At 37.0% G+C, this 144,179-nt stretch overlaps 4 protein-coding genes, 2 long non-coding RNA genes and 6 pseudogenes across 8 annotated transcripts; 2 read left to right on the top strand and 10 right to left on the bottom strand.

Annotated features, from left to right (window-relative positions):
- The first annotated feature begins 5,600 nt into the window (after positions 1-5,600).
- On the top strand, positions 5,601-7,710 carry LOC120148353 (annotated as a pseudogene).
- A 921-nt stretch (positions 7,711-8,631) lies between these two features.
- On the bottom strand, positions 8,632-13,827 carry LOC120148351 (annotated as a pseudogene).
- LOC120148354 lies at positions 11,264-11,498 on the bottom strand. The gene is made up of 2 exons (XR_005518363.1): positions 11,452-11,498; positions 11,264-11,334 (listed from the first exon to the last, which is right to left on the bottom strand). It is a non-coding gene; the product is annotated as an uncharacterized LOC120148354 (long non-coding RNA).
- An 18,168-nt stretch (positions 13,828-31,995) lies between the features above and the next one.
- On the bottom strand, positions 31,996-32,906 carry LOC120148271 (annotated as a pseudogene).
- A 31,698-nt stretch (positions 32,907-64,604) lies between these two features.
- On the bottom strand, positions 64,605-76,563 carry LOC120148398 (annotated as a pseudogene).
- A 1,796-nt stretch (positions 76,564-78,359) lies between these two features.
- LOC120148314 lies at positions 78,360-79,937 on the top strand. The gene is made up of 5 exons (XM_039161470.1): positions 78,360-78,653; positions 78,770-78,846; positions 78,934-78,970; positions 79,089-79,179; positions 79,253-79,937. Exons 1-5 carry the CDS (start codon positions 78,419-78,421, stop codon positions 79,842-79,844), a joined length of 1,032 nt encoding a protein of 343 aa, XP_039017401.1. The 5' UTR covers positions 78,360-78,418; the 3' UTR covers positions 79,845-79,937.
- A 23,220-nt stretch (positions 79,938-103,157) lies between these two features.
- LOC120148397 (BAG family molecular chaperone regulator 2-like) lies at positions 103,158-103,929 on the bottom strand. Its single transcript, XM_039161531.1, has 2 exons — positions 103,719-103,929; positions 103,158-103,387 (listed from the first exon to the last, which is right to left on the bottom strand). Exons 1-2 carry the CDS (start codon positions 103,912-103,914, stop codon positions 103,158-103,160), a joined length of 426 nt encoding a protein of 141 aa, XP_039017462.1. The 5' UTR covers positions 103,915-103,929.
- A 1,108-nt stretch (positions 103,930-105,037) lies between these two features.
- Positions 105,038-106,647, bottom strand: LOC120148396 (annotated as a pseudogene).
- A 9,126-nt stretch (positions 106,648-115,773) lies between these two features.
- LOC120148335 (ran-binding protein 1 homolog a-like) lies at positions 115,774-118,082 on the bottom strand. 3 transcript variants are annotated; one of them, XM_039161492.1, is made up of 5 exons: positions 117,885-118,081; positions 117,637-117,788; positions 117,430-117,555; positions 116,284-116,426; positions 115,774-116,232 (listed from the first exon to the last, which is right to left on the bottom strand). In XM_039161492.1, the coding sequence occupies exons 1-5, from the start codon at positions 118,037-118,039 to the stop codon at positions 116,137-116,139; spliced, it is 672 nt and encodes a 223-aa protein (XP_039017423.1). In that variant the 5' UTR covers positions 118,040-118,081; the 3' UTR covers positions 115,774-116,136. The 3 variants fall into 3 exon arrangements, with proteins under 3 accessions (XP_039017423.1, XP_039017422.1, XP_039017421.1); XM_039161491.1 differs by having other exon boundaries at positions 116,278-116,426; positions 117,885-118,077; XM_039161490.1 differs by having other exon boundaries at positions 115,774-116,426; positions 117,885-118,082.
- Positions 118,083-120,464: 2,382 nt separating this feature from the next.
- LOC120148338 lies at positions 120,465-121,443 on the bottom strand. Its single transcript, XR_005518362.1, has 3 exons — positions 121,401-121,443; positions 120,893-120,963; positions 120,465-120,592 (listed from the first exon to the last, which is right to left on the bottom strand). It is a non-coding gene; the product is annotated as an uncharacterized LOC120148338 (long non-coding RNA).
- Positions 121,444-123,007: 1,564 nt separating this feature from the next.
- On the bottom strand, positions 123,008-125,132 carry LOC120148336 (annotated as a pseudogene).
- Positions 125,133-138,795: 13,663 nt separating this feature from the next.
- LOC120148394 (mitogen-activated protein kinase kinase kinase 18-like) lies at positions 138,796-140,380 on the bottom strand. Its single transcript, XM_039161530.1, has one exon. The coding sequence runs from the start codon at positions 140,317-140,319 to the stop codon at positions 138,796-138,798; it is 1,524 nt and encodes a 507-aa protein (XP_039017461.1). The 5' UTR covers positions 140,320-140,380.
- Positions 140,381-144,179: the final 3,799 nt, after the last annotated feature.

Below are 144,179 nucleotides of genomic sequence, written 5' to 3'. Positions count from 1 at the left end.
TGTTATTTATAGGACCAAAAGATTCCACCAAATTAGCCTTAAAAGAAAATTTATTTTTAGAAACAAAATTCTTATCTTTGAGGCAATTTGCCTCTTCTATCTTAATGTGATAAATTAGTTCTCCAATAAATGTCTCGCTTCTTATGCTTTAAGAGGTTTTGATAGTCGGACCAAGATATAAAACTTCTCGATCAGTACATTGCCTTGAAGGATTTCACACATCTTCATTCCTTTGGTAAGGATATCTGAGACTAACTTTTCAAAACGTGAACTTGTTCCATGTTTGACTTATCGTCAATCATTGGAATTTCAACCATTCTCCAACGACATATTTCTTGATTCTTACATCATCGACACCATATTTCTTTTCCAATGTCTCCCAAATTGATTTGGCAGATTTGTCTTTGATGAACAAATCAAAAAAGATTATTGGTCATGTGGCTGAGCATATGACCTCTAACCAACTTGTTGTCTCTCTAGAATTTGGCTAGAGTGACAACGTCTTCCTCTAGTATGTTGGAAGCATCAACTACGTCATGGGAAGAAATTGTAGCTCTAGTTAGAAAAAATTGGGAATATATTTATTGACAATGAAAGACATGTTGAGCATATTTGAATTCGCTTCTAAGTAAAAACTAAGTACTTCAAAACAAATAAATTAGCACTAACAAGTATAATAAAACAAAATGAACAAGATGAAATTGTTACTACACTGTGGTAGTTCGCTACCTTAAGCGAATTCGCCCCGACCAATGTAATAACAAAAAATAGACGATTGCCCCTAAGGTTAACACAGTACTCCTTTTTCGTACACCCAAAATAGAAAGTTGGAACTCAATTGATTGCTCTTTTCTTGAAAGTCGAATAATATATAAAAATATAAAAAGGTTTAAAATAATCAATTTCAAGCGATTACCAAAACTTCAAAATAGTAAAAGAAAATTGAAAGCTTAAAAACTTTATAGAACGAAAGGCAAGAGAAGAAATATGCTTATAGATTGAGTGAGTTAGAATGTGAACAAGCCTTCTTTATATAGACTTCATATATGGGCAAATATGGAAAATTAGGATAAAAAATTCACACCCGAATCTAAAAAAAAACACGTATATTTCTCAATAGAGTGTAGTTAACTTTGAAAAATTAAGTTCATGATTTTAAAATATTTACATTATTTACAAAATTGTAATGTACTTAGTTTAGGGAAAAATAAATTTTTGAGTATAATATACCCACAAATTAGTACATAGTGGAAAAAGATAGGTGAAAAACTATGCATGCATGCATGTAAAAACAAAATGAGGTGAAAAGAAAGAAAGATAATAATGTGCATTTGATGAATAATAACAAACTTGTGAGGGTCATGAGAAGGGAAGTAAGGGGCTAAGATGGAGTCTATGGCGCAACGACACCTAAAGAGCTTCTAAGAAGCGCATGATGAAGAACCTGCCATTGCCATACCTCTTTGATCTCAACAAAACAACTATACATAATTGAAAGTTTAGTCCTTGAAGATGAAGGGGGAGAGGAGATTAAAAGGGCTATTTAATGTTCTGAATGTCGATGCTAATGGATTTTTTGCCCAATAAGGCCATTGGAATAATAATTTAGGGTTTTGACTCATCATCTAATATTATTTAGGGATTTACAATAATTGTTATAGTGTCGGGGGAACTCGTCACCTCGACAAAATATTATTTTTAGGGTAAAGTATAGTAATGGTCACTGAACATTTCTGAAGCTTGCATTTAGGTCCCCCAACTTTTAAAACTTGTAATATAGTCCCCCAACATTTATTCCGTTTACAATATGGTTCCCCAACTTAAACTGCTGTTAGAAAATTAGGGTAAATAATATAAACGGTCATTGAACTTTTCAGAAACTTGAATTTAGGTCTCCCAACTTTTAAAACTTGCAAAACAACCCTCAATTTCATTCTAAACCCTAATTTCCAAAGTAATTTAATTTCATTCTAAACCCTAAATTCCAAAATAATTTAATTAAATTTTAAACCCCAAATTCTAAAATACTTCAATTTAAGGTTTAGAATATAATTGAATTATTTGGAATTTAGGGTTTAGAATAAAATTAAGGTGTTTTTGAAATTTTGAACATGAATTTACTATTTAACAATATTTATTTCAATATAAATTTGAGGTTTATTTAACTGTTTATATCAATTTTGAATAACAATGTATTGATTAAACATCCCGAATAGCAAAATGTAAGCACTCTATTCGGTATTTCAACTTCCCATAAACTCTGCTCATTGCTTCAACTTTTTGACTATATGAAATTCGGAACACTCATTTGGAGCATTATGATTTAAGTACCACTATGTTCTTGCATGCTATTTTTTTTATCAGATTTGAGTACCTAACCCTTCAGTGCTTTACAGTGCGATCATTTATGATTCACCTGAATTTGCTTATACAATGATCATTTATGATTTAGTAGAATCAATGGTTTAGAATGAAATTGAATTACTTTGGAAATTAGGGTTTAGAATAAAATTGAGGACTGTTTTGCAAGTTTTAAAAGTTGGGAGACCTAAATTCAAGTGCCTGAAAAGTTCAATGACCGTTTATATAATTTACCCTAATTTTCTAACAGTAGTTTAAGTTGGGGGACCATATTGCAAACGGAATAAATGTTGGGGGACTGTATTGCAAGTTTTAAAAGTTGGGGGACCTAAATACAAGCTTCAAAAATGTTCAGTGACCATTACTATACTTTAGCCTTATTTTTAATGGACTCGAGTTAATGGGTCCCACGTGGGTCGATAATTTATTATTTTTACTGGTACTCGTTATATTGAAAAGACGAGTCCATTAAAAAATATTTTTTGATTATTAAAAAAATTTTAAAAAAAATTAAGGGAACTCGTCACCTCGAGGTGATTAGTTCATTCGAATTCAAAAAACTAGTCGTTGGTCAATAGGAAGTTGTGCAACGATCACTTGGAACTCGTCACCTCGAGGTGATGAGTTCCGTCGGATATTTTTATTATAGTCGTTGGAATTGGGGCTATAAATATGGGTTTTAGGTTTTGATTTTCATCAAACCCTAAATTTGATTTTTTTTCCAGTAAAATATGGCTTTCTGTGAAAATCCCAAAAAAATGGCATCCCAAGTAGACATGTTGCACCTCAACAACATCCATATTTCGTCTATCAAACTCCAGTCAGAAGAAGAACGGAGTATTCGTCAGCGCGGGATGACTACGAGAGATCTGCATCAGCGGATGTTGATATATCTTCAACAATACGATCTTTTTCCGGTCATATTTGTATATGGCTTCAAGATGTACCCGACGTTGATTCAGGCTCTGATCGAACGTTGGCAGCCCGAGATGCACACCTTCTATTTCCCTAGTGATTAAACGACGAGTACTTTGGAAGACGTCACTTACCAACTCGGTGTTCCCCTGAATAGAGCCCCCATGGTAAGGCAGAACAATTACGAGCCCAAGAAGTTGGTCTACGAAGTTTTGAGAAAAATGTCATCATCTGAGTGCATCGATGGTTATCGGGTACGGATGACGAGGTAGGAGTCTGAATTCCATATGACCAACGACTCTACCGAGCCATATTATTATCGGATAAATTCGGTAATTTGGCGCACACTCAGTATCTTCAAATATTAAATAACTTCGCTGAGTGTCGCAATACCACTTGGGGCTCGACGATTTTAGCCTTTCTGTACCTGTAGCTTTGCAAGGCTGCATTTATCGAGCGATGTCGAAAAGTTGATGTAGCAAGTTGTCTAATATTGCTACAATCATGGGCGTAGTATTGATTCCCATTTTTTACGTCGATTACAATAGCCCCGGTCGAGTTTCCTATGTTGGAAGATAATTTTTTTAACTTTGTTTTTAAATTTGAATTAATTTTTTATCTGTTTTTAATCTTTTTCTATTTTTAAATATTTTAGATAGCACCATAAAATAACCGAGACAAAGTTGTCGGGTGCCATTGCAAAAGATATATAGACGATGATCGATATCGTCGGTCGATATGCAGTATGCATATGCTCTTTTATTTTTTTCGGTCTATTTTTAAACTTTATATATATTAACTTTGATATTTAATATTTACAATTTTATTGGCTTCCATATGCTGACGACAAGATCTACCGATTATTGTCACCATAATTTTTTTAGGGTTCAATTTATGGTGTGTCGTGGCATCGTTATTACATTTTGCGATTGTTGAGTGGTACGTCGCTGATATAGTACTACGACAGTATACGACGCATCAACTGATTCCTACGCAAATCGTTGAGATGGGCACGCTCCATTGAATTGATACGCGTGGGAAACATACCGAAAATTGGTTTGCGAAGCACGGTTTACTACATCGAACTATGTAATCAGCGACACCTATACCCCTCGCAGAACTATATTACCGCTGGACCTAGATTCGACCATTCTCCATATCTTCAAAATTAAGAAATAAATGAGAAATCATATCTCACAACACCACAAGATAGGGGGAGAATGAGAACAACATCATGCCAGTTTCCCCAAGTCCAAGAAGAAATCATATGTCTTCTTCTTCTTCTGCTTCAGTATCTACAGCTGAAGATTACTATAGTGCATCTCAGGTGAGTTTTGGTTTCTATCCCGTATATAATACTTCAACTGAGACTCAACCGACTTGGGTTGGAGGTTCATGTGATGCAATGCAACACACTCAACATCTTCGATTGAACATGCGATTAAGGGTGAATGAGATCCTATCGTATGGTCAACAACATAACCCCAAGTTGATTTAGTAACGACAACGATGATGTCAAATACCATAAGCACATCACCGTATTTCGAAGGCGGATCTTAGAATGTGTTAAGTACACCTCCTCAGCAAGATGAAGACGACAACGAAGACAACGATCAAGACCAACGACCTCGTCGTACTCGATGAGCCCCACACCATTATCATTCGACCACTCCTCGACATCGCCAAGAACTTAAAAAATATAAATAAATTTTATTAATTTGTAAAAAATGTTCTTTCAATAAAAATTATTATTTTTTAATTAATTTAATTTTTTAAAATTTAACCTGGGGGAATTCGTTACCTCGAGTTCCATTGTGATCGTTAAAGAATTGCCCATTGACAACAACTATAAAACAACTAGTTTTTTGAACTCGAAAGAACTCGTTATCTTGAGGTGACGAGTTTCCCTCTTCTTTAATTTCTATTTTTAGTTTTTTTCAATAATAAAAAAATATTTTTTAAAACGGGCTCATCTTCTTAAAGTGACGAGTTCCAGTAAAAATAATAAGTTATCGGTTCACATGGGACCCATTCATCTTGGTCCATTAAAAAACAATATTATGTGAAACTCGTCGCTTCGAGATGACGAGTTACCCGACACTGTAACAAATGTCGTAGATCCCTAAATAATATTGGATGATAGTTAAAACCCTAAATTATTATTCCAATGGCCCTATTGGGCCAAAAAAGCTGATGCTAATGTGCACTTCGATGTTTCCCTATTATAGTAAAACGAGCCAACAAAGGAACTGGTTTAAAATGACTTTCTTTCGGCCTCAAAGCCCACAAGGGAGAATATTGAAAAAGATCATACAATTTGACGACTTATAAAAAGGGGTAAAAAAAAGCAGCAACCGATATCGTATCGACGGCGAATAAGTATGGCCGGTCGTAACAGCCTTACGCCGCCGTCATCTTCAACACGCTCCATAATTGAACGCCACGCCATTCATCAACACCACCACCTCGAAGACCGAGTTACCATCCAACACCGCGAGATCCAATCCCTTCTCCTCGACAACCAACGCCTCGCCGCCGCCCATGTGGCTCTTAAGCAGGATCTTGCACTTGCCCAGCAGGAAATCCGCCATCTATCGGTGGCCTCTTCTAACGTCAAATCCGAGAGGAACGCCGAGGTGAGGGAGATCTACGAGAGGTCACTCAAAATGGACGCCGAGGCGCGTTCCGTCGATGCGATGATCTCTGAGTTGGCTCGTGTACGGGCTGACGTAAGAAACTCATGGCAGATGACTACGAGCTAAAGGCGGAGTTGGAGGCTGTCAACGATGAGCTAGCCAAGGTAAGAATGGAGGCGAAGCAACTTCCCGTACTTATGGCGGATATTGAAGCTGTAAGGAAATAAATCCATAAAGGAGGGTAATTCTCTGCAAATTTTCTTCTTTTTGAACATTTATTTTCCTTTTTAAATTGTGGATGGAAATTGGAGCATTATTGATTGCCATTTCTTTGATGATTCTAATGGGAACTGTTTGATGATTACAAGATTGTCAAGGCAGGGGTTTGAAAAGGAAGTCATCAGTTTCATGGCTATGATAAATGCTATCTGATGATTTGGTACATGTGTCGAGAGGCTAACTGCAATAAAGTGAACATAAAGATTATCTTTGATTATAAGCTAGTTAAAGATTGAAGTCTTTAGTATTAGATATAAGTGGCCGTGAAAGCGTGTTCAGATTTGAGGACAAGGGATGTGTACCCCAAATAACCCCATCCTATCATTACTCATGCTGGTGGTCTGGTGGATGGATGATTTAGGGTACCTGATAATGCAGTATTTGGAAGTGATTGCTTTGTTAAGAATGCCTTAAAATGGATGCTCATATATGCGCATTTTTTTAGTTGCATTTGCGTAAGTCTGGATTTGTGAATTCGACTTTAAGCAATTGCATATTCCGTTCATATCAATATAGGTGTTTAATGTGTGTCAATGCAGCAGGTAGCAATTAAGAACTTACTGTTGAAATAACACAACCTTCCAACATATAGTGGTTATATATGGATGTAGTCGATACAACAGTCATGAAATCAGTAGAATTGTGTCTAGTAAGTTGGTAGAGAAGCACCAATTGATCTTTCCTTATAAAACTGTATTTTGTTTGTAATAGGTCTGCAATTGAACTTGAAAAGAAGACACGTGCTTGTAACCTTGAACAGCGTCAGATACTAGAAAAAAATATGGCCCTCGTCTCTCGGGAACTAGAAAGACTACATTCAGAACTTGCTAATGCAGAGAAGAGAGCAAGGGATGCACCAACGACGGTAATCGCAAACCCAAGTAATGTGATCTACTCTTGTTCTCTGATAAGTTTAATCTTAACTTCCTTGGACAAGTTCTTGACCTTTTAACATCCTTGCATTCAGACCCCAAATACAATGGAAACTATGGAAATATTGATGCCAAGTATGGAGGAAGTCATTCCATGCCTCAGGTATGTTCTGCTTTTAGAATATTGAGCCCTTTTATGACTTCACTTTAAATCTACAATCCAATTAGTAATTGGAGATGGTAGACTGCATGAAACTTGAGAAAGTAACCCCATCATGGATTCTCAACTTATTTCCAAAAGTAAAACCGTGGAAACATAAGCTTGCTTTGATTGATTGGTACTTTGTTTTATTCGTGTTACCACTGACGTTCCACAATTGTTTGACAACCGGGTGTCAGGCAATGTTTTATACTTGATTTCGGGCTGTTGTTGCATGTCCGCAATTTGTGGCTGGAGCTGGAACGATGCCCCCTGTTATTATAGAGGGCCAAGGGTCCCATACACCTATTGTTAATGGTACCTTCTGTGTCGGGAGCAGTTTCTACTGTCCCTCTGATAACCAAGTAGTTCAGATATAACCATTTCTAACTTGTATATAAATTCAATTTCTGAAATTAGCATTACTTGGGCAAAACTTTGATGCTAAATAAGCTTTCTGCAAAATGTGCAATTGCTTGAGCTAAAACATAATGCACAGTTGAAATTGACATGTACTTGTAGCATCAACAGTAAGCTTCTTTACTTGAGTTATATTGACTCGTTTATTTGCCGTATTTATAATTTCATCTGTTACGGCAGCTTGTATAATAAATATAATTAAGAAAACACAAAAGCAAATGAATTAATTATGTTGGAATGAAGAGTAGGACTCAATGCTTCATCCATCAATTAATATTTAATATGTTTCACTGCAGAATAAAAAAACAGCACTTCGGAATGCCGCCAGTCCTAACCATATAACTAAAGGGACTACAGATATTAAGAGCACCATCACTCGTTGAAAACGCTCACACATAGCTACAAAAAAACACCATGAAGTAGACCGTAATTCTCAACACTCGCCATCCACTATCCTGCAACTAATTGGTCATACTTGAGGAAACTCGCAGCAACCACTTCTTGCATAATCCATTATTGAATGCCATATTAAACAACATACCGTCCCCAATCAACCATTTATTTAGTAAAACTACACGCACAATTGCATTCAGCAATCAGCATATAAAACTACGACCATTATTGGGGTTAGAACTTAGAAGACGTCACTATAATTGAAGCCCAAACAGAAACCTATTTGCTTACATCAAAGCATAAGGTCTCAGGACTGTGATCAGTATATGCTGCCATACAATGATCCAAACTGATTCTTCAATTGTCCACATTTAATGAATTTGAATTTTCAAAAACAACTAATTAAAACTACTTCATAGCATGGGAGGCAAACCCCATCATCTATGCACATGCTTATAATTCACTAGTTTGTTCCACCGCATCAAATGATATGGAGAAGAGCAACAATTCAATCCCCCAACAAAGGGATATTCCCAAATAAAAGGTACATGATTCAAAGGAGCAGCACTCACCTGAAATTATCAACCTACCTTAGCAGGAAGCAATTTGAAGTTAATCCACTTGCTTCTATAAAAGGATCCACAAATCCAATCAATCCAGTGCCTAAAATAAAAAACCCCTCCATCTAACAGTAGACAGGAGGAAGGAGAAAAAGGAGTATTGCCCAAACAAGTGAACCACCTACCTCTCAGTCTCCTGTTCAAGAACAACCCTGTGAATGGGGACAACTACAACCCTTAGATCATAATTCTTAGTACATAAAATACTCGAAGCTGAAAGTCTCTTAGTATGGACGTGAACGGTTTCCACCATAGTGATGTCTATCTGGCCCAGAACCTCCATCCCTGCGCCTGTCCCCACCACCACCATAGCCACCTCTACCACCTCTGTCAAATAACACCATTCAACAATGAAGCCTCAATAAAAACAATTTATATTATATAAGCCAAGAACATTTTGACTTTCTTTTAAAAAAACATGACATACTTTTAGGTAAACTTTCTATTGTTTACTACACAGTAACAAGCTTAAGGGACAACCTAATAGTACCATATGCAAACCAAGCACAAGTTTTAAAAGAAAGCTGCTAACAGTAGTTAGATATTTTTTTTTGATAAGAATTTCAGGCCTCGTTAAAAACCCCCTTCTTGATTGTTGGAGCTAGTAGTGTAGCTCCTTAATCAACAGAAGGAGGAAAAGAGTGCCTAAGGATTTTATTGCACATAAGAGATTACAAAAGATACAACTTTACAAACACCTATAACAGAACCGATGAACAAAAACAACCTAAAACCACCCATAAATAGCACCACTAGACCAGCCAATTCCTTCATTAGGTAAGACAACAACCTCTAAATTGGCTGTCCTATTAACCAAATCTAACAACACCTAATGCAAAACAAACCAACATTACAACCAAAAACTTGAGAAAAAAAAAACGCCTCTGAAAACATATGCCAAACAATTAAGTATCAATTGGAGGATCAAGTTCTAATGAGATATCGCAATCTTCGGGGACCCAAGAGTTAGGTTTGAAGGATGGATCAACTTCATGCACCATAATCTTGAATAAATTATCACCGACCTTCAATTCCAACAACTCATCAATTCTCACTTGATCTTTTGTGAGTATTTGGATTTTAGCCCGATCAAAAGATGATGGAAACTCGCAACTTTTGTCGATTGATAATAATTTGCCCCACTTTGTTGCAATGCTTTTGAAAGTATCCCAATTCCAAGCGTGAAAAGGAATACCTTCGCAAACTAACCACACGCGACGACAATTCACCACTAGGCTCTCGGACCAAGTTTCCACTTTGGAAAACCATTCTGTAAGAGTCTCTAGATAGTCATCCTTCACGATTCTCAACGAATCAGAGTCTTCAAAAACCATTAGAACTACATTTGCAGCAGCCCTCATAAGCGTGAAGCCAGCAAGTCCTTTGGCTTGAATTTGGTTAGCAAGATTACCATTTTAATGAAGTTCTTGCACCACCCCACAAGACTTGTTGCATGTCCGCAATTGTGGGAGCTGGAACGATGCCCCCTGTTATTATAGAGGGCCAAGGGTCTCATACACTATTGTTAATGGTACTTCTGTGCCGGGAGCAGTTTACTGTCCCTTGATAACCAAGTAGTTCAGATATACCATTTCTAACTTGGATAAATTCAATTTCTGAAATTAGCTACTTGGGCAAAACTTTGATGCTAAATAAGCTTCTGCAAAATGTGCAATTGCTTGAGCTAAAACATAATGTACAGCTTGAAATTGACATGTACTTGTAGCATCAACAGTAAGCTTCTTTACTTGAGTTATATTGACTCGTTTATTTGCCGTATTTATAATTCATCTGTTACGGCAGCTTGTATAATAAATATAATTAAGAAAACACAAAAGCAAATGAATTAATTATGTTGAATGAAGAGTAGGACTCAATGCTTCATCCATCAATTAATATTTAATATGTTTCACTGCAGAATAAAAAAACAGCACTTCGGAATGCCGCCTGCCTAACCATAACTAAAGGGACTACAGATATTAAGAGCACCTCATCGTTGAAAACGCTCACACATAGCTACAAAAAAACACCATGAAGTAGACCGTAATTCTCAACACTCGCCATCCACTATCCTGCAACTAATTGGTCATACTTGAGGAAACTCGCAGCAACCACTTCTTGCATAATCCATTATTGAATGCCATATTAAACAACATACCGTCCCAATCAACCATTTATTTAGTAAAACTACACGCACAATTGCATTCAGCAATCAGCATATAAAACTACGACCATTATTGGGGTTAGAACTTAGAAGACGTCACTAATTGAAGCCCAAAACAGAAACCTATTTGCTTACATCAAAGCATAAGGTCTCAGGACTGTGATCAGTATATGCTGCCATACAATGATCCAAAATGATTCTTCAATGTCCAACATTTAATGAATTTGAATTTTCAAAAACAACTAATTAAAACTACTTCATAGCATGGGAGGCAAAACCCCATCATCTATGCACATGCTTATAATTCACAAGTTTGTTCCACCGCATCAAATGATATGGAGAAGAGCAACAATTCAAATCCCCAACAAAGGGATATTCCCAAATAAAAGGGTACATGTGATTCAAAGGAGCAGCACTCACCTGAAATTATCAACCTACCTTAGCAGGAAGCAATTTGAAGTTAATCCACTTGCTTCTATAAAAGGATCCACAAATCCAATCAATCCAGTGCCTAAAATAAAAAACCCCTCCATCTAACAGTAGACAGGAGGAAGGAGAAAAAGGAGTATTGCCCAAAAAGTGAACAACCTACCTCTCAGTCTCCTGTTCAAGAACAACCTGTGAATGGGGACAACTACAACCCTTAGATCATAATTCTTAGTACAAAATACTCGAAGCTGAAGTCTCTTAGTATGGACGTGAACGGTTTCCACCATAGTGATGTCTATCTGGCCCAGAACCTCCATCCCTGCGCCTGTCCCACCACCACCATAGCCACCTCTACCACCTCTGTCAAATAACACATTCAACAATGAAGCCTCAATAAAAACAATTTTATTATATAAGCCAAGAACATTTTGACTTTCTTTTAAAAAACATGACATACTTTTAGGTAAACTTTCTATTGTTTACTACACAGTAACAAGCTTAAGGGACAACCTAATAGTACCATATGCAAACCAAGCACAAGTTTTAAAAGAAAGCTGCTAACAGTAGTTAGATATGATCATTTGAGATTTGGTTTCCATGGTAAATTACAGCAAGCAAAACCTCAAATTAGGAATTCGACATGGTAACATACAATTTAGCAGAAAGAGAAAATAGGCATTGTGAGTTCATAAATTTCATGTAGAAACAATTAAAGACATTGACTAATGAAAAAAACAAGGTTTAAATGATACCCATGATCATACACTTTAGGCGCAGTCTTCTCAGCCATTGCCACACTGATTGTATAGCCTCTGACATGGTCTGAGAAAGAAGATTCCAACAAGTGTTAGGACAAACGTTTAAAGTAACAAACTAAATGAAGAAAAGTTTAGTTGTGTACTTTAAAGAAACCGCCAGCAGAGTGTGCAGCTTGAGGATCTTCATAAGTCAAAACCGCATCACCTTTTGGGTTTCCTTTCTCATCAGTGTATATTTTTATATTCCATGGCCACTGATCTTTATAGCCACGCTTCTGCTTAATTCTTCCAACCTAAACAAGTGACCATCAAAACAAGGAACAGAATAAAGCAAATATCAATGCACAATTATATTAAATAAAAGTGATATCAGCTCTGGAAATAAAAATAAAAACACCAGGATGCAATAGATGACATAATACCATCATAAAGCACAGTGATTTAAAATATAAGATATGACCATTACTTGTCCAATGCCGCCAAAAAGGTCTCTTAATTCTTCAATAGTAGAATCAGGTGGCAAATTTGATATGTAGATTCTGGTATTGTCACAAGAATCCCCGCAGTTTTCATCACATTGCTTGATCTTGCCTGGTGCATCAGTAGAAGGACCACCATAACCACCTCCTGATGTCGAGGACCACCAGGATTTCCACCCCGACCACCAGTCCTTGCATCACTCAAACCCTCACCAGCATAACCACCTGCAGGGCCTCCATAAGACGGAGGGTATGATGCTGGTCCACCAGTATAGCTTGTAGGTGGAGGAACTGAACCCATTCCATAATTTGTATTCCCATCATATGCATTAGGAGGAGGTGGGTAACTTCCACCAGCACGCCACTATAAGAACTGGGCCGAAGGAGGAACTTGACCATACCCACCATCCTCCCCCCCTTGATTACCCCATAGGAACCACTTCTACCACCTTCACTTCTATTATCATAATTTCCACCTCTGCCTCCAAGGTTGTTACTCCTCCCACTATCATATCCACCTCTCATCCCATCTCCTCTACCTCCACGATGAGCGCCATATCCCCCACCACCACCACCTCTGTTATACCCACTACTACCACGATCACCAGAACCCACAGGAGAGGATGCACCGCATTTGTTACACTCAACTCTTCTTGCAAAGTTCAAGTTCCCACAGCTGCATAAACATACCAGTTTAAATTTCACAAATGCAGGCAACCAACGTTAACATAAAAATATCAGCAAACCGAATTTAGCTGCTAAAACTAACAGTACAACTACATAGCCTTCCCCATAGAAAAGATAAAAATACCTGGGGTTCGGGCAAAGCCAATCACCATCTCTGCCTCCTCCTCCTCCACGGCCACCACCTCTTCCACCACGGTCTCCTCCTTGATAGCCTCCACCGCCTCCTGCAGAATCCATGTCCAATCCATTGAAAACAAGAGCAAATCACCGTACAACCCAACAAAACAACTATGAGAAACTTATGGTCAACAACAGCAACCCAAAAATCAAGAAAAAGAAAATAATTAACCACAATGAAAATTACCGCGGTTTTGAGAACTGCGACCGTATCCACCACCTCCACCTCTTCCACCGCCACGGCCACCGTAACCAGCGTCCCCTCCATAACCACCATGTCCACCAGCATATGAAGGCGGAGCAGCTTCGCCTCCTTCTTGACCGTACATTGTTTAAAGATGAATCTAGGGGTTTTGGGTATACTTGATCTTATCCCCCTTGATGTATTTAGGGTGCTATACAAATTAAAGAGTGGTGTGATGTGAAATATAATGGCCTTCCTTTCGCTTACTTCTTATAGTGTTTTTGACTGGCTACCATATATTTGAATCATCTGATTGTGTTTATAGTTTGTAGCCTAACCGGCATTGATTTGGGTCACTGAAATCAAATACGGACTGGTCTACGTGGAAATGGCTCCTCATTCTATGGTGTAACCCAAGGCCCAGTTCCAGGCCCTTACAACTGTAATATACCTCCATCCTAGATGAATTTCGGTGCAACTTTTATTTTATAAGAGTGCCGGTTATCAAACAGTTTTGATCTTATTTACTTTCGCTATTTTTTTCTAAAGAAAGACGGGCGTCATTAAAAATTCTTTTACCAACCCAAGATTAAAGCCCAAATATATTAATCAATCCTGATCCAAATCAGGAAGCATTACAATCTAGGGATCCTTTGGCTAATGTATGAACAACCATATTTACTTCCCTAAAAACATACGTAACAAAGCAACTAGTAAACTCATTACATTTATCCCGAATAGGACGCATAAGGATACCTATTGTAGACTCAAAATCACTCACATATTGAACAAATTGACAACAATAGTAGAACCCTTTTCAAAAATACTATTATGCCATCCTTCTTCCAAAGCCATATTAATCGCCGCACCAAGGCTGTGCAGTTCCGCTTCCGCTAGGCCAGCCTCAAAGATCCCACCAGACGTAGTGGCCATCCCCCCGAGCACAACTCCAGAAGCATCACGGGCTACAACACCCACCGTTGCCGGCTTGGTCACTGAATTGTATGCTTTATCCGCATTGTTTTTGATAAACCGATCAGGAGACGGTCGCCAATGGTTCAAATTAGAAGCATGCGATGACCAAACAAGGGTTCCGCTGGGCAGAAAGGAATTCAGCATGCAACGCCTTTGCATTAGCCACAATGACCCATGCTGGTTCTGGACGTCCATCATGCACCAAAGAGTTCCGCCCATTCCATATATTCCATAAGAGGACCAGAAATCCTGCAAATTGCTCAATAACAAGCGTAGTAAAAGCTGATTCCAACCATAATAAATAAGAGTGATCAATAGCGTTAAGGAACATACCTGACAGGCCTGCAATTCAAAAAACATCCTTCGCAAAGGAATAAACCCGAAACACATGCACTGTGGTTTCAATATCTATTTTACATAATGGGAAAATTATGTCTCCTAATCCAGCCAGTTGCAACTAACTACCAGTCAAAAGTGCATCTCAGACCAGTAGCCAAGTAAAGATACGTATCTTCGGAAGAGTTCTTACCTTGGCTATAACTCGCCAAAGAGGAGAGACTGCGCTTGTGGAATGTGTTGATCGCTGAAGCCACTAGTAGCTGAATGGACCGAATACAAACCTGAATCATGATGACCCCATACCAGACAATCTGTGAAGCAAGCTGCAATTGGAGTTTGAAGAATTCGATCATCGTCCTGTCTGTCAAACAACTCGCATACCTTGTCCTGTTGACACTGTGGTTTGTCCAGGTGCATGAAGTTGCTGCATCTGACATCTTGAAGCTGAGAGATGTATGTACCTGCAAGGGTTATAGGCTTAGTCCCACCCCAATTGTCTTGAAACATACGGGTATTGCTTTTACATCCTACCCTCCAAAAGAGCATTGGTTGTAACTACTGTAATGTCTTGTGTAGCACTTTCCATGCATATGAACTCCTATTTCCTAACGCAGCATGTAGCAGGTCACCATCCGGATAATGCTTAGCCCGAATCACTCAAGCAAACAAAGACTCAGGTTCCTTAATAAGTTGTCATAGTTACTTTCATAACATCGCAAAATTAAACAACCTGAGATCTCGAAAACCTAAACCGCCAACCCTCTTTGGCTTACAAATTTCATGCCATGCAACAATCGTCCATCCTTTTTATTGATTTTCCCAGACCACCAATAACGGCGCATGATTCCAGTGATCTCTTTTAACAGATAACAAGACACGTCATACTGAGGAGGAGCTTAAGCTATTGCTTCAAGAATACTTTCCAACAGTTTTTCAAAGCAGCCAGGGACTTACCACTGCCTCCGACAAACCAACAGTTTTTCAAACATCCAGGGACTTTCTACTGCCTCCGACAAACCAACAGTTTTTCAAAGCAGCCAGGGACTTTCTACTGCCTCGCATTTCCTTTTCAATAGAACTGTCATAAAACACTAAAACGGTAATCCCTAATGGTTTCCATTTTTCAATTTTTTTTGCCCCCTTGTTGTGGAACAACTGGTTTCTACTCATTTACATTCAATGTACCAATTGTGAGGCCGTAGTAAAACAAAATCGCAAAATGATCCCGTGCCACATACAAGTACCATTCTTTAAAATGGTTCTGGCAAGCTTTAAACATAAATTTATAATTTTATAACTTCGATAATAAATCATCTGGCCTTTCTATCATACTAATTTAAAAAATAAAATATGTTAAAGCATTTTGTTATTTAAAATTTTAATTTTTTTCACAAATATACGACCTCAGTGATTAAGAGAGTTGTTGTTATCTTTTAAGTCCTGAGTTAAAAGCACATCAAATGTCAGAGGTAAACGTTCATAGTCAAATATCTATTATAATTTTTATAAATAGAATAAAGAGAGATTAATAGTGTCCGTCATGCTCTAAAATTTTTTTTTTATATAACTTAAATAATTTATTTAAAAATATATATAAATTCATCCGATATAAAATTTTATAATCATCCATTAATATTTATAATGTAGAATACAAATCTAATTTATCACATTAATTCATGTGTCCGGCTAGGATATTAAAGATGAAAGACGGAAACAAAAATTAAAAGACTCATTTTAATAAGTCACATCGATTGGCACCTTAAATTAAAATATTTATTTAAATTCAGCTACTTGCTAGCGTCATACCTATATTTAATTAAATTTGGTACGAAATTGAAATCATTAAAGCTATTTAACTAAGCTAAGTGATTAATATGTTATCCAAGGTTGCTCCATGGCGCCGAACAAGTGTTATTAAACTTTTTTCCCAGTGGAACTTGTCGCCATGCTTTTCCATGGCTTTACTTTGATTTTGTACCAGCTTTCGCTTCAAAGCACGTCATTGACACAATATTTGGAACTCGACAAAGTTGTTTAACTGGAAGACAAAAATCATGGCTGTCCCAAAACATGACCCTGTACCTTCTGTACAAAAAACAGCGAAATCCTTAGGCTCTCTACTGCATCCCAATGCTACAGAGATGGTACGATGAAGAAACTCTCCTGAGTTTGGTAACCAAAGAGATGAACTGAATACCATATCACTGCAAAACAGCAAAGCGCAGAAAAGGGTTCGTAGGGCCCTTTAAAGTTTGGTCTATCAACCAAATCCCGATGATGACACTGGCCAGTTTCACGTAAAAGATTATGGTTTTAAAAACGATGAAGGTTAGGGCATTACCCCCCACGTGCTGAGGCGTTGTCCGTTCAAATTTGTGGGTATAAAACAGGGGCATGGCTCCTTTTTTTCGGATGCAAATTGTGAGCTTTAAAATAAATTAACTATATATTCCTTTCAATCAATACCTCAATAATAACACTTGCCGGTGGGGCTAGACAAGAGTAGCCGAGGTAGGTGCCTCCAGACAACCCCACGGCCCCACTCACTTTCTCTCTCCAATCCATCTCTTAAAATTAAATAAAGTACCGTCGGGCATTGGCCTCGACAACTATGAAAATCCCTAAGTAGAGACAACAGATGAAGTAAACGAGCAAAGCTATGAAGGGCTTTCACTCCCTAATTTACCTAGTTTGACAGCTACTGAAAACCAAAGTGGATGTGCTGAGTTCAAAACCTAAAAGACTTGCGGTTCGAGCTACGTGACAAAGCTTTGAAGATCCTAAATGTCTAAAGAGTGGACAAATTTAGATGATAAGATTTAGAGACAAAAGGGATATAGTCTATTATACAATAGCCTCCTTTTTTTAACTTTACATGTGGAGTAAATAACTAAAATTAAGCTTAACTTTATTATACAAAATGATATTATTTTTTAGCAACTGTACAAAATGATATTAGAAATAAAACTTCAAATGCGTTAAGCGACGTAAAGAGTAGAAAGTTTCCCTAATTATTTGCCGAACGGATCAAAGTGGTTGATGAACAAAAGAAATGAATGAAGCAATGATCAAAATGGATAGGATGGGGTCTAGAAATGAAAAGAAAACTGGGGGGTTACGTTGGAAAGTGATTGGTGGGTGTATCTAGGGTATCATAGCTAAACGGAATATTATACAAATTGGGTGTGATATCAGATATAACTAATAATAAGATAATATTACTATATAATTATGCAATGAAATATCATGGAAGGAAGAAAGAAATAAGGGTTTGTTACAGATCCCTCTCACACTGACCCTGAGTGGTTGTTACCAAAATAAAAAATATTAATGGCAGCAATCACTAGGATTATTTTAAATATTCATCGATGCTTTCAGCCATATACGCTTTTGTTGTGAGTGGTCGATCTTGAGAGGATCGGTGAAAAAAACAGATAAATAAAAGAGAGGGTGAGATCCCAAAAGAAAAACAACTCAGGACCCAAAATCTTGGCTAAATGACACCGTTTACTTTTAATTTTACCTTTCTGACACCGTTTGACCAATATTTCCAGAAGTAGCACCCTTTATGCTGAGTTGGCAAAGGCGCGTCCCCGGGGACGCGCTTTACCCGTGTTTTCGCTGAGTTGGATGCCACGTGTGAAAGGCGCGTCCCGGGGACGCGCCTTTGCCATATCAGCAAACACGTGTGGAAAGCGCATCCCCGGGGACACGCCTTCCATTAAATGTTATAAATGCCCCCATCCGTTTTTCCTAACTACCCCTCCTCCTCCCCTATAACCCCTCAACCCTCCATCATTCTTCACACCAAAATCATCTTCTCCTCTCTTATATAACTCAAATTCTCCATCTATTTGAGTTTTAAATTTGTTATTAGTGGTAAGAAATTTATTTTATGTTAGTATTTTTTAAATAGTTATTATTTTTTATATTAATATTTATGTAAATATATTTTTTTATTAAAATAATATTTATATAATTTATTTTTAGAATTATTAATTTTTTTTTGCTAATTATATTGTTTTGTCTACAGTTATAATGGAAAACGAAATGCTGTTGCGATTGGATATTGATCATATCTCCAGACATTTTAGCGATATGGTAATATTTTTTATAATTAATGTTAATATTTAAATTTATTTTTATTTTAAAGTTATTATGAATTATATTAATTTTTATTTTTATAATATATATTATTTAGGATGCTGATCGTATTTTAGAAACTTTTATTAAAAATCCACGTATACCGACACCGGAACGTATTTTGCCATATTTGGCTTCTGCTGGGTTCGGGTATATTGCAACAATTATAGGCGGTTGCAAACTCGAACCTGTCCTAATTTCTGCACTGATTGAGAGGTGGAGGCCCGAGACACACACTTTTCACCTTCCATGTGGAGAGGCAACAATTACATTGGAGGATGTCTCTATGCATCTGGGGCTTCCGTCGACGGAAATATGATGTGTGGTATGGCGGATGGTGATTGGCAATCAATGTGCATTGATTATCTTGGAGCTGCTCCGCCAGAGTTTAATGGAGGTAGAATAGCTTTATCTTGGTTGAAACCTAATTTTGAGGTTTTAAATGAAAATGCTTCAGAGGATCAAGCAAAGGCATGTGCTCGGGCATATATTCTACGAATAATTGGAGGAATATTGATGCCCGACAAATCTCGCAACCAGGTGCATTGTATGTGGTTGCGGCATCTGATCGATTTTGATGAAGCTGGAAGATATAGGGGTGCTGCAGTTTTGGCATTTCTCTTTAGAGAAATGTGTCGGGCGACGAATTATAAGAAAACTGCTATCGGTGGATGTCTTCTGCTTCTACAATCATGGGCGTGGTTCCGCATGCCTTTCTTATGCCCGATCGTGAATGAACCATACGTATTCCCCTTATTGTTGAGGTAATTTTCGAACTAAATTTTGATTTAAATATTTTCAATTAAATAGGGTGATATTTAGTTTATATTATTTCATAGGTGGTCGATGAAAGAAAGGACCATAAAAGTATACCTACTGGGTTAGAGGAAATTCGTTTACTTATTGATACGAAAGCTGGGTCTGAGGTATGTTTTTAAATTTGTTTAATTATTAATATTTTAATTTAAAATGTTAGATAATTAGAATATTTTATTTATTTGAATTGTATATTTATATTTCAGTTTCAGTGGATACCTTATGCGAGCGATGAAGTGAAAGCTTGCATCCCACCCCACCTTAGTGGGTCATTAGAGGTATGGATATCGGTTATACCTCTTATATGTTATGCTATTATTGAGTGGCATCCAGTTGATCGCGTGCTCCGTCAGTATGGTTGTACGCAATATATTCCTGGAGCTCCTAGGAATTTAGACGACGTGCATAACATAGATAGACGGGGAAAGAAAGATGTTAACTGGGTGGTGAGACACAGAGATTGGATTGCGCTTTGGGAGAACCGATATACACTGTTGGCCCCTCGACAATATTACGCTGAAACTGGTCATATGGTTACGGATAACTATCTGGATTGGTTTAATGAAAATGGGAAGCCGTTTCTACTTTCGGCGGAAGCACGAGGGGTTAACATTCCTAGGCGCCGAGAAAGATGTCAACCGTCTCAATATCATCGTCCCCCGACGCGTGGACGGAGAGAAGGCGCTACCGGTTCTACATCAGTCCCACCACAACATCCTTATTCGTCGATGCCGCAGGGGTACATGCCCATCCCTCCACTTCATATGCCAAGCCCACCAGTTTATATGCCATCTCCGCAGGGTTACATTCCGAGCCCGCAGGGTTACATTCCTAGCCCGCCAGGTTACATGCCTAGCCCGCCAGGTTACATGCCTAGCCCGCAGGGTTTTATACCATATGGAGGTGCATATATGACTATGTTTAATGATCCAGCATGGTTCATATTATTTGGCTGGTGGTGCTTATCCGCAGACACCTCAATCTTCATCTGGATCACATACATCGATGCCAATGTTTCCACAGTTTCCACAGTTCCCGGGGAGCGGTGAGATTGTTACTAGCACTCCTCCAGGGTCGTTATTTAAACAGGCCCTTCAGCCCCTTCAGTGTCATCTACACCAAATGAAGAAAATGCTGCTGATGATGATAGTGAAGATGAGGAGACTGAAGAACAAGTTCCACGAAGAAATCCTCCACGAAATAGGCAACCACCGCCATGTGGAACTCATTCGAGAAGACGACATCGGTGATCCAGTTATATTTAATGTTATTTAAATAATTATATTTCAGAATTATGTAATTTGGTTATGTTATTTAAATGTTTCATGGTTGTTACATACATATTTTTTAATGTTATTTTTATTCACATTTAACATTAAATGTTTGATAAATGTTTTTAAAATACAAATTATATTATTCAAAATTAAAATAAAATAAAAAATAATATTATTCAAATTTAAATTTAAAATATAAATTATAGTATTCGAAATTTAACATAAAATTTAACTTAATATTCCAATTGTATTCGAAATTAAAAGTATATTCCAATTATAGTTCACAATACTTAAATTGAAATTAAATTTATCCATACATATGATTTTATCATTAACATATATATTAAAACGTATACATTAAAATCAACTTATGTTGAGTTCATCGATCGACGGAATCAGCCAAGAGGGGGTGAATTGGCAGTTTATTCAATGTCACATTTCAATGCTCATTCCATACAATTTCAATGTCACAATCAACTTATCACTTCACATTTATTCAATTTATCCATAACATTTTATCTAATTTATTCAAACTTCACATAACGTTTTAATTTAAGTTATTCTTAACTTGCTGAACTTTCAAAAGAAGTTAAATTTTGGTTATAATTTACCTGATTTACTGATATATCTAGTGTCCCGAGGGACATGAGTGACATAATAGGGAAATGATAACATATTCTCTGACGAAATAATGGAAGGCGCGTGGGAACGCGCCTTCATGTGAATAGTGAAATAATAGGTACTGATATATCTAGTGTCCCCGAGGGACATAAGTGACATAATAGGGCAATGATAACATATTCTCTGACGAAATAATGGAAGGCGCGCCCCCGGGAACGCCTTCATGTGAATAGTGAAAATAGGTACTGATATATCTAGTATCCCCGAGGGACATGAGTGACATAATAGGGCAATGATAACATATTCTCTGACGAAATAATGGAAGGCGCGCCCCCGGGAACGCACCTTCATGTGAATAGTGAAATAATAGGTACTATATCTAGTGTCCCGAGGGACATGAGTGACATAATAGGGCAATGATAACATATTCTCTGACAAAATAATGGAAGGCGCCCCCGGGAACGCGCTTTCATGTCACCTGAGAAATAATAGGTAATGATATATCTAGTGTCCCCGAGGGACATGAGTGACATAATAGGGCAATGATAACATATTCTCTGACGAAATAATGGAAGGCGTGCCCCCGGGAACGCGTCTTCCATTGAATAGTACTCCGATTATAGACACTATTATATGCAACGTATTATAAACTTTCAAAACAAACTTCAGTTCACAATCTTTCAAATTCTCAAATTCCCAAACTCTAAATTCTCAAATTCTCTGAAAATGAGTCGCCTTTCTGCTGTTGTTTTTTATGATGGAGAAATTAAGGAAGCTGAAGAGAGTGTTGTTTTTGAGTCAGATCATTATATCCCCTTAACCTTGAAGAGAAACATCACAATTGAGGAGTTAATCACAAAAATTTCGTTAAAGATTCGTGTAGCAGGCCAGAGAAGACTATCTTCACTTCAGTACAGATTTCCTACTGAACTTTTTCCGCTCACGTATACATCATTTCAGCTTTCAAACGATGATGATGTTTCTATGTGGTTGATGCTCATATGGGAGTTCACAATCTCTATTGAAATGTATGCCACTTTTATTGAGGTTCGTGCAACTCGTGGTCTCTCATATTCCTCTCACTTTGGCATTGTATATCAAACTGATCAAGTTGATAGCCCGACACAACTGATCTGTAATGATTTCACATCATTAATGGCGGATCCAACGCCATATACCATGCCATCAAGTTCAATAGGAAGGCATTCATCTGCAACTGCTTATGATCTCAACCCACGTGGCTTCACCAATAATCCATATGGCAACATCTCTTCTACTTCAAGGGGCAGACATTTATCTGCCAATGTTTTCGACTTACATATGGAAATGCCAACGAGACGACAGTCTATTCACATCCCACATGATACAATGAACTCAAGTTCAAGGGGAGGACACGCAAGCGGGAACTTATTTGACCTCAACATTGGATTATCGGAGGAACCCTCATCTCCACCAGAAGAACCTCTTCGGGAGCCAGGTGCAGATGGTGCTGAAACGGGATTATTCGTTGAACCTGACTCACCACAGTTTAACGTACATTCTGATGATGACGAGGATGACGATCCGATAAATACAACACCAGTCGAACTTCCTGCACATATGTATGAGGCTGATTATGATGCAATGTATGAGCCTGAATTTCCAGATCTTCCTGATGTTGGCAACTATGGACTTCAATCATCAGTCAATGACGGTAATTTACATATTGGAATGGAGTTCGCATCGAAGGAGGAAGCAATGATGGCAATAAAGAGTTACAATATTCGTAACTCAGTTCAGTCCGAGTTGATCGATCTAACACGGAGAATATGTCTGCTACTGCGTCCAACGTCACAACGGATGTCAATGGATGGTCCGTGTATCAAAGAGGAAGAGGAAGAACAACTTATGGGAACTAACCAGATACAACGGTCCTCATACATGTTGTGCAACAGGTATAAACCAGGATCATCCCAACTTGGACTCCAATATTATTTGTCAAGCAATCATGCCCATTGTGAAGCAAAGCTCTCATATAGCTGTTGCAGTGTTGATTTCTGCTATACAATCACAATATGTGTACACTGTCTCATATAAAAAAGCGTGGTTGGCAAAACAGAATGCCATTTGCAAACTTCATGGCGAATGGGATTCCTCTTACAACGAGCTGCCCAGTTGGTTTCATGTTGTGCAAAGACTTAATCCCGGGACAATTGTTGAGTTCGAAACTCACATCATTACGTGAATGATCGAATGGTTCGCGATCGCTGCCAATTTTACCGAGTCTTTTGGACTTACCCTCAGTGTATTAATGCAGTCAAGTACTGTAAACCAATTGTCCAAATTGATGGTACTTTCTTGTATGGGAAATACAAGCAAGTTTTATTATTGGCTGTGGTCCAAGATGGAAACCGCAATATTCTTCCTGTTGCGTTTGCCCTCGTTCAAGGAGAAGACACTGAGTCTTGGGCTTTTTTCCTTAAAAATTTACGTTTACATGTTGTCACCAGGGAACGACTATGCATTATTTCAGACCGAGGAGCTGGGATAAAAGCAGCAATGGACTCTTTGGGTACAATGTATAGACCTCCACATGTTCAACATCGTTATTGTGTCCGTCATATTGCTGCAAACTATTACGGAAAATACAAGAAGAACGATGAACGTCAGTTAGTCGTGCGGATGGGTATGTTACTTTTTCCCAATTTTTCTATCAATTTCTTATTACTTATTTATACTTCATATTAACTATTACATATTCCTAATGGCTTAGGTTACGAACTCTTACCTCAAAGGTTTGAGTCGATGCTACAAGAGCTGTTTGGCAAAAATAAGAAGGGGTGCGAGTACATTATGGACATCAGCAAAGAAATGTGGACAAATGCATATGACGGGGGGTATCGCTATGGTCATATGACCACAAACTTGGCTGAAGCAATAAATTCAACCTTAAAGGGGGCGCGTCATTTACCAATCACGGCGTTGGTTAAAACGACTTATTTTTGTTTGGGTCAACTCTTTGCAAAGCTCGGTGGACAAGCTCTTACTTGGATGCAAAACGGACATATTTACCACCCAAGACTAGTAGTTGATTTACAGAAAAAAGTGGCCGCATCAAATGGGATGTTAGTTACAAATTTTTCTCGCACCCGTGAATTGTTTCGTGTAACCGAAATGCCACGTCTGCTGCAAGGGATTGAAGCTAACTCTTTCAGAGTTAATCTGCAAGAGAGGTGGTGCGATTGTGGTTTCTTTCAAGCACTCAAATATCCATGCTCTCATGTCATTGCTGCTTGCTCACATTCGCATTTGGACTACAAAAATTATGTTGATCCCGTATACCAACTTTCACAAGTATTCAAGGTATATGAATTTGAGTTTCCGCCCATAGGAAACGAAAGAGACCCAAATGAGATTCAAACTTGGCTTACAATTGTACCAGATCCATTGCTATTGAGGGACTCAGGTCGTCCAAAATCTACTAGAATACATTGTGATATGGATATTCGGGAGAAGTCAACAGAACAAAAACGATGTGGGCATTGTAGAAACATTGGGCACAATAGAAAAAAATGTCCAGCTCTGTTATCATCATATAACCGTTAACTCTTATGTAATTAATATTGTATTTAAATGAATGTTTTTGTTTCTAATAATTTAATGTTATTGCATTTATATAATTTGTCAATGTATGTACACCTAAATAATTTTTTTTAACTTTTAAATACATAAATATATTTATATATTTATTTAATAATAATTAATATTATTAGTTATAATTTTTTTAAAATATAATAATAATTCCACCTTCTAAGTAGAGAAAAATATTAAATTAAACAAATTAAAAGTTATTAAAAAATTTATGTATACGATGACACATTTCATGTTCTGATTGGAGGATTAAATTTATTAAATTAAATTTTCAATAAGACTAATTTTATAAAATATGTAAGTCTTGAAGATTAAATATGTAATTATACTAATTTATTAACTTATGCATCAATATTTTCGTTAAATATTAATATGAGATGACTAGATTGATAACATTTAAATAATTAACTGATAAAATTAATAGATCGATAATTAAAATAAAAAATAATCGAAACTTGATAATTCTTATATTATAATCGAAACATTTTACATAATATATTATTAATTTATAATAATAATTAAAATAAACTATTTATTATAAAACAAAATACGTATCTGCTGAGTTGGCAAAGGCGCGTCCCCGGGGACGCGCCTTTCACACGTGGCATCCAACTCAGCGAAAACACGGGTAAAGCGCGTCCCTGGGACGCGCCTTTGCCAACTCAGCAGAAAGGGTGCTACTTCTGAAAATATTGGTCAAATGGTGTCAGAAAGGTAAAATTAAAAGTAAACGGTGTGAGTTAGGTAATTTAGCCCAAAATCTTTGATCAAAGATATAAAGGAGACCACCTGACACTGAAACTCAGAAGTGTAAACCACTGCTAAGATCGATGTCAAATTTCAGTGAGGGGCTCGGCTGAACCAGAAATCATGTTGTAGCAAAAGAATTGGTCAATTACTCTGTGTGTGTTTCACTCTTCTTCATGTCTCCACGCTTTGAGGTTTCTTAGCAACATACAAAACTTAATCCTACACTTGGAAGCAAACAAGAAAAAAGATGTTTCAGAGACTTTCTTTTACTTTAAGATAAGATATGCAACTGTTCAAGATTTAATGGTCAATTCCTTTGTAATGTATGGCCATAATGGCGACGAAGAAGAACAACCCAAAGGAAATTCCTGGAATTTTCTACTTTCTTCTTTCTTTCAAAAATAAGGGTTTTCGTCTTTGTAATGAATTCCATACAAATGCATGCATGTAATTGGGGCTTATCAGTTCAAAAGGAGGACAACAGAAACCCAATAATGATGATAAGTAGCCAAGTTCCCATGGTTACATAATGGGAATGTAAACTTACCCATTTGCTTCTTGTTGAGGAAAAAGCAAACAAGACAGAAATGAATTTTTTTTCTTCCTAAATTCTGGCTATTAAAACAGCTCGGAAAATCGAAAAAGCAATCGATTAAAACTTGTTATCAATACTGCTTGCGTTTCACTTCACTTTCACGTGTACTCGTTCAGAACTAGTTTGCAGTAGTGGTAATTGTGTTAAAAGTCCAAAAAATGGTCGGCAATCAACTTTGAAAATGATTTTCAAAGTTTGGTAAATGTTTTTTTGAAAATGATTTTCAAAGTTTGTTAAATGTTTCTTTGAAAAATGTTTTTCAAAGTTTGGTAGAGTTTGATAGATATTTGTTGAAAATAGGAATGAGTAAATTCATTTTAGTCATTGCACTGTAGGGTATTTTCAAAGATTAGTCCATAAGTTTCAACTATAAATACCCTAGCTCATTTAGCTTCAAAACCATCCCAAAAATCATTTCTTTCTCCCAATACTAGATAGCTTTTTTGTGAGTAGTGAGTGTTTTGTAAACACCTGTAAATTTTCTCTCTTAGTAAAAGATCTGCAGCAGCCCGGAGACGTAAGCAAAATTGGCTGAACTCCGTTATAAATTTCGGGTATTATTTTTCCGCTTTTATTTCGCATTCTCACTAATCTAGTTATAGGGAAATTACTTGTACTCGATTTATTTCCTAACAACTGGCATCAGAGCTTTTGGTTGTGAATTTTGTCAATTTTTTTGCGAGGTTACTATTCATTAATATTCACGTGAATAGTGAATTTCGTGAATAGTAAAAATTTTGTCGGCGATACGAGTTTGTCGACGGTGGTGTTCTAATACACGGTGGTTCGTAAGAATTATCAGAAACGATCCAAATGAAACCAGATTCGAGTGGGAGCGATGGCTGCAGACGAAGGGAAGGTGAAAATTGAAAAGTTCGATAGTGCAGACTTTGACTTTTGGAAGATACAGATCGAATATTTTTTGTACCAGAAAAATCTATATCAACCTCTCTCAGGAAAGCAACCAGAGGGCATGAAGAATGAAGATTGGGCTCTTCTCGACAGACAAGCCCTCGGAGTTATCCGACTGACGTTATCCCGCAATGTTGCTTTCAACATAGAAAAGGAAAAGACCACGGCGGGTCTTATGGCGGCTATCTCCAGTATGTATGAGAAGCCATCAGCCTCAAACAAAGTGCACTTGATGAGGCGATTATTCAATTTGCGGATGACGGAAGGGGCATCGATGGCACAACACCTAAATGAACTCAACACAATCACAACTCAGTTGAGTTCAGTGGAAATTGAATTCGATGATGAAGTTCGAGCTTTAATTCTCTTATCATCTCTATCAGACAGTTGGAATACTACTGTTACAGCAGTTAGCAGCTCGTCGGGAAATAGTAAATTGAAATTCGACGATGTTCGGGATCTGGTATTGAGCAAAGAAATTTGACGAAGAGAATCGGGTGAAGCATCAACCTCCTCAGCCTTGCACACGGAGTCCAAAGGGAGAACTTCAGAAAGAAATTCAAATCGTGACAGATTGAAATCCAGAAGGGGAAAATCAAGAACAGGAAAGAAAGATTTTACATGTTATAATTGTGGCAAGAAGGGTCACTTTAAAAAGAGATTGTCGAGCACTGAAGAAAGATACCGGTGCACAGGAATCTGCCAACATGACAGAGGAGACAGGTGATGCCATGATTCTAAGCGTCAACACTCCGATTGAATCATGGATCTTGGATTCAGGGGCATCTTTCCACTCCACCCCATACCGAGAAATCATGGAAAACTATGTCAGTGGTGATTTTGGGAAAGTTCATCTAGCCGATGATGAAACCTTGAAGATCGTCGGAAAAGGAGACATCCGATTAAAGTTGCCAAACCATACCACCTGGACGCTGAAAGGAGTGAGACATATTCCTGGCTTCAAAAGAAATTTGATTTCTGTAGGACAGCTTGATGATGATGAAGGATTTAGCACAACCTTTTCAGGCTGTGAATGGAATATTACTAAAGGAGCACTCGTCATTGCTCGTGGTAAGAAAACTGGTACTCTCTATATAACCTCAAATTTAGAGAATATCATTGCAGTAGCAGATGCTGATGGAAAATCAAACCTATGGAACCAAAGGCTTGGCCATATGAGCGAGAAAGGGATGAAGACACTTTTGTCAAAGGGGAAGTTGTCGGATCTAAAGAATGTAGATGTCGGACTATGCGAGGATTGCATCTTTGGCAAACAAAAGAAAGTCAGCTTTGCAAAGATTGGTAAGACACCCAATGCTGAAAAGTTAGAGTTGGTTCATACTGATGTATGGGGACCATCTTCAGTTCCATCTCTTGCAGGCTCATTATATTATGTCACCTTCATCGATGATTCTACAAGGAAGGTGTGGGTTTATTTTCTGAAGAAAAAATCAGAAGTCTTTGATACCTTTAGAAAATGGAAGGCCATGGTGGAAAATGAGACTGGTCTGAAAGTCAAGCGGTTGAGGTCTGATAATGGAAGAGAATAAAAAAATCGTAGATTCAGAGAATTTTACGTAAATAATGGGATCAAGATGGAGACAACATTTCCCATGACACCACAAAAGAATGGCGTAGCAGAGCGCATGAACAGAACTCTGAATGAACGTGCCAGAAGCATGAGAATACATGTCGGATTACCCAAATTTCTATGGGCTGAAGCTATCAACACTGCAGCTTACCTGATCAATCGTGGGCCCTCTGTTCCTTTGGATGGCAGAATACCATAGGAAGTTTGGAGCAAGAAATAAATTAAACCTTTCACACTTAAAAGTGTTTGGTTGTATTTCTTATGTACACATAAACTCTGCTGAAAGAAGTAAACTTGATGCCAAGTCCAACAAATGTGTCTTTGTTGGTTATGGTGGTGATGAGTTCGGTTACCGGTTTTGGGACTACGAAAATCGGAAGATTATCAAAAGCAGAGATGCCATTTTCAATGAGAATATGATGTACAAAGACAGGTCAACTGTAGAATCAAGCAGCTCAAATACCAAAGCTGAAACAAAGGAATTTGCTGAGTTCGAGGAGATTTCTGGAAATGATGTTCAGATCAGTCCTGAAGCAGTTCAAGAAGAACCAGGCACACCGGAACTAAGACGCTCCTCCAGAATTGGTAAACCAACCCAACGTTATTCTCCTTTTTTGCAATACTTGTTGTTGACTGACAATGGTGAACTAGAGTGCTATGATGAAGTAATGCAGGTGGAGGATTCAGTCAAGTGGGAGTCTTCCATGAAAGATGAGATGGACTCGTTTATTTCAAATCAGACGTTGGAATTAACTGAATTACCACCAAGCAAGAAAGCGCTACACAACAAGTGGATTTACAGGATCAAGGAAGAGCACGATGGGAGCAAACGCTACAAAGCAAGATTGGTTGTCAATGGTTTTCAGCAAAAGGAATGTATTGACTACAATGAAATTTTCTCTCCAGTTGTAAAACTGTCTACAATCAGACTGGTGTTGAAAATTGTAGCTGCAGAAAATTTACATCTTGAGCAATTAGATGTAAAGACAGCTTTCCTTCATGGTGATTTGGAGGAAGAAATCTATATGAGGCAGCCAGAAGGCTTCATAGAGGTAGGCAAGAAAAACCTGGTATGTAGGTTGAAGAAGAGCTTGTATGGTTTAAAACAAGCTCCTAGACAGTGGTACAAGAAGTTCGATAGTTTCATGGGTAGCAGTGGTTTTACCAGATGCCAAGCAGATCATTGTTGCTACATCAAGAGGTTCGACAACAGCTTCATTATTTTATTGTTGTACATTGATGACATGCTCGTTGCAGGCTCAAACATGCAAGAGATTATACACTTGAAGCAAAAATTGTCGAAGCAGTTTGCTATGAAGGATCTGGATGCTGCAAAGCATATTCTTGGGATGAGGATCAAGAGAGACACAAAGTCGGGGACTTTGATGTTATCACAGGCTGAGCACATCAACAAAGTACTCTCCAGGTTCAACATGCAAGATGTTAAACCAGTAAGTACACCTTTAGGTGTTCATTTTAGACTCTCCAAAGAACAATCACCAAAGACGGAGGAAGAACGTGCACACATGGTAAAGGTGTCGTATGCCTCAGTAATTGGAAGTCTGATGTATGCCATGGTATGTACCAGACCAAATATTGCTCATGCAGTGGGAGTTGTTAGCATGTACATGAATAATCCGGGCAAAGTACACTGGGAAGCAGTCAAATGGATCCTCAGATATCTGCGAGGTACCACAAAAACAAAGTACTTTGTTTCAAAGGTGGAGATACGATATTGACAGGCTATGTAGATACTGACTTAGCCGGAAATATTGACATTAGAATGAGCACTACAGGGTATGTCTATACTCTAGGAGGAACTGCAGTGAGTTGGGTTTCTCAACTACAGAAGATAGTTGCTCTCTCCACAACTGAAGCAGAATATGTCGCTGTTACGGAAGCTAGCAAGGAGATGGTTTGGCTCCAAAGTTGAAGAGTTATGCAAGAAACAAGAAAACAATGTCTTGTATTGTGACAGTCAAGGTGCTATCCATCTAGCAAAGAATCCGTCTTTTCATTCCAGGACAAAGCACATACAATTGCGATATCATTTTATCCGGTCTCTTCTGGAAGATGAGATTTTGAAACTTGAAAAGATCAGTGGAGCTCAAAATCTGGCAGACATGTTGACAAAGAAGGTGACCACGGACAAACTGAAGTTGTGTTCAGCTTCAGTTGGCATGCAAGAATAACAAGACTAGAAATGTTGCTGCATCAATCGAGGTGTGAAGACAGATTAAAATCAGTCTTCAAGTGGGAGATTGTTAAAAGTCCAAAGGTTGGCAACCAACTTTGAAAATGGTTTTCAAAGTTTGGTAAATGTTTCTTTGAAAAATGTTTTTCAAAGTTTGATAAAGTTTGGTAGATGTTTGTTGAAAATAGGAATGAGTAAATTCACTTTAGTCATTGCACTGTAGGGTATTTTCAAAGATTAGACCCTAAGTTTTAACTATAAATACCCTAGCTCATTTAGCTTCAAAACCATCCCAAAAATCATTTATTTCTCCCAATACTAGAGAGTTTTCTTCTGAGTAGTGAGTGTTTTGTAAACACCTGTAAATTTTCTCTCTTAGTAAAATATCTGCAGCAGTCCGGAGATGTAAGCAAAATTGGCTGAACTCCGTTATCAATTTCGGGTATTATTTTTCCGCTTTTATTTCACATTTTCACTAATTAGTTATAGGAAAATCACTTGTACTCGGTTTATTTCCTAACAAATTGTTCATGCATATCAAGAGACGATAAAAAAAGTCTTATCAAAAAAGAAAAAATTTGGGAGATCAGTTGAAAAAGATAAAGACTAGATTTTTAACTAAATTTGGTTCATGGGATATCAATCCAATATTCAGAGAGAACCCCAAGATATATACCTCATAATCATATAAAACATCTATTAGGAGGAGAAGAAAAGAATTAAGTTCAGTAAAAGAATAAAACTATACGTTAGTAGTGGTAGCAGCAGAAGCGGCGGTGGCAGTACCAACATTAGCCGCAGTTTCACCAGCACTATCATCTCTGCCACCGCCGCTACCCGCACCACCATCAGCAGTTTGAGCGGCAGCCACCGACAGATTGACACCAACAACATTAGTTGTGACAGTAGACCTTTTTCGTTTCTTGTTCTCGTAAGGAATCCCTCTAGCTTTAGCCTGTCATTCTCTCACTTCCCTCAAATAAATCCTCACAGCCCTTGCTGCAAAAGGGTTTGATTCTGGGTGTCTATCGTTTTCTTCATAAGCAGCTCTAAGCCGTCCGATCAGCGCGTCGAGGCTACCCCAGGCTTGCTTGAGTGGGCAAGAGCACGGAGCGGGTGGGTTTGGATGTCCGAAATAAGGACAACCCGCCATGTGAACCTTAGTTTTGCCAAACTGATCAAGGTATTTCAAGAACTCGATGACGTGGGCACCACTGCAACGAGCTAGTGTTAACAGAGGCTTATGGTTCTTCAAGTACTACAAGAAAGTATTCCAATCTCGACGTTTTTGTGACTCGTAGCGACTCGGTGGAGCTGGGGAAGAAGACGATTCACCAGCTCCACCTTGCTGTGAAACCGTGGGCGGCGTTGCTGAAGCTATAACTACACCAGGTGTTGAACCCTCGTTGATGCTATTCGAGCTGGTTGCAGCACCCCCTACAGAAGCAAGATCCATTAACAAAAACAATAGGGTTTGTGTTTTTTCCGATTATCAGGCTCCCCACCTTGGACTTTATTTGTCTGGATTCCTGGTGCCTGACAATGAAGACAAGCCGAGGGAGGGCTCTGCCTAATTTATCTAAATTCTAAGCTCTAAGCCAATGGATCACTTACCAATAAAATATCTCTTTATAGCTATGGCTTTTGTTTGATCAGGCAAGGAGTAATAGTGTATAGGAATCATGGAAAGAACTATTTCATGGGAAAGATTTGCCTGCCCCCCCCCCAAAATTTATTCGTGATTAGGAGAGTCGAGATAAATGATTTTGAATGAAGAATTTTTTTGTTGTTGTTGAAGTTAGTCTGGATTTTACCGTGGATTAAGAATTGGATTGAGAAATGTGAAAGTATGGATAGAGTAGAGGGTTTAACGCAGAAATGGAATATATGATAAATATCTTACATGGTGGTCCGGCCGTCAATGGAATCACTGTTGACCTGGGCGGCCCCGCCAATCTTATTTGCTCCTCATCATCGATGCATCCTTATATCGGAATGACATGTATTTTAGATTACATTCATCATTTATACGGTAAAGGTTAGAGTATATGATGTAAAAAAATTTCAAGTTTAATTAAAAAATTACAATATAATTTATTTGATGAAAAAATCAATTAGAGTTTTTATTATATATATCGAATAAGATTATGATATTTGATGTATTTTATAATTTGTTATATTAAATGTTAATATAATAACAATTTTCTTTTATTTCATGGTATTTTTATTTAAAATATGTATATTGTTGGGATTATATTTTCAAAAACTTTATTTATTATCATAATAAGCATAAAAACTAATTTAAGTAAATAAATCTACCAACACCATATGAGTATCTGAGTATATCAACAGTTCATGTAGCATAACATGTTTAATTAATTATTTTTGGGTAGCATTAATATAAAATTAATAAGAATACCAAGTCGGAAATGGTCAAATTTTATTACCTGACTCGAAATTTTGTCCATACAAACAAAACGAAAAGGACTGCGTGTGATGCGCGTCGGGAGTGTGAGAGTGCGGGATGGTTGGGGTGCAGTTAATGGGTGCCCGCTGGGCGCTCACAGTTGCCGGTTTAAGGTAGATAAATTATACGTACTTTGCAAATGGCTATAGTTAATTTAGTCATAACTACGATTATGTAATTTGGGTTAACCAGTGTTTGGCATTCCATTTCTCTGTCTTTAAAAGGGAAACTTCAATCAATACTTTTCATATGTCCCTATCTTTTCATTATGGTATATACGAATTGCTTCCTTTTAAATACTAGTCTCATCAATTTAATTATTTTGGCAATAAAATTCACCTTCAAGTATAATTTATTTTTTAAATTAAATGATCCAAATTTAAAACACATAAATCTGGAAATAATTGTGCATGTAGTATAGGCTGTCAACTGTGTAGCTACAGTCATTAAAATAAACGTTGGGCGCAAGTATGAGAAATCAATATCATTAAATCAGACGGGTCCGAGGCCAAGCATGTCAGGGAAGTTTACATTGTTATGATATTTCAATAAATGTCATATCCTTTTTCTTGTTGCAACAATAAATGTGCTATCTTTGATCGACGGATTTGACTTGATGAAATGATCCCTGTGCAATGCAAAAGTAATTATGTTAATTATATATTCACTGTATTCCTTGATATTATTATAGTTTTTATTTCATTACTTGTCTGAAATAAGTTGTGTGTCCAACATAAAGTATAACCAACTGTACAGGTTTTGTTTTCGGACAAAAATATATTCGTAAACGCCACGGGGAATGCAATTATGCGTGGGAGAGAATATTCCCATTATAAGGCTCGTACTTTTGAGAGCATAAATGAATGGCGATTTGATTAAACTGACATTGTTTAATCGAATATTTATTTTTTTAGCACCGTTTGATATATATTTTTTGAAGTGGCACTCTTTCGGTTGAGTTGGCGAAAGGCGCGTCCTCGGGGGACGCGCTTTATCTAAATTTTCGCTGAGTTGGATGCCACGTGTGGAAGGCGTATCCCTGGGGACGCGCCTTCCATTAAATGCCATAAATGCCCTCATCCATTTTCCCTAACTACCCCTCCTCCTCCCCTATATAAACCCCCTCAACCTTCCCTCATTCTTCACACTAAAATCATATTCTCCTCTCTTATATAACTCAAATTCTTCGACTATTTGAGTTTTAAATTTGTTATTAGTGGTAAAAAATTTATTTTTATGTTAGTATTTTTTTAAATAGTTATTATATTTTATATTAATATATTTATATAAATATTATTTTTTTTTTATTAAAATAATATGTATATAATTATTATTTATTTAGAATTATTAATTTGTTGTGTGCTAATTATATTGTTTTGTCTACAGTTATAATGGAAAACGAAATGCTGCTACTATTGGATATTGATCATATCTCCAGACATTTTAGCGATATGGTAATATTTTTTATAATTAATGTTAATATTTAAATTTATTTTTATTTTAAAGTTATTATGAATTTATATTAATTTTAATTTTTTTATAATGTATATTATTTAGGATACTGATCGTATTTTAGAGACTTTTATTAAAAATCCACGTATATCGACACCAGAACGTATTTTGCCATATTTGGCTTCTGTCGGGTTCGGGTATATTGCAACAATTATTGGCGGTTGCAAACTCGAACCTGTCCTAATTTCTGCACTGATTGAGAGGTGGAGGCCCAAGACACACACTTTTCACCTTCCATGTGGAGAGGCCACAATTACATTGGAGGATGTTTCTATGCATATGGGGCTTCCCGTCGACGGAAATATGATGTGTGGTATGGCGGATGGTGATTGGCAGTCAATGTGCATTAATTATCTTGGAGCTGCTCTGCCAGAGTTTAATGGAGGTAGAATAGTTTTATCTTGGTTGAAAGCTAATTTTGAGGTTTTAAATGAAAATGTTTCAGAGGATCAAGCAAATGCATGTGCTCGGGCATATATTCTACGAATAATTGGAGGAATATTGATGCCCGACAAATCTCGCAACCAGGTGCATTGTATGTGGTTGAGGCATCTAATCAAATTTGATGAAGCTGGAAGATATAGTTCGGGCGTTGTAGTTTTGGCATTTCTCTTTAGAGAAATGTGTCGGGCGACGAATTATAAGAAAACTGCTATCGGTGGATGTCTCCTGCTTCTACAATCATGGGCGTGGTTCCGCATGCTTTTTTTATGCCCGATCGTGAATGAACCATACGTATTCCCCTTATTGTTGAGGTAATTTTCGAACTAAATTTTGATTTAAATATTTTTAATTAAATAGGGTGATATTTAGTTTATATTATATTTCATAGGTGGTCAATGAAAAGAAAGAACCATAAAAGTATACCTACTGGGTTAGAGGAAATTCGTTTACTTATTGATACGAAAGCTAGGTCTGAGATATGTTTTTAAATCTGTTTAAATATTAATATTTTAATTTAAAATGCTAGATATAATTAGAATATTTTATTTATTTGAATTGTATATTTATATTTTAGTTTCAGTGGATACCTTATGCGAGCGATGAAGTGAAGGCTTGCATCCCACCCCACCTTAGTGGGTCATTAGAGGTATGGATATCGGTTATACCTCTTATATGTTATGCTATTATTGAGTGGCATCCAGTTGATCGCGTGCTCCGTCAGTATGGTTGTACGCAATATATTCCTGGAGCACCTAGGAATTTAGACGACGTGCATAACATAGATAAACGAAGAAAGAAAGAGGTTAACTGGGTGATGAGACACGGAGATTGGATTGCGCTTTGGGAGAACCGATATACACTGTTGGCCCCTCGGCAATATTATGCTGAAACTGGTCATATGGTTACGGATAACTATATGGACTGGTTTAATGAAAATGGGAAGCCGTTTCTACTTTCGGCTGAAGCACGAGGGGTTAACATTCCTAGGAGCCGAGAAAGACGTCAACCGTCTCAATATCATCGTCCCCCGACGTGTGGACGGAGAGAATGCGCTACTGGTTCTGCATCAGTCCCACCACAACATCCTTATCCGCCGATGCCGCAGGGGTACATACCCAGCCCTCCACTTCATATGCCAAGCCCACCAGTTCATATGCCATCTCTGCAGGGTTACATTCCGAGCCCGCAGGGTTACATTCCTAGCCCGCCAGGTTACATTCCGAGCCCGTAGGGTTACATTCCTAGCTCGCCAGGTTACATGCCTAGCCCGCCAGGTTACATGCCTAGCCCGCAGGGTTTTATACCATATGGAGGTGCATATGCGACTATGTTTAATGATCCAGCATATGGTTCATATGCATCTTAGTTGGCTGGTGGTGCTTCTCCATAGACACCTCAATCTCCATCTGGATCACAGACATCGATGCCAATGTTTCCACAGTTTTCACAGTTCTCGGGGAGCGGTGGGATTGTTACTAGCACTCCTCTAGGGTCGTTATTTTATACAAGCCCTTCAGCTCCTTCAGCGTCATCTACACCAAATGAAGAAAATGCTTATGATGATGATAGTGAAGATGAGGAGACTGAAGAACAAGTTCCACGAAGAAATCCTCCACGAAATAGATAACCACCGCCATGTGGAACTCATTCGAGAAGACGACATCGGTGATCCCGTTGTATTTTAATGTTATTTAAATAGTTATATTTCAGAATTTTATGTAATTTGGTCATGTTATTTAAATGTTTCATGGTTGTTACATACATATTTTTAATGTTATTTTTTATTCACATTTAACATTAAATGTTTGACAAATGTTTTTAAAATAAAAATTATATTATTCAAAATTTAAAATAAAAATAATATTATTCAAAATTTAAATTTAAAATATAAATTATAGTATTCGAAATTTAACATTAAATTTCAACTTAATATTCTAATTGTATTCGAAATTAAAAGTTATATTCCAATTATAGTTCACAATACTTAAATTGAAATTAAATTTATCCATACATATGATTTTATCATTAACATATATATTAAAACGTATACATTAAAATCAACTTATCACTTCACATTTATTCGTAAAAACATCTCGATGCTCATTCCATACAATTTCAATGTCACAATCAACTTATCACTTCACATTTATTCAATTTATCCATAACATTTTATCTAATTTATTCAAACTTCACATAACGTTTTAATTTAAGTTATGAACTTAAATTAATTTATATGTATAATTTATTCTTAACTTGCTGAACTTTCAAAAGAAGTTAAATTTTGGTTATAATTTACCTGATTTCATAATCCATCTAGTGTCCCCGAGGGACATGAGTGACATAATAGGGCAATGATAACATATTCTCTGACAAAATAATGGAAGGCGCGCCCCCGGGAACGCGCCTTCAAGTCCCCTGAGAAATAATAGGTACTGATATGAATAGTGTCCCCGAGGGACATGAGTGACATAATAGGGCAATGATAACATATTCTCTGACAAAATAATGGAAGGCGCGCCCCCGAGAACGCGCCTTCAAGTCCCCTGAGAAATAATAGGTACTGATATGAATAGTGTCCCCGAGGAACATGAGTGACATAATAGGGCAATGATAACATATTCTCTGACAAAATAATGGAAGGCGCGCCCCCGGGAACGCGCCTTCAAGTCCCCTGAGAAATAATAGATACTGATATGAATAGTGTCCCCGAGGGACATGAGTGACATAATAGGGCAATGATAACATATTCTCTGACAAAATAATAGAAGCCGCGCCCCCGGGAACGCGCCTTCAAGTCCCATGAGAAATAATAGGTACTGATATGAATAGTGTCCCCGAGGGACATGAGTGACATAATAGGACAATGATAACATATTCTCTGACAAAATAATGGAAGGCGCGCCCCCGGGAACGCGCCTTCAAGTCCCCTGAGAAATAATAGGTACTGATATGAATAGTTTCCCCGAGGGACATGAGTGACATAATAGGGCAATGATAACATATTCTCTGACAAAATAATAGAAGGCGCGCCCCCGGGAACGCGCCTTCAAGTCCCTTGAGAAATAATAGGTACTGATATGAATAGTGTCCCCGAGGGACATGAGTGACATAATAGGGCAATGATAACATATTCTCTGACAAAATAATGGAAGACGCGCCCCCGGGGACGCTCCTTCATGTTAATAGTACTCTGATTATAGACACTATTATATGCAACGTATTATAAACTTTCAAACCAAACTTCAGTTCACAAGCTTTCAAATTCCCAAACTCTAAATTCTCAAATTCTCTGAAAATGAGTCGTCTTTCTACTGTTGTTTTGTATGATGGAGAAATTAAGGAAGCTGAAGAGGGGGTTGTTTTTGAGTCAAATCATTATATCCCCTTAACCTTGAAGAGAAACATCACAATTGAGGAGTTAATCACAAAAATTTCGTTAAAGATTCGTGTAGCAGGCCAGAGAAGACTATCTTCACTTCAGTACAGATTTCCTACTGAACTTTTTTCGCTCACGTATACATCATTTCAGCTTTCAAACGATGATGATGTTTCTATGATGGTTGATGCTCATATGGGGAGTTCACAATCTCTTATTGAAATGTATGCCACTTTTATTGAGGTTCGTTCAACTCGTGGTCTCTCATATTCCTCTCACTTTGGCATTTCATATCAAGCTGATCAAGTTGATAGCCCGACACAACTGATCTGTAATGATTTCACATCATTAATGGCGGATCTAACGCCAGATGCCATGCCATCAAGTTCAATAGGAAGGCATTCATCTGCAACTGCTTATGATCTCAACCCACGTGGTTTCACCAATAATCCATATGGCAACATCTCTTCTACTTCAAGGGGCAGACATTCATCTGCCAATGTTTTCGACTTACATATGAAAATGCCAAAGAGACGACAGTCTATTCACATCCCACATGATACAATGACCTCAAGTTCAAGGGGAGGACACGCAAGCGAGAACTTATTTGACCTTAATATTGGATTATCGGAGGAACCCTCATCTCCACCAGAAGAACCTCTTGGGGAGCCAGGTGCAGATGGTGCTGAAACGGGATTATTCGTTGAACCTGACTCACCATAGTTTAATGTACATTCTGATGATGACGAGGATAATGTTCCGATAAATACAACACAAGCCGAACTTCCTGCACATATGTATGAGGCTGATTATGATGCAATGTATGAGCTTGGATTTCTAGATCTTCCTGATGTTGGCAACTATGGACTTCAATCATCAGTCAATGACGGTAATTTACATATTGGAATGGAGTTCGCATCGAAGGAGGAAGCAATGATGGCAATAAAGAGTTACAATATTCGTAACTCAGTTCAGTCCCGAGTTGATCGATCTAACACGGAGAAATATTTCTGCTACTGCGTCCAACATGACAACGGATGTCAATGGATGGTCAGTGTATCAAAAAGGAAGAGGAAGAACAACTTATGGGAACTAACCAGATACAACGGTCCTTATACATGCTGTGCAAGAGGTATAAACCAGGATCATCCCAACTTGGACTCCAACATTATTTGCCAAGCAATCATGCCCATTGTGAAGCAAAGCTCTCATATAGCTGTTGCAGTGTTGATTTCTGCTATACAGTCACAATATGGGTACACTGTCTCATATAAAAAAACGTGGTTGGCAAAACAGAATGCCATTTGCAAACTTCATGGAGAATGGGATTCCTCTTACAATGAGTTGCCCAGTTGGTTTCATGTTGTGCAAAGACTTAATCCCGGGATAATTGTTGAGTTTGAAACTCAACATCATTACGTGAATGATCGAATAGTTCGCGATCGCTGCCAATTTTACCTTGTCTTTTGGACTTACCCTCAGTGTATTAATGCAGTCAAGTACTGTAAACCAATTGTCCAAATTGATGGTACTTTCTTGTATGGGAAATACAAGCAAGTTTTATTATTAGCTGTGGTCTAAGATGGAAACCGCAATATTCTTCCTGTTGTGTTTGCCCTCGTTCAAGGAGAAGACACTGAGTCTTGGGCTTTTTTCCTTAAAAATTTACGTTTACATGTTGTCACCAGGGAACGAGTATGCATTATTTCAGACCGAGGAGCCGGGATAAAAGCAGCAATGGACTCTTTGGGTACAATGTATAGACCTCCACATGTTCAACATCGTTATTGTGTCCGTCATATTGCTGCAAACTATTACGGAAAATACAAGAAGAATGATGAACGCCAGTTAGTCGTGAGGATGGGTATGTTACTTTTTCCCAATTTTTCTATCAATTTCTTATTACTTATTTATACTTCATATTAACTATTACATATTCCTAATGGCTTAGGTTACGAACTCTTACCTCAAAGGGTTGAGTCGATGCTACAAGAGTTGTTTGGCAAAAATAAGAAGGGGTGCGAGTACATTATGGACATCAGCAAAGAAATGTGGACAAATGCATATGACGGGGGGTATCGCTATGGTCATATGACAACAAACTTGGCTGAAGCAATAAATTCAACCTTAAAGGGGGCGCATCATTTACCAGTCACGGCGTTGGTTAAAACGACTTATTTTCGTTTGGGTCAACTCTTTGCAAAGCTCGGTGGACAAGCTCTTACTTGGATGCAAAACGGCCATATTTACCACCCAATACTAGTAGTTGATTTACAGAAAAAAGTGGTTGCATCAAATGGGATGTTAGTTACAAATTTTTCTCGCACCCGTGAATTGTTCCGTGTAACCGAAATGCCACGTCCGCTGCAAGGGATTGAAGCTAACTCTTTTAGAGTTAATCTGTAAGAGATGTGGTGCGATTGTGGTTTCTTTCAAGCACTCAAATATCCATGCTCTCATGTCATTGCAGCTTGCTCACATTCGCATTTGGACTACAAAAATTATGTTGATCCCGTATACCAACTTTCACAAGTATTCAAGGTATATGAATTTGAGTTTCCGCCCATAGGAAACGAAAGAGACCCAAATGAGATTCAAACTTGGCTTACAATTGTACCAGATCCATTGCTATTGAGGGACTCAGGTCGTCCAAAATCTACTAGAATATATTGTGATATGGATATTCGGGAGAAGTCAACAGAACAAAAACGATGTGGGCATTGTAGAAACATCGGGCACAATAGAAAAAAATGTCCAGCTTTGTTATCATCATATAACCGTTAACTCTTATGTAATTAATATTGTATTTAAATGAATGTTTTTGTTTCTAATAATTTAATGTTATTGCATTTTATATAATTTGTCAATGTATGTACACCTAAATAATTTTTTTTAACTTTTAAATACATAAATATTTTCAATATATTTATTTAATATAATAATTAATATTATTAGTTATAAATTTTTTTAAAATATAATAATAATTTCACCTTCTATGTAGAGAAGAATATTAAATTAAACAAATTAAAAGTTATTAAAAATTTTATGTATACGATGACACATTTCATGTTCTGATTGGATGATTAAATTTATTAAATTAAATTTTCAATAAGACTAATTTCATAAAATATGTAAGTCTTGAAGATTAAATATGTAATTATACTAATTTATTAACTTATGCATCAATATTTTCGTTAAATATTGATAAGAGATGACTAGATTGATAACATTTAAATAATTAACTGATAAAATTAATAGATCGATAATCAAAATAAAAAATAATAATATAACCATATGTGTAATATTATAATTTCATACATTTTTCCTATATCTACAATAAAATCAAAACTGGTTTTCATATATTGTTCTATCATATTAATGTAGACAATTCACTCCACCTTTAACATACATTAACAAAATACATTTGATAATTCTTACATTATAATCGAAATACTTTACATAATATATTACTAATTTATAATAATAATAATAATAAAATATTTATTATTGTCGCAACCGTCTTTCGGTTGGGCCCCGGAATTGGGCTTCGACTTGAAAAATGTGGATTGGAGTCGCCACCGATCATTTATTTAAAAATAAATGGGTTGATCGGATACCCTATTTCTTGCCTGATCTGCGTCTTACCGGAAATATGTCGGGCTCGGGAGTCGATTACAGCCAAGGAAGGATTAGCACCCTTGAACTGCCCTTTCGGTACTATGTAATTTCCAGTTGTCTTTAATTAAGAGAATTGAAAGTTAAATTAAAAGGTAAAACATCGATCTGAACTACTTACCCTTGACTGATTGAAATTCCCTTAACAATAAAGACGTTAAAGAACGAAAATAGAAAAAAAAATGAAAAATAAAGGAAACAAGAATGAAGATAAAAATAGAGAAAAAAAGGGTTAATAAGCAGAGTAAACTAAATAAATGAAATATTAATAATCTACATACAACCAACGAATAAACAAATACAATGAATAAAAAGGTGATCATCAAAGAAATAAAAACAAAGTAAAGAAAAAAGGTAATCGAATAAAAACGTTTGAAATGTACACATAATAATAATAGATATATAAATAAACTATTATAAGTATATACATATATATATATATATATATATATATATATATTAAAATATAATATTAAGCAAAAATAATCAATGAAGAAAAAAAAGTATACATATATAGTAATAATAACGCAAATATATATATATATATAGATTAGTAAAAAGAAGATAATAGTAATAGTTAAATTAAAATAATATATACATATATACTAATTTGTAAAACGTAACAAAAAGTATTAATATAAAAATAAAATATGAAATGCGTATATATATATATATAGTAATAATATTAAAAATAATAATAATAATTATTATAAAATAAAAAATAAAAACGAAGTAACATGACTAAATTGAAAGAAAACCTTGATTGAAGGTCGAATTCAAAAGAGAATGGGGTTTAAAAATCGGATTTGGGGGGTAAAATGGAAGTTTTAGGAATCAGAGGGTCACAAGGCATAGTTTACCCTTAATATAACAGAAACACGCAGCATTTAACTCAACCAAACGCTTTGAAATTCATTTCATCCTCCTCTCTCTCGCCGAAATGTCCCTTCTTCCCCCCTCTCTCCATCCTCTCCTCAGTTCATCGAGGATGAAGAACACAGCCGTGGGTCTCGATGAACCCAGAACACGGCCACCGTACGCCGCCTCGCCGTCACCGTTAAACGGCGCCGGCCGTCGTTCATCGGCGGCAAAACTCGCGTTTTTATATATTTTTTTTGAAATCTCGAAAGCTTTTTGGAATTCCTTTCTAAAAACAAAGATTGTTTTTCAAAAATCGACTAGAAAAACGTAGATCTGAAATTTTTTCTTTTTGAAAAACAAAGGGCCTCCCTTTCGTTCCTCGGCCGAATGGTTCTTGGTGATTCAAAACTCAACAATAGCGGCATGCAAGCAGTGCAAGGGAACCAAATCGACAAACAAAGGTAAAAGCGATACCTTTTATTTATTTCTCTTTCGAAATTTACAAGAGATTTGCTAGTTTCCTGTGTTTTCTTGTGTACCCTCTCGTAATGCTTGTGTATCTCGTGTGTGTGAAATTGTGTGAAAATGACTGTGTATGGGCTCACGTGTAAACTCTCTCTGTAAATCTTGTGCTCTCTCCTTTTCTGTGTCCTAGTTACATGTTTTTATAATGGAAATAACTAGGAGTTTCATTCCAAATGAAACACTGACATCTTGTGTTTGTTGGTGTGTTGGTGATGTTGAGGCGAGAAACCCGGCAGTGGACTCGGTGGGTTGTTGTCGTGGCGTTTGAATGCTTGACCAAGGGACTCGGCCGAGCATTGAGGCAACGGATGCAGCGCCGCTTGGAATGCTAGCTGGAAACCCTAGCTCGTGTGTATGTTTAGGATTTGGGTTGGACTAGGGCATCTTGTTGGGCCCCGTATAAACCGATCTTGGGCCTGACACAAAAAATAAAATAAATAAAAATAAAAATAAAATGTAAATATGTAGTATAGTTTTGCAATAATGTATATTAATCAAAAGTATATTATAAAAATAAAAGGGATGAAATTTGGTGTCTTCAGCTGCCCCTCTTTGCTCATTGTCGTGTAACGAAAATAGAGCAAAGATTAAAAGACACGAATTTCGTCCATATCGAATGCCCTATATCGTAGAGTTGAAATCCGATATCATGACTGGTTTGTCAATTTAAATCAGGAAATGACTCTCCCGTCGTGAGGTTGAGTCGAAACTGGAGAGTTCTGAGTACGAGATCCTTCGTCGTGGAGTTGAAATCGAACCCAAAGCTTTGACTAGCAGTTCCTGGATCGTCTTCTGACTCAAGATACTTCGTATCGAAGGTGAAACTTGACCGGAAGACTTTTGGTGTTACAGATGACTCCTTCGTCGTGAAGTTGGGTCAACCTGTTAGGGTATGATACCCTTCGCTGTGAAGTTGTATACGTATATAGCCCCTTCGTTGTGAAGTTGAGCCTGAGAATTGGATATCCATCGTCGTGAAGTTGGACTTGCGTTGTCTAGAGTCCAATATTCTTCGTTGTGAAGTTTGGCTCTGAGATTGGGAAGTTGTTGTTGACAAGCAGCGGTCCCTTCGTCGTGAAGTTGAACTTGCGTTGTCTGAAGTCCAATATTCTTCGTTGTGAAGTTTGGCTCTGAGATTGGGAAGTTGTTGTTGACAAGCAGCGGTCCCTTCGTCGTGAAGTTGAACTTGCATTGTCTGAAGTCCAATATCCTTCGTTGTGAAGTTGAAATTGGCTCTGAAATTGAGAAATGTTCGTTGACAACCAGCGGTCCCTTCGTCGTGAAGTTGAACTTACGTTGTCTGGAGTCCAATATCCTTCGTTGTGAAGTTGAAATTGGCTCTGAAATTGAGAAATGTTCGTTGACAACCATCGGTCCTTTCGTCGTGAAGTTGAACTTACGTTGTCTAGAGTCCAATATCCTTCGTTGTGAAGTTGAAATTGGCTCTGAAATTGAGAAATGTTCGTTGACAACCAGCGGTCCCTTCGTCGTGAAGTTGAACTTACGTTGTCTAGAGTCCAATATCCTTCGTTGTGAAGTTGAAATTGGCTCTGAAATTGAGAAATGTTCGTTGACAACCAGCGGTCCCTTCGTCGTGAAGTTGAACTTACGTTGTCTGGAGTCCAATATCCTTCGTTGTGAAGTTGAAATTGGCTCAGAAATTGAGAAGTTGTTTGTTGACAACCAGCGGTCCCTTCGTCGTGAAGTTGAACTTACGTTGTCTGGAGTCCAATATCCTTCGTTGTGAAGTTGAAATTGGCCCTGAAATTGAGAAATGTTTGTTGACAACCAGCGGTCCCTTCGTCGTGAAGTTGAACTTACGTTGTCTGGAGTCCAATATCCTTCGTTGTGAAGTTGAAATTGGCTCTGGGTAAAACCTGCAAAGATATGCATATATGTTATGTTATGGATGTCATGCTCTTAGGTATGTCTAAAATGCATATGCAACATATGTTATTCTGAGCTCTGGAGAGTAATCTCGATCTCCAGTGGCCTGTCGTTGTTGACTCTTGAGCTTGAAGTTCCGATCTCTGATCTTAAATTCTTCAAATGTTTGATGATTTTTTTTTTTTTTTTGAAGATGCTCCTCAACCATCTCAAGCATGTGCATGAGCCTTGATCGGCTTCTGGGTACCTGTACTTTTCAATGAATCTTTGTACAACAATATGCGATTATCTTTCATAAAAATAAATAAACCATTAGGTTTAAATCTAATTCAAGATGCTCAAAATGTATTGGAGGAAAGATGGTCTTTATTCATAAGGGAGGAGAAGAACAAATAATACATGGCAAACATTCTAGAAAACGAATACACAATGATGTGTAAATGAATGTCTTAGATCTCGATAACGTGGGCACTTCTGAGTTGAAAAGCCGTTTGGTGACTTTGAATGCAGCCTTTTCCAAAGGATCTTTGAAAATGCGGCAACGTTTGGGAGGGTGCAACATTTCTCCGATTTGTTGGGTTCGTAGAAGATTCATGTGCCGGGATATTTCCACCGTTGATATCCAAATCGCCCTTTCCGGGTTTTCAACTTGGACCCATCCTTGGTTGCAAGACGCCCTTTGCGGGTTTTCGTCTTGAACCCACCTTATTTTCTCTTCTTTTTTCAATTTAGGGCGCCCTTTCGGGTTTTCACCCTAAGCGTTTTTTGTTTTTTTTTTTTTTGTTTTTTGTTTTTTGTTTTGTTTTTTTTTTTCAACTTAGGATGCCCTCTCGGGTTTTCATCCTAAGCGAAGTATTTCTTGACTGCGTCCGAGTTAATGGGATGTGGCAGCTCAGGTCCGTCCATTTCAGCCAGGATAAGGGCTCCTCCGGAGAAAGCCTTCTTCACGACATAAGGTCCTTCCCAATTTGGCGTCCATTTTCCTCGGAAATCTTTCTGGACTGGCCAAATTCTTTTTAGCACTAGATCCCCCTCACGGAATATTCTCGGGCGCACCTTTTTGTCGTGAGCTCGGATCATTCGTTTCTGATAGATTTGACCATGATGAATGGCTTTCAGTCTTTTTTCATCTATCAGATTAAGCTGATCATATCTGGATTGTGCCCACTCTGCATCATCTAGTTTGACTTCTGACAAGACCCTGAGAGACGGAATCTCGACTTCAATGGGTAGCACTGCTTCCATTCCATAGGCTAGTGAAAATGGAGTTGCCCCAGTCGATGTACGTACCGAGGTTCGATAGGCGAACAAAGCAAAAGGCAACTTCTCATGCCAGTCTTTGTAGGTTTCAGTTGTTTTCTCCACTATCTTCTTAATATTTTTGTTTGCTGCTTCCACTGCTCCGTTCATCTTTGGTCTGTAAGCAGTGGAATTGTGGTGTTTTATGTTGAACTGTTCGCAAGCAGCACTCATCATCTTGTTGTTCAAGTTTGTTGCGTTATCGGTGATAATCCTTTCAGGTAGACCATACCGACATATAATTTCTTTCTTCAGAAACTTGCAAATAGTGGATTGAGTGACACTGGCGTATGACGCAGCCTCCACCCATTTCGTGAAATAGTCAATTGCTACGAGAATGAAACGGTGACCATTCGAAGCCTTCGGATGGATTTGCCCGATAACGTCCATGCCCCACACAGAAAAAGGCCATGGTGACGTCATTACATGAAGTGAATGGGGTGGAACATTTATCTTGTCTCCATAAATCTGACATTTATGACATCTCCTAGCATAGTTGATGCAATCGCTCTCTAGTGTGGACCAAAAATATCCGCATCTCATTATTTGTCTTGACATCATATGCCCATTTGCATGCGTTCCACAAACTCCATCATGTACTTCTTCCACTATCATTTTTGCCTCTTCAGCATTGACGCACCTTAGCAGAACTTGGTTATGGCTTTTCTTGTATAAAACCTCTCTGTCAAGGACATATCCAGCTGCCAGCCTTCTAAGGGTTCTTTTCTCGATGTCAGTGGTTTTTTCTGGATAACTCCGATGCTTGATATACTGCAGAATGTCGTAGTACCAAGGCTTAGTGTCTTTCACTTCTTCAATTTGGTAACAATGAGCTGAGTACTCATACGACTGCATGTTAATTGGCATCATTTCAGACTCCCCGCCAGCCTTGAATGTGGCTGCCAAGGTAGCTAAAGCGTCAGCCATTTGATTTTCTTCTCTAGGCACGTAGTGGAAAGTGACTTCGTCGAACTCTTCGAGCAGATCCAACACGAGTTTTCGGTACTCTAATAGCTTCATATTCTGCCATGTTATTGGTACAATCAAAGTTCAGTCTGCTGGTAAATGGGTAGTGACTCCCTTCTGGGGAGACTAGAATTGCCCCGATGCCATGTCCTAGTGCATTTGATGCCCCATCGAAGTGCATTCTCCAGGAACCGTCCGTTGAAATGCTTGCTTCCTCTAAAGATATGGCCATTAAGTCCTCGTCCGGGAAATCAAAGTCCAGCGGCTCATAGCTCTCATCAGTTCTGCTTGCCAAAAAATCGGATATGGCGCTGCCTTTTACCGCTTTTTGGCTCACGTATTCGATGTCAAATTCAGACAAAAGCATCTGCCATCGGGCTAACCTTCCGGATAGAGCAGGTACACCCATCATGTATTTTAGTGGGTCTAACTTGGAAATCAGCCAAGTGGTGTGATACAACATGTATTGTCGAAGTCTTTTTGTAGCCCATATCAGGGCACAACAAACCTTCTCAATAGGAGGATATCGGACCTCGCAATCGGTGAACTTCTTGCTTAAGTAGTAGATGGCTCTTTCCTTCTTCCCAGACTCATCGTGTTGACCCAGAACACACCCCATGGAGTTCTCGAATATGGAGAGATACAAAAACAGAGGTTTTCCTGGGATAGGGGACATCAGGACAGGAGTGTGAGACAAGTACTCTTTTACCTTCTCAAATGCAGTCTGACAGTTTTTATCCCATGCTCCAGGGCTATTCTTTCGGAGGAGACGAAAGATGGGGTCACATTTGTCGGTTAACTGAGAGATGAACCGAGCTATGTAGTTTAGTCTGCCCAGAAAACCTCGGACTTCTTTTTGGGTTCGTGGTGGAGGTAGATTCTGGATAGCCTTAACCTTATCAGGATCGACCTGTATGCCTCGCCTGCTGACTATAAAGCCTAGTAGTTTTCCAGATGTTACCCCGAAGGTACACTTGCTAGGGTTCAGTCTTAGTTGGAACTTTCTCAATCTCTGGAAGAGCTTCCTCAGATTCTTGACGTGTTCACTCTCGGTCTGTGCCTTGACAATCATGTCGTCGACATAAACCTCGATTTCTTTGTGCATCATGTCGTGGAACAGGGTCACCATAGCTCTCTGATATGTTGCCCCAGCATTCTTTAATCCGAAAGGCATCACTTTGTAACAGAAAGTTCCCCACATTGTGACGAAAGTGGTCTTCTCCATGTCTTCGGGATGCATCTTGATCTGATTGTACCCCGAAAATCCATCCATGAATGAAAAGTAGGCGTTCCCGGCCGTATTGTCCACCAGAGTGTCTATGTGTGGCAGAGGAAAGTTGTCCTTGGGACTGGCCTTATTAAGGTCCCGGTAATCGACACACATGCGTACTTTCCCGTCCTTCTTCGGCACAGGCACTATGTTGGCCACCCATTCAGGGTATTTGGCTACTTGGAGAAAACCGGCATCAAATTGCTTCTTGACTTCCTCCTTGATCTTAAGGAGCATTTCTGGTCGCATTCTTCTCAGTTTTTGCTGCACTGGTTTGAATTCTGGTTTGATTGGCAGTTTGTGAACAACCATATCTGTGTCTAGTCCCGGCATGTCCTGATACGACCAAGCAAACACATCTTCGTACTCCTGAAGTAAGGCTATCAGGTTTTTTCTTGCTTCAGTCGAAAGAGTTGTGCCGATTTTAACCTCTTTTCGATCTTCCTCAGTGCCCAAATTTAAGATTTCGATCGCCTCCTTATGTGGCAGTATTTGCTTTTCTTCTTTTTCTATCATTCTCAACAATTCGGTAGGCAAGTTATACTCTTCTTCATTATCGCCTTCTTCAAATTCCCCAAGACAAATGGTTGATTCAAAATCCACCTCCGGATCAGGGTCATTAGTGCCCACATTATTGTTATCTGGGAACCTGAAAGGAGGAAGATGTGTATGTGTGAGAGGATAATATCCCACACGGAATGGTCAAGAACTAACTTTGAGAGTAACTGGAAATGAAGTACTGGAATGAGGGAGATAGATAATAAATAAAAGAAAAATTTGTTTGCCATGGAAAAGAAAAATGCATCCTTTATTAAACTTAAACAAAACATTTATTCACCCTTACAAAAGATCACCTATTGCCCCGGGTATAGGCAAATAGGGATAGTTCGAATATTACTCTGAAAGATTCTTGTAAACCACAGGTAGTTCTTCCACCGACCAACTGCTAGGCACGAACCCATGTGGCAGAAGGCATATCCCGGATCTATCTCCGTTGTCAACATCTTCTGTGGTCACGGCATTAACGCTCAGATCTTCCAGAGCCGTTTGTAACTCAGACATGGTGGTCTCAAACACATAACCACCTGACTTAAATGTTCTGAAGAGCGGCGGGAATGTCATAGGCTTCCATTGGAGTTCGTTTCCAGTCAATCTGGCTATCCTTCTCTCCCGGTTCTTCTGGATCTCCTTTCTCTTTTCATGATAACAGGGCTGAAAACCGAGCCCAAATTGGTCTAATTTTGGGATAGGACGTACAGGGTTGATCATTCCTTGCAAATATTTTCCAAAACCTCTCCCGGTTCTTGCGCCTCGGCCTAGGGTTTGCTTGATCTCCATCCTTGTGCATTTGGAGAGTCGAGGTCTTGGGATTCTTTTTCCTTCTGCCACGAATGTGGCATTCACAAATTCCAGGGAACGGAACGAACATTCTACCGCTTCCTCGCCTACTTCGATGTATGGAGCCTCTGTGGTCACGCTTGCTACGATATCTTCCTCAGCGTTGACAATTACTAAGGCCCCATCAATGACAAATTTAACTTTCTGGTGCAACGTGGAGGGTACTGCACCTGCTTGATGAATCCACGGCCTTCCCAAAAGACAGCTATAGGACGGCATGATATCCATCACAAGGAACTCAACATCATAGGTGGCTGGTCCGATGGTCAATGGTACCTCAATCTTTCCAATTACCTCTCTTTTGGTCCCATCAAATGCTCGGACCACATTCTGACAAGTCCTCATATGAGAGGTATCTACTGGTAGCCTCTTCAATGTAATCGAAGGCATCACGTTCAGGGCTGAACCATTATCGATTAAGACACTTGGTAAAGCGTGCCCCTTACAGTAGGTAGTAATATGTAACGCCTTTGTTCGGCCTCTTCCTCCGGATGGAATCTCATCATCTGAAAACGAGATGAGATTATCAGCTTGAATATTGTTCACCAGTCGATCCATCTTGCTGACTGGTATGTCTTGTGGCACGAACGTTTGATTAAGGACATTCAACAACGCTTCTCGGTGTGCTTTCGAGCTTAAAAATAGTGCTAGCATTGAAGTACGTGTAGGTAAGTTGTGGAGCTGTTCTACAATGTTGTACTCGCTGTGCTTCAAGATCTTGAGGAACTCTTTAGCTTCTTCCTCCTTTATAGGTTCATTGACGACTAGCACATCTTCTTTGAATGGCTCCAGTGGTCTTTGCCCCACTTTACTATTACCTCCTCCGGAAGTGCTCACCTGACACTCGTACTTCCATGGCACTTGCCGATTGTCCTTATATTGAAAAGGCCGCGGTGCGGAGATTACCACCTTGGCTGGTGTTGTCACTGTCATACTTGCCTTAGGGGTAATTATCAAAGGACTACCCCTACCAAATTTTCTATCTGATGATTCTCCGGTGGCACAAACATCTGTTTCCCAAGAATCTTGAATTTCTTCGTAAAATTCCAACTCCTTTCGATCCATCATGAGCTGGACTAACAATTTGAACTCTGGGCAATCTTGCACTTTATGCCCTTCTTTGTTGTGGTAACAACAATGGTTACCATCTTCATTTTCTGTCGTATCTGGGTATTGTGCAAGAAGCCCTGCCTTCACCATTTGGCTCCATACCCAAGCCAAAGGAGACTTGATCTCTGAAACACTTGATTTAATTCTCCTTCCCCTTTCAGTAGTAATGGCATTGATTCCTGTCTCTTGATGATTGGGCAAGGGATTCTGAGCGACGTTTGGTGCTCCGGAGTTGAAAGTGATCCAATTCTTGTTTCTCATTCTTTGCACAAGTCTCTTGAATGCAAGACAACTTTCAATCGAATGCCCCTGCACACCGCCATGGTATTCGCAGTGAGCGCTCTCGTCATACCATTTCGGGTAAGGGGGATTTATTGGATTCATAGGATAAGGCGACACTGCATGAGTGTCGAAGAGCTGTTGGTATAATTCTTTATACGTCATGGGAATGGGGTCAAACTGCTCCCTTTCCCTTTCTCTTCTCGGTTCTCTCTGGTTCTGTCTAGAAGTACCGGATGGTACAGCTGCTGTGGAATTTGAGCTTGAGATTGTAACCCCCTTGTTGACGTTGTAGGTGTTCACATTGTTGATCTCTCGCTCCTTGTTTTTCGTGGGAGGCCTTTACTGGAGTCTCCTCCCTCAATCTTTCCTTGTTTAATGGCCAACTCGATCATTTCGCCGGCCATGACTAAATCTGAAAAACTCCCCGACGTGATTGCTACCAAATGCCCGAAGTAAGGTGCCCTCAGGGTCTGTACAAACAGCTTTCTAGTTTCCTTTTCATCCAAAGGTGGATGAACTTGCACAGATAAATCCCTCATCTCTGTGCGTACTGTCGGAAACTCTCATTGTGTTTCTTCTCTAGGCTTTGTAACATGACCCGGTCTGGTCTCATATCGTTGATATGCTTATACTGTTCCAAGAAAGATTTGGCTAAGTCTTTCCACGTCTTGATATGAGTCCGGCTAAGCTGGTTGTACCACCGAATAGCTGAACCGGACAGGCTCTCTTGAAAACAATGGATAAGGAGTTGGTCATTCCCGCCATATCCTGTCATCTTTCGACAGAACATAGTAATATGGGCTGAAGGGCAACTGTTCCCGTCGAACTTCTCAAACTCAGGAATTTTAAACTTTGGTGGAAGCACCAAGTCTGGAACTAGGCTTAGCTCCATTGCGTCCACTCCATAATAATCATGGTCTCCCTGGACCATCTTTATTTGATCTTCTAATATTTTTATCTTTTCTTCCATCTTTTTGGCTTTATCTTCCTCGTCAAAGTCTGGGACATTATAATCATCCGGATGATCATCAGGGATGATTGTAGAAGTTGGTATCTTCACAGCAGGTGCAACTTTCGCTTTGGTAGCGAATGAGTCCCCGGGTAGTGCTGCTTTCCCTTTAGTAGCAGATGCGTCCCCGGGTAATATTCCGGGTGAGAGAACCACTTGCGGGGTTGGTGGTATGGCTACCCCCTCGGAAGAGATGCCCCCTGATGCACTAGCTTGCTGTAGACCCGATAACTTGGCTACGATTTGGTCGACCAAGGACTCCTGATTTTTCTTGATGGACTCAAGAGTACTTTCACTGTTCTGAGCCATCTTATCTTCTAGTTCCTTTTGAAGTCTTGCCATGTGCTCTTCGATCTTTTCCATTCTGGCTTCCATTTGTCTCTTTTTTGCTCGAGTGTTGTGCGGGTGATGTGTATCTGACGCTTGTGGTGGTAAGCTCGGTGTCTGAGACATGTTCTGTTAGTTAATATGAATGTAAAAACGTGGAAAAAACATAAAATAAACAAACATGAAATATAAAATGCAAGAAATGCAATGCATGATGTATGCAATTGGAGGCATTGATCCAGAAAAGTGTTCATTATTATAAATAACCCTTGTTCAGACAAAAATGTCTTATCTTTTAAGAGACATAAAAACAGATTAAAGGTACATTTGGACTAAATCCTCTAGACCCCGAACAGTTTCCAGTAGGTTGACAAGTCTTCTGCCTTCATCTGTCACCGGTTGAATGCCTTGTCGAACCACACCCGCTTCCCTTGCTAGGCCGTGAAGATGACGGGCTGCTTTTTGCACTTGATCTAGGAAATCTCTGATGGTTGCGTCTCGGGCCCTCACCCTTCGCTGTGCTTGTTCCCAACGAAAACGCCATTGTAATCCTCCGTCAAAAGGCACTATCTGAAGCTCGTTTGCTTGCCTCTTGAACCCGTCTATAATAGCTTCTAACTCAGCTATTGTCTTGCCATCTTTCTCATGTTGTTTTTCTAAGTCAGCTACCCGAACTCTCAAGCGCTGGTTCTGATATTGACTATCTGCCAAGCGTCTTTGGGCAGTCTTCATCTGTTCCTTCCAAGATTTCTCATCAGGCCCCTCAAACTTCCTTTTCAGGCTATGAGCTTCGTCTTTCCAGTATTCAGAGGTTACCTTCAACTTGGAATTATCCTTGACCTTATCCTGATACCCTTTTCTCAAGTCTTCAAGCTCAAAACGGACTCTTTTTTGTTCTTTTTCCAATTTTTCTGCCCGATCTTTCTGAGAGTCAGCATCAAGCTTCCACTGATAACGTTCAGCTTCAAGTTCCTTTATTCTTTGCTTCAGCTCATTATTCACGGCTTCAAACTCGGTCTTGGCTATCTCGAGTTCAGAAGGGACATGCATGAGGTGTTCTTCCATGGTCCGGGTGTCATCACGGTCTGGCACAGGGATGTTGTCATTCTTTCTTGACCTTCGCCACTCCACATAATCCGGAGTGAGCATGCTTCTGGCAGCTACAACATCCATCCGGAATACTTTCCTCCACGAATCGGCTGCTTCTTTGATCATCTTCTTATAGCTGTCGCCGTGATACTCAAACTCTGACTTAGCCAACCCGCATGTTACTGGGACAAACTAACGTGCTTCGTACTGTCTAAGTGCTAATAGCGGAGCATATCCGACTGCTCCCCAAAGTCCAAGTAAGGTCACAGTGTCAGAGTCACCACATCGGAAAAGAACGTCACTGAGAAATAGCCAGGGGGCTCTCCAGACAATATCCTGATCCTGAAGATGCGTAAAGACCTTCATCCATTTTTCTTTCGAAGCGCCTTCATGCCACTTCAAGGTGATGAATTCACCTAGAGGTGAATAGGTGGTGCTGAAACGGCGGTAGGCAACCCCGTTAGTCTTCCAGAAATGGCTGTGAATCCAGACCTGAAGGAGCTGAATACACCCGGTAAATCTTCCTCCGCCAGTTCTTCGGCAATGGTTGAGCGATCGAAAGGTCTCGGCCAAGATGGCTGGTGCTGGGTTAACTCGTTTAGAAAGTTGCTCAAATAGTTCCACCACGGCAGCGTCAATGCACCCCAAAGCTTTCGGAAAAGATAATCAAACCGTACAGACCCAGTGCAAAAAGGTCTATGGTCTTCCACTCATCGGGGTGGTTTTTCATTAGTTGTTTTATGTGGATCCATTCAATTCCTTCTCCACTGCCTCTACGCTGAGTCCGATCGATTACCCATTTCTCATCTACTCCTGCAACTTTGGCCAGTGCATTCTTGAAGGGCTGGCTTTTGATGTGTTTAATGTAGGCTCGTTCAAGCTTGATGCTTTCACAATGCAGCAGTGTAGTGTATTCTTCGATGGTAGGCACCATGTCCTCTTGGTTAAAAGTGAAGCAACTATATCCCGGGTTCCAGAATTGAATTAATGCTCGGAGTAAGGGCTCATCAGTCTTGACATGGAGCAAGAGGGCGATATCACCATATCGTTGGCTGAACTTCTGCTTTCTGTCATTCTTCCAACTGTCCCAAATGTTTCGCAGCTCCTGGACATTATTCTGTTTCAGACTGACAGCGGCATAACTAACCAGTTCTGACACATAGTTTCCCTGAAGATGTCTCCCTTCTCTTTCTGAGCCTTCTCGGACCATAGTCGTGCCTCAGCGTTTTCAATCTCTTGTATTACAACACCTTTGTCCATTAACTCGAATTATTTTGTGTATAACAAACGTTTTTTAGGGATCAATAGCCTCTTGTAATGATGCAAATGCTAGAAAACAAACACAAAGGAAAAAACGTTAGTAAAATAGAAATAGATAAAAATAAATAAAAATAAATGGTAAATGAAAAAAAACATATAAAAAAAGGTTAGGAAAGAAATGTCCTCGGTTTTGGAATGTGGTTTTGGGGTAGGCTCTATTTATTCAAAGTCTCCCGGCTTGGGTTCTAAAAACGGTACTCGAGTTCTCCTTGCTGGTGCCTCCTTAGGCTTACCAGACCCTTAGTCCGAAACCCATCACAGGCTTGTGTGGACTAAGTTAAACTCGAGAGGACACATTCCCTTATGCCCATACGGAGAATAAATTCACACGAAGGCATAAGGTATATGAATCCCGAAGGCTACTTGCTAGGCCCATACGGTGAATAAATTCACACGAAGGCGTCGCTTTCACCCCCACTTAAAACGGGTTCGGAGCTCGGGTTTAGAGCCTTAGATGAAAATGTTTGGAAAGCTGAAATCATTAGAAAACGGTCAGTCCAACTATTTACTCGAAAAATATAATCAAAAATAAGTAATAAGGATCAAAATATTACCTTAAAATTTAAACTTACCCTTTTCGTTAAAAAGACAACTGGTAATTACCTTAGCCTGACTCACTTACCTGTCTCCCCAGCGGAGTCGCCAAGCTGTCGCAACCGTCTTTCGGTTGGGCCCCGGAATTGGGCTTCGACTTGAAAAATGTGGATTGGAGTCGCCACCGATCATTTATTTAAAAATAAATGGGTTGATCGGATACCCTATTTCTTACCTGATCTGCGTCTTACCGGAAATATGTCGGGCTCGGGAGTCGATTACAGCCAAGGAAGGATTAGCACCCTTGAACTGCCCTTTCGGTACTATGTAATTTCCAGTTGTCTTTAATTAAGAGAATTGAAAGTTAAATTAAAAGGTAAAACATCGATCTGAACTACTTACCCTTGACTGATTGAAATTCCCTTAACAATAAAGACGTTAAAGAACGAAAATAGAAAAAAAAAATGAAAAATAAAGGAAACAAGAATGAAGATAAAAATAGAGAAAAAAAGGGTTAATAAGCAGAGTAAACTAAATAAATGAAATATTAATAATCTACATACAACCAACGAATAAACAAATACAATGAATAAAAAGGTGATCATCAAAGAAATAAAAACAAAGTAAAGAAAAAAGGTAATCAAATAAAAACGTTTGAAATGTACACATAATAATAATAGATATATAAATAAACTATTATAAGTATATATATATATATATATATATATATATATATATATATATATATATATTAAAATATAATATTAAGCAAAAATAATCAATGAAGAAAAAAAAGTATACATATATAGTAATAATAACGCAAATATATATATATATATAGATTAGTAAAAAGAAGATAATAGTAATAGTTAAATTAAAAATAATATATACATATATACTAATTTGTAAAACGTAACAAAAAGTATTAATATAAAAAAAATATGAAATGCGTATATATATATATATATAGTAATAATATTAAAAATAATAATAATTATTATAAAATAAAAATAAAAACGAAGTAACATGACTAAATTGAAAGAAAACCTTGATTGAAGGTCGAATTCAAAAGAGAATGGGGTTTAAAAATCGGATTTGGGGGGTAAAATGGAAGTTTTAGGAATCAGAGGGTCACAAGGCATAGTTTACCCTTAATATAACAGAAACACGCAGCATTTAACTCAACCAAACGCTTTGAAATTCATTTCATCCTCCTCTCTCTCGCCGAAATGTCCCTTCTTCCCCCCTCTCTCCATCCTCTCCTCAGTTCATCGAGGATGAAGAACACAGCCGTGGGTCTCGATGAACCCAGAACACGGCCACCGTACGCCGCCTCGCCGTCACCGTTAAACGGCGCCGGCCGTCGTTCATCGGCGGCAAAACTCGCGTTTTTATATATTTTTTTTGAAATCTCGAAAGCTTTTTGGAATTCCTTTCTAAAAACAAAGATTGTTTTTCAAAAATCGACTAGAAAAAACGTAGATCTGAAATTTTTTCTTTTTGAAAAACAAAGGGCCTCCCTTTCGTTCCTCGGCCGAATGGTTCTTGGTGATTCAAAAACTCAACAATAGCGGCATGCAAGCAGTGCAAGGGAACCGAATCGACAAACAAAGGTAAAAGCGATACCTTTTATTTATTTCTCTTTCGAAATTTACAAGAGATTTGCTAGTTTCCTGTGTTTTCTTGTGTACCCTCTCGTAATGCTTGTGTATCTCGTGTGTGTGAAATTGTGTGAAAATGACTGTGTATGGGCTCACGTGTAAACTCTCTCTGTAAATCTTGTGCTCTCTCCTTTTCTGTGTCCTAGTTACATGTTTTTATAATGGAAATAACTAGGAGTTTCATTCCAAATGAAACACTGACATCTTGTGTTTGTTGGTGTGTTGGTGATGTTGAGGCGAGAAACCCGGCAGTGGACTCGGTGGGTTGTTGTCGTGGCGTTTGAATGCTTGACCAAGGGACTCGGCCGAGCATTGAGGCAACGGATGCAGCGCCGCTTGGAATGCTAGCTGGAAACCCTAGCTCGTGTGTATGTTTAGGATTTGGGTTGGACTAGGGCATCTTGTTGGGCCCCGTATAAACCGATCTTGGGCCTGACACAAAAAATAAAATAAATAAAAATAAAAATAAAATGTAAATATGTAGTATAGTTTTGCAATAATGTATATTAATCAAAAGTATATTATAAAAATAAAAGGGATGAAATTTGGTGTCTTCAATTATTAAACAAAATACCTGCGTGGCAGTCGAGTCATCAGAATCCCGTGAAGGCGCGTCCCCGGGGATGCGTCTTCCACACGTGGCATCCAACTCAGCGAAAACCCGAGTAAAGCACGTCCCCGGAGATGCGCCTTTCACTAACTCAGCCCGAATGGTGCCACTTCGAAAATATATATCAAATGGTGTTAAAAAGATAAATATTCGATTAAATAATATCAGTTTGGTCAAATCGCCGAAATGGACGATGGCGTATACACATTTCTTGTTTTTCTTTTTGGATGGTTGTTCTTTCTTTTAAGACAAGGTGGGTCCAATATGATGATGTTCTGTTTGGAGAAATGGTTGTTTTGTTTCATTTCCCTTTTGTGTGATTTATGGACAGTGAGTTTTCCCACAATTTAAACCTTTGATCCGCATAAAAGTCACATTTATAAAGGACTGCGATTATAAATTTAGCAGGTTTTTCTTCACATGATGTGAATAAACTGTTTCCAACACAGACATTTTACATCTTTTTTAAAGTAATTTTTTTATAAAAAAAAAAAAATCAAAAGTTCTCCACACACATATATATATATATGTATAACACATGATCGTTTATAGAACGAAAATCAATAATTATATTCGTTGTTTTAAAACTTTGTGTGCCGATATAATCATATGCAGCAACTTTTAAACCTAGTTTTAAGATATTTATATTAAGACCAGTGAATAAATTGCATTGAAATTAATAAACTTTAACGAATTTATATCAGTGATAAATATTATCAAGTTGAGTATACAAATTATACACCACGGCATGTGATTAAGTCGGTACAATTCCAAGAGCGAATAAGGTTTTTATATATAAACAACGATAGATTAGGAGGAAACATGAGGATCGAGGAGCTTATTTAGTCCCGTGATCCTTTTGTTTTTCTCCTTTTTCACATTATGAAGAGACAAGCACATGATTAAGGCTATCAAGTCCCGTGATACATAATTAATCACAATATGAAGGCCCTACACCTTAACTAAATCATATATAGGCCCCCAACGATAGAATATTTCGTTTGAGAAATGGGCATGGGCAAAAAGATTGACTCATGCTTTAGCATTCAAGGTTTGAGTTCGGGTTGACACTACTCAATCTTTAAACCTAGGTACGATAAAGTCAAGTATTTAAGTTCAAACGTTCTAAATTGAGAATATTAAGTTGGGATAGTCACTCTTATAATAGACATCTACAATATATATTTTAAATTAATCGATTAATAGATTGTATACTTATAGTTATCACAAAATATATACTATTTTTTCATATTTAAAAGAGTGAAAGAAATAAAAGGAGAATAACTAAATTATTAAATGTTAAATTAAAACATCATAAATTATTTTTAAATAAATCAAAATAATATGTAAATAAAAAACTAATTATTTTATAAATCTGTGTGAATTATAATATAATTTGTAGTTTAAATTTTAAATTAGATCAAATTTGAATAATGTGAAATATGTTAATATTATGTATAATATTTTGAATGTAAACTAATACGACATTCCATGAACATCTCTTCGAGTATCATGGTTGTCTAGTTGTATAAGAAGTGTAAATGAATCAATTTTGAATAAATAAGATTGAATTTGTGTTTATTTGTTTATTTATAGAGGTATTCAAGTTTTGATTCATATTTATTTAAATTTTTAGTATCATGTTCGTCTTCATTTATTTTTTTTTAAATGTATTCGTGTTCTATTTATTTAGTGTTCACGAACATGTTCGTTTAAAGTTCTCAAACATATTTAGTATTCACCAATATTTTCGTTTAAAGTTCGCGAACATGTCCATTTATATGTTTAGAAATTATGAAATTATGCCACTAGCCCTTAAGCTCCTTAGGCTTCATAGTTTGAATTCTAAAGTTTAACATGAGTTAAATTTAGTTCTTACCTTCACCAATACTTAAATATAAAAAATGAAATGAAAAAACCCTAGATAAATGAGTCGATAAACAAACTTATAAACAAATCAATGAATGAGTTTGTTCGTGAACATAAATGAACCAAACACGCTTATATTCATATTCATTTATTATATAAATATACAAATTTTATTTATACTCATTTGTTTAGTTAAATAAACGAACGTAATACGATTGGTTCACAAACATGTTATTGACTTATTCATTTATACCCTATTAATGTATAGTAATATTTTTATCATTTATTAGATCTTGGAAAAATAAAAAGTAAAATGGACATTCATTTTGGTTACACAAGCTAAATGGGTTGATCAATAGTGGATGTGATGAGATTTGAGGCTAGAGGGGAGAAAGAGTGTAGAGTTCTGCATATAGGCGGAGGACGTTAAGTTGGGAATGGAAGTGGCTTGTTTGTGGGGGTTCATTGATTGGTAGGTTTAGAGGTCGTTGGGAGGGTGGCAGTGGGATTCTACTATGCATCTGATGTCAGTACAAATATTTATATATATATAAAAAGTTGACAGAGCGAGTTAATGTGGCGGGGAAGCAAATATATCCCCATTACTTATTAAAACCTAGCTATGTTCCCGTTCCCTTCATCACTTTCCTTACTATATAAAGAAGTACGAGCAGAAACATATTTAAAAATAAAACAATTTGAAATTTTAAAATATGATTTTAAACATTTAAACATTTAAACATTTAAATATTTTTTATTTTCTCTTTTTCTTGATATATTAAATATTTTTTTATAAATTTTCAAAATAATGCACTTACTACCTAAGGAATTTAATTCATCCTCCCTTGAATACGAGGAACAATTTACTTGTAAAAATTAAGTTTAAGATCATGCACTTCTTTTATTTCAGAGTAAATAATTTATTCGATGCCTCATTTATTTTGTAATAAATTTTTATAATATTTAATACAAGTTAATCATTTAATCAATCAAACATTTATAGTTATACAAAATATATTTTGTATTATCATTTCTCATTCTTTGTTGCTTCTTGGCTGCTGGTTGCGTGGAGTCATACTCTACGTGGACGAGTTTATCATATTCGATGGGTATCATTGAGCATTATTAATGTTGACTATCATTAATTTAATTTATAAAATTTAAAATTTTAAAAGATTTAACGTATAATTATAAATTTGTTAAAAATTTAAAGGTAAATTATTTAAAATAAAACATTAATTATAATATTTTCAGTAATATTTTTTGGGTAAACTATACTAGTGATGACCTAATTATAGCCCCTTTTCACTTTGACCACCATTTTTGAATTTTTGTCAATCGGATCACCCAGTTATTTAAATGTATTCAATCAGGTCACTTGCCGTTAATATTTAATCAAAGTTTTGACGTGATTAATAAAATTGGTATAATTACAAATTTGGTCCTGTCACTTATGTATTATATCAATTTGGACCTAATTTTAATAATTAAAATAAATTTAATCATCAAATCAGATCATGTCACATGTCACTAATACCAAATATCATGACACGTGTCACCATATGATTGGATGATTTAATTTTTTTTAATTTTTTTTGTTTTCTTGTCCATTTCAAAATTCTCACCCTCCTTGAGTTTAATTCAAAGGAACAATCCAAAGCAGTGAAGTGTATTTGACATTCACTAATATATATGTCTATTTCAATTTTATAATTATTATTTTTTATGATTTTCATTTTATTTGTGTTTTTAATTATTTTTGTAGACTTGTACTTTAAAAGTGAATTTAAACTGTTGCAACGATTGTCGAACGAAAGTAAAGGAAAAGTTGTAAAAAATTAGTGGTAATTTTATGATTCGAATTAAATTTGAAGTTAAAATAATAACATAATTATTGTCGTTTGTTGCACTTTTTATAATTACTGCAATTTGTTTCACTTTTTATAAAATGAAAAACACGAATAAAATGAAATCATGAAAAATAATAATTATAAATTTGAAATAGACATATTAGTGAGTGAATGAGAAAACACTTAACTGCTTTGGATTGTTCCATTGAACTCAGAGGGTGAGGACTTTGAAATGGATAAGAAAACACAAAAATCGAATAATATTTAAATTAAAATAAATTAAATCCTTCAATCGGATGGTAACAAGTGTCATGATATTTGACATTAGTGACATGTGACACAATATGATTCGAATATTAAATTTATTTGAATTTATTAAAATTAGGACCAAATTGATAGAATATATAAGTAACAATGACCAAATGTATAATTATACCAATTTTATTAACTATCACGTCATCACTTCTATTAAATGTTAACGACAAGTGACCTGATTGAATGCATTCAAATAGTCTGGTGATATAATTGACAGGAATTCAAAAATGGTGATCAAAATCAAAATGAACTATAGTTAGGTGGATACTAGTAGTTTACCCAAAAAAAATTATCGAAAATAATGTAATTAAAATATCATTTTAAATAATTTACCTTTAAATTTTTAACTAGTTTATAATTATACGTTGAGTCATTTATAATTTACCAAAAAAATTATCGAAAATGATGTTTATCGTTAATGATGCACAACCATACTCGTCGAGCATCGTAGAATTTTCTTACTCTACATATATCCATATATACGTATACACATTTTTTGTTATAAAAAATGTGCTCAACCAATAAAACTAATTCATAAGCTAGCAATAGTTTAGAAAATTGATATAACTTTTAGTTTATGAGAAATAACTCCTTTATCATCATATATAGTAAAGTTGTCACTTATAACTACCCTATATCCCTTAAATGCATCAATATCTCATGAACTCAGGCTTTTGAAATTATATCAGATATATATTTATTTGGTAATAATATTATTAATTGCTTCATATTTCCTTTCCAATAAATAAAATAAAAATTTATAATTTTTTCAAGGTGTAACTTTCAATCACATCAATAGTAACAGTGAATATATATAAACAGCAGTATTATTAATCGCTCTAGCCTCGACTCTCGACATCTTTTAGACCATTTCTGAATATCGAATATTTTTCATCCTTTCAGATAGACGATCTATCTATAAACGAGAATTTTGTGAACCTCATAGGCGGTTGCGAAGAAAATGTGCCTTTGACAAGAATGTTGGTTTTTGGCCAGCTTGTTTCAAGTGATTAAAACATGTGTTAATCCTGTTCCAAAAGAGAGACCAATAATGAGAGAAATCGCAGCCAAGTTAAATGAGATAACAGCAGTGGGACTTAATGGTGCAACCCCAAAACTCTCCCCCTTTGGTGGGCTGAGCTTTGTCCATGGAAGCAAGTTGAGCAGTGAAGTTGAAACCTGAATAAAGTTATTCTTTCCCTGCCTTTTTATTTGTTATTTTGCTCCGAAGCAGTGGAGTTTCGGCTAGGTGCTTTCAATGCTTTCTCTAATCCAATGCCTTAATTAAAAGAGATACATTCTAATCTGCCAACTAGTTGTCTGCAAGGTTCATTCTAATATGCAGAAATGATGAACTAGTAAATCAACAACCCCAGATTCCAGAATGGTTTGTATGATAAAAACAGCTTGTTGTAGTAAGGCCTGTCACAACTAAGAAATAAAGTAAAAATAAAATGGAAAGACTACAACAGAACAAATCAGAAGCTGATTATAACACGCAAGTACACGTACATTCAAACAAAAGACCCCAGCAACATACTTGTAGCAGTAGGCAGTCTCCTTAGTTACATTGAGAGGAAATACTTCATTATGCACACAGTAGCCATAATATAATATGTACACAATATTTTTATGACCCAAAGAACAAGATGCTCACCATGTATTTCAAGTGTTCAAAGCTTGGCCTGCATATCTTCTATACGGCCATCTAAAACTATATAAAACTCAGGTTCACAAAACTCCTATGCTTTTCCAATAAATACTTGACCTAGAAAGTGTACTGAAAATTCCATTCTTGAACCTTTAAAGCATTCTTATAACCCAAAGCTTATATTCCTTTATATACAGATATATAAGGCAAGGTCCGATCAAGCTCGCATCGTATAGTCGTTTGCAGAGATCAATATAAGTTCCAATGTTACCTGGCAGGTGGATCCTTTTCCTCAGTTCCTGCAGAACTACCCTGTCTAAATACTCTGGATATAAACCCATGTCGAGCATTTTGACTGCTGTTTCGGCAGCATCTCCTATATGTCCTCCTTTAATATAACCTCTCAATAACCAGGGTAAAGTTTTCCTCCTACGTAGGGAGCTTGAAACCTTCAACCTAGAAAGCAACCGTGATATTGCACTACTCTCCTGTTGCGGAAGACGACTATCGGATAGAACAAAATCGCAATTGATAATTTGAGAAAATAAAAAATAGAGATAAAGATGACACAAAATTTACGTGAAAAACCCTAAATAATATAGGGTAAAAACCACGGACAACGGTAGAAGAAATTCACTACGAGAAAATAGGAATTACAACATCTCTCGATCTAACAAGGAGAAAACAATGATAATTCTCTCTTGATAAAAAGGAGAAAACAACTCAAGAAACTCTCTAAATTCTCTCTAGTATTGGAAGAAAGCTAAAATGCTTTGGGATGGTTTTGAAGCTAAATGAGATAGGGTATTTATAGCTAAATCTTAAGGACTTAATCTTGTAAATACCCTAAAGTTTAATGACTAGAGTTTGTAATTTGACCATATAAAAAATAAAAAATTATGCACCTAATTTTCGGTGCCTTAATTGCACCTTTCGGTGCACCCATTTATTATTTTTTTTTGACTTTCTACAATCTCCCACTTGAAGATTTAATTGGAACAATCATATCTTCATACCATTCTTTCTACCTTGTACCATCATGTTGCTTACGTCTCTAACAAGCCACAAGAGGATCGACACCAGGTAAATTTATCAGCATTGATTGCTTTCGTCATGAAATCTGCTATGTTGTCTTTGGTATAGATCTTCTGCATATCCACCGTCCCTTCTTCTACCTTTTCACGAATGAAATGGTACTTAACTCGTATGTGCTTTGTCCTTGACTGAAATGCTAGATTCCTTGCTAGATGCAATGCGCTTTGACTGTCACAAAACAGAGAAACATGCTCTTGATTGTGCCCAAGCTCCTCCAATAGCATCTTCAATCAAATTGCTTCTTTACTGGCTTGTGTAGTTGGTACATATTCTGCTTCTATTGTGGATATAGCCACAACTGACTGCAATTTTGAAACCCAGCTTACAGCTCTACCAGCAACTTTGAACACATATCCTGTAGTAGATTTGCTTTTATCCAAATCCCCTGCATAGTCAGAATCGACATACCCATTTATAAGTAAATTTGATCCTCCGTAACATAATGCAACATTTGAGGTCCCTTTGATGTATCTAAGGATCCTCTTTAATGTATTCCAATGCTCTATGCCTAGATTCTCCATGTACCGACTAACCACTCCCACTGCTTGTGCAATGTCTGGTCTTGTGCATATCATAGCGAACATTAAACTACTCACTGCTGATGCATACGGTACTCGAGACTTCTCCATCCTCTCTTCTTCACTGCTAGGACTCATACTAGAAGATAATTTGAAGTTAATAGGAAGAGGGATAGAAATTGACTTACAATCTTGCATGTTGAATCGTGATAAGATCTTCTTCAAGTAATTCTTTTGTGAAAGCCAAATCTTTCTCTTACTTCTGTCTCGATGAATTTGCAACCCTAGAATCTTGTTTGCTGATCCCAAGTCCTTCATTTCAAATTCCCTAGCCAGTTGTGCCTTCAATTCTTCAATATGATCTTTGTTGGGTCCTGCAACCAACATGTCATCCACATACAACAGCAATATAACAAAATCGTTATCACCAAACCTCTTGAAATAAGCACAAGGGTCTGCATTAAGTATGTTGTATCCAAGGCACATAATGAAGGAATCAAATCTCTTATAACAACACCTCGGCGCCTGCTTTAGACTATACAGAGATTTGTTCAACCTGCAAACCAAGTTCTTCTTTTCTTTTTCTTCAAAACCTTCAGGCTAGAGCATGTAAATCTATTCTTCAATATTTCCATGAAGAAAAGCAGTTTTAACAACTAGCTGCTCTAGATGCAAGTTCAATGTAGCAAACATTGCCAAGACTACTCGAACTGTTGTTAGTCGCCACAGGAGAAACAATCTGATTAAAATCAATACCTTCTTTTTGAGCATATCCTTTGACCACCAGTCTTGCACGATACCTCTCCACTTGATCGTCACCATTTTGCTTAATTTTGAAGACCCATTTGTTACCAATTGTCTTCCTCCCTTGTGGTAGTGGCACAAGGTCCCATATATTATTTTTATGAAGGGATTCGAATTCTTCTTGCATTGCCATCATCCACAGTGAAGCATCTGAGTTGTTTATTGCCTCTTGGTATGTTGATGGCTCACCGTTCTCTGTTAAAAGGCAGTATGCAACATTTCCTTCTATAACATAATATGAGTGCCAATTGGGACATCTTCTCACACGATATGATTGACGAGTTTTTGGAGCTTCATAACTCTCTGGTTCTTGTTCATTATGTGCTCGTTCTGCTTCAGAAGAATCTCCTTGTTCAACCTTTTTTTCCACATGTATCTGTGTAGTCTCTGACTTTTCAGCGTTATCATCGTCTTCTTTTCTTTGTAGTTTATCCTCTACAAAGATAACATCCATACTGATGATCACTTTGCGGGCAGTGGGATCCCACAAGTGATACCCCTTTACACCATCAGCATACCCCAAGAATTTGCATTTCCTAGATTTTGGATCCAGCTTTGAAATTTCTTGGGAGTTGTACATCATGTACACTATACTTCCAAATACATGGAGGTTTGAATAATCAGTTGGTTTACCAGTTCACATCTCCATTGGTTTATTTAGCTCTATTGCAGTTGATGGAGCTCGATTCACCAAATAACAGGCGGTATTGACTGCTTCTGCCCAAAATGATTTTTCTAAGCCTGCATCCCTCAACATTGCTCTTGTTCTTTCTAACAAAGTTCTGTTCATCTGCTCTGCCACTCTATTTTTTTTAGGAGTGTTCGCCACTGTGAACTGTCTTTTGATGCATTCTTTCCTGTAAAAGTCATCAAATTCTTCGCTTGTGTATTCTCCTCCATTATCTGTTCTGAAACACTTGATCTTATTTCCATAATCAAGTTCTACCCGCGCTTTGAAGTTTTTGAAAGTTGAAAACACGTCCGACTTCTGTTTAATAGGGTACACCCAATATCTCCTGGAATAGTCATCAATAAATGAGATAAAATATTTTGCTCCGCCTAGGGATGTAACTGGTGCTTGCCATACGTCAGAGTGAACCAATTCTAGAACACTTTTGCCTCTAGAATTTGATGTGTTGAATTTCAACAGGTGCTGCTTACTTGTTATGCAATGCTCACACAAAGGAAGTGATATCTTTGCTAAGACTGGAAGTATATTTTGCTCCACAAGGACTTTAATTCCTTGTTCTGACATGTGTCCAAGTTTCTGATGTCATAGCATTGTAGAATCTGAACTACCTAAGGCAACAGAGGCTTCTACTTCTAGCAAAGTCTCTCCCTTCAGTATGTACAAGTTTGCTGCTATCTTTTCACCTTTCAGCACCACAAGCGCTCCACGGAACACCTTCATGATTCCTTTACGTGTTTCAATCTTGTTTGCATTATTATCCAACAATCCGTAGGATAATAAATTTTTCTTCAGGCCTTTCACGTGCCGCACATCTCGAACAACTTTAATTGTTCCATCATACATCTTCAATTTGATGGTTCCCACGCCAATGATCTCTAAGGTATGATCATTGTAACTATACACAGATCCTCATGAGACATGTTCATAATGATGGAACCATTCTCTTCTTGAGGTCATGTGATATGTTGCTCCCGAATCAATGAGTCATATGTCTGCATATCTCTTTCTACCTTCCACGGTGGTTGACGCTTCACATCATAGAGCATCTCCATCATCTGAAGTGTTTGCAATATTGCCTTGTGGATTGGAGTTTTTATTTAGACTCTAACAATCCTTCTTCAAGTGACCCTACTTTCCACAGTTGTAGCACTTTAAATTCTTCTTGCTTCTCGACTTCGATCTACCATGTTTGTGACTACTGCTTTGGCCACGTTCTGTTGATCTCCCTCTCATCATTGTCAACGCTTCTGCTTGTTACAGATTTACTTGTATGTCTTCATTATTCTTGCGCCGATTTTCTTCTTGTAGAATAGCAGCTGCAACGTCATCGAAGACTAGACTGGTGACATTACTGTTTGCCAAGTTGATGATGAGTTGGTCATACGAATCCGATAGACTTTGAAGTAGAAGTTCAGCAAGTTCTTGTTCTCCTATTTTACAGCTTAAGGATGTAAGCTGAGAAAATAAAGTGTTAAGTGTATTTAAGTGCTCCGTCACTGAAGTATATTCTGGCATCCGGAGATTGTACAATTTCTTCTTAAGGAAAATTTTATTGTGCAACGATGTGGCCTCGTACAATTTGGTGAAATGATCTCATATCTCCTTAGCTATCTTTTTCTCCTCGATGCTTGACAATACTTCATCTGCTAATGCTAGATGAAAGTTTGTCATAGCATTCCCGTCCATTTCGATCCATTTGTTGTCGTCTATGAAATCTATCGGCCTTTCAGTGATAGCTTCTAGACAACCGTCTTTCCTCAGGATGGCCTTCATCTTCAATTTCCACAATGAGAAATTTCTTCCATTAAAATTTTCAATATCAAATTTCATTGTCATAGCTTCTAGATAGCTCCCACTATTTCACTATCGTGAATAGTTCTCTGGAACCTTCAAAGAATATGTAATACCTTCTTACTTTCTTATGTTGGAAGATCCACCTTTTGGTGGCAACCACAAAGATAATAAGCAGATATTACACACTCATATCTGGCTCTGATACCAATTGTTGCTGAAGACGACTATCGGATAGAGCAAAATTACAACTGATAATTTGAGAAAATAAAAAATAGAGATAAAGAGGACACAAAATTTACGTAGAAAACCCCTAAATAATATAGGGTAAAAACCACGGACAACGGTAGAAGAAATTCACTATGAGAAAATAGGAATTACAACCTCTCTCGATCTAATAAGGAGAAAACAATGATAATTCTCTCTTGATAAAAAGGAGAAAACAACTCTCAAGAAACTCTCTAAATTCTCTCTAGTATTGGAAGAAAGCTAGAATGTTTTGGGATGATTTTGAAGCTAAATGAGATAGGATATTTATAGCTAAATCTTAAGGACTTAATCTTGTAAATACTCTAAAGTTTAATGACTAGAGTTTGTAATTTGACCATATAAAAAATTAAAAAATTATGCACCTAATTTTCGGTGCCTTAATTGCACCTTTCGGTGCACCCATTTATTATTATTATTTTGACTTTCTACATCTTCTTCTAGGAAGCACAAATAGCTAAAACAATGTCATAAAGGTCTCCATCAGCCTCTTCGCCAGCAAGCTTCATCTCCCACAACTGTCTTTCGGCTCCAAGTTCATGACCAGCACAAATATACATCGCAAGAAGCCTCTCATGGATCAACCCATTAATTGAAGAAACTTCCTTCTTGAATGGCCCAATTAGACAATTTAATGCCATCAGCAAGATCAGATTGATACTTTTCTATAAACTATATTTTCCATTTCAAGTTCAGTAACCAAGCTAGACCTTGCAAAACCTTTCAACTTTCGCAAGGCTTTTGCAAATTCTTTATGCTCTTTTACTATTGCTGTCATTGCAATGAGGTAGCTGTAAATCTCAGGCTTCAAACTGTTGAAAATTCAATGCACCTTTCGGTGCAAGTTGAAATTAGAGAAAAAAATAAATTAAATCCATCGAAATATGGTAAGTCAAAAAAGGGGTTGTAATTTTTGAAAATGAGAAAGAGCAAATTATAAATTTTAGTCACTAAAGTTTAGGGTATTTACGAATTAGACCTTAAAACTTCAACTATAAATACCCTAGCTCATTTAGCTTCAAAACTATCCCAAAACATTCTAGTTTTCTTCCAATACTAGAGAGAATTTAGAGAGTTTCTTGAGAGTTGTTTTCTCCTTTTTATCAAGAGAGAATTATCATTGTTTTCTCCTTATTAGATCGAGAGAGGTTGCAATTCCTATTTTCTCATAGTGAATTTGTTCTACCGTTGCCCGTGGTTTTTACCCTATATTATGTAGGGGGTTTCCACGTAAATTTTGTGTAATCTTTATCTCTATTTTTTATTTTCTCAAATTATCAGTTATGATTTTGCTCTATCCGATAGCCGTCTTCTGCAACAATTGGTATCCGAGCCAGATTTGAGTGTGTAATATCTGCTTATTGTCTTTGTGGTTGCCACCAAAAGCTGGATTCTTCAACATAAGAAAGTAAGAAGGTATTACCCATTCTTTGAATATTCTAGAGAACTATTCACGATAGTGAAATAGTGAGAGCTATCCGTAAAAGAAGCTATGGCAATGAAATTTGATATTGAAAAATTCAATGGGAGAAATTTCTCATTGTGGAAATTGAAGATGAAGGCCATCCTGAGGAAAGACGGTTGTCTAGCAGCTATCAGTGAAAGGCCGATAGATTTTACAGATGACAACAAATGGATCGAAATGGACGGAAATGCTATGGAAAACTTTCATCTAGCATTAGCAGATGAAGTATTGTTAAGCATCAAGGAAAAGAAGACAACTAAGGAGATATGGGATCATCTCACCAAATTGTACGAGGCCACATCGTTGCATAATAAAATTTTCCTTAAGAGGAAATTGTACACTCTCCGTATGCCAGAATCTACTTCAGTGACGGAGCACTTAAACTCACTAAACACGTTTTTTTCTCAGCTTACATCCTTAAGATGTACAATAGGAGAACAAGAACGTGCTGAACTTCTACTTCAAAGTCTACTTGATTCGTATGATCAACTCTTCATCAACTTGACAAACAGTAATGTCACCAGTCTAGTCTTCGATGACATTGCAGCTGTTGTTCTCCAAGAAGAAAATCGGTGCAAGAACAATGAAGACATACAAGTAAATCTGCAACAAGTAGAAGCATTGACAACGATGAGAGGGAGATCAACAGAACGTGACCAAAGCAGCAGTCACAAACATGGTAGATCGAAGTCGAGAAGCAAGAAGAATTTAAAGTGCTACAACAGTGGAAAGAAGGGTCACTTGAAGAAGGATTGTTGGAGTCTAAATAAAAACTCCAATCCACAAGGTAATACCGCAAACACTTCAGATGATGGAGATGCTCTATGCTGTGAAGCGTCAACCACCGTGGAAGGAAGAAAAAAATATGCAGACATATGGCTCATTGATTTGGGAGCAACATATCACATGACCTCAAGAAGAGAATGGTTCCATCATTATGAACCTATCTCAGGAGGATTTGTGTATAGTTGCAATAATTATGCCTTAGAGATCGTTGGCGTGGGAACCATCAAATTGAAGATGTATGATGGAACAATTAAAGTTGTTCGAGATGTGCGGCACGTGATAGGTCTGAAGAAAAATTTATTATCCTACAGATTGTTGGATAATAATGCTAGCAAGATTGAAACACGGAAATGAATCATGAAGGTGTTCCGTGGAGCACTTGTGGTGCTGAAAGGTGAAAATATAGCTGCAAACTTGTACATGTTGAAGGAAGAGACATTGCTAGAAGTAGAAGCCTCTGTTACCTCATGTAGTTCAGATTCTGCAATACTATGGCATAAGAAACTTGGACACATGTCAGAACAAGGAATGAAAGTCCTTGTGGAGAAAAAGCTACTTCTAGGCTTAACAAATGTATCACTTACTTTATGTGAGCATTGCATAACAACTAAGCAGCACCGATTGAAATTCAACACATTAAATTCTAGAGGTAAAAGTGTTCTAGAATTGGTTCACTCTGACGTATGGCAAGCACCAGTAACATCCCTAGGCGTAGCAAAATACTTTGTCTCATTTATTGATGACTACTCCAGGAGACGTTGGATGTACCCTATTAAGACGAAGTCAGACGTGTTTTCAACTTTCAAAAACTTCAAAGCGCGGGTGGAACTTGATTCTGGAAATAAGATCAAGTGTTTCAGAACAGATAATGGAGGAGAATACACAAGCGAAGAATTTGATGACTTTTGTAAGAAAGAAGGCATCAAAAGACAGTTCACAGTGGCGAACACTCCTCAACAAAATAGAGTGGCAGAGCGGATGAACAGAACCTTGTTAGAAAGAGCAAGAGCAATGTTGAGGGATGCAGGCCTAGAAAAATCATTTTGGGCAGAAGCAGTCAATACAGCCTATTATTTGGTGAATCGAGCTCCATCAACAGCAATAGAGCTGAAGACACCAATGGAGATGTGGACTGGAAAACCAGCTGATTATTTAAACATCCATGTATTTGGAAGTATAGTGTACGCGATGTACAACTCCCAAGAAATTTCAAAGCTGGATCCAAAATCCAGGAAATGCAAATTCTTGGGGTATGCTGATGGAGTAAAGGGGTATCGCTTGTGGGATCCCACTGCCCACAAAGTGATCATCAGCAGGTATGTTATCTTTATAGAAGATAAACTACAAAGAAAAAGAATACGATAATAGCGCTGAAAAATCAGAGACTACACAGATACATGTGGAAAAGGAGTTTGAACAAGGAGATTCTTCTGAAGCAGAACCAGCACATGATGAACAAGAACCAGAGAGTTCTGAAGCTCCAAGAACTCGTCAATCAGATCTTGTGAGAAGACGTCCCAATTGGCACTTGGATTATGCTATAGAAGGTAATATTGCATACTGCCTTTTAACAGAGGACGGTGAGCCATCAATATACCAGGAGGTAATAAATAGCTCAGATGCTTCACTGTGGATGATGGCAATGCAAGAAGAAATCGAAGCCCTTCATAAAAATAATACATGGGACCTTGTGCCACTACCACAAGGAAAGAAGCCAATTGGTAACAAATGTGTCTTCAAAATCAAGCGAAATGGTGACGATCAATTTGAGAGGTATCGTGCAAGACTGGTGGTCAAAAGATATGCTAAAAAAGAAGGTATTGATTTCAATGAAATATTTTCTCCTGTGGTTCGACTAACAACAGTTCGAGTAGTTTTGGCAATGTGTGCTACATTGAACTTACATCTAGAGCAGCTAGATGTTAAAACAGATTTTCTTCATGGAAATCTTGAAGTAGATATATTTATATGCTCTAGCCTGAAGGTTTTGAAGAAAAAGAAAAGATGAACTTGGTTTGCAGGTTGAACAAATCTCTGTACGGTCTAAAGCAGGCGCCGAGGTGTTGGTATAAGAGATTTTATTCTTTCATTATGTGCCTTGGATACAACATACTTAACGCAGACCCTTGTGCTTATTTCAAGAGGTCTGGTGATAACGATTTTGTTATATTGCTATTGTATGTAGATGACATATTGGTTGCAGGACCCAACAAAGATCATATTGAAGAATTGAAGGCGCAACTGGCTAGGGAATTTGAAATGAAGGACTTGGGATCAACAAACAAGATTCTAGGGATGCAAATTCACCGAGACAGAAGTAATAGGAAGATTTGGCTTTCACAAAAGAATTACTTGAAGAAGATCTTTGTCAAGATTCAACATGCAAGATCGTAAGCCAATTTCTACCCCTCTTCCTATTAACTTCAAATTATCCTCTAGTATGAGTCCTAGCAGTGAAGAAGAGAGGATGGAGATGTCTCGAGTACCGTATGCATCAGCAGTGGGAAGTTTAATGTTCGCTATGATATGCACAAGACCAGACATTGCACAAGTAGTGGGTGTGGTTAGTCGGTACATGGTGAATCCAGGCAAAGAGCATTGGAATATATTGAAGAGGATCCTGAGATATATCAAAGGGACCTCAAATATTGCATTATGTTACGGAGGATCAAACTTATTAATCATTGGGTATGTAGATTCTGACTATGCAGGGGATTTGGATAAAAGCAAATCTACTACAGGATATGTGTTCAAAGTTGCTGGTGGAGCTGTAAGCTGGGTTTCAAAATTGCAGTCAGTTGTGGCTACATCCACAACAGAGCAGAATATGTAGCAGCTACACAAGCCAGTAAAGAAGCAATTTGGTTGAAGATGCTGTTGGAGGAGCTTGGGCACAATCAAGAGTATGTCTCTCTGTTTTGTAACAGTCAAAGCGCCTTGCATCTAGCAAGGAATCCAGCATTTCATTCAAGGACAAAGCACATACAAGTTTAGTACCATTTCATTCATGAAAAGGTGGAAGAAGGAACGGTAGATATGCAGAAAATCCATACCAAAGACAACATAGCAGATTTCATGACAAAGGCGATCAACGCTGATAAATTTACTTGGTGTCGATCCTCTTGTGGCCTGTCAGAGACCTAAGCAACATGAAGGTACTAGGTAGAAAGAATGGTATGAAGATATGATTGTTCTAATCAAATCTTCAAGTGGAAGATTGTTGAAAATTCAATGCACCTTTCGGTGCAAGTTGAAATTGGAGAAAAAAATAAATTAAATCCACCGAAATATAGTAAGTCAAAAAAGGGGTTGTAATTTTTTAAAATGAGAAAGGGCAAATTACAAAGTTTAGTCACTAAAGTTTAGGGTATTTACAAATTAGTCCTTAAAACTTCAACTATAAATACCCTAGCTCATTTAGCTTCAAAACCATCCCAAAACATTCTAGCTTTCTTCCAATACTAGAGAGAATTTAGAGAGTTTCTTGAGAGTTATTTTCTCCTTTTTATCAAGAGAGAATTATCATTGTTTTCTCCTTGTTAGATCGAGAGAGGTTGTAATTCCTATTTTCTCATAGTGAATTTCTTCTACCGTTGCCCGTGGTTTTTACCCTATATTATTTAGGGGTTTTTCACGTAAATTTTGTGTCATCTTTATCTCTATTTTTTATTTTCTCAAATTATCAGTTACGATTTTGCTCTATCTGATAGCCATCTTCTGCAACACAAACCGAATTCTATAAGGTCAATCACCAATCTGATAACATCCCCATAGTTACCCTCAACCTGGCAGAATATAGGTAAATCAACCATTTCATCTCGAATCAAAGCTTTATGAGTTTAGTTCACTTTGTTTAACAAATCTAGTGCTTATAGTTTTATTGTTTGAATTTTGATTGTGTAGTGGCAAACTTAGTTTGATGAAGAAAAAAAACAGTAGCTAAATATTTTCGTTCCAGACATTTTTTAGAGTGATTCATTCTGATTATTTTGATTTCATCATTAATTTTCCATATCAATTGATTGTAAGAAAGAACAAGTCAACAACATAAACTTCGGTTACCGATCAGGTTGTATCTTTCCTTGTTAATATATTTGTTTTATTATTTACTTGCTACTATATTTATTTTATTGATTTCTTTTAAATATGTTACCTCAAAAACAACCATCAGGTGCGAAAACGAAAAAAACAAGAATGAATAAAAAATACAATACAAGTATAGGGGCATAAAATTATTATCTCGTCCAGAACATTAAAATTCATTGTACCGGCCTGACTAATAATCTCTCCCTTCCTGAGAAAAGTAAACTAGAACTAACTGTAACTCTCTTGATGACAACTTATCATTCATTTCTTCAAGAACATCAGAGGGTTCCCTAGCCATTCTCTCAAATTCCTCAATTGCCTCGAAGAAGAATTCGCTCATTTCATCTTCATCATCTCTCGTTACATATTGGTCTAATTCCACCGACGTGAAGATACTAAATTTTGGTTGTCTTCTTCTAAGAACAAAATTTGGATATCGGTGGCTGCAGTCGGTGGTCTGAATTGTTCCAAGACTGTGTTTTGAAAAGAAAGTTTGATAAAATTAAGGTGCCACAAAGCGGTGCCAATGAAAAGGCAAAGATAATTCAGTCAACGAGGTGAACCCACGAGAGATGACCATCAGTGGGGTAGAGAGCGAAAAAATTTACTATGCGAGCTACACTTCGTGCAAACTAAACAAAAACCCAAGTCTAATACGAAGATTTACTGGTACTAGCTGGAGTCAAAAGATTCCTCTTTTCTTATCATTTCCTACGATTTTTCGGCATCCAACCAGAAACCCAAGGTAGTTCCAGTAGGTGGAGCTGAAGGTAAAACGAGAATCACCATAAAAGGGGTAAACAAAGGAAGACAGTTCGCTTATTTTATCTTCTGCTCGGGTCACTTGTTAGGCTGATTTTGACGCCCGAGAGATAAACAAACATGGGCTCATATTGCATTTTGGGTGGTGACCATTGGACAGGATTTATCGAAAACAAGAAACTTGGGCCAGTTGATATATAGAATTTGTTGGACCCATGTTTTGTTCATTAGTCATGGTCATAATGGATGCATATATGGCATGATGTTATAATGACATTCATGGGAATGTGATGGGTAGAGAAAAGACAAACATACTCATTCCATCATATTGGTTTGATCCGCATAAAAAGGGTTGGCGTATTCTAATGCACCATATAATATTATGTTTAGCTGACATCCTGCCTTGCCCCATATGATTTAAATAATGCTAGGAGTTGACCCTTGCTACAATTCCACTCCTCCAAGCTCTCAACACTCGATATGCACAGCAAACTATGATTTTTTTCCTGTCCCGTTTGATCTTCACATGCACGTTTGTCCCTCACCCCTAAAAACACAGCCTCTCTCCGCTTTGAAGATTTTCTAGAGTTTTTCCTCTCTTTTTTTTTTATCAAAAACAATTTGTAATACTTTTCAGTTGATCTTATCTATTGATATGAACGATCAGCTTCCAGTTGGTTATGTTGTCTTCTCCAGTGCATGTTGGCCAATATGCCATGTGAAATCTTTACAAGAAGAATATCTTTTCTCCTCCAAGATCAGCATTTTTTATGGAAGAATCACAGAGAAATCATAAAAAAAAAACCGTGATCAGAGAAACGCAATGATGGGAGCTGTGATGTCCACTTGATAAGAATGAGGAGCATTGAATCCAATGTAGTGCGAGGAGCATCATATATCATATACTACTAATTAATATCTTCTATGAGAGACTGAGGAACCTTGGAAGAAGCCAAAAATGAAAAATGAAAATAAAAAAACACAAGTTTGTTGTTATTAGGAGCGTTCATTGGTAAGGGACAAAAACATCCGTGACCACCGACAGCAAGAATCACAGCACAGTCTTTCTTAACATTTCTTGTTTTAGAGGGTTAATTAATTTCTCTCTCACTGCCTGGTTTTAAAGTATTCCCATTCAGGACTTCGTCCATGGATGTGCATTACATTCATACATGGGTCATAATCATCCAGAGAATAACATATGGGTCCACTATGTATATAAAAAAATACATTTCCATCAAGGCTGAGTGTTGGGGTTTGTACTTTCTATTTGGATTAGTTTGGAAAACCAGTTCTACACTCTTCAACGCTATGGAACCTTCCTTATCAAACGACTGTTTTGTTTTGGAGGAAGCAAGTGGAGGGATTTCTAAAACCTGTTTGACCACTTCTAATTGAATTGCATCTTTGTGTTTCTCTTTCGAAGACTAAACATGCACAAGATTAATCCACTAAACATGGAGGAAGAAGATGAAGCTGATGTTGGAAGTAATAAGACTAGAAACAGTGCAAGCCCAAGCAACAGCATAGTTGAAGGAGACGAAAAGAAGGAAATTAGTTCAAGTGGGGTGCGACCCTATGTGAGATCAAGGATGCCTAGGCTGCGATGGATCCCTGAACTTCATTTTCTCTTTGTTCGAGCCGTGGACAGACTGGGTGGTAAAGAGAGTAAGATCATTGAAAATTTCCTTAATCTACTTTGTTTGGGGGATTGATTTTCATACCTTTAGTTAAGATATGAAGAAATCCATTATCCAGTTATTTTGATATGATCCTTGGTGTAGGAGCAACTCCAAAATTGGTCTTGCAACTAATGAATATCAAGGGTCTTAGTATTGCTCATGTCAAGAGTCATTTGCAGGTATGCGTTAAAACATTAAATTCTTTTAAATAAGATAGTACAGAAATGTAATAATTCTAATTTCAATTTTTGTTATTGAGCTTATAGATGTACCGGAGCAAGAAGCTTGATGATAAGGGTCAAGGTAAACCCTTGATCATATAAATTATAACCTGAAATTTATATTTAGGGCTAATTTCTTCAATTTCTAATACTCAACGATATTATGTTTCATGGTAATATGGTATATGTATACATGACAGTTGTAAACAACAGGCATCTTTTGGGAAGCGTAAACTACCGTTCTCAAAATCTTTGGTATCAGTCCATGCTTCATGATCAAAGAGTGATTAGGTAATATTTGCTTGGACAGAATGTTTTTTTTGTACTTTTGCAAGCCTAAAGGCTAACATTACTGTGCATATAGTGATATTTCATGGAGTGCATTTACTGGAAACCGTATGTCCGAGCCTTACTCGACTACTGGTCGCATAAACAGTATAAATGAAGCTGCTTTACTCGGTTCTGACATGTGTAAAGAACTTGGTTCAAGGAATGGGGTTTTCTACATGAACAACAACTCCATCTTCAATCAGCAACCTGTTAGGGGAACGGAAGATTCTCACGCTGATAAATTACCGTTGCATGATATCATCGGTGATTGTGAAAGCGCCCGAACAGAACTGCAGCCGATGTTCATGCATCCCTCTTTTGCAAATAAAAGGCTGGGAAGAGGAGCAGAAAGTCAAATTAGAACAGCCAAAAGAATAGTTGTTGATGACGAGGACCTTGATTTAAGCCTGTCACTGAGCACAAAGCTGAGGCAAAAAGTTTGGAGATCAAATACCTCTAATGAGGAAGAAGGTGCCAACAGCAATTTGTCACTTCCTTTATCTTCTCCTTCAAACACTGAAACATATTCTTTGAATGTAAACATGGTCTCAAAGAGCAGCACCTTGAAGGAAGATGATTCTACAACGTATCGTAAACTGGTGAGAACCCTGGATCTGACTATATGAACTTGAGAGAAGATCTAGTCAGATCTTGTTGGTACTTGTACAAGAAAAAAAATCATCTTCATAGATTGTTGTGTTGCCATTTTCCATGCTAATTGAAATGCATGAGTTTGCATATGAAAAATTTCAACTGCCCTTTACCTCGAGGCCATGATTTATCTCAATTTTGTTCTCTATTTTCTTTATCAGCATTTATTATATACAATCCTGAAGTGTAAAGAAAAATAGAGAAGATATAGTTATAAAAAATTATTCATAATCATAAATAGTCCATGAGGTTTTTCATATTATTAAAGAAAACAGACATACATGCAAACAAAAAAATGAGAGATTAATGCAGAGAAAACCGGTGGGCAATGGTATGAAGCATTAGTTGATATGTAAAGACACTGCCGGGGTTGAGTTTGAGGATCTCCTCAAGCTCTTCAAAGTCCGAGTTATAGCTTTCAATCTGTAGCTGTTCCGGTCCAGATTGGTCCAGGTTCTCCTCCACCGGCTTCCCAACCAGCCACCGTAATATGCCCTGGATCTTCCTGCTGCAAGTTAAGCTCGTTCATCTCTACCGCTATGTAATCTTTTCCATCATCAACTGCAGAACAAAAGCCAATAAATTTAAGGGTTGAAGATAAATAAAATTGAATAAAGGTAGATAGGAATTGAGGTAATGTAGTTTTAAAATTAAAATGAAAGAGAAGGCCCACAATAATCCAAAACAAGTAACCATATAATTATACCTCCAAACGGAATTATTATTTAAAAATTAGTCAAATTAAGTTGAACGCAAACAAACAAAACGGAATTATACCAGATTGCTTTTCCTTTTGCTGTTGAATTTGAGCCGAGAGCACAATAACTTGGGTCTGTGTTTATTTGAAAATTTTCATACATATGAAATTAATTAAATGTGGAGTAAATCTAGAGAAATATGAAGTTATGTTTACCTGTAAAGATTCCACCTGCTTTTCCATATCATAGATATGTTGAAGCTTCCTCATTCTTGATCTTTGAGCGGAGAGTCGATTTGAAATGACCCTACACAACAAAACACCATACAAGGAACAGTAAAGGATTGAACAGACAAAAAAGAAAAGTAAGATATACATAGGCTAAAGCAAAGAAGATAAAACGAACTTACCGGTTAAACCTTCTTTGTTCCATGATTTGTTCCTTCTCACAGCTCTCACTGCCTTGAACACCATTGCCAACCACAATATTGACAGAAGGGCCGAGTATCAGGTTCGCAGCAGGCAAAGGAAATGGATTTTGATCTGTCACTTCATCACTCATGAGAAAATGACCTAACCCCGAGAAGAAAGAGGACATAGTTTCACTGCTGCTTGCCCCAACAATAGGACCAGCACCACCTGATTCATGATATAGGACTTCTGTCCCCCGTAATTAAATGAAGTAGGGGATATAGGAAGATTTGATGGAGACAGGCACTAACACCGGTGGCAGCAACGTGATATTCAGGCCAAGTTGAGGTAGCAGATGGTATTTCCTGCACAATATTTTGTTCTTTCCGTCCATACTTTCAAGTCAAGTGCTACTGTTGCTATCAACCTGCAAGCATGCAAAACAAACAAGCATTACTAGCAAGAAATTGAAATCTCACAAAAGATTTACTTTCAACTAAACTAACCTTGTAAAGATTTGAGTTAATGTGATTAAGAGGCTAACCTGGCTTTTGTATTTATACACAAAAACACTGCACATTACCATATACGAAGCACTGTTGCTCCTACCGTTATTTGCTATTTGGTAGACAGATTTAGAACGGAACTAAAGCTAAATAACGCCCTCAAATCTTTTTCAAAAATACAAAATTACCCACACAAGACGTAGTGCAAGATTATCGTATAATTTGGATAGTCTAGTAAATTCAGGTAGCTTGCAGAAGCTAGCCATTGATCCTCATGAACTTCACATTTTCCATCTCACATCACAGTCATCCTTATCACTAAGAAGGGTAAATAATACCGTTTAAATTAAAGCATACTCCTACTAGGGTAAAAACATATATCTGTCCCTTTAATTTCAATACATGGAAAGAGACAAACGCTTGCAACTGAATTCAGGCCAAGTTTGGAACCCTAATAATTTTCAAACAATTATTTATCTAAATCATGCCACCGGTACTGTCTTAACTATTGGTCCCTTGTATCATTAGCTTTCAACGACTTTCTAACTGTAGCTCGATTAAAATATTATTTCTTTAAACATTACAACTTGGTTCACTTTGACTCCCCGGATGAGCTAGCAAACCTCCTAGCTTTAGACGCTGCTGTTGCGCAGCAAACTGATGAGAGTATACGTGCATAGCCTACTGTTTTAGGCTTCTTTCAATTCAAAAAAAAAAGAAGAATCAAATATCAATTTTCACCGTTGATTAAAGCGTCATTATAAATTTTTAACTATAACTCCATCAAAATGTTATTTCTTTAAATTTTGAAAATAATTAAAAATGTGATTCTTAATTATTGATAAAACAATAAAAGACATGCACTTTAGTGAATATGGGAAGTAACATTTTTAATCGTCGATTAAAATATAATTTTGAATTTATTTAAATAATCGATCTCAAATAAATGAAACGTTCATTATTTAGAGTATTATGTATATGCCATCAAACAATGATTACGGAGTGTTACTACAAATCGTACATAGATGATGATGATGAAATCTATGTGAAGACTTGTCTTGTATGCCAATAAGACATGGAAGTAAAGCATCTGACGAGATTATTGCATCCTTTATTAATAACGTAATGACAATAAGAAAGTGTATCCATGAATTTTATTGTCAATTTCCAAAAATATAATGGATTTGCTAGTATTATAGTCAGAGTCGATTATTAGGGGAGTGTCCTTAGCGATTGCCCCGGGCCTCCAATTTTTTTATCTTTGTAATTAGGGTCTCATTTTTTTCATCTTTATATTTAGGCTCTTAATTTTTTAAATCTTATTTTTACCTTTATAAGTGAAGTCCTAATTTTATTCAATCTCACTTTTTATCTTTATAATTGAAGTATCTAATTTTCTTAATCATTTTTTACCTTTATAATTGAGGTCCTTAATTTTTTAATCTCATTTTTTTTAACTTTATAATTGTGGCCCTTAATTTTTTTTCAATCTCATTTTCTACCTTTTCTATCTTTACAATTGAGGCCTCTAAGTTTTTCAACCTTGTTAGGTATGGCTCATAAATATACCAGTAAAGAGGACATGAGATGGAGCGGAGTGAGCGAAGCGAACATCAACTGTCCTTACAAAGAAAGTCTCGTTGTGGGGTTACGAATTATGTGGGTTGGGGGTGCGGGGGTTGCGCCCCCGCGATACGGTACAGGGTTGATTTTGTAATTATGTACTAGGGTTTTCTATTATAAATAGAGATGTAACCTAGACCTAAAATATTATTGAATAAAACTTCTAGCGCCGCCTAGGCACCGAGGACTTAAGCACATTGCCGAACCTCGTAAAATTCTCGTGTTCTTTTGTTTTCTTTACCCGTTTTCGTCAACAATTGGTATCAGATGTCAGGAGCAAAATTCGAAGTCGCGAAATTCGATGGTCAGGGTAACTTCGGATTATGGCAAACGAGGGTGAAGGATCTATTGGCGCAGCAAGGGATCTTGAAGGCTTTGCGACCTTCAAAGCTGGCGTCGATGGATGAGGAAGATTGGGAAGAATTGCAGCAGCGAGCGGCAGGAACCATACGATTATGTTTGGCGGACGAGGTCATGTATCACGTCATGCATCTATCGTCTCCAGACGAAATTTAGAGGAAGTTGGAAAGTCAGTTTATGTCCAAATCCTTAACGACAAAATTGTATCTGAAGCAGCGGCTGTATGGACTAAAGATGCAGGACGATCACGATTTGGCGCAACACGTGAATGTCTTCAATCAAATCGTTTCTGATCTGGCTCGGCTTGATGTGAAAATTGAGGATGAAGACAGAGCGATGATTCTGTTGTGTTCGTTGCCTCCCTCTTACGAACACATGGTGACTACTCTTACATATGGGAAAGAGACTATCAACGTTGAGGAGATTACTGCAGCCTTGTTGGCTCACAACTAGCGGAAGCAGAATGCAGGGGAAAGCTCTCAAGCCGATAGCTTATATGTCAAGGGTAATCGAGATCGTGGACAGAAGCCAGAGAAGACAGGGTCCGGGAAGCGGAATTCCAGATCCAAATCCAGGGATAAGAAGACGATTCACTGTTACAAGTGCAAGGAGGCGGGACATATGAAGCGAGACTGTCCGAAGTTGAAAAAGTAGACTGATGAGAAGCGTGATGGCTCATCCAAGTCTGTGAACGTGGTCGAGGATGATAATTCTGATTGCAGTGAGGGTGATATGCTTTCTATTTCAACGACACAATTGACGGATGCTTGGATTCTTGATTCTGGATGTTCTTATCACATCACGCCAAATAGGGATTGGTTTTCGACATACAGGCCGGTTAATTCTGGTTCGGTTTATTTAGGTGATGATCGATGTTGCAATATTGTTGGTATTGGTGATGTCAGAATTAAGATGCACGATGGCTCCGTTCGGACGTTGAGTGGTGTTCGATATATCCCAGACTTGAAGAAGAATTTGATTTCCTTGGGCACTTTGCACAAGAATGGTTTTATCCCTAAGGCTGACGAGGATAGGGAAACCATTCGGATTGTTAAAGAAGTATTGACTGTGATGAAAGGCAAGATGACTGCAGGGAATATCTACAGATAGTTAGGGAGTACCGTTGCAGGTGGAGTTCACTCTGTTGAGTCATGTGATGATACGACAAAATTGTGGCATATGCGCCTTGCTCATCTTAGTGAACGTGGTATGGCAGAATTACACAAGAGAAACTTGTTGCATGGTGTCAAAAGCTGTAAGCTCAGATTTTGCAAGTATTGTGTTCTTGGTAAACAGACTAAAGTCCGTTTTAAGACTGCGAAGCACACAACTCAAGGGATTCTTGATTATGTGCATTCTGATGTATGGGGGCCTTCCACGACATCGTCTTTGGGTGGATCTAGGTACTATGTTACTTTTATTGATGATTTTTCACGGAAAGTTTGGGTGTATTTTTTGAAACAGAAATCTGAAGTTTTTGAGAAGTTCAAGCTGTGGAAAGCTGAGGTAGAAAACCAAACAGGATGAAAAATCAAGTGTTTGCGGTCTGACAATGGTATGGAGTACACAGATTCACAGTTCCTACAATTCTGTAAGGAGCATGGGATTCAGAGGCATTTTACAGTGCGCAAGACACCACAACAGAATGGTGTTGCGGAACGAATGAACAGGTCATTGAATGAAAGAGCCAGATGTTTGCGGTTGAATGCGGGGCTTCCCAAACACTTCTGGGTTGAGGCTGTTAACATGGCGTGTTACCTTATCAACATATCGCCAAGGGCATCGCTGGCTGGGAAAGTTGCAGAAGAGGTATGGACTGGTCATGATGTTAGTTTTGATAACTTACAGATTTTTGGTTGTCCTGCTTATGTGCATGTACCTGCTGATGAGAGATCCAAACTTGATGCAAAATCGAAGGATTACATTTTTCTGGGTTACAAGAAAGGTGTCAAAGGATTCAAGTTCTGGGATCCAGTTGCGACAAAAGTTGTGATTAGTAGAGATGTCGTTTTTGATGAACAATCCATGTTGCAGCAGAAGCAAGACACGACAGTGGTGGATTTCGAGTAGTTTCCAGTTGAGAAACTAGAAACTTCTCAACCGACTTCTGGTGGTTCCACTACGGATGACTTGCAGGATTATAGTCTCTCCAGAGACAGGGTGAGACGGACGAATATAAAGCCTCCGAACATATTGGGTTTTGAAGACTTGGTATCTTTTGCACTTATTGTTAGCAGTGATGATCCGGTTACTTTTCATGATGCTGTTACTAGTCAGGAAAACGACAAGTGGATGACAGCCATGGTTGAGGAGATGGAGTCTTTGAATCACAATCGCACATGGGAGTTAGTTCCCATTCCTGAGGGTAAGAAGCCGATTGGTTGCAAATTGGTGTATAAGAAGAAACCAGCAGTAACAGAAAAAGAGGGGGAGAAGTTCAAGGCTCGTTTGGTAGCGAAGGGTTTTTCACAGCAGAAAGGAGTTGATTATGATGAAATCTTTTCTCCTGTGGTCAGGCACACTTTAATCCGAGCAGTACTTGCATTGGTGGCTAGTTGGGATTTGCATTTAGAGCAGATGGATGTTAAAACTGCTTTTTTTGCATGGTGATTTAGAGGAGCAGATCTACATGCGGCAACCTGAAGGTTTCACTCAACCTGGAAACGAGCATTTAGTTTGCATATTGAAGAAATCTTTGTACGGGTTGAAACAGTCTCCGAGACAGTGGTATAAACGGTTTAACTCCTATATGATCAAGATTAGCTACAACCGATGTGAGTATGATTGTTGTGTCTATGTTAAGAGCCTTGATGATGGTTCTTTTATTTTTCTATTACTGTATGTTGATGATATGTTGATTGCAGCGAAGAACATGGATGATGTTATCGGTTTGAAAACTTTATTGAGTCAGGAATTTGATATGAAAGATTTAGGTGCTGCAAAGAAAATTCTTGGAATGGAAATTTGCAGGGACAGAGACTCAAGGAAACTGCGGCTATCTCAACGAGGTTATGTTGAGAAAATGCTAGAAAGGTTTGCGATGAGCAGCGCGAAACCAGTTAGCACTCCATTGGCGAATCACTTTAAGCTCTCATCAGAACAGTGCCCTAAGACAGATAAGGAAGCTGAAGATATGGAAAAGGTTCCGTATTCTAATGCTGTTGGCTGCTTGATGTATGCGATGGTATGTACTCGTCCTGATTTAGCTCATGCTGTTAGTCAAGTTTGTAAGTACATGTCTAAACCTGGTAAGCAACATTGGGAAGCAGTCAAGTGGATTTTTCGGTACTTAAAGGGTACTGTGGGACATGGAATTGTTTTTGGTAGTCAGCGGGATAATCCTTTGGTTGTAGGATATGTGGATTCAGACTATGCAGGTGACTTGGATAATAGAAGATCTACGACAGGGTATGTCTTTACTCTTGGTGGAGGGCCTATTTGTTGGAAGTCTACTATTCAATATGTTGTGGCTCTATCTACAACTGAAGCTGAGTACATGGCAGCGGCTGAAGCTGCAAAAGAAGCTTTATAGCTTACTGGTTTAGTGAAAGAGTTGGGTGTTCAACAAGGTGGAGTTCAGTTGCTTTGTGATAATCAAAGTGCTATTCACTTGGCTAAGAATCAGGTGTATCGTGCTAGAACTAAACATATTGATGTAAGGTTCCACAAGATCAGAGAGTTGGTTACATCTGGAGAGGTTTTGTTTCAGAAGGTACATACTGATGAGAATGCCGCTGGTATGTTCACCAAGCCAGTTACGACAGACAAGTTCAAGCATTGCTTGGACTTATTGAATGTTTCGAGTTGTTAAAGAAGCAAGGTAACCCAACCCACATTGAAGTTTCCAAGGGGAAGGATATTCGCCAAGGTGGAGATTTGTTAGGTATGACTCATAAATATACCAGTAAAGAGGACAGGAGATGGAGCGGAGTGAGCGAAACGAACATCAACTGTCCTTACAAAGAAAGTCTCGTTGTGGGGTTACGAATTATGTGGGTTGGGAGTGCGGGGGCTGCGCCCCCGCGATACGGTACAGGGTTGATTTTGTAATTATGTACCAGAGTTTTCTATTATAAATAGAGATGTAACCTAGACCTAAAATATTATTGAATAAAACTTCTAGTGTCGCCTAGGCACCGAGGACGTAAGCACATTGCCGAACCTCGTAAAATTCTCGTGTTCTTTTGTTTTCTTTACCCGTTTTCGTCAACAAACCTCAATTTCTATCTTTATAATTGAAGCCCCTAATTTTTTTAATCCCACATTTTTAACTTTATAATTGAGGTCCTTAAATATTTTTTAATCTCACTTTCTATCTTTATAATTAAGGTCCCTAAGTTTTTTCAATCTCAATTTTTACTTTTATAATTGAGGCCCCTATGTTTTTTAAATCCCAATTATACCTTTATAATTGAGACCCCTATTTTTTTCAATCTCAATTTCTACCTTTATAATTAAGGTCTCTAAGTATTTTCAATTTCATAAATTTTTCATCCCTTTCTCCATCTCTCGTTAATTCATTTAATTTTGAATTAAATCTAATCATATTTGTCTAATTTTTACAAATCACATTTTTCAATTTTTCAAATATTATTTAAATTCATAGTCTTCTCCAATCTCAATATAACTATAACATAATACATTATTCTTTATTTTTTAATTTATTATTCAAAATCAAGCTCCATATCATAATTCATACCCACATTCGACTTTTTATTCTCTTATTCAATGTGTTTTCTTAACGAAACTAATGTTCGAACAAGTTTAATCATTTTGTCACTTAGGTACCGAAAATGTTCGAGACGACTTTGATTACAGTGGTAGTTAACAGATTCTCAAAGTATGAGACGTTCATGCTAACAACTAACGAGCTTCCTTAAGGAGGAAGCTTGTGTTTTCCTCAAACACATTGTAAAGTATTAGGGAGTGCTAAAGACGATTGTGAGCTATAGGGACAGTCATTTTAGGGGCATCAATGTCAGTGAATGCCTCCTATAATAGGAAAATTTGATAGGTCCAGATGGACCGAGTTGTTCAACTAAAAAGTTTCATGCCGATAATCAAATATTTTGTTTAATGAAATAACTTTTCGATAGTAAGAGTAGTTCAACACCAGCTGAGATATGGTGGTAGTTCAAAAACAAGATATACCAATTTTATTCTATGAAAGAGACGAGAATGTCGTTCGATCCGATACGAGAGAATATCATAAACCATACACAACCAGTCCACTTATAGTAGCAGAAGAGTTTCTCAGCAACATATTGGACTTAATAAAGCCATCAAAGTTGGTCCAATCTTTGGAGGATTCTACTTTACTATTCACTTGGACTAATGTGAACATAAGACTTATGGTAAGTGAGATTTTTTTAATTGTTAATTGAATCGATTTTTTAAAGCATTAATTAAGACTAAACGAAGTTTGGTTAATTCATTTAGTGACTGAATTAATTAAAAATTTTATAATTTTCGAATTATATTATAAAATTTAATAGTGAAAAAAACCCTTCCATGAGTAATCAAAAAGTAACCCGCCTGATCCCTGTACCACCAAAAAACCTTGTCGCAGTGATGATTCACCGCCGGACCCTGGTGAAGTCTCGTCCCATCCCTTCCCCATGGATGTACAAAGCATTCAGGGCGTTGTTAACCCTGCCAGTTTATCCTTCAACCCTTCTGTTGCAATTTATATCCTGCATTTTTGTAAACCCTAACCCTACCACTACAAACCGTTCTCCACCCGTATCATATAAAGATACGCTTATTGGTGGTGATAATTCTATCCCATCCATGGAAGAGGAGATCTATGAAGAGGAGGAAATTGAAATTTTTGAAAGTAATGTAACGAGAGAAACTATAGATGGTTTGATATCCATCTACTTCTCGGATCGCATCTTCGACATCGAAATCTCTTAAAGTGATGTAACAAGAGGAACTATAGATGGTTTGATGTAACGAATAAGTTACACAGCCCTGTGCAATCACCTCTGCGAACTCTGAAAATCGTCTCAGTCGTTTCGCCTAATAGATCCGGAGAACGATTACTACCTGGTTTCTCTGCGTACACACTCAGATTATCTGAAAGCTTTATCCGACGACCTTTGGACCATCTTCGTTAATTACCTAACTGTGGAGCCATGGACCCCTGAATTCACTACATCGCAATCCTACCCGAGCAAGATTGTGGCATGGATTCGTCTTTCAAGGCTGTATGTGACTTTTATAAACGCAGTCTTATCATCAAAATTGGAAAGTGCATTGGTCCCATCCTCAAAGTTGATTATCATACCGAGAATGGTCGACGTGGGAGATTCGATCGCATGGTTGTTACTATTGATCTCCATCGTCCTTTGATTTCGAAGATTGTCGTTAATGGATTTATAGAACGAGTTGAATATGAGTCGCTCCCAACTATATGATTCTCTTGTGGCCATTATGGACATATCAAAGATAGTTATCCTACAGTGACAGCGACCATGCCATCGAACGCCACTACCGATAATCACTATATTAACCCCGTAGTTCCACATGCTGAAGAGCCTCATTTTGGCCCTTAAATGGTAGTTGAACGAAGAAATTGGCGAAATACTAAGCAGGCTGCAACCCCGAGCGTGACCAACAACACTGGGTCTAGATTTGCACCGATTGTTGTTACCTCGTTTGATGACGCTCCAAACACTGATGCCCCACTAAATGTACCCATTGATCACCCTCTTTCTGAGAATCAAGTCATCAAAACCCTAAATAAACCTACAAGCCAAAACTCTAAAAACTCAAAAGGTAAGAGCCCGATCTCTGTGAGAAAACCCTGTCAGTTACTGCTTCGAGCATTCGAATTTCTCGCCCTAAATCTTCGATTGGCCCAAACTAGTTGCTCCCTCCGTGTGTCTGACCCCTTCAACTCACCTTGATTCTAGACATGAGTAAACATTCAGCAGTCACCATCTCTGAAAACTCCAACCCTAATATACTACCTATGGACATCTCCAACGATTGCACCACTGACCCAGACCCCAAACAGACTATTACAACATATCCTCTAGCACCATATCCCTAACCGTGAATCATGCAGTCAATACAACAAATGCCAATGAAAATCATGAACGCTAATGAGCACCAACTTGTTGATCTTGTTGCCTCTACACACCAGATTATTGGACATAGGAAAGCCATGTTAGAGTAACTGTGCTTCCACCTTTTCCTTTTTTTAATGATTTGTAAATATTTTGCTGGAATGTTCAGAGGTGTGGTCACCCAAAGTTTACTGTCGTTATTCGTCAATATGCCCGAGATCACAAGCCAGATATTGTTGTTTTTGTTGAACCGAGAATAAATGGTTGGAAAACTGATATCCTCATCAAGAAGCTTGGATTTCCCAACTCCTACCGAATTGAAGCCATTGGATTCTCTGGTGGAATCTGGGTTTGCTGGTTTAATACTTTCACGGTTGTTCCACTCATTAACCACTCTAAATTCATGCACCTTTAAATAACTAGTAATGTTGATCACAACTCCTTTCTTGCCACTATTGTCTATGTGAATCCGAATACCTCGAGGCGTAAGAATCTCTGGTCCTGACTCCGTTACCTAGTATCATCTACCAATACCCCCTGGATTGTCCTGGGTAATTTTAATACCACTGTTAGCCGTCATGAACGTCATGAGTGGGCTGACTATTCTCGACTCTGTCAAGCTTTCCAAGATCTAATCTACGACTATGGTTTGCGTGACATGGGCTTCTAAGGGCCTCAATTCACCTGGTCGAGGGGTCACGTCTCCACTAAACTCGGTCCGTTGCTCCTTATGGTGGGTAAGATTGAGCCTATCACTAAACTAAAACAATTTCGTTACTTTCACGGCTAGTTGTCCCATGAAGATTTCTCTAGGATGGTTCGGAATAACTGGACCCCTTCTGCTACACTTTCAACAACAATTTCAGCCTTAACGGAAGTTGTTGATGAATGAAACTGCACTACATTTGGGTATATTGGCACGAGAAAGAGGATAGTTATGGCATGCCTCTGAGGGGTTCACAAAGCTTTGGAACGTAATCATTCCAGTTAATTGGTCCATCTTGAAGCGGATCTGATGCTTGACCTTGAGCGTATCCTTGATCTTGAGGAGTGCTTATGGAAAAAAGATCTCCTTCAATGGGCTTCTGAAGGTGGCCTAAAGACTAAATTTTTCTACTGGAAAATAATGCTCTACAAGCACCGAAGTCGAATCCTTGAGCTCAAAACCCACTCGGGAGAATGGTGTCACGACGATAATGAACTCAAACATGAGGCAGCCAATTATTTTCAAAATTTGTTCGCCAATGATACCGAGGTTCAAGGTACTTTCTCTCCTACAAGATATTTTTCGAAGGTCCCCGATGATAGTATGTGACTTCTCCTTGGTATTCCTTCTCAAACTGACATTTGGGATATCTTATTTAGTATGGCACCTCTCACAGCTCCAGTCCATGATGGCCTTCATGCGGAATTCTTCCAGTCACAATGGTTAATTGTGGGTGATATGTTCTGCAATATGGTTCAATCTATCTTTAATGGTTGCATGATAGAGCCATCCTTGAATAGGACGGTCATCACCTTGATTCCAAAACAAAAAAAGGCGCCGGAGACATTTGCTGATTTCAGGACAAATCAGTCTTTGCACTATCGCATACATGATCATCTCAAAAGTTATCGTTCGTCTCCTACAAAGAATCATCCCTCTTCTTATTTTGCCAAACCAAACTAGCTTCATTCTGGGGCGTTCCATCACTTAAAATATCATCATCAATCAAGAAATTATCCACTCTATGAGATAGATTAAAAGCAAAAAGGGGTGGATGGCCCATTAAAGTAGAACTTGAGAAAGCTTTTGATGGATTAGATGGGACTTCATCCGTGACACACTTGCCGAGGCTGGTTTTCCGCTAAGTCTCATCCAAGTCATCATATAATGCATTACCACTTCCACTTTTCAGATACAATGGAATGACTCTCTCTCACGTGTTATTACTCTAGAGCGTGAAATTCATCAGTGAGACTCGCTCTCACATTATCTCTTTGTGCTTGCTATTGAACAATTAGGTCATCGTATCACTGATACAATGCGCCATGGTGACTGGAATCTGTTCTCTTTTGGCTGACAGGGTTTGTATGTCTCTCATCTATTTTTTGTTGATGATCTCGTTCTTTATGTGAGAAACGATCTTTAGCATGCCGACACCATTAACTCTATTTTCTCTAACTTTGGTTATTTCTCTGGTCACAGGGTCAGTAAATCTAAGACTCAAATCTACTTCTACCCTAATACAGATGCAGTTACTCGTAGTTCTATTGCCTCCAAGCTTTGCTTTCACGAGGTCAATTCACTTGGCAAGTATTTGGGTGTTCCCGTTTTCCATAAATGACCCACCACCTTGGATTTCTTCTTTATTGTTGACATGATTCGGAATATACTTTTGGACTAGACAGCTCAAACTTTATCTCTAGTAGGCCATCTGACCCTGGCAAGTTCAGTCCTCAGTGTTATTCTCGTCTATTTTATGCAAACAATGTGTCTGCCCAAATAAACCTGTAAGGATAATGAAACATGTGTTATGTTTGACTTGAAATTAAGTTTGGCAAGATTGAAAATTTCATCTTGGTTGGTGATCAACTTATTTTTCATGTTTAGTCTTTAAAATATTAGGTTATTTATAAGTTTAGTCCTTAGAACTCAACTATAAATAGGCCTAAGTATTTCATTAGAAATCATCCCAAAAACAAGTTCTCTCTTCCATTTATTTTCTTCATTCTCTCACTTTGAGAATTCTAAAGAATTCCATTTTTTGTAATATTTTTTTGATAGTGAAGTTATCATCCGGTGTGGTGCCCGAGGAGTAGACGATATTCTCGTCGAACCTCGTAAATTTGGTGTGTTCTCTCCTTTATTTTTTTTATTTGTTTTTTCCATTGTGTTTCAATATTCAATAGTTTGACAGGTTTATCCGCTGTGCAACCTTTTCGGGTTTTGATTTTGACATTTTAGGTTAATTTTGAAACTACGTTCATGTGGGAAATAACCCAGTTTCCCCAACAATTGGCATCAGAGCTTCAGTTGAGGTTATCCTGGTGGTTTCGTTGCTGAAAAGATACAGTTCGTGATATTGAATATTGTTCGTTAGAATTAAAATGCCAAAATATGGATCAGTTGAGAAATCAAGCTCTTCATCTGGACCGGTGAGGAGGGTGATGTCAAATGTAAATTTCTCGGTGGAGTTGTTCAATGGATCCAGTCATTTTGGCATGTGGCAAGACGAGGTGTTAGACGCTTTATTCCAACAAGGTCTAGACATCGCCATTGAGGAAGAAAAGCCCGAATATATGGAGGAGAAAGAATGGGGGAACAATCAATCGTTTGGCGTGCAGCACGATTCAATCTTGTCTTTCCATGGAGTAAAAGTATGGCTACAAGAACGAGACTTCTGCAAGTAAGATGTGGAAAGCATTGGAGGAAAAATTCCTAAAGAAAAGCTCTCAGAATCATCTCCACATGAAGAAAAGATTGTTCAGATTTGATTATCAACCAGACACCAATATGAATTAACACATCGCTGCGTACAATGAGCTAGTGGTAGACTTATTGGACATGGATGAAACCTTCAAAGATAAAGATTTGGCCTTGATGTTGTTGTCATCTCTTCTAGATGAATTTGAGCACCTTGAGACAACGTTACTTCATGGTAAGGATAATGTTACCCTTAAAGATGTAACTGTTGTTTTGTATAGTTATGAGCTCAGGAAGAAAACCAAGAAGGAGAGCAAGTACGAAGAAGGGGAGGTCATGGTGGTAAGAGATCGCTCAAAAAGTCAAAAGCCAAAGTGGAGAGGGAGATCAAAGTCGAAGTCCAGACTGGGAAAAGATGAATGTGCCTTTTGTCATGAGAAAGGCCATTGGAAGAAAGATTGTCCAAAGCTGAAGAATAAAGGAAAAACTATTCAAGATGCATGTGTTGCAGAGCATGATGCAAATGACTCTAACATATCATTGGTTGCTTCATCAACAACATTCCATTCAGATGAATGGATATTAGATTCGGGTTGCACATATCATATGTCCCCTAATCGGGAGTGGTTCTCCGATTTAGTAGAACTAAATGTATGAGTTGTTTATATGGGCAATAACAATGCCTGTAAAACTATTGGGATAGGTTTAATTCGATTGAATAATCAAGATGGATCAACCAGAGTTCTGACTGATATCCGGTACATGCCCAATTTGAAGAAAAATCTCATCTCGTTAAAGAGTCTTGGAATCCAAAGGCTCAATAGTCACTATGAGATATGGAGTTTTAAAAGTCACATATGGCGCACTTGTGATGATGAAGGGCATCAGGAAAAATAATTTGTATTACTGCCAAGGTAGTACAATTATTGGAGCAGTTGCAGCAGCTTTTGGAGGTGATGATTTGGACGCAACCCAGTTGTGGCATATGCGGTTGAGACATGCTGTAGAGAAATCCTTACAAATTATGGCAAAGAAAGGATTGTTGAAAGGTGCAAAGGCTTACAAGTTGAACTTTTGCGAGCATTGTGTTCTAGGAAAGCAGAAGAGAGTGAAGTTTGGCACCACTATACATAATACAAAAGATATTGTGGATTATATTCACTCAGATGTATGGGGTCCTTCAAAGACATCGTCTTTAGGAGGAAACCATTATTTTGTAACTTTTATAGATGACTTTTCCAGAAGAGTTTGGGTGTATCCGATGAAGTATAAAGATGAAGTGTTTCGAATTTTCCTAAAATGGAAAAATATGATCGAGAACCAGACTGGTAGAAAGATTAAACGTCTTAGGATGGACAATGGAGGGGAATATAAAAGTGACTCATTCTTTGACGTTTGCCATGAGTATGGTATTGTTCGACACTTCACTGTTAGAAATACACCACAACAGAACGGGGTGGCAGAGCGTATGAATCGAACACTATTGGAGAAAGTTCGATGTATGTTGTCTAATGTTGGGTTAGGCAAGGCATTTTGGGCCGAGGCTGTGACATATGCTGGCCATCTCAACAATCGTCTGCCGTCATCAGCGATAGGAGGAAAAACACCATTGGAGGTATGGTCTGGAAAACCTACTAATCCAAGCTTGATCCGAGAGCAAAGAAGGCTCTCTTTATGGGAATCACCCATGGAGTGAAGGGATTCCGCCTTTGGTGTTTAGACACCAAGAAGATAATTTGTAGCAGAGATGTTACCTTTGATGAATCTGCCCTAGTAAAGAAGGTAACAAATGAAGCTATCCAGACAAGTAGTACTCCGCAGCAGGTAGAGCATACTCCAAAACAGGTGGAGTTTCAGTCGACGATGATCCTAGAAGTTGATGCAGCTGATTCTTCAACTCCAATAGAAGAATCAGAAGATGAAGAGGTTCAAACCCAAGAACCATTGGAGATACCAGAACCACTTGCAGTTACAAGGCCAATGAGAGAAATTCGTAGACCTTCTCGAATTATTGATATGGTGGCCTATGCTCTTCTAGTTGTTGATGATGATCTCCCTATCACTTACCAAGAAGCAAAACAAAGCTTGGAAAGTGATAAGTGGAAAAGTGCCATGGATGAAGAAATGTAATCTCTCCAAAAGAACAACACTTGGAAACTGGCACAATTACCGAAAGGTAAAAGAACAATTGGATGCAAGTGGGTATTTGCAAAGAAAGATGGAACTCATAGCAAGAAAGATGTTTGCTACAAGGCATGGTTGGTAGCTATAGGCTACTCTCAAAAGGAGGGAATCGAATATAATGAAGTATTTTCCCTTATTGTGAAGCATTCCTCTATTAGAATATTGTTTGCCTTGGTAGCACAGTTGAATTTGGAGCTAGCTCAACTTGATGTAAAGACAGCTTTCTTGCACGGTGATTTAGAAGAGAAGATCTATATGACTCAGCCAGAAGGATACAAAGATGGTGGTTGTGAGAAATGGGTTTGTAAGCTGAACAAATCACTATATCGATTGAAGCAATCTCTGAGGCAGTGGTACAAGAGATTTGATAGCTTTATGAGGAGGCAAAAGTACACTAGAAGCAAATATGATCATTGTGTGTATTTGCAAAAGCTCAAAGATGAATCTTTCATTTATCTTCTCTTGTACGTTGACGATATGTTGATCACTTTGAAGAATCAAAAGGAGATAGATAAATTAAAGGCTCAGTTGAATCAAGAGTTTGAAATGAAAGATCTAGGTGAGGCCAAGAAGATTCTTGGTATGGAGATAAGCAGAGATAGACATAGAGGGAAGCTTTGTTTAACACAGAAGCATTATCTGAGAAAGGTATTACAATGTTTTGGCATGAATACCGAACATATAAGTATCCCACTGGCTTCTCATTTGAAACTTAGTTCTCAATTATCTCCTAAAACTAACAAAGAACGAGAGTATATGGCAAAAGTTCCATATGCTAATGCAGTTGGCAGCTTGATGTATGCAATGGTGTGTACGCGTCCTGACATTTCACATGCATTTGGAGTTGTGAGCAGGTACATACATGATCATAGAGAAGGACATTGGCAAGCTGTGAAATGGATTATACGGTATCTCCAAAAAACCATGGATGTTGGTTTAGTTTTTGAACAGGATGAAGTACTTGGTCAGTGTGTGGTTAGATATGTTGATTCCGACTATGCTGGTGATTTGGATAAGCGTCGATCAACTACTGGGTATTTGTTTACTCTTGCTAAAGCCCCAATAAGTTGGAAGTCTACTTTGCAATCTACGGTGGCTTTGTCTACTACAGAGGCAGAATATATGGCAGTTTCAGAGGCAGTGAAGGAAGCAATTTGGTTTAACGGGTTGATGGAAGACTTGGGAGTTGTTCAAAGGCACATTAGTCTCTATTGTGACAGTCAGAGAGCTATTCACTTAGCGAAAAATCAAGTCTACCATTCAAGGACTAAACATATCGACGTGAGGTATCACTTTGTGTGGGAGATCTTTGAAGAAGGAAAGATTCTGCTTCAGAAAATTGCGACAGCAAAAAATCTTGCAGATATGATGACCAAGGTAATAACAGTAATCAAGTTCAATCATTGTTTAAACTTGATTAACATCCTGAAAGTATGAACACCTTCGGGTGTATGGCACTTGTGAGAGCAATTAGAGACACAACATCGAATTTGGGGAGTTGAAAAAGTTGAGTAAGCTTGGTAATTTCAAGCCAAGGTGGAGATTTGTTATGTTTGACTTGAAATTAAGTTTGGCAAGATTAGAAATTTCATCTTGGTTGGTGGCCAACTTATTTTTCATGTTTAGACCTTAAAATATTAGGTTATTTATAAGTTTAGTCCTTAGAACTCAACTATAAATAGGTCTAAGTATTTCATTAGAAATCATCCAAAAAAAACAAGTTCTCTCTTCCATTTGTTTTTTTCATTCTCTCACTTTGGGAATTCTAAAGAATTCCATTTGTTGTAATATTTTGTTGATAGTGAAGTTATCATCCGGTGTGGTGCCCGAGGAGTAGATGATATTCTCGTCGAACCTCGTAAATTTGGTGTGTTCTCCACTTTATTTTTTTATTCGATTTTCCATTGTGTTTCAATATTCAATAGTTTGACGGGTTTATCAACTGTGCAACCTTTGCTGGTTTTGATTTTGACATTTTAAGTAAATTTTAAAACTACGTTCGTGTGGGATCCCAACAACATGTATCCGATTATTTATTTAGAGCTATACCTCTTCGATTTCGAAAGTCTCGCTTGTTAACTGGAAACGGTCTGCCAACCAAAAGTCCGAGGAGGCCTTGGACTGCCTCTTATGCATGAGAAAAACACCGCTTTCATGATGAAGCTGGGGTATAATCTTCTGACATGTCTGAATGCTCTTTGGGTCAAAGTTCTTCGCTAAATGTATAAGATTGTCGAATCATATCCTTCGTCTATTCACCGGCCAGTTTGCAGCCATTTGTGGCGTGGTCTTTCAAAGGCTTGGAATTTCCTCCTTCATTTCCTTGTGTGGTCGATTGGCACTGGAAATAATCGCAAGTTTTGGAGCGACAACTGGGTTCCTTCGTTGGGTTCCCTCCATAATTATGCTCTCGACTCTTCTACCATTTCTGACGACCTTCTTGTTCATGACTTTGTCACTCCCGAGGACTCTTGGAATATTCATGTGCTCATGTCTCTTGCCCTCCTGTGACGGTAGCCCATATTGTTAATATCCGGCCGCCTCTTGACTTCGATACAGATGACACTATTCTTTGACATCGCGATAATGACAATGGTTTCAGCGTTGGATCTACCTACCACTCACAACTTGATCATGGCTGGCATGATCCTAGCCCCGTTTGAAAATCAGTTTGGTCACTCCCTATCCCTCAACGTCTTCGCCACTTTTTATGGCTTTCGATGAAGCAACGACTCATGACGAATGGTGAACGCGTCCGTCGTGGCATGTCCTCAGACTCTTCGTGTCCATTTTGTAAAGTTGGAGAAGAATCGATCCGGCATGTTTTGAGAGACTGCCCGGGCGTTCAGACCTTTTGGCAAAACATCATCCCTGCTGCTGTGAGTACCAGTTTCTTTGAATCCGATTTCCTCCAATGGCTCATCCAAAATCTAGCCATCAAGCGATAATTGCAAGGATTTGAAGTTCCCTGGTCTTCTCTTTTCGCCTCGATCCTCTGGCAACTATGGAAACGACGGAACATCGAAGTTTTTAGTGGAGATAGCCAACCACTCAAACTTATATTCCATTGCGCCTACAGTTGGGCTCGTTGTTTCGAATCTCAACCGCTAAAATTTTCAGCATCTTCTTCATCTTCCCAGGAAATTACCAAGTGGATTAGGCCGCTTGATGACTGGTTTTGCTTGAATTGTGATGGTAGTGTCAAGGTTCCAACTAATCTGGGATCTGCCGGGGGAGTTATTAGAGATTCTTCTGGCTGTTGGATAGCTGGATTTAGTAAAAACATTGGTTACTCTACGATTTTCCAGGTGGAGCTATGGGGCTTATATGAAGGGCTCCGACTTGCTTGGACTCATGGTATCGCTCGTCTGGAAATCCAGACTGAGAATACTCAAGCTGACTCGATTGATGCTGCAAACAGTCTCTTCCGTTAGTAAGAGCTATTGCTTCCTTGAGAGCTCGACGGTGGCAAACCAGTGTCTGATGGATCCCTCGTTCTACCAACTCAATTGCTGACAGCCTTGCCAAGATGGTCCCTCCAGGCCTGGCCCATTTTGCTTTTTATGATACTGCTCCAACTGGTGTTGAGATGCAAGTGGATCACGAAGCTCACCCTACTTTGTTAGCTTAATTTGTTAAGCTCCTTTTCAATTAAAAAAAGTTTTAATTATTTAAAGCGTCTAGTGTAGTTAAAAAATAGTTAGTCTAACTTATTAATGAGTTTGAGCTTAAAATATGTATTTAATATATATAATATTTAATATTTTTGATTAATTTAATTAATTAACCCATTTTAAAATGAATTAATCGTTGATTGAATATTAAAAAATTAACTATTCTTCAACTGAACTAATTTAATTCGATTAGTTAATTGGTTTAATTTCGAAAAGTGAATCAACACTACTAAAATCATTCGATAAGTTTACAATTATAAAGTTAATTAAGATGGAAACGAGACTAATATAAGCCGTATGGAAAAGCCATTCGTTGTAAATAAAATCTTAATTAAGTTAATAAAATTAAATATAAAATAAGTGTTCAAACTACATTATTTTTCACGAATATGTGTATAAACTATTTTTTAATGATTCTGGTGTCTAACGTTACAAACGTTATCATTTTAGGTGTATAAGCCATCAACGATGTTAATTTCTTCCGTTAAGTGGCACGTGCCACAATCTAGTAATTTTGAATTTTTTTTAAAAAATATTATTATATTTATAAAAAAAAAACTATAAATTTTCTTAAATTACAAAAAAGCCCAATATCCCTAAAATCTCCAAATCCTAACCGTAACCCACTGCCTCCGACATAGTCCATATCATCCTCCTAGTCATAGGTCGTCGTGTTGTCATCGATTGGCCGTTAGAATCGCGTTGGATCGCGATTTTCATCCTAGGATTCGCATGGTATAAAACGTCGATTCGACATCGATCGGTCACGATTTCATAGGGGTTTTGGTCGCTTAGGAGAGGTGAGGTCGGATGGAGTTTCGTTAACGGTAAAGGTCGGCGGCTGGTGTGGGTTTAGAGATTGAAATGAAGATTTTCAAAGTTTTGAGATTATTTCAAATTGTATATGTTTTTTAAATATAATTTTTAAATTTTAAAATATATTTTAAAAGTTATCATATTGTAATAAATATCACTTAACGAAAAAATTAACGTTATTGACAATTAAACACCTAAAATAATAATATTTATAGCGATGTTCAATTCGAACACCTAAAATAATAATGTTTATAACATTAAACACCATGATTATTTAAAAATAATTTAAACATCACTATTGAAAAACGTTATATTTTACACTTATTTTATAGTTAAGGCTTACTAAAGTCTAAAACTATTCTCTACATTCTTAATCGAGCCTTTACGGTGTCGAGAAAATGAGGGTAGTTTCTGCTTGCTGGTAGCCGCCATGTTTTGAATAAATTATATAATAAAAAATAAAAACAACTTAGATTTTTAATTGAATAAATGTCATATTATTACCCAAAAAAACAGCCAAAACAAATGTTGCTACAAACAAACAAAAAATACAACACTCAGTGCCTAAACGCCCCAAACAGCACAAAGCACAAAAGATTTACAGCATCTCTCCTATCTTCCCTGGCACTCTAGTTCTCACAACCCCTTAATACAATCAATTAATCAGTGCCCCTAAAACATCTGCACTTCCTTTCACCCATATATATATATATATATATATATTTGCACATCAAGCTATTTTAAGTATATAAACAAGCAAAGATTTGCCCTTCAATAGAGTAATTGCCCAGTTAAGGTCATCACACAACAACCCTCTAAATCCTACAAAGCTTCTATAAATCCTCCCAAATCTTCTTTGAGAAAGGACACTCAAAAAATATATGATCCCTAATCTCCTGGACAATACTCAAAGCTTGCATCTACCCTCAATCACCATTTCTATACACATCAAACGATCAACTGTGGACAATTTGTTGAGGACAACCATCCAAACAACAATGGTATGCCTTGGAACATTCAAAGAAAACCAAAGCAGCTTGTGCTAACCTTACCCTGCTTTTCCCTTATCTCCTCCCACAAACACCTTGGCCTCCATTTAACAGGACGAGCCAGGTGTAAAAAGTAAAAAAGTAATTTAAAATACCACATCGACATCATCATTAATTTTTTAATGATTGATAATAAAAAAATAAAATATAATGTTAAATATAATTTGTAAAAAAATAATAATTAAATGACTTAAACAGATATAGAGAAATAGGAAAATGACTAAATAAATAATTTAATCTTTTTAATTATATAACTTTATAATTTTGGTGGGACCTAGCCAGGTGTCCCTCCTGCCCAGCCTCAGGGTCGGGCCTGTCTGTGCCATACGGACGTCGTCCGTAAACATGAATGTCGGGTTCTTGTTTATTGCCTGTAATTCGTATTAAGGGAAAAATAGAAGAAGAGAAAATCACCAAAAACAAATTAAGCAATCTTGTTGAAAGCTAGCTAGTAGTCAAGGGATGGTTTCAATTCAATCTTAGAAAAGACAATAGTAGTCAAGTGTCTAAGCTAAGACACTTGTTGTAAAAACATGCGCAGCCGAAAGATAAAGACTCCATTTCTCTGCACTTCAATAGCGGAGCTATTTACAAAAAGCAAAGCAAAATGAAGTGTTCTATGGATGGAGCTTCGATCCCATATAAGAATAGTACACTACCATGTGATAGATGTTAAGTTGAGCTCAATCGAATACTTCCCATTCTTGAGTTATTCTTGTAGACGATGGTAAGGAGGCTTGGGATCCTAGTATCCTACCCCAGACTCAAATGCCTCCCATTTGCTACTCACCGCCACTGCATTGCAACTACTGCTGAAGGGATTGGTGTTTCGAGCCTTCAATTTGTCTAGGCTGTCCACTAGTCCTTGCACTCGACGAACCTGTGCCAGAATCCAATGTCCTCTAGTATGTGATTCGAGCTGAAAAATGGTTGAAAGCAACCAGATCCATCAATGACCTCCTCCTCTTTGTTCACTATTTTAATAAACTAAATCTACTTATTTTCCTTCTTAGCTTTCTTACTATGAGGTTGGATCCAGTACAAGGAGATGGACATGTGACATAATTAACCAACTGTTTCCATTTCCAAGCAAAATGGGTTCTCATTTTTCATCTTCTCTATGGCACAAAGGCACCAAAGCACAATTATTTATATCAAAAGGGTTTATGATTACAGTAAAGAAAAAACCTTTTGATCATACATATGTCTCGGTCGGAAGTAAGCATAAAATGACCAACCTCAACCCGCCTCTGGACTTTGGCTTCTCCATCAGCCTCAATTGAATCTAACTGGAGCAATTGTACCATAAGCAACTCTGTCAAGACAAGGAATTCGTTTTCTGCGACTTTGTTATGCCTCCAAAGCAATAACCTACCAAAGTTTAATCAGTGGGTTGAAAAGTACCGACATTTGTAACGTTAAAAACTAAATTTTAATCCCTTCTTTTCAGCGGATGCTAACCTTCTCAGAGAGTTTATCAACCTCTGATCTAACCCGTAGCAACCTCTTCACAGGCTTTTAGCACGGTCCGATTTCTATTCATCTTCTCCAGCTTCCTCTCTTTGGTAGCTGGGTCCTCTAAAAGTACCACCTTTGACATGTCTTTTACTCCTACCATATGCAAACATTCTTCATCATCCTTTTCTTTCCCTTGGAACAATAGCCTCTGCTCCTTGGGCTCCAAACCGGTTTCTTGTGCAACAACTCTTTTCAGATCCCCTTCAATTTGAACCAAACTATTAAGAAGGGGAATTGTAGAAAAACACAGACAAATGAAGGCAGAGCAGTAAGTTTGTTCAAATGTCAAGGCCAACAAGCTTCCATAAAATCTCAACAAAGACAGTCATGAACAAGTTTTTTTTCAAAATTTCCTCGAGTTAACATACCATTTTAATCAAATACAGAAAATGGAAATCAAATGTTGCTAAAAGGAGAAAAAGTAACATGAAAACTGCTGGTATGCATTGATTACAGAATCCACTGTGTTAATCTTCCACAAAACCTCAACAAAGACAGTCATGAAGCAAGAAAAGTATAAAGAAATGATTACCAAAAGTTGATTGAGCAGGCAGAGCTATATCATGGTGATAAGAACCATGAGAAACTTTGATCTTGATCATAGGAGCAGAAGAAGAATCCCCCATGTTCCTCTTTTGAACAAGCATGCCACCAGGCCTAAGCTCCCACTCTATCGCCCCTTTAACGCTATTGTTCACTACCCTTTTTGAAGATGATAATCTTTTCATGGTCAGAAAATTAGAAAAGGTGGAGTTGGTTGAGAGAGAGGTACTAGTCTGAGCTAGTTGGGATAGCTAAGGCTGAACTAAAGAGGATTGAGTAAGCAAACAAAAATTGCTTTGAAACAAATACCCTCCAACATAACCTTTTTTATAAGCTGTTACCGGTTGGCCAGCTTCAAGCTAGTGTTTCTGTCTTCTGTACCGTGTCCCCCCACCCCCCAATTTACATGTAGAAATCATGATTTTGATTAAGGAAACCAAGACTATGACAGGATCGTTATGTTAGTAAAATCCCAAAGCAGATGGAGCCTAAATGTGCCAGGTGGAGGGTCAAGAGGATGAGAATGATAGGATCGAACAATAAAGTATATATCACATGATGTAACGGATGAGACTGGAGGGTCCAATTCATTAACTTCAGAATACAGTGAAGCCTTGATTGGTGCTAGTTGTAGCTTTCTGCTTACAGTTGAGGATATTTCTTCACTGAATTTATGTAATTCCAAACATAGAAGATGGTGGATGTAATGACTTCACTCCCAAATATATCCATCTAAAGAGAGATACAAATACACACATATACTGGATACAAAGAATGATAAAAGATCCATTCCACTCCTTTGGATTTATACAAAAAATATATAATAAATAATTAATGAAAAATTTCTCCCACCTCTATATATTATATCAACTAATTATTTTGATTCAGTACATAATACAAGCAGCAGTATACAAAAAAGAAATTTAAACCAACACAGGCATACCGATTGAACGCGATAATATGGGGGTGCATAAACGTGACAAGGCAGCAAACTCACATCAAGAGAGTTACGGACAAACAGGACAGGACTGAGACCTAGGACGATCAAGCTTAAATCACACAAAGGGCCGCATGACCTATTCCTGTTGAACCCTAGATCAATGAAGCCACGGGTATGTGTGCGAGCATGATAAGCAAGGAACCGCTTGATTGACCTGTCTAAATGCAGCCGGATCCCAACATTATGAGCATAATTAGAGAGCTTCTTCTTGGTTCTAGCATTGCGAGCAAACCTATCGTTTTTCTCTCTTACATGCAACTTCTGTTTTCTGTATCATCATTAAACTCTCACCAAGTAAAGTGAAATGGTGTTATGTAGCACTGCATATTCAGTTTGTCAAAACTGGAACTCTCTTTTGCCCCATAAATCCTTGACGAAGCTAGTGATACCCATCTCGGTAATGCTCAAGGGAGAAGCAAAGCTGACCTATAGCTTCTCGTTTTTCTTCTGCTCCCTCCAGTATTGTGATTATTTGCCTCTCAATCACATCCTCTAGTTCCTTAGCTTTTAATTGCAGTTCCTCCGCCAATTTATGTGCTCCACCAGCACTAGCAACTAGCTTCACGTGTTTCACATTTAACTCGTGAAGATGCTTGTCCATTTGATCAATCTGTTTATCCCTAGTACTAATATCTGCTTTGAGAGATACATTTTTAGTTTCAAGGTCATCCCTCTCTGCTTTTAAAGTCTCAAGGTTTTCATTCAAAACTTTAATGCAGTCACTTCTTTCAGCAATCTCCAGCCTCATATGCTCGATTTCACCACGAAGCCTCTCCTCTGATTCTATTTTCTCATGCACGGCTTTTCTGATGTCCTCCTCCAAGGACCGGCCTCATGCTTCCCAATCCCTGAGCTGTTCTTCCAAACAAATTCGTCCCTCCAACAATTTTGATATTTCAGCTTTTATATGAGCTTTCTCGGGAAAAATCTTCTGCTCAGCATCAGATACAGCTATCTTTAAATCCCGGATCTCATGATCCCTGTCTTATAAACTATTCTTTAACATAGCAATTCTATCCTGCAGCTTGGAGACCTCTCTTTTCTGTGTATTCAGTTTGGGTTTACATGTAACTATCTCTCTTCGAGCTGAATCAAGCTGACCTGCAACTTTTGAATTTTTTCAAGGCCGAGTTACTTTCACCACCACACACACAATATATGTAACAAATATATTTATAAAAATTTAGCCTTCCAATGATCATAGATGTAATAATATTTTAATAATAATAATTTAATATTTTTAATTTAACTCATATGATCATCTCCAGCTTCAAACTAGCAATTTCTTTCTCAGAACCCTGGAGCATTTCTTTAGTTATACTTAATTCTTCCACCATTGCCTGCATCTTGCCATCTGCATGGTTATTATCTTTCTCCAACATACCATTCTTATTTTCAAGATCCAATGCCTGGTTTACCTCAATCTGCTCTGTCTTGTGCGTCTTGAGTTTGACATTTTCTTCTTCAGATGATTCTGAGTCAGCTGCCTCTAGTGGTTTATATTTTTGAAGCTTGATTCTCAACCAGGTGACTTTTTCTTCGGTGAGCTGTATTTTTTTATTAGCAATTTCAAGCTTCTCCTCATACTCCCTAATTCTAGCAAGAAGTTCAGGATTATTATGTTTTGCCCCTCTTATTGAACCATCTGTACTTTCTTCCTCTAGCACCCGTAGCTTCTGTTTCATTTCATGGAGCTCAATCTCCAACTCAATCATTTTCCTGCTCACCCCTTGATCACTCCCATTTCCTGATAAAACTGAGTAATTATTGACTGAGGAAGCATCAGATTCGGTTTCAGAATCTGTTCGAGTAGATAGCTCGTCCTCTTCTTTCTGGTACACATAGAGCTGTTCCCACCAGAACCAAGGAAGACACTAAAACCAGCAGCTCGTGGACCAGATTTACAATGACTCGGCATTTGGTCTGAGATAATGTCAGAGATGTCGGACCCTGATATTGGAGATCTGATGGAATATTCTTCCTCAATTCTCCTGTCAGGCTGTCATAACGCTCAGCCAAAGAGCGATACATGCGGTATAACTCCTCAACGTGAGACACAAGTTCTGGCCTCCTCTGATAATACATCTCAGCCTTTTTTGCAAAAGAATCTCCGTCGTCTTCAATCAGCTTCAGCTTTTTTTTGTCGCTACGATCCATTTCTGTAGTCATCAATCTTAATGTTATTTTCTTGTTTGACATCTCCATAAGTTTATGATTAAGAAACAAAATTCTTTAGAAGAGGTGAGGATACTAGTCCTCTCCATAAAGCTAGACAGGTAGGATCGGTAAGATATATGCAACACCAGAATGACACCTTATTTCCAAATGGTTTCCAAAAACGAGGACCGTAAGATTATAGCAGCACCTTACCTGGAACTTACCCTCAAGATTTTCTGCTAGCCACCTTGAATTCTTGGGGCTGATGATGCTATCCCACCACCATGGATGTGACTTTCTGGATTCTAGTCTCTTCATACTATTAGTTAATTGACCCTTAAATGAGAAGAAAACAAAGAAACATATAAGATCTTCGCAGCTCAATTGATAATGTTATTTTTCGAAAGTTATTTGAACAGACAATTGAGCCTGGATGAAAAAGCTTGCTATATATGAAACAAAGTGTAAAAGATAATGAAAGAAGTATTAATTTCTTACTGTAGAATTTGGCATCTTGGAAGTTGGATGGATCAGGTATAAGAAAACTGGGTTCATAGAAACAGTAAAAATCAGCCTCAAGCTTTAGCTTTGCCTCAATTTTGTCGATCATTTAAACAACTAATTGTATATCTTGAACTAATTTTCTCTTAGATAGTTTTTTTAAAGAAAGTATAGATGAAAATTCTATGAAATAAAACCACCCTCAAGCTTTAGTTTTGTCTTAATTTTGTCGATCATTGAATATGCTTTTAGCTTCGAATTCACGTCGGCTACAATACAAGGCCCAACCCTTATAACTTATTTTTCTTTTTAGTGAACCGATCATCCAAAATTATTCTTTGGATCCCATTCCTTGTGTGAACTAACCGCGACAATAATTTGTTAATACCAACTCTGTTTTAGTCTTAGAAAAACCCGACTCGGATTATAGCGTCTCAATGAGAATTGAGCTCGATTTCAATTCTCACAATCGGAATAGAGTCATAGCTTCAGCCTTTGACTTATGAGAAACTTAGCTAAGCTTGGTAGAAAACATAGTATTTTAAAAATAAAAAAAACTTTAAAGAAAAACAAAGAAAAGCGAAACTAGAAGGAAAATAAATTTTATAAAGTAGATAAAACTTAAGAACAAATGAAAATGAGATACGTTTTTGAGTTTATCCCGGTGGAGTATTTATCTTGACTTCAAAGGCGCAAGACGCACCGAGGATCAAAAAGTTCTTGGAGCCTAGGTGCGCCTTTCATATGCGAGACATATTGTGTATACTATATGACATAGATCAAATATAAATTATATTTTATACTCAAAATAACATGATAAATAATATTATAGTTCTTTAAAAATCAAAATATTCAATATCATTTCACTATCAAGTATCAACTAATAACCAGTGTTTTGAAAATCGGACCGGACCGACCGGTTTAACCGGAAATCGCTGCTTAGTCCGATTCAATCTACACCGGTCGAACCGTTACTAGTGAACCGGCCGTAACCGCTGAACCGTTCAAACCGGACCGATTAAAAACCGAAAAAAAAAACCGAGAAAAACAGCCAATTTTGTTTTTTTTAAATTAAACCAAATGACGTCGTTTGTTAAATGAGCAAAGTCGAACTCGAGTATTGCTGAGCTCGACTCGAACTTGAAAACTTTAAAAGTAAGCTCAACTCAACTCAAACTCACGAGCTAAAAATTATCAAGTTCAACTCGAACTCGAAATATAATATTGAAACTTGAACTCGAAAAGGCTTGAACTCAAAAAAAAATTAGAAGCTCGATTGAAGCCTAAACTTCAAGCTTGATTGAAGTGAAAGAATAGTTCACTCAATGCTCACCAAAAGGCTCCATGATTTTGAATGTCAAATTACCTCTATTATTTATAGAAGTTAGTTGTGATGCTCTTCTATGTTTCTTAGCCATGTGGGATTGTTTTGTTCTCATATTTTTACTCTCTAGACTTTTGGAATGTTCTTCTATCTTTCTTAGCCATGTGGGATTGTTTTTAAAAAAAAATTAAACTAAACAATATCATTTTGTTATAATTTTTTTTAGCTTCAAATTTATTTTTTAATTATAGTTATATAATTATATTTATTATTTAATATGTTTTACCTTAAATATTATATTGTAGTTAATTTGAATCATTTTGTTTCACTTGATTTTATGGTTTTTAACTTATATATATTATGACTTGCTTTGAATATGACTTGTGATATAAAAAATTATTTTTTATTAAATATTTTTGGTATTTTTATTTAATTTTTTAAATAATTATAATGTCGTCCGGTTCTTCCAACCGATCAGATCGATTCGACCGATTGAACCAGTAAACCGGTAGTATGATCGGTTCGCTAACCGATCCGGTTCTAAAAACCATGCTAATAACACACAAACTAACATAAAAAACATAGTTCCGGCGTTGCATATTTTCTTGTCCGATCTATAGCGGTTGAAGCTGGTCCACTTCCTGATTCCATTTAATTTTTAACTACAGTACATTAAATTCATAATGGTATATAGAAACGAATTGATTAATTGCATGTCCAAAATGAATAATGGTATATAGATTAATTCCATAATGGTTTCGACATTGCTCTGTTAACAACCCATATATATATATTAGGTTACAATTTATATATGAAATGGATCAATTCATAATGGTTTCGACATTGCTCTGTTTGTGTCCTTGTGTAAATATATTAATTAGGTTACAATTTAATCAACCCATTCAGGCCGTGACTTACAATTTAATAAAAAATAAATAACTTACAATTTAATCAAAAATAATAAAAGAAACAACCATTCATGCTCTGTATATAGAAACGAAAGAAAAAAAGCATCCAAGGGGTGAGTCGGTGGTGGTAAAGAAAGCAGAGAAGGGATGAGTCGGTGGTAAAGAAAGAGGAGGAGGAGCAGCCAAGGAGAGGAGGAGAAGGGGTTATCTGGTCGGCGTCCGGCGGTGGTGATTGCTGTGACTACCGACGAAGAAGAGATCGGTGGAGTGCGTGCGATGGAGAGAGATAAGTTACGATTTTGGATTTGAGATATTTTTTAGCAGGTAGGCTTTTTAGGTTTAAAATTATAATTATTTATTAATATAATAAAAGGTGAAAACACATACCATAAGCGCATAGACGCTGCACCCGGCGCCCAACTCAGAGGCACGCGCCTCATGGCATCTATCGTATGTGAGTTCACCCAGGCGGGCAATATTTCCGGCGATCGACTACTCTCTTAAAACCCTAAAAATTACATTCAAAATAAGATAATTTCTTGAATTTGTTCAAAAATAAATCCTAAAAATAAATCCCAAAAGATAAGGGATAATTCTTAAAAGATAAAAAGAAAATTAAAAGATAAATCTAAAAGATAATCCTAATTTAAAGTTCTAATTCGAGATTGAGTTTCTCGTCTTCACAAAAATGTTGATGGGACCTTCTAGAAGATGGTGACTGGATGCCACGTCAGACAGATGTAGTCATGCCCCAAGCTATGTCCACTAAGTCGGCCTTGATTCTAAAAAATATAAAAAACTGTAGAATTGCGCCATTTAAGTATCATTTATGGAATCTAACATCATATGCAGAAAACAAGTTTAAACGCCCAAATTAGCAACAAAAATCGACAAATCAATGAGTAATTAACAATAAAATAATGACTATTTAAAGCACTAATCAAGCATTTCAAGCTTCTTTTCTCTGTTGTTATCAGAAGGGCAGTACCACCGGCAGTCTACTTCGATTTCAGGTGTATAAATTCTCGAAGCGACCGTGTTAACATCGGGAGACGATTCGCCTCTCGCAGTAATTACACACATGCGAATTTGTTTCTAAGGTAGTGGTTTTCATCACAACACGGTTTCGGTTGTTCATTTGTTCATCATATTTTATATTGCCATGTCAGTGCTAACGTTTCGTTTTGCAGTAGAGGTGGGACTAGGCATGCGCAATGTGCGCGACGGAACATGGCCTCAAAAAGTTCACAATGAGGTTATTGATATTACCGTAGATGATTAAACTATAAAAAAGGATCCCAAAAAGCTTTGTTCGAAGGAAGATATGGGAAATACCAATAATTAGTACTATGTTACAGCTGTAAAGCTTATCTCATTTTTTGTCTAACTCACTTTACGAAAAAGAGCCTCTTTTTAAGAATTTGCACATGCCTCTAACGTCCTAACCTCGGCCTTGTTTTGCATATTTATTTCCAACAATTTAGAAACAAATTCATCACTGCAAAGTGTCGACACCTCTAAAACAGTGGTATGAGAAATTTCATAAAACTATCATGATTTTTGGTTTTGTTGTGAATGTTTCAGATGCATGCGTATATTCGAGGATGTTTGGTACTGGTTGCGTCATCATAAGTTTATATGTTGATGACATGCTGATTTTCAGTACTAACATTGAGTTCATTAACAAAACAAAAAATTTATTAACTACAAAATTTGAGATGGCTGATTTGAGAGAAGTCAATATGATCTTACGGGTCAAAGTTACCAAAGTTGAAAAGGGTTTTTCTTTAAATCAAACGCTTTACATTGAGAGAGTATTAAAGAAATTTGACAGTTATGATGTTATCCCTGTGCGAACTCTTTATGACCCTAGCATACATCTCTTTAAAATAAAGGGAGAAGCATTTCCCAAACCGAATATGCTAAAAAATTTTGAAGTCGCATGTTCTTAATGAACTATACTCGGACTGATATTGCCTACGTTGTGAGCAGACTTAGTAGATATACTCATAATCCTAGTGGTCAACATTGGGTTGCTCTTCGACGCTATAGTTTTAGAAGGATATTGTGACGCCAACTGGGTTTCTGACAATGATGAGGTAAGTTCTACAAACGGACATGTGTTTACTTTAGGTGGAACAGCGATATCGTGGAAGTTTACGAAGCAAACATGTATTTCTCGTTCCACTATGGAGTCAGAGTTTATAGCTCTTGACTTAACTGGGCAAGAATCCAAATGGTTCAGAAATTTATTAGCTGAAATTCCATTGTATGGAAGACCAACTCCTCCAATCTCCTTGTTGTGTGATTCATAAGCTACGATATGTGTAGCCAATAATCAAGCTTACAATGGTAAGAAGAGACACATTCACATAAGACATGAATATGTTAGACACTTAATGAGTATGTGAAGTCGGAAAGAAACCTAGCAGATCCGCTTACCAAAGGATTAAGAAGGAAACTCGACCTAGATTTGTCGAAGGTGATTGGTTTAAAGCCCATTGGTTAAGGAATTCATGGAGGATACCCAACTTAGTTATCTAAGTTCAATGTAGTCAAATGAAACCATGGAAAGACTCATAGTGTACATTTTTACCTACATATCCCTACGACAAATAATGTGCATGCCCAAGATGAGCTTGATTTCTCTTAATAAATTCATAGCCCAGATTTTGGGTAGTCTTAGTGAGAAAGACTTGATGAATTTACCAAATTTGGTTGAATATTTATTCTTAATATGTTCATAACCCAGAGTTGAGTGGGTAGTCCTAATTGAGAAGGACAAGATGAACTTACCACTAGAAAGGTTGAGTTTTATGAAAACTCTTAATGAATTCAAATCCAAGAGTTTGGATGGTCCTACTGAGAAAGGCATATTGAATTCACCGATTAATGAGGTTGAATATTTATTCTTAATGATTTCTTATCCCAGAGTATAGTTGGCTTGAAGAAAATCACCATAACCTTTGAGAGGTTGAGCTATTGTAAAAGGCTCTAAATTATTTCATAGCCTGATTTTAGGGTGGTTTATGTTGAGATAAACCTAATGAAATAACCTATATAAGTGAGAAGGAGACATTGAGCCGTTTTTCTAGTACACTTACTAGAATCATGAGGTAAGATAGACAAATATACACTTGTGTCTATATATCTTACATATCGAGGACTTCGGTGGATGAAGAGATTAGTTGTGTGTTATGAGTGTACTCTTATCTTGGAAAGTTCAAGACTAGTTTCACTTATCTAAGAGAAGAATTGTTCATCGTCACTATGAACTAGTTCAAGATACGTTCGCTAGTTCTTAAGCAACTAATTCCGCTATTGCTCCTCTGAGAATATTATTTTTTGAGTTTCAGAAGAACGCTTTCGCATTAATGGGGGAATGTTGGTAATGCGTAAAACACTATCCCACATTGAGTGGGAAATACCACTAGGCTTGGGTATTTATAGTGTTCATTATTCATTCCTTTGTTGAGTGATAGAGAACAAGGAACAATCTCGCGCGCCACTGCCGTCGCTGTTCGTCCGTCTCATGGTCGTGCTCGTGTACGTGGACGTGGTCGTGGCTCGTGGCAATATGTGTCTTCGACATATCCAGGCGGATTCTATCTTTTTGGAGAAAATTCGTAAGGATTTTCTTGAGCATAAAAAAGATTGTGTAAGAATTGATTATGATATTTATAGGCTGCAAAATGTTCTTGTTCGATTTAAATTTCAGTAGTTGTCATTTGATTTCTGAAAATTTAAAATTTGAGCGATTACACAGGTTGGGGTGAATTTGTTTCTAAGACGGTAATTTTCATCACGACACGATTTCGATTGTTCATTTATTCATTATATTTTTTATTGTCCTGTCAATGCTAACGTCTCGTTTTACTGTATTTATTTCAAACAAAATGGATAACCAGAAGAAACCCAAAACGCACTGATTTGGTACATCGAACTAATAGAAGAGCAGAACATGTGATAGATTTCTACATCATGAAGATCAATTCCAAAAGTGATGCCGGACGGCTAGGATACTACCATGGCAAAAACTAAATGTTTTTACTTTTTCTTTCATTCCATGCCGTCGTGAAACTAAGGCAACAGAACAGACGTGGATAAATTCTGGATCTGAAACATGTTTTATTCCGTCTTTGAAATGGATACATACCAGCCACTTCCTTTGAAATCTGTCCATTATGGTATAAGTTTTTTATATTTGAATTTTGGTAAATCATTGAGGACCCGGCCCTTTCATTTCCCTTGATCTGCGGTTTGTACTATATTTGGTTATACAGCTGCAGGGATCATCTCGTCTGCATTGCAAACTATTAGAATATATTTGAAACCCTGCTCACTGCTTGATCCAACCATTTTCTTGTAGTTGTATTGATTATTTCAAATAAAATAGTCACTTGCATTCTATGGTCGGAAATTAGATGAATGTGCCTCCAATCATCTAATCTAACCATAATGAATGCTTAGATTTGATTTCAATAAAATGCACATGATGAATTTATTTTATTTTTTAAGGTGATGAATGTGCACGCCTTCCTGGAATAGCTTATCAATCTGCATACAACTTGGCCGCAAATTAAGTCCAAGAAAGTGATACATAAATAATGTGAGATGCAAGGGATGTTGCTCTCTTTAAAATCAATAAATACATAATCAAAATGATGATGTTCAAAGAAATAAATGATGGGTCATAACATATATTTTCTTTTTTAAAATTAAAAAAAATCATATTTCAATTACATGAATAAGAAAAGATAAATAACCATCATGCCGTATCTCATGAGCACCACGCATCTATTGTCCGTAAGTTTAAAACCTACTTTTTTATTTCTTTTCTTCTTGTTTAATCTCTTTCTGATTTTTTTTTTTATTTTTGTTTTGAGGGATCAGCAATTCTAGTTTGCTTCTCAACAATTTTATTGTATACTTTGTTTCCTGAATATATATATATATGTGTGTGTGGTCCGAACATGGAAATAATTATGTATCATAAGTTAATATTATCATGGTACATCCACAATCACATACATATGATACACTTGGTTTTATTGTATGTTAGCTTGTCACAAATACATGTCACTCAATGATCATATTTCAGGCTTTGTTAATAGAGTGAAAAGAAAATTGAAAAGTTAATAAATTGAAGGGATAAAAAAGTAGAAGTATTTATAAAAAAAACTTTTGTATATTGATGTGCTTGGTAAAAATGATAAAAAAATATTTTATTTATTTATTGCTTGATAAAATTGAGAAATAAAACAAGAGAAAATTAAATCTAGAATCTTCTTTCATCTTTTCCTTTCAAATTAAAAGAATTATTTTTACATATGAGAATTATTAAAAATGAACACTTTTAATTTATTTCTTATTTAACACACTCAACTTATATTTTTTTCCTTCTATTTTTTTGTTCTCTCCTTCCATATTTACACTCGACAAAACAAAATCTTAATACGAGAATTATAAACCCAGTGTGATGTGTTGTGATGAAGATTCTGAAGCATCTTAAGGAACCAAATAAATGTTTTTTTTTTTGATTATTATGAAAGGAGTAAAAGCTTAAAAGCATCTCCAATTCCTTCAGGTGGAGCACGAAAGATGTGGAAACCAGGATCATGTGACCCTTGCTAAGTTGGCTTGGCCATATAAATGATAGTTTTCATATTGTTTTTCTTATATTAGCTCTCAAACTTATCAATAACACACAAGATATTAAGATCTTCCAAATTCTGGCCGGAGTACATTGCGTCTTCAAGTTCCGGCCGAACCACCATGGCTAGCCTCCCTCTCTTCTTCTCTGCTGGAGCCCCTCTCTGCTGCACATTTCAAGTTTAAAGCAACTGTAGAGTTGAAAAGTCTAAAGACGCCGGCCATCTTCTGGAAAACGCCATGTGTTCCGGCAGACTTCCAGCATCCACTGTAGCTTTCACACTACTTGGGAAAATATTTTTTCCCCTCCTCCAGATCAGGCTTTCTTCTTTTTTAAAGCCCCATCGGAGCATTTTTGCCCTTTAATACCGTAGAAATATAATAGGTACCAGAATTATACAATGCCAACTCTGGCAAACAAATTTCCTTCGCACCCAAACTTCCAAATCTTGCGACATAAAGATACAAAATTAAAAAAAAAAATCCAATAGAAGTTCTTTTAAAAAAAAAAAAGCATGTCTATAACACTAGCTCATTCAATGCATGGACTGGGCGGCAATAGAACTTTGACACGCTGATATTAAAACCGGGAAAATCCAGTTGCATTAACCCTCCTTGACACCATCCAAAATTCCAAACGCAACTCAAAACATGCAAACATGTCCGACACATGACTCGGGGTTTGACAAACCCTCGACACACACCCAAACCTAAGGACACAAAGGACCTCGACCATTCCAACCCATATGTTACGCATCTGGTTTCACTCCCAAGAATACGCTAGACATGCGTAGAATCAGGTGACTGACAAATTTCACCATATTCGCCAAAAGCCTACAGAAAGGAAAACAAACCCAGCCTCCTTTTAGGTAGAGGAAGCTGCCTCCCCATCTTTCTTCTCACTGTCTGCTTTAACTGTATTATCAACTTCTGTTTCCTTATCTTCCTTCGTAGCAACAGCCTTCTCCTCTCCAGCTTTATCTTCAGCTTTCTTTTCTTCAACAGCCTTCTCCTCTCCAGCTTTATCTTCAGCTTTCTTTTCTTCAACACTCAACTTCTCAAGTGACTCGGCAACTGCAGATGCATCTTCATTTTCCTCTTTCGATTTTTGTGATTCAGCCACTTCTTGAAACTTTTCCATAAAGGTTTTGCAATCTATTTTAAGAAGAAAAAAAAGGTAAAATCAGTAAAAACCAAAAAGCTTAATTCCCTCAAAACAGAATTTCATAATAAAACCAAAAAGAAGCCAAATCACAAAGAAAACAAGCCATGATAACCCCAATCTAAATCCATCTCTGTTTCCGTTAACTGCAACTGATATTTTGTAACACTTACCCCAGAAAAGAATAATAAAGGCCACTTTTAACAGTTCCATTTTTCATGGCATATCAAGCTCTCCAGTATTTTATTATGTTAAAGCGTTAACTCGTATACATAGCTAATTTTATCATGTCTAACAGACTTTTAAATTCAACTCAGGATTCAATCGTATCCATTAGAGCTAGAGTTCACAAGCAACAACAGTTAATTGTAAATTATTATCCTAGAGTACAAATCTTATTTAAATGGCATGTGTCATCAATATGAAATTCAATATAACCTTATAGGACTATAGAAGTAACATCTCAATGATTCTCCAAACAATATCAAACCCAATAACACCACGATGGTTAACACGCAAAAATGCTTTCGGTTTCCATAAAATAAACATGCGCTACATTTGAAATTCACAGCATGTTTTTAAGGAAACAGAACTATAGTATCACTCACATTTTAGTATGAAAGTTGTTTGCCGGTTTCTGCTATAAATTAGTAAAACTATATCATTTTAAAGCAAATACTTGTTTGAGACTGATACCAACTCTTACAGATCGAACAAAAACTAAAATTTCAGCTACTCTGGATTTAATTTTTGAACCTTTGAATTGTGATCAACCAAGCTTTCAAACATTCATAACGATAAGAATACTTGACTAAAATGTAAGTCACAAACTAATTGAAGAAAATACCAATGGCCTACTAGTCCACTCTATGAAATTCTGTTCACTTACTAAACCCTGCTATGCAGATCCAGATCGTAAATTAAATGAGTTGAAATAACATTGTTTCAATTTCATTCGGCAAAGTCGCAAAGTGATTTAGAACAAAATATACTCACTTTCCACTGATGCAAAACGAATGCAGAAAAGTTCATCTTTCAATTCACCGTCCGAAAAGTCAGAAGCGTGCCATAAGCAGGATTTATCATTCCCAGCGTGCTCCTGAACCGTCATCGTCGGCAAAACTGCAAAATCATGAAACAATCAGAAAACAGAAAAGAAAAATATGAACATAATTGAGGAAGAGGTAAAGGGAGAGAGGATACCTAGATGATTGGCGCATATCTTGAGAGTCTTAGATTGCCTCATAACAAGGCGAACTTTCCCCGTCTCTTTGTGCTTCAACAGCTTCACAGTACCAGCGCCTCTCTCTTTCCATTGATTCCCTTCTTTATCAAAACGATACAGCTTCGATTTCCTAATTAATAAAATTAAGCATATTCATGTAATAATGATCACCAGATTAATCGAAGAATATTCGAATCGGAAATATGAATAAAACAAAAATACTGACAGATCAAGGATGGCATTTTCGTTTTCCTCGCCGGTGCTAACAGCGACTTCCTCGAGCTTGATAATAGGGGCGACTTGAGCCCCGGTATCTTCATCATCGGCAGCGGGCGCATCTTCGTCTTCTCTGTGCTCGTGATCGGGCTCTTTGCTTGCCATAACTATTTTTCAGGGAGAGGGGAGCGTGTGTTTTTTTTCAAATAAGAACAAGAAAAGAATAATATCAGGCTGTTAGGGCTTTTATAAAGGGGGGGAGAGAGAGAGAGAGAGAGAGGGGGAGAGAGGGAGGGAGAGGGGGGGGGAGAGAGAGAAGGAGAAGTGTTTATTTTGAACTGTTGCAGCCCGGAAGGAGGCGTGAGGTTTACTCAAACGGTACGTTTAGTTCAAATAATATAAAATTATTAGTAAAAATGTAAAATTATTAAGTAATAAAATTACTGAGAATGTTTTATTATAGTGTTTGATTTATTTGGCATGAATGTATGGTTATAGTGTTTAGTTGAAGGAATATGAGATTACTAGAATGCATATTTTACCAAATTATCATTGTGCTATATGTGCTAACAAGTAGAATTTTAAATATTTAAATTAAAATATTTATATAAAAAAACATAAAAACATATTATTTTATTATTTTAAATTTATATACTTTTTAATAAAATTTATATATAATTTTTTTACAAAATTTAAAAGATAAATGGGTAGAATAAAAGAGTAAATATATGATGTATTATTTTAATTATAAATAATATTATTTTTTTACATTAATTATCTAAAAATATATTAGAATTTTACACCATGATTTAACTAAATAAGCATATGAAAATTTTAATAGATGAATTATTTTACTCGTAAAGATAACAAAAGCTAAATTTTATAATTTAAACATTTTTTAAAATCAGTACAAAAGCTAAAATTTATATTTATTCATTCAATAATTTCAGCATTTTATTTTAAAGTTCTTGATTAAGGTTGTTATCATTATTCTCTCCTATAGTGGTCTTCATTGTTGTTTAAAATTTGCTCTAGTTTGTGGTGTCGCAGAATGGATTTAAAATTCCCGAATATTGAAGTTTGATTCGAAAATCTGATTATTGAGTCTTTTGTCCATGTTTGGAGCAGAGCATGAGCAATCATTCCCAATGTTAAAATCTCAAAGTAAACAAACCTATCTAATAGAAATTATTGTGAACGTAACTCTGGTTACCTTTTTCCTTTTTGCTTCTTTATATAACACATTTTGGTATTAAAACCATCATATATTAAATATATAAAAATTAAATTTTAATATAAGAAATCTTAAAGTCAAAACCTCTATCCTAAACTATTTGTATGTCAAACATTGGTGTTAAAATATGGAAACCAACAAGTACATAATTTACAAAAGGCACTTGAGATATTTTTTTATACATTCCATAGTAAAACCATGTTTTTGCTCATATTCAAAGAACAATAGAGGAAAAAATTAAAAATCTAAACCAATGGATCCATGGAGAATATAATACATACTTGCATGTAGAAAGTGTTGAAGTCGTTATAGCCATCCATGTAACAAATAAGCATGTCAACAACCATGCCACACATTACAACTGTAAAAGAATCAATAAAGAGCCAGAAAGTTCTAGAAATCATAAGCTACACAGAATAGGTCAAATTACTGACCAGAAGTTATGACTGTAATGTAAAAGACTGAGCACGTCATCAAACATTGCTTACATATAATATTGTCAAAGGAAAATGTGATTTCAGATTATTATAAAGTCAACTAGAAAAATATGCAACACAGAATGACTACCTAAAATGAAAAGCAGTTCATGCAGTGCGTATGTAACTACTATATGGCATGCATCACCAGGTATAAAGCATTAAAATGATGACTGTCAAAGTCAAGACAGAGGGATACTATGTCTTCGACTGGTAGAAAAGCTTAAAATCATCTAAGTCTGATTCAGTACAAACTGTATTTGAGAAGTTGCAGATGATAAAACAAACAGCATCCGAAAGCAAAATTCAATAAAGGTTGCGTTACCATGATAAATTTTGGAACCACAAGTCTCTGAAATGCTGATGAAAATATGTATAAACATTCATCATCACGATTGCAAGGCATAAGAAGAAAATCAACAACTGTACAAACCAGTTTAATAGGACAAAAGCATGTGGTTATCTAAGGGTTTTGATAGAGATGATAATTTGTCAAAAGATCAATGATATTAAATCTACTGGGAAAGTAGATGATTCACAAGAAAACCATTAATAAAGTGCCACATACTTTTTATAATGAGGGGCATCCCTATCCAAACAAGCAAGAGTTCCAGCCAATATGGAAACCTACAATTTTTTATTCAAACCATAACAATAACAGTTAGTTATGGTTTTATGTTCTATAGAAGCATTACAACAAAGCCATGATTTTTCTCAAAAGCCAACTTAAGGACTTCTTTCACTGAAATGATTTTTTTACAATCCTAGTAAATGGAATTAAACATAAAACTAAACATCAGTGCATAATGTTAACAAAATAAAAGTGTTAAATTAACAAAAGTATATCAAAGACTAATAATATGATTCAACTACCTTCTCTCTACTATCATTACCAACAACCCTGATTTCTAAGCCAACACAAACGGCCTCTGGGGCAAGTGGAATCTCCTCATAGTCTAAAAATTGAATTGCATCAGGATCGTAACGAAAGAAGCCAAAATCATGAACCTAATAAAAAAACATAGTGTATTTCAATTAGCAGGATGGCCAAATAATAGTTGTTGTTGAAAGAACACATAAGAAAAAATTAACTTCTATGCAAGGCATATGAAGCAGCAGACGATCTAAATACAACCAAATCAAGTAATTTCAATCAATATAGCCTCACAAATCAAGCCTTCCATGGAAAACAACAAAAATTATACAGAAGCAGTACATTTTAGAAGTCACGTCAAGAAATCCTAGTGCATAAAAATGAACTAAATAATACCAAAACAAGATAAATGCTATGTAGCAGAGTTTACTCACCAGATCTCTATATATAGGATGCACAGTTATTTATTCTCGATTTACAAACATTGCTTCGGCAACTACAGGTCCTAAAAGTAGACAAAACATAGTCATTTTTCTCAATTTACAAACATTGTTTCCAAAATTTTAAAGACACAGACAACACCATTCAACTATTGTATTTTTGTCTATTATCTGCTTTATTCTTCTTCAAAAAGTTGCTCAAAAGTAAAAACTATAGTCGTAAAAATAAAATCATACTCAATAATAAATATGAGCATATAGCTAAAAAATTCAAGACACAATCAAAGTATCAAACATAAGTGATCCATTGATCCGTGCAACAACAAAATCATTCATTTAATTACTCAAAACAATTAAATTTATATATTTTTTTCAATTACTAATAAGTAACGAACTTTTTCACTTATATCTGGAGAAGCAAAAGAGGAAATAGCAAAAGTATCAGGCAAAGCTAACACAAAGAACAATTAAATAAAGAAATTAAGTGTTGACGGAAGTCGACCTGGTTTGACCACATGGCGATTAGTGAGAATAATCCCCCTTCACTTATCAACAACAAAACCAGTAGCATAACTAGTATCGGCAAGCTCCGTATCAAAAGCACGGCAAGCAGTAGTACGGAGGACGAGGACGGCCGGAACAACTTTATTGAGAGCATTCCGCCAATCATCGGCAGTAGCAAGGTTCTTTCTGAGCAGAGGATCGATGTTTATGGAAAGCTTTTCCTTGATCGTTTTTAAGTTCTGAGAAGAAGGGACAGGGTGTTTCCTCCAAACTACGCTTCGCATTCTCCTCATCACAATTTTCTTTCAGCCATAACCAAGCGGGGAGAATGTACTTTAGAAAAGAGGACCGGGAATAAGCAAATACGATAGATAGGGGTATGACATTCCCGGGAAAGTAGGGAAAAAATCACTGTTGGTAATCATTCTTTCCCTGCACTTAGGAATGTAGTCTATCCAAATATAGGTATGTTTACTCGGAAAAAAAAGATTACCAGCAAAAATTAAATATGACCTGAACCAAGCGGAGCCAAAATGTAAAGAAGAGTTCCCTGGGTAATAATTAGAAAAAGGGGATGTTTGGGTGATGGGGCGCATTTATTCTACTTGAGAATAATGGGTTCATGTGTGAGGAGTAGTGTACAATTGCTGGCAAAATAGCAAGGTTATTTTAGACTTTTTGTTAGTATGATTGGCTCTGAGTTCGGACTCCGTCTTGACAATGCTCTCCATTTTTCACTCCTTAATAGCTGATTGGATACGAATACTTATCTTAAATTATTTAAAAAAAAAATAAGGATGGCTCATTAGGGTTACCAACAGAATGTAGAGGAGAGAAGCTGTGGATGATGGGGACATGCATAATGCGGGAAATATAAAGGTGAGCAAAATGATGTCTTATATTCAACCGACCCGAAATCTGCTATCGACTACACCTTGATTTTAGGCCTCCTTTCACAGTGTAATCAATAGTTAGGCTCAGACAGTACCACCTATTCCCGGCACCGCATTAAGAAACGGTTCCTTCTGGTGTTTTACGGTCCTTAACCCTTCATTCAGTCCAGCCGGATGGCCATTCTCACCATAGGAAACTATATGACCGAATGTTGCTATTATGGGAGATGCTTTGGAAATTCAGGAGTCGGGGTCTTAAGACAGAATCACTTTAAGATAGGAACGTAGAGTAGAGGTCAACTTCTGAGTAATGGTAAGAAGGTTCAGTGGCAGCTACAACCATTAGCCTCTGATTCCCTATACTTGTGTCAGGGGTGCTTAATTAGCCCTGTGTGTGTGTTAATTATGAGTTTCCCATACTAGGTTCTGGATTAACTAAAGTTGTTGCTTGTAATAGCGTTAAATGACCGTTGTTCATTTTGTATCTGCCACTTCTAATAAGCTCGACGGATTCTTTCATCGAAAAACAGATAGCTGCTTTAACTAAACATAATAGGATTTTCCATTATGCAATAATTTCTTAATATCGTAGAAATAAAAAAGGTGTCTTTGATAAGCTATGACAACTGAATTATATAATAACCAATTCTCGCATACCAAATTCCTTTTCACCCAAACACAAAATTCAAGATATTACCCCAACCCAATAAACAATTATTTATAACATGAGCTTTTTGAATGCATGAACTGAGCAGAAAAATAACTTTGACACGATACTACTAATACTACCGGGAAAACCCAGTTGGATGAAATCTCCTCAACACTAAAAACCAAAACGCAAGTCTAACCATGCAAATGTGACCGACATATGACTCAGGGTTTAACCAACCCCTCGACAACCATCCAAACCCAAGTACACAAAAGACCTTGACACATTCCAACCCATAAACTCCCATCTAGTTTCACCTGCAGGAATATGCCAGACACGGCCAAGGAGGTGAAGACAGGTGTTTAATTTCACCACATTCGTCAAAAGCATATGGCATGGAAAACAAACCCAACCTCCTTTCAGGTAGAGGAAGCTGCCTCCCCATCTTTCTGCTCACTATCTGCTTTTCCTGTATTCTCAACTTCGGTTTCCTTTTCTTCCTTCGTGGCAACAGCCTCTCCGGCTTTATCCTCAGCTTTCTTTTCTTCAACGCTCAACTTCTCAAGTGACTCCGCAGCAGCAGATTCTTCTTTGTTTTCCTCTTCCGATTTTTGTGTTTCAGCAATCTCTTGGAACTTTTCCATGAAGGTTTTGCAATCTAATTTTGAGAAAATGTAAAATCAGTAAAAAACAACGGGCTTTATTCCATCAAAGCAAAACAGCCATTGTAATGAAATTGAAAAAGAAGCCAGATCTCAAAGAACCATCATCATCCCTCTATAACCACAATCTAAACCCATTTCTATTAACTCTAATTGATATTCCCTGAACACTTGCCGCTCAAAAAGAAACATTGAAGGCAACTTTCACAATTCCAACCAAACATTTTTCATGGTAAATCAATCTCTAAATCATAGTTATTACATTGATTAAAGAGCCAAACCATATGTATAACTGATTTTATCGGGTCTAAAAGACTTGTAAATTCAGCTCATGGATTCCATCATGCACAATTAAGACAGTTCACAGCCAAATCATATCTAAATGGTATTTGTCAACACTAAAAAAATTAAATTCCACCTTATACAATCTTATTTGTTTTCAAAGAATATAGTAAATATCAAACCCAAGAAAAACATTATAGTTAACATTTGAAAATGCTTTCAATTTCCTTCAAAGTAAGCATGAGCTACCTGAGCAGTGGAAATTTTAAGTAAACAGGACTGTAATAGTACTCAACACTCGAGTGTGAGAATTGTTTGCAACTTCACGATATAAATTAGTAAAATAATATCATTTTTTACCAGCCAATTTTTTGAAACTAATACCAGCACGGACAGAACGAAAAAAAAATGAAACTTCGGTTCCTCTTAATCTAATTTTGAAAGAATAATTAAACAAAATTTTAATAACTACTTGAAAATACCAATGCTCAACTAATCCAGGGTGTGGTTTAAACTTCAAACAAGAATCGAAACACATTCATTCAATTTCATTTAGCGAAGTGTTTTGGAGTAAAATATACTTTCCACAGTTGCAAAACGAATGCAGAAAAGTTCATCTTTCAATTCACCGTCTGCAAAGTCAGCAGCATGCCATAAGCACGATTTATCATTCCCAGCATGCTCCTGAACCGTCATCGTGTCTGCAACACTGCACATTTTTTTTTTGCATTCAAATTATGAAATCCGGAAATAAGAAGAAAAAGCAGAAAGGGAATTGAGGAAGAGCAGATACCCAGATGATTGGCGCAGATCTTGATAGTCTTAGATTGCCTCATAACAAGACGAACTTTTCCAGTCTCTTTGTGCTTGAACAGCTTCGCAGTACCAGCGCCTCTCTCTTTCCATTGATTCCCTTATTTATCAAATCGATACAGCTTCGACTTCCTGGTAAATAAAATTATGTATATTCAGATCATTCGGATCTCTAGAGAAATCTACAAATATTCGAATCCAAACATAAACAAAAGAAAAACACTGACAGATCGAGGATGGCATCTTCGTTTTCCTCGCCGATGATGACAGCGACTTCCTCGAGATGGGCAATAGGGGTGAATTGAGCTCCGGTATCGCCATCATCGGCGGCGCGCTCTTCTTCGTCTTCTCTGTGCTCGTGATCGGGCGCTTTGCTTGCCATAACTGCTTCAGATTTTTCTAAAAAAATGAGTACGGGAGAGAGAGTGAGAGTGAGAGTGAGACTGTGAGAGAGGAAGTGCTTGTTTTTAACTGTTGCAATAACCTGGAAGGCGGCGTGAGATTTACGCTGAATGTAAAGTAGTCGCCAGTCGGGGTTTTTATCGACAATAATAAGAGAATGGAGTTTGGGGGTGGGGCTACTTTAGTCTAGTGGGGATAGGGGCTAGATAAAAAATGTTTTTTAAAATTTGTTTTTCAGAAGTAATTTTAAATTTTAAAATTTAATTGTATAATATTGTATTGAGAATGTAAATTATTATTTTAGATATGATGTTTATGTTATCATTTAAAAATATATACTTAAATTATATTTTTAAAATTTTAATATAATGTAATATAATTAAGATATATAAACTTAAATTATAAAGAAATTAAAAAAATTTATATTAAAAATATTTAATTTTAAAAAATTAAAATAATAAGATAAAAGTTTTAAATAATTTGTTAATCACTTGATTGAAGTTATATCCTAAAATAAATATATTATAAGATAAAAATGAAATTTAAAAAATATAATTTTGACTGTAAAACAGGTATAAATTTTATAATTTTTTAACTTCTGTGTTTGGATTAAAAATTGATTTCCAAATGCGTTTTATTTTGATTAATATTATATTTTAGGCTTAAATGTCCCATTGCCTCTTAACTATGTCATTTGTATCGAGATTTTGTCTTGTTGGCACACAAGACTGATGGACTTTCGAGTATTATGGTTGTGGTTGATAGGTTTTCGAAGTATGCGACGTTCATTCCAGCATCCAAGGTGTGTCCAGCCATGGAGGCGGCTCGACTTTTCCTCAAGCATGTGGTGAAGTTTTGGGGGATGCCGAAAACCATCATTAGTGACCGGGACACACGGTTCACAGGAAGGTTCTGGACGGAGTTGTTCAAGTTGATGGGATCAAGCTTGAACTTTTCCACCGCAGTTCATCCACAAACCGACGGGCAAACTGAGCGAGTGAATGCTTTGTTAGAGATTTATCTGAGGCACTATGTGAGTGCCAACCAACGTGACTGGCCGAAGTTGTTGGATGTGGCCCAGTTTTCCTACAACTTGCAACGGAGCGAGGCAACAAACCAGAGTCCGTTCGAGATCGTGACCGGGCAACAACCGTTGACACCCAATTCCATTCTTCTCTTTGTGAGAGAGTAATAAAGCTCTGAGGCATTTGCTCTATCTTTCTGAGTTCTTTAGTTTCTTTGTTCTTGTTGCCTATCTCGGTGGCCAGGAGTAGCCACCTTCGTGTTAGCACTTCCACACGATAGTCCGACCTTGTCGGCATTCTAAAGCTTCCGCAATCCGAAGCCTTGAGGGCTTGGTTCCAACCTTTGTGAGTTTGCACACTCACTTAGCTTGGGTAAGGCTTACTTAGTCGCCGAGAAGACCGAGGAGCGTCTAAAGCGTCTAAGGCCGCACGACCCGTCAGACCTTGACTCTGATATTCCGACGGTGTGAGGCGTCGAAGTTCTGGGGGCGTGACAACCCTAAAATATTTTTCGATATGTTTTACCCCTCAACTATATATCGTTAATCCGTTTACCTTAAATCGTTAACAACGTTTAAAAAAATTCGGAATAATCAGAACACGCCACATCACCATTTTTTAGATGTTATTTTCTTCAAAAAAAAATTAAAAAGAAAATAAAAAAAGTTATTAATAAAAAATTGTTGAAATAAAACTCTTGAACCGGTTTAGTTCACATTTTTTTTTCAAACCGTCTTTTCCTCTTCTTCTTTGTTTCAATGATTCTCTTTATCACTTCTCACTTAACAGTCGATTTTCTTCTTTTTCTCTTCTTCTTTAATAATCAATTAAGTTTCTTTAACTGATTTTGGAAATGAAAGAGATTGGTTGAACGAATTTTTTTTTTGTTTGTGGTGATTGTTAAAACCCCTAAATCAAAAACTTGGCCGACGAAAGAAAGGTAAGTTTATGAAACTTTAGATTTTTTATTTTTGTGAGAAAAAATTGAAGGTTTCAAAAGATTCTATTAACCAATTCTTTTGAAAGTTGAAGATAAAGCCAAGCCGGTAAGGTACATTTCTTAATATTCTCTTGACAAATAAAAACAAAACAGAAAATTAATATTTCTTAAGATTCATGTTTAAAATATTCATTATTTAGGGAATGGCTTGGTTGGAGTATACTTTGGTAATTCATTTTGGAGGACCTTCACTTGAAAACCTAAGTTGAATTATGTTGGGGAGACAAAAAGATTGAAAGAAAAATTAATCCAACTATGTATGTTATTCTACTATCGTTGTTTTTGTTGAGGATGCAGGGTGATCAACAAATAAAATAGCTTATTTAACATATTTAGAATCATGTTGCAGTTTAGATGGAGGTTTGAGGACATTAAGTTCTGATAATGCAAGTTATTTAAATTTAATTCAGTATTTAAGTAGTAAAGGATAGATACACATATATGTCAACCATGCGTTAGAGTTGGAAAATATAGATTTTGTAGGTGATGAATGTGGGCCAATTGATGGTGATAAAGGTAGGTCAGTTGAAGATGAGATAGTTAACGACTGAAAATGCATAAACCTCTAAAAATAAAAACTCCTAAATTTAATAGACGAGAGATTTAACTGGGAGTTAATCCTAATAATCCCAATGGTTTAGACTAGGGGAGGACGATCGACGACGGCGATGAATTATTAGCCATTTTAGCAGAGTCACGAGACTGTCATAGTTTTTTTTTTTTTTGCCCTTGAAGCATAACCATGCGAGGGGTAGGAGAATGAAGGGGACGCGTAGGTGAGAGTGAGGTGGGTCTCACATAAGTTTCTTATAAAAAATATTTTTTAAAATTATTAGAATGTGACACATATTACTTAATAGGATATTTTTAGTGGTTGTTATATTTCGAGCACCTAAAATGATAATGTTTGTAACGTTAGACATTTGGATCATTCAAAAATAGTTTGAGCATCAATTTATGAAAAATAATATAATTTGAATATTCATTTTATACTTAAGTTAATTTAAATTTATCGTGAATTTTAAGAAGAAAATCGACAAAAATTGTAACACCCCTAACTCATATTCGACCCGAATACAAGTCCGAGATGTCACATTGACTTTTCAAACTTTGATTCTTAAAGAAAAATCCCGGGAATTTAAAACTTTCATTAAAACAAAATACTTTAATTTACATAAAAGAGACCACTTAATACAAAATCGATCAGAGCATTCGTAATTAACCACTTATTACATATCAACACTTTATACACAACAAAATACCTACTTTGTCAATTACTTCTGATCTGATTTCTTAGTAATGTTGTTGTCCGTGCCACTTCTATTTTGAATCTTCTTATTTCTTGGTACCTACGTGTAAATCACTTACACGCTAAGTCATAGACTCAGTGAAGCAATAAATGAATATGCATTCTTACCAATTCCTCCATGACATTTCAATATGCATGTATCTATTACACAATAACATATATAATCATATCATGCATATACAAAACTTATCTTCTTGTACCACTTTAACTTTACTTTGTATTTCAATTGCTCATGTATATTATTGAGAATAGAGGTATGTGAGTACATAGAGGTTGTGCACTAATGATGTCACCACAGCTCGTATCAATTCCCTCATGGGGCACCGAACCTTAGTTCAGTATTTGTCCCGAAGGACTGTCATATATGTCCCGTAGGACCACTACATCCCGAAGGACTATATCCCGAAGGACTATTATACCCTCGACTCTTGGCATGCCAATTACACATATAGCTCTCATATTGTATACTATGGGCATCATTCTTATATTTCATATGGTCATGTACTCATGTCATTTCTCTTGTGATCATGTAGCTCATGTCATTTCTCTTGTGATCACGTAGCTCATGTCATGTTCTCATATCACATGTGTATTTGAATCTATTCATATATATATACATTATTTATCCAATCACTGAACATATATATGTCTGATGCATGTATTACAATAATTATCATGTATGCATGTTCACAACTATTGTACTATGAAAATCAATATAGGAATTAGACTTATCACAAGTTTTATTCCATTATACTATACATATAGTATGCACTCACCTTAGCTTTACTTTGATTCGATTCTAATCCTTTGATCGTTCCGGAATAAGCTTACTTTTAGTATCTATATAATCAAACATGGATCAATATCAGTATTATAGCTAATATACTCTAATGGTTCACTCTTTAGATTAAGATAAATACTAATTTCCTCTTTTAATGAAGGTATGCATCGATGTTTTATTATTAATGGAATGCATCGATGCATGCCTTATGCATCGATGCACTAATTGCATTCGATGTTTATATTTTAAAAGAGTGCATCGATGCACTACCTGTGCATCGATACACCTTCAAACAATTTCTAGGTTTTAACCTTGATGAATCGATGCACTATGAATATGCATCGATGCACTCTGCCCAGAATCCTCTTTTTGAACCCGAAAATTCATTCATTTTGGATTAAATCCTTCATGTTTAATCCCCTTTTTCATTCTTAACTATAGTACACATCCTTAAACCAATTTATACTTATTTATTTCATCTTAAACCTCCAAATCCTATCCTTCATATGTAATTCAAGAATTACATCAATAATTCAACATGTTTGAATTCCACTTTTAACACTTCGTATATCTTAACTAGATTGATAACAAGTCAAATTTAACTTTCAATTCTAGTTATGAACTCTATTCCAAGATTTCATTTAAGAACTTCAAATCTTAAATCTCTCCTAACTCTATCATCCTTTGATGTTAAGATAACTTAAGCTTTCCTTAAGCTTAGTTATCATCTAATAATCAAAAACCAATCTTAAATTTAACAAGAAACTCAATTATCAGAAATCTTACCTTTGCTTTGGTTCACACGCACAAGGAAGAAAGAAGAAGAAGAGAACTCTGGAAGCCTTGGGTGTTTTCTCCCCTTCCACCCACGTGTATCCTTATATATACATACTTATCCCTTCTTTAATTATTTTTCCTTGCAATTACTCTATTGTCCTTTCATTCCTTCTTCCTTTCAATTCCATCCTACACAATAATTTTACATGTAAATCTTTATACTATTCATTCATTTTATTTTAACCACCAAATTCTGAGACTTTACAATTTAATCACTAACCCGGTATTGAGGATGTTACAACTCTCTCCCCCCTTAAGAAAATTCATCCTCGAATTTTCATTATGCAAAGAGGTAGGGGTACTTAATCCTCATGTCCTCTTCACGTTCCCATGTTGCTTCCTCTACTTTGTGATTCCTCCACAAGACTTTAACCAATGGAATAGTCTTGTTCCTTAGTTGCTTGACTTCGTGAGCTAATATTTGAACAGGTTCTTCCTCATAAGTTAAATCTAGTCGAACTTCAATTTCTTCAGGAGTCACAATGTAGGATGGATCAGATCGATATTTCCTAAGCATTGAGACATGAAAGACATTGTGTATCTTTTCCATTTCAGGTGGCAAAATTAGCTGATATGCTACTGGTCCTACTCTCTTAGTAATCTCGTAAGATCCAATGAATCGAGGACTCAAATTTCCTTTCCGTCCAAACCTCAATACTTTCTTCCACGAAGACACTTTCAAGAACACTTTATCTCCGACTTGAAATTCAATTTCTTTCCTTTTTAAATCAGCATACGATTTTTGTCTATCAGCTGCAGCTTTTAGATTATTTTGTATTACTTGAACTTTTTCTTCTGTAATTTGAATCAACTCAGGACCAATAACTTCTTGATCCTTAAGTTCATACCAGTTCAAGGGCGTACGACATCTTCTTCCGTATAGAGATTCATAGGGAGCCATTTTGATGCTTGACTGATAACTATTGTTGTACGCAAATTCAGCAAGTGGCAAATACCTTTCCCACGATCCTTTGAATTCAATGACACAAGCTCTTAGCATATCCTCCATAATTTGAATAGTTCGCTCGGATTGACCATCGATTTGAGGATGAAACGATGTACTGAAGTTCAACCGAGTTCTCAGTGCTCCATGTAATGACTTCCAAAACCGTGATGTGAATCTAGGATCTCGATCAGAAACTATGGAAATAGGTACACCATGCAAACGTATAATCTCTCTAATATACAGTTCCACATACTTATCCATGGAGAAATCAGTTCGTACCGGAATAAAATGGGCTGATTTAGTCAATCTATCTACGATCACCCAAATTGAATCCTTTTTGTTCGGAGTTAAAGGCAACCCCGTCACAAAATTCATCATTATGTTTTCCCATTTCCATTGAGGAATTAAAATTGGTTGTAACAATCCTGATGGAACCTGATGCTCAGCTTTGACTTGTTGACAAGTCAAACACTTTGATACAAATTTCGTAATGTCTTTCTTCATTCCCGTCCACCAATATCGACTCTTGAGATCCATATACATTTTGTTCCCTCCCGGATGCATTGTCAATGGACTACAATGAGCTTCCGTTAACAAATCATTCTTTAATTCATCATCATCCGGAATTACTAATCTTTCTTGATAATACAAATTCTCATCAGACTTAATCTCATAATCCGTACCCTCTCCATTCCTTATCTGTTGTATCTTCTTTAAACAATTTACATCTTTAGCTTGTAATTATTTAATTCTATCTAGTCATGCTGGCTTGACAGTCACTTCTGCACAAATTGCACCATTTTCTCTTAACGATAACCTAGCATCAAGAGCTTGCAAAGCTGCAAACATCTTTCTACTCAATGCATCAGCTATCACATTTGCCTTTCCGGGATGGAAATCAATCACAACATCATAATCCTTAAGAAATTCCACCCATCTTCTTTGTCTTAAATTCAACTCTTTCTGAGTCATCAAGTATTTTAAGCTATTGTGATCCGTATACAAGTAGCACTTTTCACCATACAAGTAGTGACGCCAGATCTTTAAAGCAAACACTACTGCCGCCATCTCTAGGTCGTGTATTGGATAATTCTTCTCGTGCGGTTTTAGTTGTCTCGAAGCATAGGCCACCACCTTGCCTTCTTGCATTAATACGCATCCCAAACCACTATGAGACGCATTACTATACACTATAAAGTTCTTGCCAGACTCGGGTTGAACTAACACTGGAGCTTCTGTAAGAATCTTCTTTAACTTTTCAAAACTCTCTTGACATTCTTGAGTCCAAACAAATTTTACTTCATTTTTCAACAGTTTAGTTAGGGGTAATGCTATGATCGAAAAGTTTTTAACGAACCTTCGATAATAACCAGCTAACCCCAGAAAACTTCTAATTTCTGATACATTCTTTGAAACTTCCCACTCCAGAATAGCTTTAATCTTATGGGGATCCACTCGAACTCCTTCTGAAGAAATTACATGTCCAAGGAATGTCACTTCATTCAACCAAAATTCACATTTAGAAAATTTAGCATAAAGCTTCTTGTCTCGTAAAATATGTAAAAACAATCTGTAAGTGTGAACTATGTTCTTCTTCTGACCTTGAATATATTAAAATATCATCAATAAACACCACAGCAAACTGATCCAAATAAGGTTGGAATATCCTGTTCATTAGATCCATAAAAGCAGCTGGTGCATTCGTAACTCCAAACGACATCACGATAAATTCATAGTGACCATATCTTGTTCTAAACACCATTTTTGAAATGTCTTTCTCTTAATGATAACCCGAACGTAGATCGACTTTTGAGAACACTGAAGCTTCCTTTAGTTGATCAAATAAATCGTCAATTCGGGGAAGTGGATATTTGTTCTTGATGGTCACTTTATTGAGCTGTCTGTAATCGATACAAAGACGCATTGATCCATCTTTCTTTTTAACAAATAGAACTGGAGCTCCCCAAGGTGATACACTTGGTCTAATAAACCCTTTATCTAGTAACTCCTGTAATTGAATCTTTAATTCTTGCAACTCTTTTGGAGCCATCCTGTATGGTGTCATTGCAATGGGCGATGTTCCCGGTATTATCTCAATCTGGAATTCTACCTCTCTGTCCGGAGGTAAACCTGGCAACTCTGCAGGAAATACATCGGGAAATTCTTTGACTATAGGATTTCCTTCAACCCCTTTCTCCTTGGTTCTAACATCCAGCACATTAGCAATGAACCCTTGACATCCTTGTAGCAATAACTTCTTGGCCGACATTACTGAAATTACATTTGCCAATGGATTTCATTCTTCACTAAATGCCACCACATCTACCCCTTCTGGACTTCTCAGCGTTACTCTTTTCAACCTACAATCGACATTAGCGTAATAACGATATAACTAGTCCATTCCCAGTATCACTTCAAATTCGTCGAAAGGTAATTTCATCAGATTAGCAGGGAATTCAATTACCTGAATCCGTATGGGACACCCTCGGCTTACCAAATTTATATGAGCACTGTGCCCTAATGGGTTTGTCACTATCACCTCATTGCTAGTAGTTTCTAACAGAATGTTAAATTCTTTCACTAGCTTACTAGTAATGTATGAATATGTAGACCCCGTATCAATCAATACAATAACACATTTTTCAAACAATAGAAAGGTACCTGTTATAATATTTGGGTTATCACAATCCTCATTGGTCTTGAGGTTATACACTCGAGCAGTGGAGTGTATCTCCTGTTGAGCAGAGGATTCCAATTGGCTTCTTCCTCTGCCTCTATCTCTTCCTCTATGGCCTAAAAAAATAGATCTCTCTGGCTGTGTAGATTCACTGTTTAACATTGGACAATCCCAAAAAAAATGCCCAGCGTCCCCACATCTAAAGCAGACTCCAGAAATCATCCGGCATATCCCTGAATAATTCTTTCCAAAATGTGGTCATTGTCTGGCTTAACTCTGATTAGATCTCCTAGCTCCAGATCCCACTGACTGAGTTTGTCTACCTCTTATCTGATTTGATCCTCTAGTAGAGGATGCCACTGACTCTGATCTAACTTGGGGTCGAAAACCAGCATCTCTGCCCCTTTTTGATGGTGCGAAACTCGAAGAAGCACCCAATCTTTTGACTGCTGAGCTCTCGAATTTTCAAACTTCTCGTTCTGAGCTCTTTCCAAAGCCTTGGCACGGTTGACTACCTCTTGAAACGAGGATAAATTCAAGATAATTAACATTTCCTTCAACCGATGATGTAACCCCTCTACAAACCACTCACAAGTATCATTCTCCGTAAGAATTAACTCGGCAGCAAAGCGGCTCAACTTATTGAATTCACACTCGTACTCATATACAGTGTGATTTCATTGCTTCAGATTCATGAACTCTTGCTTCATTTGACGAACAAATTGATCCCCGATATACTTATGCTTGAATTCTTCTAAAAACAATGACCAAGTTACTTGGGCGTTAGACATCCTCAATGTAACATTGGTCCACCAGATCCTTGCTTGTCCTCTCAACAAGAAAATTACTCCATTCAGCTTCTCAGCATCAGAACAATGAAGTCCCGTAAGCATGACCTTCATGTCATTAAGCCAAAGGTCCGCAGTAACAGGACATTCATCGGCTTCCCCTCTAAACTCTAGAGCTCATAATCCCTTCAACTCTTTCGCAACATTCATTTTTGGAGTTGAAGTAACAGGAGGTTGGAAACACATCAATATCGCATCTAACGTTCTAAAGAATATATCTTGATCATTTACAGGCATTCCAGAGGATGTCTGTTCTTCACTCTGCCTGGCCAGGGCAGGTGAATTATTGCTATCAGCGGGTCTATCATCTCCCGCTTCATTCCTAGAACTACCTCGTTCGGACATCTATAAAAATGCAACCATATAGTTCTATTAGCAAAACAACATACTTACTATTCCATCAGATCAGAAGTTTCTACTATTTTGTTTGTATATATACATTATCAGACACTCTAGACTCTGGTTTATGCCGAGAATCGACTAAACCGTAGCTCTGATACCATTAAATGTAATACCCCTAACTCATATTCGACCCGAATACAAGTCCGAGATATCACATTAACTTTTCAAACTTTGATTCTTAAAGAAAAATCCCGGGAATTTAAAACTTTCATTAAAACAAAATACTTTAATTTAAATAAAAGAGACCACTTAATACAAAATCGATCAGAGCATTCGTAATTAACCACTTATTACATACCAACACTTTATACATAACAAAATACCTACTTTGTCAATTACTTCTGATCTGATTTCTTAGTAATATTGTTGTCCGTGCCACTTCTATTCTGAATCTTCTTATTTCTTGGTACCTACGTGTAAATCACTTACACGCTAAGTCATAGACTTAGTGAGACAATAAATGAATATGAAACAATATCCTCATGAATATGCATTCTTACAAATTCCTCCATGACATTTCAATATGTATGTATCTATTATACAATAACATATATAATCATATCATGCATGTACAAAACTTACCTTCTTGTACCACTTTCACTTTACTTTGTATTTCAATTGCCCATGTATATTATTGAGAATAGAGGTATATGAGTACATAGAGGTTGTGCACTAATGCTGTCACCACAGCTCGTATCAATTCCCTCATGGGGCACCGAACCTTAGTTCAGTATTCGTCCCGAAGGACTGTCATATATGTCCCGTAGGACCACTACATCCCGAAGGACTATTATACCCTCGACTCTTGGCATGCCAATTATACCTATAGTTCTCATATCATATACTATGGGCATCATTCTTATATTTCATATGTTCATGTACTCATGTCATTTCTCTTGTGATCATGTAGCTCATGTCATTTCTCTTGTGATCATGTAGCTCATGTCATGTTCTCATATCACATATCATATCATATGTGTATTTGAATCTATTCATATATATATACATCATTTATCCAATCACTGAACATATATATGCCTTATGCATGTATTACAATAATTATCATGTATGCATGTTCACAACTATTGTACTATGAAAATCAATATAGGAATTAGACTTATCACAAGTCTTATTCCATTATACTATACATATAGTATGCTCTCACCTTAGTTTTGCTTTGATTCAATTTTAATCATTTGATCGTTTCGGTATAAGCTTACTTTTAGTATCTACATAATCACACATGGATCTATATCAATATTATAGCTAATATACTCTAATGGTTCACTCTTTAGATTAAGATAAATACCAATTACCTCTTTTAATGAAGGTATGCATTGATGCACTACTTGTGCATCGGTGCATAAAATGCATTCGATTTTTTATTATTAATGGAATGCATCGATGCATGCCTTATGCATCGATGCACTAATTGCATTCGATGTTTATATTTTAAAAGAGTGCATCGATGCACTACATGTGCATCGATACACCTTCAAACAATTTCTGGGTTTTAACCTTGATGAATCGATGCACTATGAATATGCATCGATGCACTCTGCCCAGAATCCTCTTTTTGAACCCGAAAATTCATTCATTTTGGATTAAATCCTTCATGTTTAATCCCCTTTTTCATTCTTAACTATAGTATACATCCTTAAACCAATTTATACTCATTTATTTCATCATAAACCTCCAAATCCTATCCTTCATATGTAATTCAAGAATTACATCAATAATTCAACATGTTTGAATTCCACTTTTAACACTTCGTATATCTTAACTAGATTGATGACAAGTCAAATTTAACTTTCAATTCTAGTTATGAACTCTATTCCAAGATTTTATTTAAGAACTTCAAATCTTAAATCTCTCATAACTCCATCATCCTTTGATGTTAAGATAACTTAAGCTTTCCTTAAGCTTAGTTATCATCTAATAATTAAAAACCAATATTAAATTTAACAAGAAACTCAATAATCAGAAATCTTACCTTTGCTTTGGTTCACACTCACAAGGAAGAAAGAAGAAGAAGAGAACTCTGGAAGCCTTGGGTATTTTCTCCCCTTCCACCAACGTGTATCCTTATATATACATACTTATCACTTCTTTAATTATTTTTCCTTGCAATTACTCTATTGTCCTTTCATTTCTTCTTCCTTTCAATTCTATCATACACAATAATTTACATGTAAATCTTTATACTATTCATTCATTTTATTTTAACCACCAAATTCTAAGGCTTTACAATTTAGTCACTAACTCGGTATTGAGGATGTTACAAAATTGGCCCAAAAAAGTAAATAGTTTTTTTTATTTAGCCCATTAGAGCAAGGAAAAATTTATTTTAGGATCTATGGTTTTTTCTACAGTAACATGGAACTCGTCACGTCGAGATGACGAGTTATAATAAAAAATATTTTTTATTATAACTTTTTACCTCGATGTGATAAATTTTAATAAAAAATTATATTTTATTTGAACTCGTCACCTCGGCGTGATAAGTTCCAATAACACTGTAGAAAATATCGTAGGTCCTAAAATAAATTTTTACTTGCCCTAATGGACTAAAAAAAACCGTTATCTTTATTAGGATATATTAGCCAAGAAAATCTTATTTTTTTAATTTAATTTTTATCGCTAAAATTAATAAAGTTAACCGTTTATAATATTTGAGTCAACCATTTGAATCATTTGATCATATCAACTCTTGGTATTGTTTCATTCATCTTATTTTTTTCTCATATCTCTAAGTTTTATTTTGTAGATATATTGTTTGTTATTTTATTTATTTTTATAATTTTTACATTTTCTTAGAAATGATGAATGTGTTATTTACTCTTATAATATATTATTAACTATTATTGTAGCATGTTTTTGTCCTATTTTTATAATACATTTCAAGGTTAGATTTATTGATGTCTTTCTACTTAATAATTATGTGATCATTTCATTGACTCATTCTTATCTTTGAGCCTTGAATTTTTTTATATTGATAAATACTCGCAAGTCATAATCATCTTATATTTATTGTGTTTCGTCTTATATATATATAATCATCTCACAAATATCTAAAATTAAAAAAAAAATTAAGAGCAGTACTCCTCCCTCTCAATCCATCCTTGTGATGGTAAGTACTGAAATCCATTTTTTTATTGTGCTCACACTGAATTTTATTATTTGAAAAATATATTTAAATTCTTTGTATACAAAACTTTTAATTTGAGTGTTAAAAATTTCATAACTTTCTCAACTCTTTTACACAAAATAACCGACTTCGCGGGAAACTTGAATGCGAACAAGGATCCAACGAGAAATGAAATGAATCTAACATCATAAGACGATGAATATGAACAATTAGTTGTTATTTCAAGGTTTCCCGATGTTTGTTGACGAAGCATAATCTTGTTTCAAGGACTGGATAGAGACCATGGATGGACCTGGATTGAAATCAGTCTCTTTCATTTCCCGACCAATCACGAGGTTTTACATTTATTCGGTTTCTATTAATCTCTTGTTTCCTGTCACCCAAGCAAACATGCGTATTGGAGCACTTTTGTTGAATGGAAAGATATCCATTCCCACACTCACACGTCAACTTGAACCGACACAATATAGTGGTGTGCCTTTTCACATGCCCGATGGTCAATAAATCAGCACCGTAATAGCTAATACCAGGAGACAAGAGGCAGACGATTTGGATTTTGGATGCGCCTTTCGGTGCAAACAGATTTTTGGTTTCCAAATCCTTAATTAGTTTCCTCAAATTGCATCCTCTTCTTATCCTTTTCATCTTGGAATCACTTTTCGTCGGCCTTAGTGTAAACCAACTTGAATTAAGAAGTTGGCCAACAATGCGTGCCATTGTCAATGATAGCGGTCTATGACAAAGCCTTCAACTTTTGTCGAATGCCTTGGCTCTGTGATGGCTGAGAAAATTTCCTTCCAAACCAGGTTTGATTTGACCAAAAAACTTAGGCTGAGAATGAAATGCGGAGAATATGGATAATTGAAAATTATCAATAAATTGTATATGAATATTCTTAAATTACACAAAAATAGTTGTGATAATAGTTTACAAAATCTGTATATTCCCAACTCCCCCATCCCCACCGCTAATTCCACCTTTCGTGACGTTTCTGGATGGGAAGAATCAGCCCAGCAGTTGCACCGTAGCGCACCACCCCGCCATTTTTGCCCTTTCACACCCTTGTAATTACCACATTGCCACACAACAGTGTTACTGTTGCCCATGTCATCAAACGAATCGAACAACACCCTTTCCTTCTCTGTTCTCATCGATTCCGGATATTCCGTACTTGTCCCTTCGTCACAGTTCACACACGATTCTGGAGAGTAACCCCTTATGGTCACCCATCCGTCTAATTCCCAAATTGCCCTTGCTTCCGTCGCTAATTTACCCATCCTCTCTCTCGCTGAAGCTTCAGAATTCTCCGTATTTTCGTCTTCTTCGAAATCCGAGCTGGAGAAATCGAGAACGCGGCGGGGAGATGATCCACCGATCATATTCGGCGCTGAAGCCGATGCTACGAATGGATGCTGCAGCAGTTGATTGCTGCTCCACCTCTGGTTCTGATCCCTTCTCAAGCACTTATCCACGAAATCCTTACCGACTTCGGATAGCTGAGTCGGTATCTCCGGCAATTCATCTGAGTTAGCAATTCGATTCAGTGAGTTGAAGCCTTGGTCCTTCCAAGCAGGCTTCCCGGTGACCATTTCGATGACGGTACAGCCTAAGGACCAAACATCACTCTCCGGTCCTTGATAATCACCGCGAATCACCTCCGGAGCCATCCAGAGAGGACTTCCACGTGGCGATATTATGGACCTATACCTGTCACTCGAGCTTTCATTTTTAATCTCAGTCGTCGCTGAGCCGAAATCCGCCAGCTTTACGGATGCTGAATCATGGCCCACCAAAACATTTTTTCCTTTCACGTCACAGTGAACAATGCCTTCACTGTGCAAGTAATTCAACGCCGAAACTAAACACCGCGTGTGCCACCGCAAAATCTTCTCCTCCACGTCAGCCAATCGGGATTTAACAATGGCTTCGTCAGCAACTGTGCCACCCGGTAAGTACTCCATGTGCAGATTCCGGTAAGTCGTCGTCTGCGACTCGCTCGTGGTCACGTCATCGCCGAGATACTCAACGACATAGGGAGAGGACAGCGAACGGAGGATCCTAATTTCGTTGTCCAAAGACTCCAACTGGGTAGGAAGACATGTCGCTAAGTCGACGGACTTAACTGCAAAAAGAGCACCGTCGGATTCATTGGTTGCCAATGTTACAGTACCAAAGGAGCCTTTGCCTAAACACTTCCCTCTGGTCCAAGAAATCTTCTCGGTACCGCTCATCTTTTCCTCCATCTCTGAAACTCAAGAACTCTCTTCTTTTTTCGGTTTGTATTTCTTGAGGGTTCAACTGGTTTAAATACCTAGTCTTACGTGGAAACTACAAATGGATAATTCGGATAAGGGTTTGACAAATGGCGCGACAATTGTTTTCCTTTGAACAAGGCATGTTTTTTTTATGTGAAAGAAATGGGAGGAGGGATGGAGGGGTGGAGGGTGATCCTGGGTTTTATCCTTAAACCGAGGGCCACGTGGAGTTAATGAGAGCCGTTGATATGATTGGGAATGGGTATTTTACTTGCAAGATTTGATCTTGCCTTGTCGGGGGGTTGGTGTTTTTTGACATATAGTTGTCATAGTAGTAGCTTACACGGTTCAGGGAAACCAAAATTGTAGGTGGGCAATAGCATATTTCCAAGCCAAAATCACCCACTTTAAACGTGTCTCAAATATTTATGTTTAATATTATAAAAAAAACAAATATTTATGTTTAAAGTAGAATTAAAACTCATTTTCACACTCCACATGGTATTTTGATTTAGAGTATTAGGTAGCAAAATCCACCGGCATCAACATAATCAAATACGCTTTGTCTAAAAACAGGGTACTACTAACAACACTACATGGTGTCCACCTAAGAAAACGAGTAGTCAAGCAAAAAAGATGGGGATGCGACGTGGTTGAGAAGTAAGGAGCAAGGAGAAAATAATGGTAGTAATAAAATTTGAGAGTGGTGCCAATTGAGGATGTTGTTTGAAACCCAAGGCAGAAAATGGTACGTACACGTCGCAACTAGAAAGAACTGAGTAATGCTGGTTGTGAGAGATGTCAATTTTTTCATTCTCCCCAACATGTCCGAGTTTTGCAATTAGATACATAAATTTTATGATATTATTAACAATATCATAATTTATACTATATATATTTCATAAACAAATTTAAAAAAATATATAGAAGCAAAACTTATTATTTAAAGACTTGTCATATTTTGATTCAAGTGGTAAAATAAGATCTCCACAAACATTAAGTTTCATTTCATGTAATTTATTTTAAGTATTCTATTTTAGTCATCGTTATGTTAGTATTGTATCAATTGTACTTCTAATTAAAATGCTCACTTAATAACGTAACCTAACCAATAAATTTCACTTTTCTTTGGAAGACGAGAAGAAAATTGTAGCAGGGATTTTCATAAACGTACACATTAATAAAGTTTGAACTCTGAAAACAGAGAACATGAATGATAATGCAAGCCGACAAACACCCCCAAGTTGCTCTTTCCACTAAAGACTGCGGTATTTCCAGGAACCTGTGTGATGTAGGAATATCAAATAGCAATTGGCCATTTGGTCTTTTTCTCAACAGTGCTATTTGTGGGTCGGATTTGATGAAGGGGTCATCCAGACAGCTTATGACTAAACACAAAACATGATTCTGCCTCCGATGCCAACCAAGTGGGGGAAAATATCACACATCCACCCTGCAAAAACCAATAGCACGTCAAGTTCATCACAGTTGCACATGGTGAATGAAAATGGGTAAACAAAGCAAAATTCAGAGTGATTTATTTGATAAACAACTCACCAAGGTCACAATTATGTTCCTTTCTCCTCCGTTGACGGTCGGTGATCGGAGGTGAGAGCTTTAACAACACCATCTCTGCTCACAACTGCACGACAATCACCATCGCTGGATACAACTAGGTTCAGAGACGGAGTTGGTATCAATTAAGGGGTAAAATAATTTTATATCAAAAGAACAATAATCTACATTTAATTAATATTTAAATTTAAAAGAAAAGAACTAAAATACTATTATATCAAAAAATTAGTGAGGGGCAACAGCCCCTTCGGAACACCATGTAGATCTGTCCCCGACAACGTTTCCATTTTGGATCAAAGCATGTGCCACCGGGTGACATCTTACTTGAGAAACTCGGCATCTGTTTTCAAATAACCTGCTTTGACAGCTTCATTTACGTTGGTTTCATCTTTTCTCATAACAACTTCATCTAAAATGTTGTTATCCAATTTCTGGGCCGCAAATTCAGCTGCCTTTGCACCTTAACGTTCATCAAAAACACAGAAAAATTCCTGCAATTATCCTATAAAACGAAATGAGTCTCACCAAATTCAAAATCACATCTTGATGCCAAATCCTTGACATACAATATCAATTACACAATTTATCTATCTATGTATCTTTTTTCCCATTATTTCGTATCTTCTTATATTAACGGAAGTTACAGCAACCTGTCTTGATGGGAATCCGGGAAGGAGTTTATGCTTTTAATAGTTCTTTGGTATTGCTCCATCCTGCTTGATTACTTGTAGAATTTCAACTAATCACATAAGCTTGATGGACCTGAGTTTTCAAATTGGGCTCGAGAGCCTCAAATCTTGAATAATGAGACCCACTAGAGCAATCTTGCTAGAACTAAGAGACAGAGGACATTCAGCCCACATTTTGTGTTCTTTAGATTATTTGGAGTTAGACCTCGACACCGTGGGGGTAAAGTAGAAGCATGTCTAGTCAGTATTTTTTTTTTCATTCAATTAAATTCAAGGTCTCATTAGCAATTCGGTTACTTCTTTAACAAGCATTAGCGAATTGGAAGGGGGGGAAAGCCACCATGGTTTTTGCTTTTAAGATGAAACAAGAATAAACAAGTTCAAGTGGGAGCGGCTAGATAAACTAAATAAGCTTTAAGGGGCATTAGTATATTAAATATTGAAGATTTCTAAAACATAAGACGTACGCTACATGTAAACAAATACTAATAATAATGATGATGCATTGATGCTTCCCTCAAACAAAAATATAAATATGATCAAACATCATTACACAAGCAGCAGATCCTGATTCGATTTTTTGGGATCCACTAATCCCACAAGCAAGCCTCTTAAACCTTGATGGCTGTTGGCCATACCCATCATCTTCCCCTTTCAACAACTCCACACCCAATCCTTGTGCTTCAAAATCCATCTAATTTTAAACAATAATAACTTTATCTAAAAATAATCTAAATTAACTAATTGATTTAAACAACAACAACAACAACAACAAACAAAAAATCACTTATACTACTATATGAATAAAATATTAAAAAAATACCTTTGAATCGAATATGATTTTTTTCTTTCTTTTCTTTCTTTCTTCCCTCCTTCCTTCTCCTCTCCTTTATCTTCTCTTCACTGTAATAATGTCCTTAAATAATTTCCTTGCTGCTGTACTGGAAATAATTAACATGTCTATTGTATTGAGCAATTTTATCTAAAACAAAGCCCTTTGTTTCTGTTTAAAGACCGGTTTAACAAAGATTGGTAGAGTAGGCGTTGTATTGTTTTGCTGACCTTTTTGGGTAAAATTGACCTAATACCGTAGGCGGCAGGGCGGAACCAAGGGACAAGGGAAGCATCAATTATATTTTTAATTATTTATTAATATAAAAATATATTTTTTAAAAATAAATAAAGAAAATTTTATCAGACTCCATCCATTAAAAGAAATTTTATTTATGAAAAAAAAATTAATCCTCGTCATAATAAATTGATAGTTCTGGTCTCGGTAGGCGGGCTAATTATTTAACTCAATATAGCACTAAGTAAATTATTTAAGGATTTACGGTAAATACTTCAATAAAAAAAAAAATTTTTATTCAAACCTTTCACTCTGATGTGATAAAATCTAATAAAAATATATATTTTATTAAATTTCGTCATGCTGATATGACGAGTTTTTCTTACACTGTAATATTTATCGTAGATCCCTAAATAATTTTAAAAATGACTTGATGGACTAAATGCTTAGCCCACTTGCATATTGGGTCAATTTTGCCGAACTTTCTGCACCATCATGCAACCTAAGTTATTGGG

Source organism: Hibiscus syriacus, unplaced genomic scaffold (assembly GCF_006381635.1).
Source record: "Hibiscus syriacus cultivar Baekdansim isolate YM2019G1 unplaced genomic scaffold, ASM638163v2 tig00110956_pilon, whole genome shotgun sequence".
In the NCBI taxonomy this organism is placed as follows: domain Eukaryota; kingdom Viridiplantae; phylum Streptophyta; class Magnoliopsida; order Malvales; family Malvaceae; genus Hibiscus; species Hibiscus syriacus.
Note: the sequence above shows the minus strand (reverse complement) of the source record. Positions and strands in the feature narration are given on the sequence as shown.

Excerpts from the sequence above, each read along its gene's own strand:
- LOC120148314 (XM_039161470.1), top strand. The coding sequence starts at position 78,419 with ATGCACAAGATTAATCCACTAAACATGGAGGAAGAAGATGAAGCTGAT. Across the intron at positions 78,847-78,933 it reads ATGTCAAGAGTCATTTGCAG|ATGTACCGGAGCAAGAAGCT; the intron begins GTATGCGTTAAA and ends TTGAGCTTATAG. Across the intron at positions 79,180-79,252 it reads CATGATCAAAGAGTGATTAG|TGATATTTCATGGAGTGCAT; the intron begins GTAATATTTGCT and ends CTGTGCATATAG.
- LOC120148397 (XM_039161531.1), bottom strand. The coding sequence starts at position 103,914 with ATGAAAAGATTATCATCTTCAAAAAGGGTAGTGAACAATAGCGTTAAA. Across the intron at positions 103,388-103,718 it reads GCCTGCTCAATCAACTTTTG|GGGATCTGAAAAGAGTTGTT; the intron begins GTAATCATTTCT and ends TTCAAATTGAAG.
- LOC120148335 (XM_039161490.1), bottom strand. The coding sequence starts at position 118,039 with ATGGCAAGCAAAGAGCCCGATCACGAGCACAGAGAAGACGAAGATGCG. Across the intron at positions 117,789-117,884 it reads GAAAATGCCATCCTTGATCT|GAAATCGAAGCTGTATCGTT; the intron begins GTCAGTATTTTT and ends TTTATTAATTAG. Across the intron at positions 116,427-117,429 it reads TCGTTTTGCATCAGTGGAAA|ATTGCAAAACCTTTATGGAA; the intron begins GTGAGTATATTT and ends TTCTTAAAATAG.
- LOC120148394 (XM_039161530.1), bottom strand. The coding sequence starts at position 140,319 with ATGGAGGAAAAGATGAGCGGTACCGAGAAGATTTCTTGGACCAGAGGG.